This window comes from Gymnodraco acuticeps, unplaced genomic scaffold (genome assembly GCF_902827175.1).
Source record: "Gymnodraco acuticeps unplaced genomic scaffold, fGymAcu1.1, whole genome shotgun sequence".
Classification (NCBI taxonomy): Eukaryota; Metazoa; Chordata; class Actinopteri; order Perciformes; family Bathydraconidae; genus Gymnodraco; species Gymnodraco acuticeps.
The window spans coordinates 568,946-685,589 of record NW_022992180.1 but is presented as its reverse complement, the minus strand read 5'-3'; the positions used below and the strand labels follow the sequence as shown (position 1 = coordinate 685,589).

The window sequence follows — 116,644 nt, the reverse complement described above, 5'->3', positions numbered from 1 at the left end:
GTAATTTATAAACACACGCAAAAAGGAAAACATTTAAGAAATCTAGACCGCAAAGAAATTAAACAAGCGAGTGCCTATTTTCCTGGCCAAGGTCAGGGTCCTTGAACACAACACGAGCCTAACGTGTCATCACGTGGTATATGTCTCGTCTGACAGGGGTGCAGTTCTGCCGGAGAGCACCAGAACGTCGCTCCGGCACTTCCAAAAATTGCAGGACCCATAAGGAGCCGTACGCATGCTGCAGTTTTTGCGTGGCTGTGTCTTTAGTTGAAAGCCCAGTGACGATCTGTTCATCTGTCATACTGATCATACAGTCAATAACTTTGTTGTTATTAGCATCTGGTTAGCTAACGATTATAATAATAATATAATAATAGATTTATTTTGTTAGCGCTTTTACAGGTACTCAAAGACGCTTTACAGAGATAGTGAAAATAAAAGAAAGGAACATCAAATAAATATATAGTTAAAGTTAAAGTCAAATAATACAAAAACAATCACACATTAAAAGCCAGATTGAAGAGGTGAGTTTTTGTGAGTGTTTTGAAGGTGGTGAGGTCAGTGCAGTCTCTGATGGGTTGTGGGAGTGAGTTCCAGAGGGAGGGGGCAGCAACGGAGAAGGCTCTGTCCCCCCAGGTCCGGTGATTGATGTGGGTGGGGATGGATAGGAGGTTGGCTTCTGATGAGCGGAGGCAGTGGGAAGGGGTGTGGTGGTGCAGCAGGTCTGTGAGGTAGGGGGGGGGGGGGGGGGGGCTGATTGTTGAGGGCTTTGTGAGTAATGAGGAGGACTTTGAAGTTGATTATTTGACGGACGGGGAGCCAGTGGAGGTTCTGGAGGACGGGAGTGATGTGGTCTCGGGAGCGGGTGAGGAGGCGGGCAGCAGAGTTCTGGATATGTTGGAGTTTATTGAGGAGGTTGGATGGTATGCCGTAGAGCAGGGGTGCCCACACTTTTTCTGGCTGGTGAGCTACTTTTGAAATGACCAGCTCACCGAGGTCTACCAACCAAAAATAAAATCCCAAATTGCAAGGGTTGCTGAATAACACGTTTTATTTATACATGGGATAATAGGGCTGCAACAAACGACTAATTTGATAATCGATTAATCTATCGATTAATGAAACGATTAATCGACTATTCGGACTATTACTGTATGCCTTGCACAATTTCTCAAATGCTCTTATTTAGCCATCAACTTTTAGATGTAGCTTGAGGTTGTTTTAGGCATGTGGAAACTAACAATGAAGACAATAAAGATGAATACTTGATTCAAAAATACATATATTATTAAATTAACTTAACAAATTGTGAACAAAATTAACATTGCTTTTTATTTATCTTAAATAAATAATATTTCACATCAAAAGAAACAACAATGTTTTAAAAAATCATATTAAATAATCTGATGACAGAACTGTAAAGAGAATAGCTGAAACTTTAACTAAATAAAGAGTAACTCTGTCACCTCTAATCATTAACCCATGTTTGTGTAATTGAGTTAACTCCGTGTGTTGCTGCTAGCATATGTTACGGGTCCCAAAAGCTTGCGTACCACAGCAACAATAAATGATATCTGTAGAAAACAGAAAAGTGCAACAGCAAGAATGATTGTCTGGATTGCTTCTCATTCAAAATTCAAAGTACACATAGTTACATTCAAATAGCTGTATTTTACAAACATATCACTTTTCTCCATTTAAGTTATCCATTTGTCACAGTCCATTACTGTATCTCAAGGAGAAATTCAACAATAAACAATATAAACTAGGGATGCACGATATTGTTTTTTTTAAACCGATACCGATACCGATAACTTCCTGCTTCTCAAGACCGATACCGATAACCGATAATAAAAACATTTTTACGCCACAAATTATTTTAACGCGATTAACGCATGTGTATTATTTTCCACGGCCGCCCCGTAGTTTCAGAGCGCATCGAGTTTAAAATACCATCTACAAGCTGATGCTGACAGCCCCGCTCCTGCCGCCCGCTTGTGGTAGACCACACTTCCACGCTCACCGGCAGGTGCGACTGGCCATCTGGAGGACCGGGGTGTGTGTATGTGTGGCCCGAGCGAGCGAGAGAGAGACCTTACGTGCATTGTTGTTGTTAGCATCTGGTGCTAGCTAGCTGCGCTAACGGATATAAGGAGCTGTTTAAATGAAAACAGAGGAGCGACATTTCGCCACAACTGCGCCGAGCACTTGACTTTATGCAGGAAGCCAGACAGTGGGACATTGTACGAAAAGTCAGCACACTCAGCACGGATAGTGCGCAACATGATTGCAGCGTCCAGGCAGCTCCGGTTCGAGCATATGCCTTGAGTTGCACATAGCTCCAACGCCCATACCACCGACGACATGTTTGTTTACTGTCCTGGCTTCACGGCCGCACACCATTTACGTCACAGCCAGGCATGAGTTAGGGAGCGCTGGATTTGTGAAGAACTCCCCTCTTCCTAAACCACTAATACCACAGTACTGGCAAAACGGGAGGAGCCGAGTGAAAAACAAGCGCCCCTCATCCCAATCCACCCACACCGCAGTATTTTTTTCTTTTTTTTTACCCAAAAAATATATTGTATATTATCGGGGCTATTAATACTGTTATTGGGTTTATCGGGATGACGTCATAATTCCTAATATCGGACCGATAATTATCGGGCCGATAATTATCGTGCATCCCTAATATAAACACATAACGCTATCAAATAATACTTTCTATCAATATATCTATCTTTACCAAATATAACATATTATGGAGCTCACATAAATACACTGTCAGTGTTAATAAACAAAAAACAAGGCAATGTGCCTGCAAGACTTCACTCAGGTAAACAAAACTTATTACCCGTGCGCAGCAGCTAACCTGCCTGCGAGCCTTCGCTCAGGTCACCTTTACACACGGTGCGGCTGAAGCCCGCGAAAATGGCATCTATAGTTGCCGACAGTTTAGTATTTTTAAAATACCGTTACTATGTCAAACATGCTCAAAACCTTCTGACACACTCTCTTAAACATCTCTAACATTATATCTAATTTACACAAGTTAACATCGATCATTTTTATCATGTACTGACCTGTAGAAAACAGAAAAGTGCAGCAGCAATAATTATACACAGGATCCGGTTGATTGTCTGGATCAGAGTCCTGCATCGGGTCGGTACCCGACGGGTGACCCGCAAAAAAAGTGATTCGCAGGTGGTATTTTTTCAAACGCTTTTTTCCGGGTTCGGTTCTGGGTAAAACAAAGATGATGCTGGTCGGGTCACGGGTGTTGCATAATAAATATATTAAAATAATAATAATTTAGTTTAATGTTTAAATCCTCAAACCTCTCCCCCGCGGGACCACGCATAATCATAACCTCTGCAGCGCATCAATCTGCTTATGAGCGTGTCACATTCGAAATGGCTAAGGTGAAGCTCTCCAGCGGAGAATACAGCATTTTCAATAACACTTCCTCAAGAGCGAAATCCAACGTCTGGGAGGCTTTTGGTGTCATCCTAGATGGAGAAAATAACCAACATCCCACGCTTTTTGAGACAAATATGCAACTGCGTGTGTTAATAATTGCACGTTTTCACTGCTCATAGCCTATATATGTGGGTTCGGGTCCGGTTGCGGATCTTGTGCCGACGGGTCGGGTCGGGTTGCGGAACTAATTGGCAATATGTGCGGGGTAGCGGGCGGGTTCGGTATTGCACGTCGCGGGTGCGGGCGGGAGCGGGTCTTGAAAATCAGACCCGTGCAGGACTCTGGTCTGGATTGCTTCTGAGGAGGGGGCGGAAGTGTCCCCCCTAAGATAACCCAGGCGTCACCGCTCACCTGCCAAAGGTTCCACCTTGGCGCTACTTACTATTACTGTTTCTCAAACAGTACAGATAAACCATAAAATGATATGAATGTCACCAAAATAAATACAGATAATGTTGAGCTTTTCAAAACAATAAATTCACTGTTTAGCAAAAATAAATAAAAGTAAATACACAAATAATTGTACCATTTTTGGGGTGTACCACACATATATAACACCTGACGTGGAAACGTTACTCGTGGATGGGGGGGCTACAGAGCTACTAGAAAGACAGTCGAACCCGGTGCATTCCTCCGTCTGAATGTGGTGCACTTTTGCTAAATGTTTAGACAAATTGCTCGTGTTACCGCCCTTACATGCTAAACACTCGAGCATTGTCCACCTCAAGACGGGTAACATTTAACCACACCTTGGAGCGCTTCTCTCCGCCATCCCCGCCGTGTGTTGCTGCATGTAGCAGCTGCGTGTGTGTAAACTGCCCCGCCCCCTCGCACACAGACGGGGCAGAGAGAGATCTCGTCTCGATTGGAAAGATCAAAAATACACCGACCATAGACGCATTTGTTTGTCTTTTTGCATGTTAGAAACGAGTTGGCGACACTAAGACTGCGAGATAATGTTTTTTTAGCAACAATACATGACCTTTCTCAACTCGCTACTCGGAGGGAAGTCGCTGTCAGCCTTGTGAACACTCCGATAATGCCTCTCCACGTTACCTTTCTTTGGCAGAGCGATGCTTGCTTTACAAATAAGGCAAATAACCTTTGAATGTGACATCACAAAACAATATTCTTCCTCCCATTCTGGGTGGAAGTGGTTTGTCTTTAGCTTCTTGCTCGGTCCCGCACTCATTTTGTTGTTTGTCTCTTGTTTGTCTCTTTAACTTAATTTGAGTTTTCCCGGCACTTGACTGATTTTGTATCGCTTTGCATTCTGGGTTAACAGACTGGAAAGCGATAGGTCGCTTTTTCTGTCAATCAATTAAACTCCTGAATTAAGTGGCAGGGAGGCCAAGGGAGGAGGGATCAAAACCTGTTTTGTCTATTTTAACGGAGCTGGATTTTTTTTTTTATGAATGACTCGTGATCTACCAGCATTGCCCCCGCGGTCGATGTACTGGGCACCTCTGCCGTAGAGGATGCTTTTGCAGTAGTCGAGTCGTGATGAATGCATGAATCAGGGTTTCAGCAGCAGAGGAGGAGAGTGATGGGCGGAGACGGGCAATGTTTTTGAGGTGGAAAAAGGCGGTCCTGGTGATGTGATTGATGTGGTGGTTGAATTTGAGCTGACTGTCGAAGATGACTCTGAGGTTGCGGATGTGAGGGGGGGGGGGATAGAGTGTGGCTGTCAATGGTGAAGTTGAAATTCTGAATGGCTTTGGTACGGGATGGGCGGCCGATGATGATGTCTGATTTGGCACTCTTCAGTTGGAGTTTGTTTGCATCCATGCTTTTATTTCTGAGAGACAGTTGGTGAGAGTGGAGTGGGTGATGGTTTTTTGTTGAGATATAAAGTTGGATGTCATCGGCGTAGCAGTGAAATTGAAGGTTGTGACGACTAATTATTTTGCCAAGGGGGAGCATGTAGAGGATGAAGAGGAAGGGGCCAAGCACCGAACCCTGGGGGACGCCTTGCGACAGAGGAGCAGTGGAGGAGGTGCAGTTGTTGATGTTGATAAACTGATGTCTGTCGGTGAGGTAGGATTTCAGCCAGGAGAGTGCAGTGTCAGTGATGTTGAGTGATGATTCGAGGAGGGACAGCAGGATGGCTTGGTTGATGGTGTCGAATGCTGCGGTGAGGTCGAGGAGGATGAGGATATTCAGGTTGCCGGAGTCAGAGGAGAGGAGGAGGTCGTTTGTGATTTTCATAAGAGCTGTTTCTGTGCTGTGTTTTGATCAGAAACCGGATTGAAATGGCTCAAAGAGGTCATTGGAGCTGAGGTGGGATTTAAGTTGTGAGGCAATGACACGTTCAAGTATTTTTGACAGAAAGGGGAGATTTGAGATGGGCCGGAAGTTGGACATGATGTCAGGTGTGAGTCCAGGTCTTTTGAGAATGGGTGTCAGCAGCCAGTTTGAGAGAGGGGGGAACTGATCCAGATCTGAGGGAGGAGTTAATGATGGTGGCGATGAGTTGGGAGATGGCAGGGAGGCTCTCTTTAACACATTTGGAGGGCATTGGGTCAAGTGTGCAGGTGGAGTTAATTCCAGTCATGAAGTCGGACAGTTGCATGGGGGTCACAGGGGAGAAGTGGGACAGGGGCTGTGAGGTGAAGGGGGGGAGCCAGGAGGGGAGGTGGGGAGTGCTGATGAGGGTGTCAGATTGCTGTAAATGTTGCTGATTTTGGTTTGGAAAAATGAGAGGAAGGAGTTGCACGGTTCGGTGGTGAAGGATGAGGTGGCGTTGTCACAGGGTTTGAGAAGTTTGCTGATGGTGGAGAACAGACGCTTGGGGTTGCTGTAGCCAGACTGGATGAGTTGTGAGTAGTAATTAGATCGGGCTGCTTTGAGTGCGTTACTGTACTGCTGGAGATAGTCTTTGTAGATTTGAAGATGGACTGTTAGTGTGGTTTTCTTGTGTTGGCGTTCAAGTTGACGTTTCCTTGATTTCATTTGGCGGAGTTCGGGGGTATACCAGGGGGCGGAGTGTATGAAAGAGACATTTTGTTTTTTTGTGGGGAGAAGAAGGAGAGGGTGCTGTTATAATAGTCCACAAGTTCAGATGGGTTTTCAGAAAGTGGGGGGGGGGGGGACAGACATCTTGCAGGTAATGGAGGCAGTGATTGCTGAAGGTGAGATGGATTTGAGATTTCTGTAGGTTATTGTGCGTTTTTGCTTTTGGGCGAGGATGGGGATGTTGATGTCCATGATGATGGCCAGGTGATCAAAGATGTGGAGATTGAGGCTGGACAGATGATGGATGGTGAGACCAGTGGAGCAGACCAAGTCCAGGATGTGACCACGGCTGTGTGTTGGGAAGTTGATGTGTTGAGAGAAGTTGCAGCAGTGAAGGGTTTCCTTAAATTCAGAGGCATATGCAGGTCGGGTCGTCAACATGAATGTTAAAATCACCTAAGAGGAGAACAGATGGGGATATGGCAGAAAGCTGAGTGACAATGTCAGAGAGGTCGGAGAGAAAGGAGGGGTTTGGCTTCGGGGGACGGTAGATGATGGCTGTGACTAGGGGAGTGGGACCAGAGAGTTTGAAGATCAGGTGTTCAAATGAAGAAACATCAGGGATGGGGATTATGGTAGCTTTTATTTCCTTTCTGATAATAGCAGCTATACCACCACCCTGCCCTTGTGGGTGAGGTTTGTCAATGTATGTGAATCCTGCTGGGGTGATTTGATTTAAAGAAAAATAGTCCAGGGGTTTTTGCCATGTTTCGGTCAGATACAGAAAGTCCAGGTTATTGTCTTCAATGAATTCATTCAGAATGTGGCTTTTATTGTGGATGGAGCTTGTGTTGAGCAGGGCTGCTCTGAGGTGACGTTTCATTGGGAGGGGTTGTGTGGACCGGGGGAGTGGAAGGAGATTGGTCAGATTCATGTGTTGTTTGTTGTGATGGGTAGTGTGGGTGTGTGACAGGAGACGTGGAATGAAATAAAAACCTACGGCCAGAGCCTCTGTGTGGAGGACGCCGTTTGTGGAGTATTTCATTATCTGCGAGGATGTCCATGCAGTCCAGAGGCAGGCGGTTATTAAAGGAGTGGAGATCTGACAGGGAGTAGAGCGGTGGCATGATCCAGTGAAGTGGCGCTAGCACGGAGCTAGCTAATGCTGGGGACCCGGGCAGCAGAGACCAGGAGCCGGATGACCGTGGAAGAAGGAGCGGTGTGAGTCCAGGTAAAATCAGAAGGATAATCCACAGCATATCAGGAGAATAATTCCAGTGGTTTCCGGAGGAGAATCGTAGGAGGGGCTGACAGCCTGGTGCAGAGTGGGAGCCGGGTGACCAGCCTACTATCTTGTTAGATAGCTTGATAGCCACCGGCTGTAGGCGGCAGGGAGAGACGATGTCAGCGGGGAAGCCGGCTGATCGCAGCGGGATGGGAAGACCCACACGAGCCGCGGAGTTAGGGTGGAGTTGGGGTGGAGACAGAAATGTTAGCTCAGCAGACTTCAGGGAAACGAGGAGCATCTAGGTAGCAGCCTGCTAGGTCCGATAATGCTAGCTAGCTAGCGGGCTAGGGACCGGTGAGCAGGAAAGAGCCAGCAGCAGTGGCGGCGCCAGGGTATGGCTGGGGTAGGCCACAGCCATACCAAGAAATGGCTTAGCCCTACCTTGAAAAAGTATGTTAAAGTAAGCATGTTGAGAACACGGATTGCGAAAATTTACCGGTCGTGTCCACAACACACAAACTGATCCTGCTGTAACAACAAGTGCACGTTACTGACGCAATATGGTTGAGACCATTCGGGCTTATGCTAGAGGGGTGCAAGGAATAGTCTAAGTAGTAGGGGAGTTTTATACACTAAAGTTGTGGAAATTCTCTCATTATAATATCAGCGCGGCCGCGGTCAGATCAAAATGCCTCCGAATGCAATTTGAATAGACCTACAGCCAATCAGAGCAACGAAACGTTGGGTCTGCTGCGTCATGCATTACTGATTCGTCACGTTCACAGTGAAAAGTCCCCAAACTCGCGCCGAGTAAATTGCAGCATTTGTATTGTATATTTCGGATGGATATATTTGTTCTTAAACGCCCTCGCATTGAGGTACAAGTCGAACAGGTGCCAGAGTCACACGACCCACCTGAAGAGTGAATAGTGAGTTTTGAATATATTTTTGTAATAATGGGTCATTTGAAAAAGTGTTTTGTATGACAATAGAGACACAGGCCACCTGTTGTGTGCCGTGTCTGTCTCTCTCTGTTTTACGGGCTGGTGGTGATGTAGGGTAGGGAGAGAGAGAAGGGCGAGAGCGAAGGAGAGAGAGAGAGCAGACGAGAGAGATAGAGAGAGAGCGAGAGAGAGAGACGAGATGCGATCTAGGCGCATAGATTAGTCAGATCTCTATCAGATCGCGAAGAGATAGAGTACTGAGATAATTGCGATCTAATCTATATCTAAACTAATATCTCTTCTCCTCCTCTCGCTCTCTCTCCTCTCTCTCTCTCTCTCTTCTCTCTCCTCTCTCTTCTCTACTCTCTCTCTCCGTGTCAATTCTATATGCCAACTTTTCTTGTTTCTGCCGCTGCGTAGCATGTTGTAACAACGTGGAATTAGCAGAATAGGCTATTGTATTGTTTAACTCACACCTGTTGCTCTCGATGTAATTTAGCTGATAAAAGGAGACTAATAAAAGCCTCACGCGTGGCGTTTCACTGTCAAGGGGTATAGCGTGTATGTCATTTATATTACTGACTTGAGCCCCACCACTGTATGGGTTAGCCCTACCATAGATTACCCAACAAAAATACTCTGGCGCCGCCACTGGCCAGCAGGTAGGAGATGACAACACAAAGATCTGTGTCGATTCAATAGAGAGATGCTGCTATTTTTGCTGATGACTGACGTTTAAAAAGTAGAGAGCCAGACAGGAGAGGTTCTGATCTGGACTAATGAACAAGATTTGGGGGCGGAGGAGCGGCGAACAAACAATGCCAGCACCCTTGGCGACCCGGGAAAAGAATATAAGAAGCTTTGTCTACAACCAGTGAGGTAAAGGCACATCTTTATGATCATTATAGTTATAAAAAAATAAGAGAATAAAGTAAACAGGTATGAAATACTATATGACAGTAAAAAAGAAGTTGTTATTAATAAACAAGAATACAGTGAAAATAAATCTGCTTACAGTTCTGTTTCATATGGGTGTTGAGAGATGTTTCCATAGATCTCTTCATGTTGCTCTCAAAGTGCACCAGATTGATGCTTTTAACTTCAACATTTAAAAAAAAATCTTCCCGGGGGAGCATGTGTGTGGTTGCGTTCTAGTCACTTTGCTCAGCGCTACTGCTTGTTACAACTTTTATTTGCCGTACTCGCCATAAACTTGCTCAGGTTGATCCCGCCCCTGCCCCCGCCTCCGACGTAAGCGGTTCTTGCTTCTAGACCGCCAATTTTTTGGAGCTTGGTAAGAACCGGTTTTCGGGGAAAAGAGCCGGCTCCGCTGCGGTGTGCACAGGAAAAACCGGTGCTTATCAAGCTCTAGCTCCGAACCGGCCCTGGAATCGCGTTGATGTGAAAGGGGCATTAAAGACCTGATTTAGGTGCGGGGAAAATCTGATTTAGTCTTCTTATTCTTTGGGTTTAGGAAATATAGAAGTCAATCCAGGTTTAATGACCAAAGTCTCTAAAGTCACTGGTGTTACAGTTAAAGTCAAGTTTTATCCGTTTCAATTTGTAAAGTGAAGTGTAAAGTAATCCAATTCTTGACTTCAGTCCAACTTGAGCCCAAGTCATGTGATCCCATTTATTTTACAAGGAAGAAATAACAAGTTTAAAGGACTAGGAAATGATGTTGATATTATGGAAAATAGCAACAAAATGCAGGAAATGAGGCAGAGGAAGTGGTGCTACGACTGTGTTTGAGATAAGATCAATTAAAAGTCCCATGTCATGCTTTTCCGGTTATTACCCGTCCCCTTGTGTGTTATGAAGGTTTTTATGCATGTAAACGGTCACAAACCCTCAAAGTACACCCTGTAGAGCAGGCATCCTCAAAGTCCGGACTCTGGTCCGGGTCCGGACCGAACCACAACTGTCTCTGGACTCTGAGCAAATTATACTTTTCATATGTATTATCTGTGTTATCTGCGAGACATCGCCACAACACAACGAGTCAAAATTCTCCGCTATGTCCACTGCAAACAGCACTCTGCATGTCCGACTGTTCCACTGTCTGTGTGTGTCTGTCAAGGCATTGGTCCAATCACATTCCGCATCCCGTCAGCGTTTTTTTCCCCCCACCAACAGTCTGCGAATCAGAGGCACAGTAGGGCGCAGTGACGTGCGGTGAGGTTCATGGCTGGTGAGGCACTGACTCTTTCAGATTTTACAAATATTATATTTTGACCTTAATCGAAATATTCGGTTATTTTCAAAAGCTTTTTTAGTCTGATGCTTCAATTCATTTTAAACAGACCGTTCAACAAAAGGATAGGCCTACCCACAATTTAAATATTGGATTGTTCTTTCTTAGTAAGATCCATTTGCATTACAATTGTGGTCTTACCTTGACTTGAAGATGAAGTCCATGCTATCCTTCTGGACAACAATCTCTATTACTTTTTTGTAAAAGTCCTCCTTATCTTCCTCTAGTTTCAAAAGTCTAGTTTGTTGTTTGCGTCTACGGTCTCTGCGTAGAATAACAGTAGCAACAAGAACCTGTGGGCTCACTTGCGCCCCCTTCAGTGCGGCAGAGGTTATGGCTGCCTCCCCTGGTGCTTTTTTCATTGCCGTTGTATGATGAGACCAGCGGGCCTAAATATCATATATACGTGAAATAAGTTATTTAGAGACTATGGATGGCGAGGATAAATGTAATAAAGGGATCTACAAACATTACATTGGTGACATACAGTGAGATGGTGCAGGCATGCGCTTAGGGTCCGCTTTCCAGCCAGTTTCTGTGGGGTGACGCATTCTGAGGTGAGGCAGAGCTCATCTGTGCCTCACCTCACCCCACAGTAACTGGCTTGAGCGCGCTCACAAAATAAGTGCCCGCGTTAAATTAGTGCCCGCGCTCCAGCCAGTTACTATGGGCTTACGAGAGGCAGAGCTCGTCCCTGCCTCACTTCTCATCGCGCCCCGTAGTTGTAGCGGAGCTCGGCAAATTTGCTGATTTTGACTATAAAAAGCGATTGGAATCATACATAAATCACATTTACAAAACAGATCAGTGGAGACATTTTATTATTATTACTATTTAGTTTTTCTTTAGTTGTTTTTCCGTTACATTGAGTATGACAGGGGAGGCTCCCTGTCACGTCGCTGGTAGGGCGGGTCTTCGCGGAATGCCGGTGGGAAAAATGCGTGTATCGTCTCTTTCAACCTGTGTGATGCCCCGGCCACACAAGGACGAAAACGGTCGTTTGCGTTACTGTTTAGTGTCATATAGACCGTTCGGCCACACGAGGACGACCGAATACGGCACTAAACGACTGCGGAAACGATAACGGGTCCCAAGGTGGATAGAACGGCATACGCAACGCTCTGGGGGGTCCAACGGCTCCGTGTGTACGCCCTATACCAGGGGTGGCCAACCCGCGGCTCTCGAGCCGCATGCGGCTCTTTGCCTAGTTTCATGCGGCTCTTCAGTTCATATCGAATTGTATAGCCTATGTGTGAGTTTGGGGGAGAGACACTGACTCCTGACTAGTGTTGCACGGTGTACCGATACTTGTAAGGTACCGCGATACCCTGCCGTTAAAAATGTTACGATTCCTCCGTTTCATTAGTATCGGTACTTGACGGGGGGAAAGTCCTCCGGTGAGAAAGCGCTGTTTTAATAAGAGCCGTGTGTGTTCAGCGCTCTGCTTCCACTCCCTGCACTGCAGCCGTGCCTGCAGTCCCGCCCCTCTCAAGCACGCTCAAGTGCCTCCCCTCTCTCGTGCATGCGCTAGCTGCCAGAGCATGTGAGAAAACGAGAAGCATGGCTGCAAGTGGGAGTGCAACTGCCGCTGCGCCTCGGTTTGTTGACAAAAAAGACGCCAGAAGCGACATTTGGAAGTATTTTAGCTATATCTCTGACAGTGAGGGCAAGCCTACGGACACCACGAGGCCTGTCTGTAAGACATGTATTGATTTTATTTAATACGAATTCTTGTCATTTATTTTATTTATTGTTCTCATTGTTTAAAGGTTTGTGTTATGGTTATGGTTCTGGTGTGAAATAAAGCACAATAATTACATTTAAGACTGTTTCCCTTTTTTTAAGAAAAGTATCGAAAAAGAATCTGAATCGCAATTCTTGACTTGGTATCGAAACCAACATGTTGGTAACACTAGCTACTCCTGACAGTTAAACCTGATAGTTAGTAGGTCTGTTAAGTAGTGCTGTAGCGACGCGTCGACTTCAAAATATCGTCGACGACATATTTCCGCGTCGACGCGTCGCCACCATAGACTGTATATATGGTCGCCACACACACGTGGGTCACCCAAAGCAACAAGCAGTTCGCAATCGCACTTCAAACACAATGGAGACTGAAACGGCTACCAACTCCTCCTCACAGGATTGCGCACGAAGCCCTCAAACGAAAACATCTCGCCCTAGGTCTTCAAAAGCATGGGAATATTTTAAAGTTAGTCCAAAACGCAAAGATATTTATATATTTATATCTCACTGAGACTGCTGCTTGACCGGAAGCAGCAGCTAGCTGTGGTGGCTACCATTAGCAGCTAGCATTTGCTCTCCGATTTTTTACATAAAATGGAATTATGGATTATAAATTCAATAATTTTTTTATACATAGACGTTAAAAACCTATGGATTAACCGATTCAGCCGCGTTTTTTCTCATTTTAATGCCATTGAACACGTATTTTGATCAGATTGACAGCTACGGCGGTGAGACGATCTCCCTAGAAGCTCTGTGAAGGTACGTGTTGTGATGACTGTATTTGCTTCCCCTGTCGCGAGTCCGGATCACTCAGTGATGATACTATGTACCTACATAATCTGTGGAGTCTCAGCTTTAATCGGATATCGTGTATGTGCAGCTACGATAAGTAATAAGGGTACTTTTATCTTGAGTTCTGTGCCAATTCCGTTAGCATTTTTCGCTCAGGGGTCATTTAGATGCTTCTTATGAGACTTGTGTTTTGTTTTGGTAAACATGGTTTGTATCGTCAGTTAGCTGAGATTATTTCCGTTAATCTGGTATAACACATTAATAGGTTCTTAAATATTAAGATCCCCTGAGACACAGTATCGTGAGCAAAAATTACGTTTTTTTTACATTACGTTTTTTATGAATTGAACAACAGAAAAATAATCGTTCGATTAGTCGACTAATCGATCAAATAATCGCCCGATTAATCGTTTTCAAAATAATCGTTTCCCCCCAGCACTACTGTTAAGTATTGAATGCTAATAATTCTGACGTAATTTGGCCGGTCAAAGTTGTTTGGGCTCGGATAAAATCGCTCCGTTACTTTCGTCCCGTGTTACTTTCGTCCCGGCTCTCCCTACGTGTGTATGTGTGGTGTCAGGTGTCAGTATGAGAGGATGACAGCGCGTCTAATTTTGATGTGGCCCAAGAGCCAATCACAATAATACCTGCGATGCAGTGAACCAATCACCTTTGAGGGGGGGAAAACCTATCGTTGATTAAACACTATCCAGTGTTTCCCCTATTGTCTTGGAGGGGCGCTGCGCCCCGCCAACGGAGCCCGCGCCCCCCCCTGGAATTCAAGGTGTTTAAAAAATATATATAATTTTTTTTTTTTTAAATATAGCACCAAATTGCAAATAATCTATAACTACTGTCACTTTTCACATTGAACATGTGCTCTTTTATTAAATAAACTAAACGCTTTCATTTTACGTTGTGAGTTTAGTGTTTTTGACCCTAAGAAACACTGATGCATTAATCAATAACAATAATCCACAGCTGCTCCAGAGGATTTAAAAAATATATATCCCAATGCCACAAAAATGCATCAGTGACGTGGTTGAAATCTTGTCTCCAGAAAACAAAAAACTGTTTGATGTGGCTCTTTGCAGTAACATAGAAACAATGTGGCTCTTAACCTCTGACTGGTTGGCCACCCCTGCCCTATACGATCATTTTCTGATAATGATGAGGCAATAGCCCCGCCTCTCCACCTCTGCTGCTCACCCCCTTCAAAGTGTGCAAAGTAAACTGCACACTGAATTCAGATTATTTATCTTTCTCTCGATATGGACATAAACGCGAGTGAAGTCTAATCTGATAGGACGGAGACACCTCTCAAACTACCTAAACTAGTTATAAATATGTTTATTTTTACTGTATCAGCTGCTGCATGAGACAGACACTGGCGCTGTCCAAAGAGAGGGTGGAAAAAGAGAGGCTCCGTGTATTTTATTATTATATAGAGTCGTTATTCATTTGTTTTAAAGCTCAATAAATAACAAAGAAGACCTTTGACCGGCACTTTTATAATTTTGTCGGAAGATTTAAACTTTAATACACGTTGACTGGCGAAAAACTCTGCCCGGTTCCCTCGGCCCCCACCGCGGAGAATAAACAGAAGGGCAACCATGACAACCATGCTTCTTCGCTGCTTTTGTGGAGGAAGTTACAGCGCCACGTACAGGCTCCTGCATATGTACTGCAGCTTCTCCAGCGGTTGGAGCTAAACGGAGCTGTCTCGTGTGGACAGACACTATCCGGATGACTATTGCGTGTGGACGGAAGCTTTTTTGCGATTGCGTTTGCGTTAATCCTATGCGTTTAGCCGTTTTTGTCCTCGTGTGGCCGGGGCATGAGTCAGAGCGAGAGTTTAAAAAAAAAAAAAAGTCAGAGCGAGAGTTAACAGCTCATCTAGTTGCATCTGTACTGTAGCTAGTAGCCTATAGTTTCACCTACCGGGGTGGCAACTGCCACCCTAAAAATAGGCCTTGCTACCCCAGTTGGCAGCTTTGTTTTGAAAGAAAAGTTGTGGCTCATCGGACATTTATGAGAGAAAGTCTCTAATGTCCGAGTGCAAGTGAATGCAGCACAAGATGCACGTCTTGTAACCCCTCCCCCGGCCCTGGCGCGAGCGTGGAAATATGATTGGCAGCGATTTCATTTCAACGGGACGTTGCAAAACGAGAAGCATTCGGACCCAAGCACTGAAGGAATGAGGTATTTGCGGCTGTACTCAGCATTGAATCAAAACGCACTAAAGCTTTGATCTTAATAAGTTTGTGAGGCGTTTTGCTGAACAAGATGGCAATCACCGCATTCAGCTGTAATAGACTTGATGCTCTGCTCACGGATGAGCATACACAACTATTAAGATGATGACCTTACGTGTGTAAATATATAATTTTCTTTGAGGGGGTCTGCCCCCCAAAAAACAGTTTTAAGTCCTGAGAAAGTCAAATAAGACGGTGTGTAAAACTACACTGCCCAGCCAAAAACAAGTAACCTCTTTGATTTAACTAGGCCAGTAGGTAAGGACATTCCACTGGATAATAACTGAAGTATAAAATAATGCATGACTGAAGTGATGGAGACCATGTTGAAGGCAAACACAAAGAGGAAATAACAGGTCAAATCAAGCAAATCCCCCTCTCAGATTCCACAGCAACCAGAAGAACATACATACTGGCTGGTGATTTGATTCATCAGCTTTGTGATGGAATAAAAAATGCACAGTGCATTTCCTTAGCTGTGGGTGAGTCCACTGACACCACTGACAATGCTCAGTTGCTGGTGTTTGTGAGTTTTTATGATGAGGCAAAGGGGGAGTTTGTTGAAGATGTGTTGGGCCTGACGAACCTCAGTGGACACACAAGGGGGCAAGACATTTATAAAGCAATAATGGGAATGCTGAATGAAAGAGGGTGCAGCTGCCTTTATTCATAACTGTGCAGCTCTTACACTGTGACTCTGAGGGGTCAAGCACAGAAACAATAACAATGAAAACGGCTGCATACAGATTATTTTTGTTTTTGCAACCTCGTGTTAAGAATCTTGTTGCAATTGTTTAAAGGTTTAAATGACCGTAATGAACGGACCTTTGTCTTATTGAAAAACATTTTTTGGACCTTTAAGATTTGTATTTGAGTACCCCTGCTGTAGAGAGTAAAACTCGAACACAGAAAAGACCTGTCTATGCTGCCCCAGAACGCCTCATTGGAGATTTTTCTTTTTCCATTTTTTTTTTCCTGAGTATAGTGACGTGACCATACCCAGGTCCAAATGGACCAATCCGTGGAGCTCCTCACACACACACACTCACTCAGCCTGATCTTTTCTCAGCTGCGCTACTCAGTGGAGTTTCGCCGGCACACACACTCACTCAGCCTTATCCTTTCTCAGCCGCGGCTCCATGGATCGCCACTCACAGTTCGCCACACGAGCTGGATTCCAACGAGCTGGAATCCTGGTTAAATAACTCCCAGTACCTACTACCATCTAATTTGAGTGTGTTGTTTTCAAACAAGCTGGGTCTGCTCCGCTCCAGGTTGCCCTCATTTACCGCCCACCTAAAGCTTCCAATACCTTCTTGTCTGAGCTGTCTGAGTTGCTCACCTCTCTCTGCTCCATGTCACCATCAACTCTCCTGCTCAGTGATTTTAACATTCACGTGGACTCCAGTAACTGCAAATTTGCTGCTGACTTCCTTTCACTTTCAAGTAGCATGTCCAGGGCCCCACCCACACCAAAGGCCACACGCTGGATCTGGTGTACTCTACCGGCTCTCCGCCCCCCAACCTACAGCGACTCGACCTGGCTGTATCTGACCATCACGCCATCCTCTTCACTGTTCCGTTCTCCCTGCCCAGGCAGCATCCTAAACGCGCCATTATGTTTAGGAACATCAAGACTGTGAGTGCACCGGCCCTATCAGACCTGATAGCTACCCACATGGCCTCGGCTCCCTCCGACTCCACCGTGGACGGCCTGGTAGCCCACTAAAACACTGCCCTCAGTGTCCCTCAGTCTCAAACCTCTCGCCTCAATCAAAACCCGGAACTGTCTCCTTCACCCTTTAGAGAGGGGCTCTCTAAAAAAGGTTGCCTCACGGTCCACCTCCTGGCTTATCATGACCATGTGAAAGCTTATAAGGAAGCTCTCTCCCACGCCAAGACTCATTACTACTCCCGTCTCATCGGTGCCCAGGAAAGCAACCCCAGAACACTGTTCTCCACCATCAATCGCCTACTCCGCCCCTCTGACACCCCCCAGTCCTCAGGGGCTCCCGATCTGTACTCCAAATTCCTTGACTTCTTCCAGGCGAAAGTCGAGGCCCTTCCCTTCCTAAGTAAAACTCTGGAAACAGTGGTCACCGGCCAACTCCATCTGTATATGTCCAACCATGAGCTCTATGAGCCCTTCCAATCCGGCTTCACACATCAACACAGCACCGAGACCGCCTCATCAAGATCACCAACAATCTCCTCATTGCTGCTGACTCTGGCCACCTCAGTATCCTCATCCTCCTGGACCTCTCTGCAGCGTTTGACACCATCTCCCACACCATCCTACTCACCCGCCTATCTGACCTCCTAGGTGTCACTGGCACAGCCCTGTCCTGGTTCACATCATACCCCCATAACAGGGAACAGTTTGTAACCATTAATGGCTCAAATTCACCCCCGGCCCCAGTCAATCATGGTGTACCCCAGGGTTCTGTGCTTGGCCCCCTCCTGTTCCCCATTTACATGTTCCCCCTCGGCCAGATCATCCGCCATCATGGACTCAATTTCCACTGCTACGCTGATGATACCCAATGATATCTCAGCACTACTCCATCCTCCCAGCTCCCCCCCCCCCCCCCCCCCCCCCCCCCCCCCCCACTCTCTCATCAACTGCCTGCATGACATAAAAATCTGGATGTCGTCCAACTATCTCAAACTAAACACCAGGAAAACAGAGCTCATGGTTGTGGCACCCAAAACGCTGCTCCGGAAGGTTGGTGACTTCATCCTTGAGGTTGACGGCTGCTCCATCTCCCCATCTCCTGAAGCCTGCAACCTGGGTGTCATCCTTGACTCCACCCTTTCCTTCCACTCCCACATCAAGTCTGTTACCAAATCGGCCTTTTTCCATCTAAGGAACATTGCCAGACTCCGACCGTCACTCTCGGAGTTGGTTGCAGAAACCCTAGTCCATGCTTTCGGCACCTCCCGCTTGGACTGCTGCAATGGTGTCCTGTTTGGGGTCCCCAAAAAAAACCCTGGACAGGCTCCAGTATGTTCAAAACTGTGCTGCTAGGGTACTCACACATACAAAGCCGTGGCAGCACATCACTCCCACCCTCATCCACCTCCACTGGCTGCCGGTCAAGTCCCGCATAACTTACAAAGTCCTCCTCCTTAGCTACAAGTCCCTCCATGCCCATGCCCCCCAGTACTTATCGGACATCTTTCGCCCACATGCCCAGTGGTGTCGTGGGGATTTTTTTTACTGGGGGGGACGCTATTTTAATTAGGTCCAAACAATGCCACACAAGTGCGCACACGCGCAGTGCACTCACAAAACGGGCAGACAGGTCCACAGAAACCGGTATGTATGCTTAATCCTACTGTAGTTACTGTACTGCAAAAAGCAGACGGTGCTGCGCTCAACACACACACAAAACCATGGACACACAGGCACATAAATTACATAAACAATTTATAGGCCTAAATTGCATAAGCTATAGTATTGCAACTAAGCAGACATCTCTCTCTCTCTCTCTCTCTATCTCTCTCTCTCTCTCTCTCTCTCTCTCATCTCTCTCTATCTCTCTCTCTCTCTCTCTCTCTCTCTCTCTCTCTCCTCTCTCTCCTCTCTCTCTCTCCTCTCTCTCTCTCTCTCTCTCTCTCCACTTTCAAAATCTATTTAAAACTCATAACAAACAAACAAAATTCCAAAAGTTGTCCTGAAATTAACTTATTAAATAAACGAAACGAAAAATATAGCCTACTTATGCAAAGATCATTGAATCTGGATTTGAAATTATTCTGATTAAGCCTACATTGCAAATAAGCAGACAGCGCTGCTTCACACACACACACACACACACACACACACACACACACACACACACACACACACACACACACACACACACACACACACACCTCTTGTTTCCTCCGCCACATCTCCTCCGTCCATACCTCTGGGAAAGGTGAGCTTGAGATAGCCAGGGGAACGTTGCTAGCGCAGCTAACGTTAACGTTAGTGCTAGCATTATCCACGTCTTTAGACGGCTCTTCTGATGATGTAGTACTAGTAGCAGCTTCACTTGTAGCTTCGGTGCTGCTAGCCTCTTTCTTCTTGTGAATGATATTCTTTTTAGAAAATAAGTAAAGTAAAAAATGTTTTTCTGCCATTATAGAGCTTTTTCGTTAGCATTCTTGAAGGAAAGAGCTGCCGCAAAATCGGCGGGCGGCGAGCTCACGAGCGTGATCACGAAGCATAATTTTTTAAGGAATAATCGTTTTTATTTTTTATTATAATTACTTACTGTGAAATGTATTATGTTTTTGTCATTATTACAACAAATACACACTTGCAACTAATAACACTGGCAATGATTTTATATGTATATTAGACTATTGAAAAAAAGATCATGCTCCAAATAAAATAAGTGGGGGTACGGCGTACCCCCGCGTCCAACGCCCACTACACCACGGCACATGCCCCACCCCGGAACCTGCGGTCTTCAGATTCCGGCCTGCTTACCACCCCCCGCACCAACCTGCGAAACTTAAGGGACAGAGCCTTCAGTGTGCCAGTCCCCACCCTCTGGAACGCTCTCCCTGCGGAGATCCGCAACATCCCCACGCTCGACGCCTTCAAAAGGGCCCTCAAGTCCCATCTGTTTGCCAAGGCCTTTGGCCCCTAATCTATTTGTTGTTTTGTCTGTCTGACTGTTTGTCTGACTGTCTGACTCCTGCTCTTCTCTGTAAAGTGACCTTGGGTCTCATGAAAGGCGCTATATAAATCCAAGCTATTATTATTATTATACATGTTCCAAAAAGATCAGCAAAATAACATAAAAACAACATGTAAAAAAGCAGGTCACCCTCCAGCAATATCTGAGAAAAACACAATGCCCCTCATCATTCACATTGTTCTTCCAAATGTCAATGTGAAAAGAGGAATATAAAACTATTACTATTCATTCCCCGTGTAATAATCAGACTGTGGATCTCCAACCTGCTAAAAGAGGAACACATTTCCCCTGAAGTTTAAATATAGAGAGCCAGACTGAGGTGTGTGTGTGTGTGTGTGTGTGTGTGTGTGTGTGTGTGTGTGTGTGTGTGTGTGTGTATGTGTTTTTGTGTGTCTCACTTCGCCTGCACACACAACATCAGCACATCTGTAAGCAGCTGTTTAACAACTCGTCCTTCTTTGTATCCCTCACGCTGGGATTGTTTTTCTTTTCTTTATCCTCAACCGATTTTTAAACATTCTTCCTATTTTTTCTGATGTCATTCAATTATCTTCCATGTCTCCATCTCATAGCGACTCACTGTCTAATCCTCACTGTAGATTAAAGATTACAGCTGGAGAGCCGGGAGCGTTCTCTGACGTGTTATGGCTGAGCTGCTGTTGTGGCCCTTAGGCTGAGCTGCCCCCACCCTCCCCACCCAGAGGAGGCACTGAGCATGATAGCTGTCAGCCTCATTTGAATGCATGTTAGAGCTGTCCTGTACACTATGCAAATGTATCCCTCACATCTGTCCACACGTTTATCCGTCCTTCCCTCGATCCTGCATCCGACATGTTGGCAGCAGAGACAATAATTAGACATTTTAACATACAGGTTTGGATTTTTGAAAAAGGTGCCCTGAATATAATTATAACACACAATGATTTAAAATAAGTTGATACATTTTCAGAAATGTGGGTGAAATATGATCTCCAGACTGTGTACTTCTGGATAGATATATCTTTCACATATAACATTTATCCGGAATATTTTATATTGTATTTTTTTTTTGATATTTGTCTTTTCTACTGTAGATATGTTTATATTTGCTGTTTATTTATTTGATATTGTATTATGTCTATACTTTATTCCATCTGTTAAATATTGTAATGCCTGAACAAACTGCTGCTATAACAACCTAATTATCTATCTATCTATCTATCTATCTATCTATCTATCTATCTATCTATCTATCTATCTATCTATCTATCTATCTATCTATCTATCTATCTATCTATCTATCTATCTATCTATCTATCTATCTATCTATCTATCTAGGCCTATAAAGTATTTGCATCTAAAAATATTTAAAGTATAAAAAGTCAAAGTAGTGATTGTGCAGATTGGTCCATTTCAGAATAATATATATGATATGTTTTATAATGATTGATCATGAAAGTGTTCTCAAAGCTGGTAAAGGTGCAGCTAGTTTGAATGACTTTGTATACTGCAGGGTAGCTGGTGGATTTACTCCAGGTGGAACTAAAGTCTGAGTTAAGACTTCATTATTGTAGGAGCCGCATTTAAGTTTATTTTGTTTTGATTTATTTGGAACCTTTATTAATGCATTTGTCTGTTTCAGTGAGAGGTGCGCTTTGGTCAGGTGAAGGGGGCGGGGCTAAGGCTTTAAGTTGGAGGTGTGGTGTGTGACGGGAGGGCAGCAGGCAGCAGCTATCGTCATTGACACGCAGACGCAACCTTATGCTTATTAAAAGACAGATTATTAGGATCTGCTGTTTAAGTTTATGTTACATATTGTTTTCCTATTTTGTTTTATGTTTGCTGGAAATAAACGTTGAAAAGCAACCGAAACGTCCAGTGGGTTTTGTACTGCGACTCTGACACTGCTTCTCAGGCCCAAGCTCTGTGGCCAAGAACAATAACTTTTGAGGTATCGAGTTACAAGACAAACTTTTGGAGATTTTGGCGACTACAATTATATTTCACATAATTAATATAAATCTGTAAAGTAACAAAAAGTGCATAAGTTAGTGTAGTGGATGTAGCAGTGACCGCAGAATAAATATATTAATTTAACAGTTTGGTTAAACCACTAAGTCCGACAACGCCACCCCGGGAATTTCACCCAGGGAAATGTGACAAGTTTTAAGTCACTAGGACACACAGGTTCGGTTACTCATGGAACAAGAGACGTGGTTCAATTATCAAAAATAGAACAGTTTATTTGTATACACTAGTAAAAATACAATTTATAAAAACAGTCACACAGGATCAGCAGTACGGGTGATGACCCTGCGCCAGAAACCCGTCTCTTTTCGGTGCAGCAAAACAGCAGCGGTTCTTTAAAGCCTTAGCTTGGCCCTAGATTAACAATAAACACACAAGTATAATATGAATGTTCAGGAAAGGTGTGGTGAATGGACTGAACAAATCGCCGTACACACCGATCAGGCAGAGAGGAGAGAGTTTCATGCTCTCTATGTTACGGCTACTTGACGGGCATCGCCAGGAAGACCCTCCGCTATACAAAACAAAACGTGACTACACGTAAGTATGATAAATTGCGAAACTTTACCTGAAGCCAACTATTCTCCTACAACATACCTACGCCGGTGGCGGAAGCAAAACACGGCAAGAACGGAAGTGGGTTGGTCTGGGCACCAGCGAACAAGAGGCCGCCAGCTAGAAGCCTCTGCTCCTTTATAGGGTGCCCCCTGGCGGTGATAGGCTAAAAAATAATATGCCTTACAACACTATTTACTGCTCATCCTGCCACATGGAGTAAAAGTACAAAGTAGCATAAAATACGAAAGTAAAGTAGACGAACCTCAGAAATGTATTTAAGAACAGTATTTGAGTTATTTACTTTGTTGCTTAACACCACTTTTAAATATGCTCTTAAAATAAACAAAAGACATCATTTTCTGAGAGGCACAGAGCCTTAAAAATACACATAGGCTTTAGAGATTATTTAAACCATCTTTCATTTTGCGTGTTTATACAGGCAGCCCGCCTCTCTCCGTTCACCTCTATCACTGAACAAGCAGCTGGGGAAGAAAAGAAAAAAAGCCGGGTATTTCAGCCAGTGAAACTGAGAGTAGGACCGCTGAGGGCTGGTTCCTCTTTTCTCTCTCAGTGAGATGCGCACGGCTCCAACTTCCTCATGCATCCCAGTGCGCTGAGCTCTGCCGCCCCGTCCGCACCTCCAGCCCAGCCCGCACAACAACTACCGAGAAGGGATGGAACAAACGAAGGAGAAATGAGGAATATTCTTTACATTGTCACCAGAGTCTAGAAGAGCACACACATCCGAAAAGAACAAGAGTCGAGGTGATTGGTTGAAGCGCGGTAAGTTTCCTCTCGTTGTGTGTCTGCAGAGGTCTAACTGTCTGAAATATGACTGGGAATCAATGATAGGCAGTGGAGAGGGACATATAGGGGACATAAGGATGATTCATGTGATGATAGGCAAAAATAAGATTTTTAAACAAGGATGCTCGGTTCCCAAAAGAGGAAGTTCAGTGAGTTGAAGCGACTAGCACACACACACACACACACACACACACACACACACACACACACACCACACACACACACACACACACACACACACACACACACACACACAGGTAAATATTTGAGGCAGCCCCTGTATTGGAGCAGTTTGCATCACTTTTGACCACTTTCACACTCTACAGTGTGTGTGTGTGTGTGTGTGTGTGTGTGTGTGTGTGTGTGTGTGTGTGTGTGTGTGTGTGTGTGTGTGTGTGTGTGTGTGTGTGTGTGTGTGTGTGTGTGTGTGTGTGTGTGTGTGTTAGAGTTATTTTTAAAACTGTCCCTCCAGAATAAACCAGAAGCTATAGTTTCTCTTCTGTTCTCTCTCACCAGTGTCTGTACTTGAACTTTCATTTCAGATGTTTAATTGCCATTGTATCGGGCTGGTCAATATACTGCTAGTATATCAATATTACGATTTAGGAGTACATTTCGTTACAGATTTTGAAAAAGGCCATATCAAAACCGTGGTTTCCTGTTTTTAAAGACTGCACCACAAGGGATTAGATCTGAACGACGAATTGAAATTGTATCAAACTCGCAATATGTACTAGCATAATATCCAAATTGCAGTATGGGCACATTTTGGTTAAGGCAACATATGTGAAAATATCTTCTGCAGTGAGTTGTTTTTTGCTGCAGAGAAGACAGTATTCTACAGACTGTTAATTCCCTCTGATATCGTGAATCATCTCATGGATTAGCGTAAATATTCTGTCGGAGCAACAAATACTATATTGTTGCAATATCGATATTGATGTATCTGGTAAGAAACATTGTCCATATCGCCCTGTTCTACTCCTGAACATTTAACAGATATACTGTCATTTCACATTGTAGTGTATGAAGACATTTTCTTTGAGTGTATCCCTTACAGAACATGTCTTTATCCTCAGGGAATTTCACACACACTCTTTGTGCATGTGTCAGTAGAGAGTTATGTACATTGCAGAAATGCCATTATTACAACATATGACTATTGTTAAATTCCCCACTCAGTATCTATCTGCAGCCACATCTCTCTGCTTAACCCTAAATGTTGTAAAGAGTTATTGCAACCTTACATTTTTCAAATGACACTTTGAAAGAGAAGAGAAAACCAACTTCCTTTATTAAAAACAAAGCTTTATTAGTATAATATAGCATATGAAGAATACACGATGAAAGCAAATGCGGAATTAATGGCCAAAAGATGGTGAGTCCATAGTTGCAAAATGAAGTTTCTATTGAAGTTGAGAAAACCCTTCTGCTTCTCTCTTAATTTATTAACTTGTTCAACAATTTTCTGATGGGTTTATGGGCTCAATTGCTAATTTTCTTTAATTCAACATGATAATCCTTCAGTAAATGTTGGTTTAATTTTGATTAAATTAGACGATTAAGCAGAATATGTTGTAGGGCGGGGCTACTTTGTGATTGATAGGTGGCTCCCACAGCGTCTCTCCACTTTACCCTTTCACCATTTTATTTCAGTTCACTCGAGTTAATATTAACACTTTGGTCACCTAGAATGCCTAACTCAGTTTAAGATTACATTTAGCTCCACTCACTGTCACTTCTGGTTCTAAAAACAACAACATGGTAATGGACAAACCATATGGTCACTTCTTATAGTCTTAGGTAATGACCTCTCACTGAAGAAACATGAACATATTGTTAGCTTAAGAATCTTGCCTCGGGCTGCAACTCATTCGTTTCAGCTACTGTTCAAATAGTTAAAACTACGCAACAAAGTTTAGGAGAGTCGTAAGGTGACGTTTTCAATTGATTTGTCTTATCCAACAAATACAAACACTCAGATATATTAAATGATATGTTTTTTCATTATGATTGATGACATATCAATTATCAACATAGTCGCAGATTCATTTTCTGTTCACTTTTTAAGCTCTGACCTGATCATCATCATTCAGATTTCATATAACCTACATTATATTAGGCATATGCCGGTTTTCCAAAATGCAGTACATTCCTGCATATGCAGTACATACTGTACCCTGCTCAAATATATTTACTGCAATCTAGCACTAAATATATGAAAAAGTAAAAATGACATAAGTAAAATGTAAACAAAACAAAAAAGTAGAATAAAGATATAATATAATGTTTAGATCTTTATTTTATTTGTATTTTATTACATTGTATTTTAAATTCATTTTGTAATTCTTGTAGATTGACTGTCCATATGCTGCTGTGATAAAATCATTTCCCAACTTGGGATAGAGTATCTATCCATCTGTAAAATATAAGTCTCACACTGGCTATGACTGTGATAATCTCCATCTCCTTGTTGGTTTGGATGATCACAGAGGTTAACATGCTGAGATGCAGCCGACATGCAGCCCAGCACCACAGTGGTTTCCTTGATAAGTAACTTGTTAACAATGCAGTTGACTGGTAGAGGCTCGGCTACTTTTTCTTTCTTTTTTTACTGTCCTGTTGGTGCAGAGCCAGGCCGGCAGCAGGTGGTGTTGTTATGGCCCCAGGCGGTCCCACACAGGGACACTCATGCCCACAACATTTACATCCGTGTAAAAAAAAGTCACTCCTCATAACAGAACATGCTCGGTAATGTATGGACTAGTTTCTAATTCCCTCACAAATTAGAGTTTATTTTGGGTGGAGATTGACTCAGTAGGCAATTGTTTTAAGCCCTGTGTTGTGTAAAATCCACAAAGTATCAATGCACACTAGTTATCCTCACATCCTGGAAGCTTGTGCTGTCACATTCTAGATTTATGGTTCCACAGCCTCCTGTTTCCAGTGGTACTTATTTGCATGGTTTGATGTAATATGATACATATGAATCAGGCCTTTATACACACTTAGACTCACAGTATGATAGAAGGGACGGCAACGTTATATTTTCATTAGTGTTGTTGAATGAAAAAATATATCGTTCTTCGAGCTGAACACTTAGTATCATGACAATCCTGTTATTCAGTTGGAATTGAAAGTTTGCATATTGTTATATACTATATATATATATAATATATATATATATCATTGCTTTTTGAAATTGTGATTACAAATTCATCCTTGACCCTTAACTGCACTAGAAACAAGAACATCTTCTAACTTCTCAAAAGAGTAGATAGTCACAGAGAGACCAAGGCCAAGAGGTAACACTGTTTTTGAAAAAGGCTTTATTATTGAACTATGAACTTCTAAAAAATAAGAAAGAAAACCTAATAAAAGTTGGCACATGGTGACTAGAATGACTACACTTTAGAGAGATGCCGTTAAACATTACCAACTGGCTGCTGACTTTGTTATTCGTTTTTCTACTTGCTCCTGTTAGGGTTAACTCTACTTTCCACTAGATTCTTTTACCTCAGAAAATATTTTCCTGAGGAGTTTATGGTCTAATTGCTAATTTGGTGTCTTCTTTAACACAGCACAATGTTCATTTAGTAAATGATGGTACCATTTTAGAGTAAAAACCTCTTCGGTTCGGTTATACTTCCTCATGTCACGGCAGGTTTTTAATAAACAACATGGCGATGGTCAGACCATAATTCTACTTCTTCTACAGTCTATTGTAGTTTCCTCTTCTGGCCCCAGCTCTTCTTGTGTTCACTGATATTTACAGATTAAATAAACAAGACATACTGTAATGTGTTAAATTGCTAAGTACAATGGTAAGTTGTTTTACTGTTCCTCCCTATAACCTGTCTTTGTGCTAAGCTAAGGTAACTGCCTCTTGTCCTGTCCTCATGTTTAGACAATGGTATTTCACCCACTGCAAGAATGTGATTATTATTTCATCTTTATGACCTGAATTTACTCAACACACTGTTTCATTATATATAAATAAATATATATATAGTATATATATATATACAAAATATTGCCCATGGCTGAATTCCTATGGATTCCCAGGGAGTTTCTCGCATGATGTTGTATGTGACAGTTGGTCTGATAGAATTTCGGGTTTTTTGCTTTGGTGCTATATAAATATAATTGCCTTGCCTTGATAATATAGCATTTGGTGTTCGACTATTATGATCTTTCTTAAGAGATTCTAGTCAAGCTTACACATACCTGAACGGTATGAAACTAAACAAAAGATTATTGTAAAAGTAATTGCTTTTGTAACTTTATTCAAGTAGCCGTGAAAGGTCTGTTTTTAAGGGGTCCTATTATTTGGGGGGGTTTCTCCCTTTACCTATAATGTGTTTGTGAAGCTGACAATTGAGCGGCCCGACCAAGCAAGGAGGCAGAGGCAGAACGTCCAAAAATACAACCCGGTGTGGGCATTTATTCAAATCATAAGCACATGATTCACAGCCTCAATTGCTGTTCCCCTGAACACAGTCAGCAGCCACAAGGATCTCACCCACACTACCCGCCTCCAAACAGACAGGGCAACAGACCCTAAATACACACACTAATCAGCAATTCAACACAGGTGGGGGGGAGGAGACAACACAGGGCACCAGGTGCACACAATCAACAGCCACAGACATGGGGGAAGGGGAACACTTTTAACATGAAACCAGGAAACAGAGACAGACAAACTTACATAAATTACATATATTCCCATGCTTCCTGTGCAATGTTTTTAGTGCTATATTACCCGTAACGGAGGCCGAGATCTATGGGCCCAGAGATCACCTCCGTTACAGTGTTGTTCTATAGGTTTTTGTTTTTGTGCATGTAAATACATGATCTGTAAAGGTTAAGATATCCCTGGGAGCAGTAATTTAAATATTGACAAAAAAGGGATGTGAGATGAGAAGTGAAGGATTGGGCTTAACGAATGCTGTTTTTTTATTTTTTTTTATTTTACACTGTTTTTATACTGGCTAACCAACCCAGTCTCACAAAAAAACGTGTAATAACTACGTTGGTCCACAACTTGGGACGTAGTATTTCTACAAAAACGCCTCTGAAATTGTAAGATCCCTAAGTTTTTTTTCACCATTCATTCCAGAGTTGTTATTTCAGATTATGTGTGCAGTGGATGTACATGATCTTTAGTTTGCTAGTTATTACGAAGATTACTTCAGGAAATTGTGTCTATACAACGTTTTCATTGTTACCAAGGTGGTTGCTAGGGACGCTGCTATCGATATTATTTCTGTTTTGTTGTGTAACTGTTTAATGATGTTATCTTTATTGCTACCCCCTTCCCCGTCAATGTATAGTGTTGGTCCACAGCGCAAACATATTAGTTTAACAAAATCTGCATCTAAAATTGTGGCATATGTGAGGAAAACTTCTGTGTAGCAATATTGTGCAATTCCAGTCTCACATCTCACATCACATCGTCATAAACAAATACCGGAAACAGACCGAAAACAATTTTTTTAAAATAAAATAATACTTCATTCCGAGTGTGCTTGCTTTTCTCTTTGAAAGTCATCACATAACGGCATTGTAATACACGGTTCGGCTGCATTAAATATTACATATCTGCTGTAGTTCTGTATTTATAGAGCCCTGATCAGAAGACTTCTAGACAAACATGAGGAACTGAAAATGTGACGTGGATCATAAATATATCAGTAATTAAACAACATCTTACATTTCTTTTCACACAATACGTCTCCTTGTAGTATCAACACTAATTCGGCTGACTTTTATATTTGATCCAATTGGTAGATAGGCTGTATTTACACCATAAAGGCGCACAGCTGATATAAAGGGACACCTAGTGGTTAAAGCATGTTATTGAATTTCATTAGGGCAAGACGGAGCGCTAGGACCCAACGGCGTCCTAGCACGAAGTGCGAGGAACCTATTGTTTTTGGTGGTATTATTATTATTCCACGCCATCTTTCCTGTTTTTGAGGGCTTTAGGACGCTCAAAAAGTTGTATCATTTTGCACGGACGCCAGGACCGGTAAAAATAGCAACATTCTGGAGTCAATGGGTTCAAATTGTCCAAAATACTCGCTAGCGCCACCTATGGCCATTCCCATTTTGTGAAAGATTTACGAAGTTGCACCGTAAGTCCAAATAACCTGAAATGTTGGCACTTATCCGGGTGGACCTGCTCTACAAATAATCCTATTGGACACCTAAGCTCCGCCTACTTTTATTTTTTGTAATTAGCATAATGTTCAAAACAGTGAAATATTCACTTAAATGTCAATTTTCAGTTTTTCAACACCAAACATCGTATACAGCATCGGTGGAGGATCAGACACATTACCGTAGAAAATGAGCATGTTCAGACGATAAATATGCCCGTCATTAATCTAAACCTGTTTGCAAAAAGGCAGGGCTTAGACAGAAATGCTCATAACTGGTTAGGGTTTAGGGTTAGGGTTACCCCTAACCCCTAACCCACACACACACACCGGCTCTGCTGGCGGCAAATTGAATTACAACAGACACCTATACACTCCACAACACACACCTACTGACTGTACAACACACACATACCGCTCCTAAAGCATATAATGTATATCAGGCTACAGCCCTTGTATATTTTATTATGTGAAGCACTATATGGTTTCATGAAAAATATCTACTGTTTACTTGTAGATATCTACTAAAGCATACAAATAAAGTGTGTAATGTAGGCCTGTTACATATATTATTGATGTTCTCACTGTAAACATTGCGTCACAATGAAAGCAGTTGTATTAAAAAAAAATAGCCTAACATCCAGGGGAGATGTGATTAGTGAGTAAACAAAACGGTAAAGGGCGGAAAGTCTGATGCACATTTCATCATCTTGAATAACTTATAATCACAACGGGAACAGTTTGCAGAGCTGTGCTTCGTTGACAAAAGTCCAGCCATGCGTCACGCCTCTTTTAAACATCACTGTTGGCTGAAATCGACTCCCGAGAACTCATCAGTGTACCCTCGGTTATAGCTCCTCCAGAGAGACTCCTCTCTCCTCTACATCTTTGTACCCTCGGTTATAGCTCCTCCAGAGAGACTCCTCTCTCCTCTACATCTTTGTACCCTCGGTTATAGCTCCTCCAGAGAGACTCCTCTCTCCTCGGCATCAGTGTACCCTCGGTTATAGCTCCTCCAGAGACACACCTCTCTCCTCTAAATCAGTGTACCCTCGGTTATAGCTCCTCCAGAGAGACTCCTCTCTCCTCTGCATCAGTGTACCCTCGGTTATAGCTCCTCCAGAGAGACTCCTCTCTCCTCTACATCTTTGTACCCTCGGTTATAGCTCCTCCAGAGACACACCTCTCTCCTCTGCATCAGTGTACCCTCGGTTATAGCTCCTCCAGAGACACACCTCTCTCCTCTGCATCAGTGTATCCTCGGTTATAGCTCCTCCAGAGACACACCTCTCTCCTCTGCATCAGTGTATCCTCGATTATAGCTCCTCCAGAGACACACCTCTCTCCTCTACATCTTTGTACCCTCGGTTATAGCTCCTCCAGAGAGACTCCTCTCTCCTCTCTCCTCTAAATCAGTGTATCCTCGGTTATAGCTCCTCCAGAGACACACCTCTCTCCTCTACATCTTTGTACCCTCGGTTATAGCTCCTCCAGAGAGACTCCTCTCTCCTCTAAATCAGTGTATCCTCGGTTACGGCTCCTCCAGACAGCCTCCTCGATAATCGATCCTCGACGAGCCTTTACAGACATTTGTTTTCCTTCCAGACGGCGCGCCGACATCCGTTTCCGGGTCGCTGCCTGGAGGACCTGGGAGTCTGGGATGCGAACATTTTAGAAATGGGAAACGGCTCATTTCCGAGGACTCACGAGCGTCTGCTTGACGCCGGGATGACCGGCCCGCCCTCCCCGACAGGCGCATGGACGCGAGGGCCCGCTCATCACTGCGCGCACATCTGCGACCGCAGTTTTAATTATTTGTATTATTAGATATTAATAGGATCCCTAAAGTATATTCATTACTCGTTATTCTCTACTAATAGTTCATTAAAGACTGTATATAATGACTATTTTGCACATCCCTTTCTAGATTTGCTAAGGTTTATTGACCTATCATATTAGTTATACGGTGTAGTTATGCAATGAATGAAAAACTTGGGTCGCAGGTTCCTCCAGCAATTAAAACGATGTTGAAGCACTTATTTTAACTGATATTATACATATGTATTATACTCTTATATAAGATGTATGTAGATAGTATAAGAAATGTGCAGAATACGACAGTTTAATGGTGGAGGTATACACACATATTGATAGATGTCTTGTAATGCACTGTTGAGGAACCTGTGACCCAAGTTTTTCATCTCCGACCTTGTCAGGTATTGAATATTCAATAAATAAAGAACACAGAATTATTAAATATAAAACACAGAATTTGTGTGATTATACTAAATGATTTACAAATAAACACCACTGCATATTTACAACTGTTACACATGCTGATGTAACGCAAATGTTTCCAACTTGGGATCAATAAAGTATATCTTATCTTAAGATGATCGATGGCTACTGCCATATTTGCAAAATGTGCCTCTGAACCTTGACAAGTGCATGCGTGTTCAGGCTTATCAATGAACAACAGGAGGGGTCACAGACATAAGACCAGCTGTTAAATAAAGCTCTTCTGACCTTAGCTGTCATGTGGGTATATATATTAATGCTGCCCATTATGGGCACAAGCAATTTTCACCCATTTATTAATTATATGTTTTAAATGTGAGTGTTTCCTATCCCCTAAACCTCCAGGGATGTACACAGTTTAATACTGACAACTTCTTATTATGGGAAATACGAAAACGTCTTTTAAAACTACAACTCCCAGTAGAGACGTGCCATAGATAGAGAACATGTTGCGAAACACAATAGCCAGCATGTGTAGTTCTGGGGACGGGGTGGGGGAGGGGGGGGACGCAGTGGACCCGTTCAAATCGAGTTTTGGACAGTCTGCCGTGGTTCCATCCCATTTCAAGTGCTGTTCGACGCTCGGCGTAACCCTCGGAGCACACTCAAACATCCAATCACAGAGCTTGAGGACTATCACAGGGTTTGGGTTTGTCAAGCGAAGTGGAGAGAATACTTACTTCCGGGTGTAAAATTCTCTAAGGCAAATGAGCTGCTCCGACCCTCAGTCCTGACGGACTCCAACTTGTGTTTATTAATCAAACAAATAAATAAACACAAGGATAATTATGTGTTATTGTTGAGTAAATGGAGAATTGCACAAGGGAAAATAACGTATCTATGCCACAATTTTAGATGCGGATTTTGTTTTGCAATACGTTTACGCTGTGGACCAACACTATACATTGACAGGGAAGGGGGTAGCAATAAAGATAACACCATTAAACAGTTACACAACATAACAGAAATAATATCGATAGCAGCGTCCCTAGCAACCACCTTGGTAACAATGAAAACGTTGTATAGACACAATTTCCTGAAGTAATCTTCGTAATAACTAGCAAACTAAAGATCATGTACATCCACTGCACACATAATCTGAAATAACAACTCATATTTCTCGCATCAAATGACATCAAAACGCATTTTAATGGCCAAAGTAACTTTAAAATAGGCATTTTCCACCGAGAATAAAACGAAGTTCGGCCATGTTTTTTTTTCTGCAGGGAGAAAGTTGAAGATTATGTGACATAGACGCCATTGGAAATTAATGGTGAAAAAAAACGTAGGGATCTTTCAATTTCAGAGGCGTTTTTGTAGAAATACTACGTCCCAAGTTGTGGACCAACATAGTTATTACACGTTTAGATGTGAGACTGGGTTGGGCTAACCCTCGCCCTAAGCATACAGACAGGAGCAATTAGAAAATTCTTCCCATCTAACTCTGTGCCAAAAAAAGAAAACAAGTTATATTCCAAAATGTCGAACAATTCCTTTAATATTTTGTTTTCCAGTAAGTGACACTTGACCTCCTTGAACCTGTTAAGTCCCTTAGCAAAAGCGGCTTGAAAAAGAAGAAGTTACACATTAAACTCTGCTAGCTGTCATCCTGTGGATCCTTCCATTCGGATGAAAGTGGAGATAATGATGTCTTCTCAAAGTGACAAGGCATACCCAAGCTTAATCTCAGTGTGTCTTTATATCATAGCTTGACAGATACTCTTTTGAGTCAATTACTGATATCAATATTTGAGAGTTAAAAACATCAGAGTATTTGAGTGGATTTCTTAAGTATTGTGACCAAGATTCTGAGTGGGACTTTAAACTACAGTTCAACAATCCACTTGTCAGTGCTCTCAAATATAATCATAAACTATTTCTACATTTCTGCACAATTTCAAAAGCTTCTTTTTTTGTGCACATGTGGATCCCAATATCTGCAGTAAGCATACATTAACATGATGTCATTGATGAGAAATAGTTGGTTCATAGCCTTATCTTTATTGTATATTTTGCCAATTAGGGAGATATTTGAGGAATAGAAATATGTTTAAATTATCGAAAACAAATTGTTAGCTCCAATTAAAGTTACTTTGAGTAAATGTATGTTTAATGTTGGCTCCCCCAGTGGAACCATGTTAAAGACATCTCAGTCTGCAGCTTTATGAAGCTTCCATCTTCCTTGTAGTTTTTAGATTTGGCTTGCTGGTCTCCATGACTCTATCCCAACAGATCACTGATACTGAAAGGATTAAACATTATGTTTCCGAGCTTGATCACAGAGCTTCAGGGTGAGATTTTTTTTCAGGCTGTGTGAACATGTGGATTTCCTTTTATTGCGTTCACTCACGGACTGGCATCAATCAATGGGAGCTGCATTATTTACCCAGCCAAATTAGGGCAATGTGTTACGAGCTGCTAAGGCTGGCCTCCATTTTGTGACAGTAAAACATGACAGGGAGGCTAGGGAGCCCCCACTGTTCTGATACTTGTGAGGCTCGGCTCTTATGCAATTAGACATGGGAAGAGGAACAAGGCTAGGAACAGGAAAAAAAAAAAAGGAAGCAAATAAGTTGACACCACTCATTCTGACCTCAAGAACACCGGAACTTCCTGTGTCTGAATGTTCGAATGAAATATTTTCCACTGCTTGACACTGTATAGTGGTGTTGTTGAGGGGAAGTGTGGAAGTGTGAAAATAACTCCAGCTGATGGTGGTGTGGTTCATTCCAGTGGTGGTTGGCACGTTAAAACGTTTATTGTAGTCAAGATCAAGATGCTGGAAATAAACTAAAACATTCTGTTAACTTTAAACTTAAAGAGGCCCAAGGGGTTTTCTATTTCCTGTTGTATGTTTTATAGGTTTTTTTGCATGTAAATGGTCTGCAAAGGCTACAATCCCTGTGTTCCCTGAGGGGACACACTAACCCCCTGTTCGAAACGCCTCTATTGGACTCCTATGTTCACTTCCAGAACATAATGACATCACTATGTAGCACCTGTGAGAAAATAAAAGTTTGACAGGCCTGAAAGCGTAGAGTTTAGAAGCTTGGGAGTGGTCTACCTTGATTGACAGTCTGTTAGTATAGAGGAATGTGATTTTTAACATCAACACTGAGCAGGATTGGGCTATCTTTAAAATAAACATGTGGTTGTTTAATTGTCTAACGGTGTCTTATTGCGTCAGTCTCTCCTACAGAAGTTAGCATTAGATAGCGCCTCATTAGCATGTTCGGACAAAGAATGCTTTAGTGCATTTTAGTGGGGAAGTTCAAATGTTTACCCTGTTCCCCTATAGTGTCTTGCAAAATTCATGAATTTTACAAACATATCTTTATGGGTCTTTGTAAAACTAGACAACATATGAACATGTATTTAAAATGATTGTCTTAATATAAGCCATTGACTAGAGAAGTTGATTTATGTTAAACTGCATTATTTACTGAAGGACAGATCAAGAGATGCTTGAAATAAAATGTATTTTCAGTCTTTCCTGTGCTAGTGATATATCTACTGAGGGTATTTGTGTCTTCTTTAGTGGTAGTTGTGGTCGTTTTACCGTAACATGTTACCACTGCATGGAAGATCTGGTTGGCCGGTAACAGGGCTCATAATAAACTTTATAATATTATAATAACTCTCTCTTCTCTACATCTGTGTATCTCCCATCACACACTCCCTCTTTGTTCTCGCTCCTGTTAAACCTTGCTCCAGATAACAGCGTTCATATTTACATGCAGGTACATCAGATACAGTTTGATACAAGAGAAGTATTCCCTAGATGTGTCTGAAGAATAATAATATTGAAGTACAGTATAGAGAATAAAGTCCAACTTTCAGTATGTGCTAAGACTAATTGAATTACTCTCAAATGTTTTAATTTTTAGTCCTGAAATGTCAAGTTTTCTTTGACATTTTGGCATTATTGTCAATATGTCAACTTTATTCCAGGAATTAATATTTTAATTGGACTTCAATCTCTAAATAAATAATTTTACGACACTCGTTTTTTTCACTTATGCCTGTCCTTTATACTGTTCCGTATAACAGACTGTGTCATAGTGTAAGCCCTGTTGCTGAGAACAACTCACACCTTCTCCACCCAATAGTAGATACATGTTGGAATATATTTAGTAACTGATATTGATGATAATGTCTCACTTTTCTTAGCATGTGTCACAGCTTGTTCCTCAGGGGACACTATTCTATGGTATATGACTCTTTTTTTCAAATGTGACTTCACACATATATTTAAAGAAGCAGTAATAAAAGACATGGACACTTGTTGCCTAATAATTAGAAAATGTATATATTAAATACACTGAAAAACTGAAACGTTGACTTTAATTAAATGTATTATGTATATGTTACAGTTATCCATTCTATCTCAATATGTTCTATAAATAAAATATAACTTTCATGCAATCATATTTGTTATAAAAATCCCTTTAGTACTTCAATATGTATCTGTTGTGTTTTTGCAAACATCATCTGGTGTCACTCCTCTTAAATGTACTGCAACTGATCTTCCCATTTCTGATCACTCATTAATATCCTTTACTGTCACCTTAACACTGTCCAAACCAAATTTGTCACGTGTTATTTCCTTCCGCAACATCAAGGATATTAATGTAACTACACTCTCCAGTGGCATTGACAACCTCCCCAGCATAAATTGTTCATCCCCGCCTGATGAACTGGTTTCTCATTACAATAACAATCTTCATAAACTGCTCAATACCCTGGCTCCTTTAAAACCCCGGTCTGTTTCCTTCACCCATTCTGCTCCATGGTTTACACCTGAACTACGCCAACTCAAAACAAAAGGCCGTCGATTGGAACGCCTCTGCAAAAAAACTGGACTTGTCGTTCACAAAGAGATGTACAATAACCACATTCTCCACTACAAGGACACTCTCTCTACAGCCAAATCATCATACTACGCAGTTCTCATCAGCTCTGGCGAAGGGAACACAAGGGTCCTGTTCTCTACAGTGAAGAACATTCTACGACCACCGGACTCTCTTGCACCTCATCAGTATTCAACTGCCTACTGTAACTCCCTCATGTCATTTTTTAATGACAAAATAGAAAACATTCACCAGCAACTAACTCCTAACACCACCTGCAGTATATCTCTCCCTGTTTTCACCGACCATCTCTCTCATTCTCTTTCAAGTTGCACACTTCCCTCTGCTGTTGTAATATCTGACCTCATCAGTAAATCCAAGCCATCTACCTGTCAGTTAGACCCTCTTCCTACCCCCCTGGTAAAAGCCTGTCTACCTTCATTGTCCTCCCTTATAACTGTCATCATACACTCCTCCCTCACCTCTGGTCTTGTTCCCTCACTTTTCAAATCAGCCGCCATCACGCCCATACTGAAGAAACCTGGTGCAGACCCCAACAACTTTAATAACTACCGTCCCATATCTAATATACCATTTCTCTCAAAAATCCTGGAAAAAACTGTTGCATCCCAAATCCATACCCACTTGTCTGACAATAACCTGTATGAACAATTTCAATCTGGTTTCCGCCCCCATCACAGCACAGAAACAGCACTGGTGAAAATCACTAACGACCTCCTCATGGCAGCTGACTCCGGACTATTAACTATCCTCATCCTCCTTGATCTTAGTGCAGCTTTTGACACCATTTCCCACAGCATCCTCATTGACAGACTGACCTCCATCGGGATCACTGACACACCCCTCCTCTGGTTTAAATCATATCTCTCTGGCCGCACTCAGTTCATCCAACTCAAAACCTTCAAATCACAGCCACTTCCAGTCACAACCGGTGTTCCCCAGGGCTCTGTCCTGGGGCCTCTTCTTTTTATCATCTATTTACTTCCTCTTGGCAATATCTTCCGTAAACACAACATCCACTTTCATTGTTACGCGGATGACACCCAGCTCTACTTGTCCTCCAAACCAACCACCATCCTCCCTCCATCCTCCCTGTCTGACTGCTTACAGGACATCAAATCCTGGTTTTTCTCTAACTTTCTCAAACTTAACGACAGTAAAACCGAGGTTCTCCTCATTGGCACAAAATCCACCCTAACCAAACCTGACAGTTTCTCCATTACTATAGACAACTCTTCAGTCTCCCCCTCCCCTCAGGTTAAGAGTCTGGGTGTCATCCTCGACGGCACACTTTCATTCAAATCTCACATCAGTAATATCACTCGGTCTGCCTATTTCCATCTACGCAACATCAACCGCCTCCGGCCGTCCCTTAACCCTAAGACCACCGCCATTCTTGTTCACACCCTGGTCACTTCCCGCATCGACTACTGCAACTCCCTTCTCTTTGGTCTCCCTCTCAAATCCATCCACAGACTTCAACTGGTTCAGAACTCTGCCGCCCGCATCATCACCAGAACCCCCTCCATTAACCACATCACTCCTGTTCTTCAGCAACTTCACTGGCTCCCCGTCAAATCCCGTATTGTTTTTAAGATTCTGCTCCTCGCCTTTAAGGCCATCCATAACCTCACTCCTCTGTACCTCTCCGACCTCCTGCACATCAACACACCCATCCGCACACTCAGATCTTCTGCTTCCCTCAGCCTCACTGCACCCCCCTTCCGTTTAACCACCATGGGGTCTAGAGCCTTCAGCCGCTCTGCACCCCGCCTCTGGAACTCCCTCCCACCTGACATCCGCAACACTGACTCTCTCCCCATTTTCAAATCACGCCTCAAAACATATCTCTTCACACTCGCATATCCACCCTGATCATTATCCATCACACATCCTCTGTTTTATGTATTTGATTTATTGCATTGTCTTGTTTATGTTTCTTATGCTGGTGTTAGGTATTGTGTATCTTGTTTTTTATGTGTTTGTACGGCGACCTTGAGAGCCTTGAAAGGCGCCTATATAAAATAAATGAATTATTATTATTATACAGTGCATTAATACATAATGAATATTTAAGAGAGTCATTTTATACTCACTCCTGATAGTGTTTGTTATTTGACTAGAATATTTCCCCTTGTACTATTCAAGGTTCATGTAATACATTCATTGTTGATTTAAAACAGTTTATTGTTCATTGAATAACTGTTTATGCTTTTGTTGTGGTGATGGTGATGTGCAGCATAAACCTCTAGAAATACAGAAAAGCCACCAACTTGAAAATGAATATGTTAAAGATTTACAATCTTATAATGCTCAGTAGAGAGTGGAGCAGGGATGAGTCCTAAACGTGGAAAATGAGTTAGCATGCAACCCTTCCTGCTTCCCTCGTCACGAAAGACGGCGATGCCTAAAATAAATGTGGTGGTTCACACAAGCTGACAAGATCTTCACGTTTTGTTATATGATATAAATTACGTCAGTGAATGGCCCACTGGTGAATATCTGTAGCTTGTACGTATAAAAATGGCGGTTGTTTAACAACTTTAGCTGTGGTGACGTGATGTCATGTGACTCTTTTTACCTCTGGCGTTTGCCTTTACGCTTAAAATATTATAACATGTGTCAATTAGACTTCAGAAAACACCGTCCTGGGGCCTCATTTATAACGCCGTGCGTAGGATTCACGTGGGAAGGTTGCTTACGTAGTAGAAATCCAAAAAATAGGTACAGAAATGTTCCGACATTTTCCGATTCACCAAACATTGCGTACCGGCGAGGAAAGTGCGTACAGCACTTCCTACGCCGGTTTCCCTTTATAAATCACAATCGACTCGAAATGCGGTGCAGCTTTTGCGGGCTTCACGTAACGCCCATATTTGCCTATAAATAGTCAAAGAAACGCCCATTCATTCATTCTGACTGACTTTATGAAGAAGATCGCAGGAAATGACGACAGAACAGCTAAAAAAGACATCTCACACCGTGTCAGATTCTGGTTATTTTGGGGAGGTCGAGATAAATCATATTGTTTGGTGGATGCAGTTTGAACCAGAGTAGCAGCATGGAGGTCGGATCGTCACCAAAATAAATAAATAAGTGGTCTGAAAAAGGTTAATGACAAAAACAATACACATAGCCTTCCTTAGGCAGTGTGTTTTGTACCGGGGACAGGAGACCCCCCCTTGATGAGAAACTGTAAGAAATGATCGGGGAATCCCTCCGGAGTGGAGTCATGACGACTGGATCTGAATTATGTTTTTGTATTTGGTGGTTTGTGTCCCAGTTGTCGATCAGCTGTGCGCAGCGTCTCCACTGCAGCCTGTGCGTCTCAACCCCCCCCCCCCCCCCCGCAGCAACTCTATATCCACCAGTTAAAGGAAATACAACTAATGTGTTGTGTTATATTAGCTGTACAATTTACCACATATGGTGTTCTTAGCTTCCATACCTCCTGTGTTTTATGAGCGACTTATCAAGTCTTAGCAAACGGCATAAAACATGATTAAACATGGTAGTATATAAAACCATGCTCGTATCTACAACCTATATAAATGCAAAACCGCATCATTTATGAGAAAACATTTCATAACATTAACACAACATATTCGAGGTGGTTTTAAATAACATATTAGATATTATATCCGTATTTATTTATTTCTCCAAGTTATGTTGGAGAAACATTTTTCGTGTTCTGCTGTCTCTCCCCCGGCAGGAGCACCATGGGCTGTGTGGGTTCGAAGAAGGAGTCGGAGCCGCTCGGCAAAGGGACGGCCAACGAGGAGCAGAACCGTGCCCAGCAGGCGGCCCACTACGTCAAAGACCCCACCACCGGGACCTCCGGGAACAAGGCTGTAAGCAGTACTGTTGTGATACCATCTTAGTGAAGTAACATGTTCATCACATGGCAATCAAAAACCCACATACAGATTTTATCATGGACAAGTTGCTTTCTCATAATCGGGCCATGCAACTAAGTATTTAATTATTTATTTAAATATTCAAAGTGAAAGTCCTACTTTTAAAATGTTAATAATACAAAAACTGCTGAATTATTATTAACAAAATGCTATAAAAGGAGACACGGATTTTCAGGTGAATACTTTTTGGTTTTTCTGTTTCTACCAGAAGTGGTTTTAAATCCTTTATTGTTCAGGAAACACAAGATTTCTCTCCACTGTCTCTTTCTTCAAAAATCTCCATAACAGTATGAGTCTCTTAGGCCCCCTTACCCTAAAAAGGCAAGCCTGCTCTGATTGGTCAGCGTTTCTGCACCCTCATGGCAGCCCGAGAATGACTGAAACGTCTGTTCAGTTCAGAGTGTAGAAAATGTGATCGGCAGTGTATTTATAAAGCACTGCTTTACAATCTCTCTCTATCATTACAGTATGCAACCATATTTAATTAAAAATAAAAGTACTTGTGCAGCTAAATGGCCTCTATAACTAAAAGAGCTACTGTATATACTGTTGGGTACTTCAATCCTTAGGTTAACAAAGTAGGGATTGGGTCTCATTTTAAATGTATTTATCGGCCAATTAAATGTTATTAGTTGTTTTCGTACCAATATATTGTGGCAGGGCAAACCACACCTGCAGCCACTTTGTGAAAGTGAAACAGTTACAGTTTCAATCACGTGTGAAATTAAATGGAACAAGTTATTTAGGTTCAGACAAAAAAAAAAACATTGTTAGGTTTAGGAAAAGATTGTGGTTAGGGTTAAAGTACATGTGTTACATAAGTTAAAGGGGACCTATCATGCAAAATGCACTTTGTGATGTTTTTTATACATAAATATGTGTCCCCGGTGCGTCGGGGAACTCACGCAGCGTCAGAAAATAAAACCCTCTCTCTTTTCCTCCGTACCCAAATCTTTTTAAAACGGATGTACAACGTAGTTGAGTTAAACTAAAGCATCAAATGAAAATAATTGATTTAGGTGCTTTAAATGTACTTTTAACCACTAATCATACATTTAGATTTGTATCCACGTCATATTTGACAAAAATATTTTATTGAACTTTTTTGCAAATGATAATGGGTGAACACAACTGCAGAAGTTCCCTTGCGCCGACACACTCTGTTCCCGTGGCTTGTTTGCATACTGGCCAGACTTTGATCTGTGATGTTGGTGAAGTGGCTGCTGCGTGCTAACAGCGGCTGCTTCCTGTGTGCTGACTGTAACAGCTCTCTGACGCTCGATGGAGAAAGAGGAAGTGACAGAAGCAGAAGCACAGCGCTCAGGCAGAAGACTAATGATCAAAACTTGAATATTAAGCAACACGACTTCCCTCCAATCACACATTGGAGACAACCAGACAGTCATCTGTACATTTAAATATAATAAAGTTATTGTATTTAAATGTACAGATGACTGTCTGGTTGTCTCTTCCCATTGCAGGTTCAATACCTTTGAGCCAACAAACTGTTTCTAATCGACACATTACGAAGCTAAAGATAACTGCCGACAGCATCAACCGGTTGATAAGATGTTGCTTTCCTTCCTTCCTCCCTTCCTTTCAAATCTTTATTTTCTCTGCAATGGCTTCAAAGAACACTACTGCTTTGGACAATCTTCCCCACGACAAGGACAAAGTAGAATTTATTACAATTTTCACTAACAATGTGCATGTCAACTGATTATGTTAGATACGCAGAATGATTGTATAAAGCTGCAGTAATCCATGTTGAATCTCCCAACAGCAGCAGTAGTCAGCACCCACCAAGAGACAGAGCATGTTAACAGAGAGCTAATGTAGAAAGTCACACCATGGAGAACTTCAACCCTGTGTGCTACAAAATTACGTTTGAATACAAAGAAACCACATAGTCAATTTTGTTTTAAGGGAAACGTTGTAAAATAAAAATACCCAACAAAACTACTTGGATAGGTTTAGGCAACCAAACTGTGGTTATGCTTTTTAAAGTATCCTCTTTTGGCTTAAAAATAAGTTTGTTATCAAAATGAAATAAGTGAACATTGACGTTTGACGGGACTTTCACCCGGTAGACCGCTGTCTGTGTCCCATGTGAAAGTCCCGTAGAAAAGTATTTGTTATAGACGAACAACATCTTGGAGAATGTAGGTTTCCCAGAGAATGTTGACAATGCAGTTTCGTTGTATGTTATGTTTAGACCTGGCTGACTTAATACGCTGATCGTGTTGCATTAGACCTGAGAAGCCCGACAATATAATAAAATCAGCTTAAAGAAAATACATTTTTGTTATTTAGAATCAACCAAAAAAAAAGGGAAATAATTGTTGACGTCTTCTCCCAGCCTTAAGTCTCTGTGTTTCTCTCCTCAGAGCAAGATGCCATCCAATGCAAACTCTTCAGAAGGTGAGTCATGATCTTTATTCACATATTGCCTCAGCTCCACTTACGGCCCGTCCACACGGCGGCGTGCGTTCAAGCTTCAGCGCTTCTGCCCATTCACTTTGAATGTCACACTTTGCCGAACTGCATTGTGGGAGCGTCGCTTCGCTTTGCTCGCTTCAAAAGTTGAGCAATGTTCAACTTTTGAAGCTTCGACGGAAGCGTCAGCCAATCAAATCATATGCCAGTACAAGCTCTAGCCAATCAAACCGCGTGCTTTTGTGTCCGGGGCGGGAGATTCATGTGATTGGTTGTTGGTCGAGCTTCAGACACGCCCGCCGGCAAGCTTCAACGCACGCCGCCGTGTGGACGCTGCGTTACACAGTAGGTCTATGTATTCAAACCTCACCTGTACATGGTCCTATATTAAAGGTTACTATACTATTAGATGTTAACACCACCAACAAACAGCGTCATGTAGGTCAGTGCTGGTTAGATGCAGCGAACTCAACACAGCATGTGAGTGAGAGGAAGTAGAGTGAGACAGAGCGATAGCCCCCACCCACTGCTTCACCACACTCTCTGGAGACCAGCCCAACTGTTATTATTAACAAGGAAGTCAGTTACAGATGTGGCTCAGACTTAAATGCAGTGTGTCTACTGAAACATGCACAGATACTCAGTCATGTTCACTCTATCACACATATCAGTATTTGATGAAATCCTCATTAAAATTGTGTTGTTTTGCTTAACAATGTGTTTTCTCATGCCATTATTTCTCAGTATACAATTCTTCAGAAAGTATGCTTGCAGCTTTCACATGGCAATGCAAAAAGGAACATATTTTTTATTGTGTATTAAGACCAAACATGAATATGTTCCTCTTCATTGTCCTTCCCCTGTAGGAGAGAGTATTGCCATGGCACTGTACGACTATGAGGCCATTCATGAAGCTGACCTTGGCTTCAAGAAGGGAGACAAGCTCAAAATCTTAGCGGAGTAAGTATCGTCATTCTTTGATCCTTCAGATATAAGAATAGCTACAGTATATTATATAATAACTCGTAGGGTAATTGTGCCGTTAAATGTTGTTTTTGGGACTTTTGAAGCATGTGGTTTATCATTTCTCGTTGAAGAAATGTTCACGCTTGTGTCTCTGCTCTTCTGCAGATCGGGGGAGTGGTGGAAAGCAAAGCTTGTGAGTACAGGTCAGGAAGGCTTCATCCCCAGCAACTATGTGGCAAAAGATACTCTGGAGGCAGAGGAGTAAGTGTACAATAAAAACACATTTAAATGCATTATCCATTCTCACATCACTTATCACATCACATACATTTTAGTTTTATCACAAAGTTGAAATGAATAAGGACACAAAGAACACAATGTGAATAGAGAATCCAAAGAGGAAGAGCTGCTGAGATCTTTCTGAACTGACTGATGTTTTCCTGTTGTTCAGTTGGTTCTTTAAGGGCGTGAGCAGGAAAGATGCTGAGAGGCAGCTGCTGGCCTCGGGGAACAAAGGGGGGTCCTACATGATCCGAGACAGTGAGACCACCCAGGGTAAGTGAAGAACAGAATATCTGTCCTGTATTGGAGCAGTTTGAAGGGACGTGGTCACAATGATTAAGAGTAGAAAGTCATACTCTGCTATACATACAAATATTTATAAAAATTAAAAATATAAAAATATATCTATATGAATAATACAAACTATTCAAAGTTGCTATATATATATATATATATATATATATATATATATATATATATATTGCTATATATCCACTAGTGGTAAATCCACAGAGAATTATAACCGGACTCTGTAGTTCAGCGCTTTTTAGCATATTTGAACTCTTTCTTTTTTTCTAACCTTTTAAAATGCGTGTTTTCTGAATGGAGATCGGCTAAGCTGACGCAGTATATGCTCCGTCCACACTCACAACAACGGCCTACGGACATAAATAAACCAGCGACTGTATTCACCATTACACAGGCAGTCTGTGGTTTGTACTTGTTTAACTTGTCTAGTTTCTGAACAGATATGAGGAGCTGTGAGCTCTGAGTGCTGACAGCTAACGGCGTTTGGTTTTGTGGTTCGCATTGAAGAGGACGTCACGGCAGTTTTACGCAGCGTCGCTCCGCCCGCCGAACAGCCGATCGCCCCGCCTACACTGCGTTACCATAGTTTCTACCCCTGTTACTAAACTGTAATGGAAACGCAGCATAAAGTGAGCCTGGCCTACCAAGGCCTAACCATACCGTACTAAGCCGTGCTAGGTCATGCAGTGGAAAAGCGCCATTAGTTATAGAATAGTTGTGTTAGTTGTGGGTTAGCACCTTCGAACTTGTAACAGAAAGCTTGCATTACAAACTGAACGTGACATTTGAAGGACGTTGGCATTAAAAAGGAACCAAAGATTCCATTGTGATGCATAATGGGAATTGTAGGAATTAGTGTTTTTGAAGTTTGACTGATAGGAGAATACACTCATAATATTACTTGGCCTCGTTTGCTTCGATTTCAGTTATGTCTTTTGTGAATCCCTTACATTTCTGAAAGTACAATACTAATTCAATGGGGTGCCCCTTTAAGTGTCCCATGTTATTCCTCAGGAATTCAAAGATATTTTAATTCTAACAAGTAACATTTTTGTTTTGCATCCGCATCAAAATATCCCCTGATCACATGGTAACTACTGTTTTCTCTTTTCCCACAGGCAGCTACTCCCTGTCGGTCAGGGACGGGGATGTGAGGACCGGAGACACAGTGAAACATTATAAGATCCGTATGCTGGACAATGGAGGGTTCTACATCTCTCCCCGCATCACCTTCAGCACCCTGCAGGAGCTGGTCAGCCATTACAAGAGTGAGTCAGGCCTCCACGCTCGGAAAGATTTACCAAACTCACTACTGTTTGTCTAGTAAAGTAATCATAGCTGGTCACTAAAATTGTAATGAGAGGACCAAAAAAAATCCTCAGGAGTTTAATAGAGATTTTATATTGAGTATTATTGTGGTTCATATCTATCTATCTATCTATCTATCTATCTATCTATCTATCTATCTATCTATGTTAACCAAAATGTCTCTAAATAAATAGTCTCATTAAAAGGACTTGTCTCACAGTAATGCACAGCACACTCTGCTGGCCAATCATACCTGAACAGGGTCATCACTGAGGGGATGGAATGTATTGCTCTTCAATATGAATTCTTGTTTGAATCATGACATGTAAATGTCCCTGCAATTAAGAAAAATTATAACATTTATATTAGGGCTGTCAAGTTAACGCGTTAATAACGCAACAAAATTAACGCCACTAATTATTTTAACGCAATTAACGCATGTGTATTTTTTTTCCTCGGCCGCCCCGTAGTTTCAGAGCGCATCGAGTTTAAAATACCATCTACAAGCTGATGCTGACAGCCCCGCTCCTGCCGCCCGCTTATGGCAGACCACACTTCCACGCTCACCGGCAGGCACCGACTGGCTGTTGGGAGGACCGGGAGGGTGTGTGTATGTGTGGCTCGAGCGAGCGAGAGAGAGACCTTACGTGCATTGTTGTTGTTAGCATCTGGTGCTAGCTAGCTGCGCTAACGGATATACGGAGCTGTTTAAATGAAAACAGAGGAGCGACATTTCGCCACAACTGCGCCGAGCACTTGACTTTATGCAGGAAGCCAGACAGTGGGACATTGTACGAGAAGTCAGCACACTCAGCACGGATAGTGCAACATGATTGCAGCGTCCAGGCAGCTCCCGTTCGAGCATATGCCTTGAGTTGCACATAGCTCCAACGAACACACACACACACACACACACACCATGTATACATCACTTCAGGGGACATTACATTGACTTACATGCATTTCCTGGAGACTTATCCTAACCTTAACCATAACCAACACATGCCTAACCCTTACCCTAAACCTAACCAAGTCTTCACCCTAAAATTAATGATTCCCCTCATGGGGACCTCCAATTTGTCCCCATAAGGGAAGCCAGTCCCCACAGGTGACTATGTAAACAGATGTAGGTCCCCACAAGTATAGTAATGCTAGACCACACACACACACACACACCATTTTTATTGTATTAGGTTCCAGGTTGAATTGAGGTGAATATTTGTAATGTTCAGAGGTTGTTGTGTTTAATATTCATGAGAATATTTGTCATTGTTCAAATGATAATAAACATTAGCATAAAGCATATTTGTCCACTCATATGTTGATAAGAGTATTAAAAACTTGAAACATATTCCTCTAAGGTACATTTAGAACAGATAAAAAATGTGCGATTAATTTGCGATTAATCGCGATTAACTATGGACAATCATGCGATTAATCGCGATTAAATATTTTTAATCGACTGACAGCCCTAATTTATATATTTTAGAGAAAACATTTCATTAAAAAAAGTCTGACCCTACAAACATACATGACAAAATGAAATAATATGTATTCTGTTGGTTCCAGAGCAGGGAGATGGTCTCTGCCAAACCCTGACCCACCCCTGCTTGAGCCCTAAACCTGAGAAACCGTGGGAGAAAGACGCTTGGGAAATCCCCCGATCATCGCTGAAGCTGGATAAGAAGCTCGGAGCCGGACAGTTTGGAGAGGTTTGGCTGGGTGAGACAGATCTGAAGCATTTTCACAATCCAGTCGTTAATGAAGGTACGAGCTTGTTATTTCATTTTATAATTCCAATTATTGTTTTGCTTTCAGCTACATACAATAAACACACCAAGGTAGCAGTGAAGACCATGAAGCCTGGCACCATGTCGGTGGAGGCCTTCCTGGGGGAGGCTAACCTGATGAAGGCTCTGCAGCACGACAAGCTGGTGCGCCTCAACGCTGTGGTCACCATGGAGGAGCCCATCTTCATCATCACCGAGTACATGGAGAAAGGTGTGTGTGTGTTTGTTTCCCAACCTTTTTTTAAATTACATTTATTAACATGTGAACTCTACTCTTGTATTTGAGAGTGCATAAAAACTAGGTAGCAAGCACAGAAGATTTTACATGAAGTTAAATGCTTCAAGTAGATCCCAAAAAGTAGTAAACTTGCTAAAAAGTGTGACGGCCGAATGATATGGACATTTTGAGACAAAAATTAGATATCTCTCAGAGTTCTTTTTTACAAGAATTTTTTTTGGGAGGAGGGTTAAGACAAGGTGCTTTTGTTCTTACAATGGCCCCAATCAGCAGTTAAGTGATTGGCGAATGCTTTAAATATTAAGCGAAATGTGTAAAATAAATGTCCAACTAAAGGTGGGGTAGGTAATTTTGGAGAAACCAGCTCGAGTGCGCTAGAATTTGAAAATACACAGCCGGAAAAAAATCTGCCACTTCCTTACAGAGCTACAGAGAGTTTGTGCACAGATGGAAGGCTCAGGCTGACAGGCAGGTCGGCCATCCAGTTACTTTAGCCGGGTCGGCTCAAATGATTGGTCGTGCTTTTTACAGCGCCACGGCTTCCAGAGATGACATTTTTTCATGGATTTTTTGTCAAAGCACTTCAGATATTCATTGCTATCGGGATGTTAAGAGCATTCCATGGAATATAACAAAAAGTGTGTCTCGAGCCGGTTTCTCAAACTTACCTACCCCACCTTTAATCTGGTGAAAGTAATACATATACAGTGGCAATAGGTGGAGCTCCATAACAATAGCATGAAATATATGAATCATCAAAGATATCGGTTCAAACGTACACGTATGCATTACAAATATACATAGGTGTAAGGCAAACTTCTGCAGCAATGGAGAGTCAGGACTCAGAGATACACGAGGAGAGTTGGAGCTTCGATGTCAAACACTGGTGTTTATTACGGAGAAATTCACATCACAAGTCACACAGCCAGATAGACCTTTTAACTAGTTTACAGAGAGTTAATCAACAGCTGGGCACACTGGAGATATCCCAACATCTGGAGACACTGAATCACTTGCCTGACTCTGTGACCGAGAGTTGACCGGTCATAAAACTGAGAATGAGTGCAGCAGCACATTCTTTAAAGGAGATAACAGAGTCAGGGTTGGTTATTAACGTCAACAGGCAATAAGGTTAAATATCTAGAAGTAAAGACAGAAATATTCCCTCACAATAGGTTGTTTTGTTGATTTATGCTTATGGTAAATATATGTTGAGCGCATTGAGCTTTACATGCAGCAGATGTGTTAATGTTTCTGTGTGTGCCCACAGGCAGTTTATTAGACTTCTTAAAGAGTGATGAAGGAAACCGTGTCCAGCTCCCCAAGCTCATCGACTTCTCTGCCCAGGTGAGAGTCACTCAGTCCCTCTCAGCCTTCTAGCACTGTGTGACCCGCTCCTCTGGTTGTTTGCTTCTTGCATACCTGACAGCAGTAATGACACTCAGTTCAACTCTTAGTCAGATCTTATTGTCAGATCCTCCAATGCCTTTCTTTTAGAAGTACCTAAAGTATTTCACACTATTTTCCCTTGGATCTTAGAACAGCAAACTCCCATGTGAATTAAAAACATATCTTTTTAATTTGGCTTTTAATTTGGGGTAATTTTAGTGGTAAAACCTTCTTGATGTTTTATCGTTTTATGGTTTTGTGATCGAACTATTTCTGTTTGTTTTATAACGTGTTTGTAATGATGTCCCTTACTATTTTTCTTTACTCCTTTTGTTTTATGTATCTTGTCTTGCTCTGTAAAGTACTTTGGGCTGCATCTTGAATTTATTATTATTATTGTGATTGCAAGAAAAACAGTGGCATTATTCCAGGAAATAGAGAAAAATAGATGGTTGATTTCATAAGAGAACACAATGCTATTGACGTTAGGGCTGTGCAATTATGGCAAACATCATAATCACGATTATTTGGGTCAATAATTGATATCACGATTATTTTGACGATTATTCATTGACCATTTATTGAACTTTAAAACAAATAATATTTTACCAATAAACAAGATCAACAAATATGTTGGAGCGCACTTCCAAAACCATACTAAACATATATTATTAATAAGATAAATAAAAATAAATTAGACCAAAATAAATTAAATCAAATATGATGCAGTGCACTGTCACAACCTACTGAAAACTCCTTAACATATAGCCAACATTTTGGTAAAACATATTCAACATATTCCTGTCACGATCTGTCTTTGTGGTATTTTGTCTTGTCTTGTTTCATGTTTTATTTTGAAAGGTCTTCACTTCCTGTCTTGCCTGTTTCTGTCTGCGTTGTGTCTTGTTTACATCTGTCTGTGGTTCCCGGTCGTTAGTTTCCCTGGTGTGTCTAATTTACCCGATTGTGTTCACCTGGTGTCCCTGTGTTTTCTCCTCCCTCCTCACCTGTGTCTTGTTTCTGTGATTAGTCTTGTGTGTATTTAAGTTCTGGTTTTTCTGTCTGTCTTTGTCGGTTCGTCTTTTGTTGTTGACTGTGTTCACCGGTGAGTGTTCTGTCTGTCCTAGTTCTATTTCATTATCCTTGAAATAAAGGTATTATCAGTTTAATCTGCATTTGGGTCCTGCTTCCTTCGCTCTACCGTGACAATTCCACTCAGTTAAACGTTGAAGGCTGGCCAACCGTCATGGTCCAGAAGTAACAGGAAATAAATGTTGAACTACAATTTAAGACCAAATAAAAATGTTTAGGCCACCATGGCAAATGCTGGTAAGGCTGCTCATGTCATCTCTTAAAGATTGTTCGCAAGAAACAACAGCCTGTTTACATGGTCTGGTTTCAGAGATGAGCGCAGGCAGGTGACAATATTGCCACCTGTACTGAAGACCCTCAGCCACGCCCCGACACATGGGGTGACGCCGGCCAATCACAAAGCTTTGATGCGTTCAAGTGCATTATTTTGGCACAGGAAGATTATGTTACAGGACATTAACGATAAAACAGAATATTGTTGTTCTATTTTTAGACACATCTCGCGATCGACTGGTTGGGCACCCCTGGGCTAGACCATAGGTCTGTTGTGGTAGCAAAGTAGTCAGCTGAAGCCACATCTCTCTCAACTTCCCCACGGCATTTGTCATATAGCGCAGGCAGCGCAGACCTGCTGAAATAATACCGAGACGGCATCGCGTAACGCTTGTCCAACGTGTTGACAAGTTGCTTAAAGCCCTGGTTGCTAACAGTGCTAACTGGGCACATATATTTAGCGATGTGAAATGTAATGGCAAAGTACTTGCAAATAGTGGAAATAGTTTTACCCTTCTTTTTAACGAGTTGCTGCTCTTGTTCTGACATCTTCGCTCGCGCTGAACACTCACAACACTTGTCACTCCCACGTGGCTGAGTGGGCTTTTAGGGAGGGGCGAAAGCGCACCCCGCAAAATAATCGTATTTTGTCAATTATGCTGTTTTCATAATCGTCGCAAGCCATAATCGTAATCGCGATTAAAATACGATTAATTGCACAGCCCTAATTGACGTAGAGCACCTTTCCACTCCCAGACAATATCTTGCCCGTTCCTTTAGACCTGCAGATCCAGTCCAACCTGCAGCAGCTCTTGGAGAGAGAGCGTAGCAGGTGTGAGCTGCAGAGGCAGACACGCCCATGTGATGATCATGACAAGACAATATTTATCTTAAAACAACGATTTGAGATGCAAAGGCTACACCAAAATTAAAGAACAAATGGTGTTTACGCTGCTTTACATTTGTACGATAAACGTATTGGGTTATATATGATGCCGTATTATGGCGGTTGTAGGTTAAAAAAGAATAATAATGGAATATAGTTTATATAGTTTTACATGGGATATAGTTTCAGTTATTGTGGATGTGCATGTTTGTTTGTTTTTTACAATTAGCCCCCTTTCCCATCTACTTCTATTTATTCCTAATACTACAACAAACCATATATGCTGTTAAAGTCATACGTAATGGATGTAAAAAATAAATAATTATAAAATAGTTAGATCTGCCCGTTTTGATTCAAACCCACCAAGATTCATTTGACTTTTGAACAGATTGATTGGTCTTACAAAGAAGCTAAAGGAAGGTAGCATGTGTACCTTAATTAAAGGTACGGTTTCTCTTGTTACCAGTGGCGCAATTAACTGAAAAAAGCTGCTTGCCCGAAGTGTTTGAGTGCATGGAAGTGTTGCTGCTTACGTTGAAGCATCATGTTTTGTACTGTTTTGTAATTTCATCTCCAATGACATTTGGTATGGGGAGCTATGTTTTGGCCCGTTTAAACTGACTGATGTATCTTTAGATTGCAGAGGGCATGGCTTTCATTGAGCAGAGGAACTACATCCACAGAGACCTGAGGGCTGCCAACATCCTGGTCAATAAGGCTTTGGTGTGCAAAATTGCTGACTTTGGCCTCGCCCGTATCATTGAAGACAACGAGTACACAGCCAGAGAAGGTAGGGCGCCGTCCATGCTCACATGTTGTAATGCTAGTTCAATCAGGAGAGACGTGATGTATGAGTACATGTTTATTATCGGGACACATGATGTGCGGGAATAGTGATTGACGTATTACAACAAGTAACTGTAATGATGTTTTGGCGATTAGGTCCCGGGTTTGCAGGATGATCATTCAGGAGGGAAAGAACCGCTCTGATGAACCCCCGCGGTCTAGACACTGGTGGTGGTGATAGTAGTTTGGTCCGATCTGAAGAGAGAAGGTTTTAGCTTGGCCATATATTAGGAGACAGGAGGTGAAGGGGTGGAGGAGGGTTGTGCGTTGACACCTGAAATGACAACTGACAGGAAGGGGAGAGCAGATTTAAAGGGGTTAGCAGGTGCGATGATTGGCTAGCCGGGACGTAACACCCCTGATCACTTATTGAGATAACGTGTGACACCCGATGATATTGTCTTCCTGATTGAACTTACGCTGAGCTACATTAGTCATCAGTGAAAAAACGGGAAACTGATTCCCCCAGAACTAATGAAGGGGAAGCAGGTCAGTTTCATCAGTTTAGTACAGAGGCAGTAACATCGTCGACATTACTTCAAATGTTTTTTGATTTCCTCTTTAACCAGGAGCAAAGTTCCCCATCAAATGGACGGCCCCTGAGGCCATCAACTATGGCTCCTTCACCATCAAATCAGACGTCTGGTCCTTTGGTATCTTGCTGACTGAGATTATCAGCTATGGACGCACACCATACCCAGGTGAGAGGCTCAATTGATATCAACATTGATAGGATTGCATTTGCCAGAAGGCCTAAACAGGAGGGCCCTGCTGCAGGGGCCTCAGAAAACATAATTAAAGGGGCCCTATTATGCTATTTGTGGTTTTCCCTTTCCTGTAGTGTGTTATAAAGGTTGTGTACCAGAGGGAGTTTCTCTCCCACACATTTCCCCCCCCCATCCCTTTTTTTACTCGGAAAATGTTCCTTTATTACATAATAAATCTGATTTGTACAGCATTTTAGTAGGATAGCAGTATTTTAAAGTGTCAAAAACAAAGTGACAGTAACAGACTGGAACAAGAAAACCAGTGTTGTTGTACCTACTGTACTAGTACTACCAAACAAAGTAGGCATTTTCTTTGAGCCACTGCATCTCACAAATAAACAAGGACATTTAATAATCAGACCCTGCAATAAAATAAATCAAGTTTCACTTTAGTTTTTCAAGTAACTCAACTCAAACTCACTAAGTCACTCACTCAGCATCATCAGACAGGTTTTTAGGAATATGAGAATGTCCACATTTCCAGGTATTTATAAACTGGGATGTTTGGGCATTTACAATATCCCCTGCTCTGGAAAAAACTCTCTCGCTTGGTACTGATGTTGCTGGGACAGCAGTGGTCGCGTTAACCGAATATTTTATTTAACAATAACGGAAAAATCTGAAAGCAGTCTGTCATTTTGACAGATTAGAACAAACTCGCGACAGCGCCAACGTTTCCCCGCAGCGAGGCTCTGGTGTTATGCCGTGGTATGCATGCCCCCCAAAAGGAAATGATATAGTTTCCAAACCGTACTTTGCCGTACAGATCAATACATGTCTGGGAGCTTTTGCTTTACGCTGTGTGCGCTCCCGCGAGGTGCATGCACACACGGCATAACACCGCCGCCCCCCCCCCCGTTGACAGTTCACGAGCGTGCTCTCTCTCTCTGTTCAGACCCGACGGGTAATAAGGGATTATGACGGATATTTTACGATCCTGTCTGTCAAAATGACGGACAGCGAAACAGTCTAACGCCACCTCAGTGGGACGGAGAGATATGCTTTGGCCATGGGTGACAGCAGTGGGTCAAACTGTGCATTGTCTCTCCACCACTTCAAAAACAATACAGTTTTTGCCAAGAAGGTGAGGCTTATTGACAGGGCGAGATATAAATATAATAATTAATAATAATTCCTTACATTTATTATAGCGCTTTTCCAGATGCTCAAAGCGCTTTACAAATACACATTACACATATCATACATGCAATGGTCACCACCAATATACTGTTGGTACTTGTCAATGTCTCTAGGTGTGTACATGTAGCCCTGTAAATACGATGTCCTTTTGTGTTCTGTTGTTTTATGTTCATGTTTACGGTGGCCCTGAAGTGCAAGACACCACAGCATTTCACAAAACGCTACAGCATTTCAGAAAACACTACAGCATTTCACAAAACGCCACAGCATTTCAGAAAACACCACAGCATTTCACATTGGACGGAAAGGGTATTCCTTAGGGAGAACACTTCTTGTTTGTGATTGGACAGAGCCAGCCATAGAAGCACTGCTGTGAATGGTTGTTTTTGCTGCCAGTCAAGAAATGACGCTTCGTGATTAGCCCAACACATCAGCCGTTAGCTGTTAGCACACACTCAGAGCTCACAGCTCCTCATATCTGTTCAGAAACTGAAATAAGTTAAACAAGTACAAAACACAGACTGTCTATGTCATGGTGAATACAGTCGCTGCTTTATTTATGTCTGTATGACGTTGTTGTGAGTGTGGACGAAGCAGCTACAGGTTAGTTTAGCCTGATCGATCCGATTCCGATAGGATTTACATGGAGATACGGCCCGCCCCCTCTCCAGCGTCTTGTTTGAATGACAGGAGTAAACACAGAATTAATGCTTTATTCATTCATGGTTTTTAAGGGGCTTATCTCCATGTAAATACTATGGTAGACTACCCAATATTCGCATCGCTCTAATCGCTCAGTTTCACCGCGGCTGTCAGCTGTGTTTGCTCCTGTCATTCAAACAAGAGGCGCTGGAGAGGGGGCGGGGCGTATCCATGTAAATCCTATAGGAGATACCAACTACAACAAAATGAACATATTTGACCGTGATTTAATTGTAATACATGTTTCAAAGTGATGCCGAAGTAACTACATACTGATAACGGTTAGTAAAAACCATGAATTAACGCTTTGACAAGTCTGCAGACAAGACGGCAGGCGAAAAGCTTTTAAAATGCGTGTTTTCTGAATGGAATCGGATCCATCAGGCTAAACTAACCTGTAGCTGCTCCGTCCACACTCACAACAACGTCATACAGACATAAATAAAGCAGCGACTGTATTCACCATGACATAGACAGTCTGTGGTTTGTACATGTTTAACTTTTGTCCAGTTTCTGAACAGATATGAGGAGCTGTGAGCTCTGAGTGTGTGCTAACGGCTAATGTGTTGGGACATATTTCGCTGTCGGGTGTTGACCAATCACGAAGCGTCATTTCTTGACTGGCAGCAAAAACAACCAATCACAGCAGTGCTTCTCTGGCTGGCTCTGTCCAATCACAAACAAGAAGTGTTCTCCCTAAGGAATACCCTTTCCGTCCAATGTGAAATGCTGTTGTGTTTTCTGAAATGCTGTGGTGTTTTCTGAAATGCTGTGGTGTTTTCTGAAATGCTGTGGCGTTTTCTGAAATGCTGTGGTGTCTTGCACTTCAGGGCCACCGTACATGTTGTAACCTACTTGCTGCCATGTTGGACAGGTCTCTTGAAAAAGAGATCGATGATCTCAATGGGACCACTTGGTTAAATAAAGGTTTAAAACAAAAAAAAGTGTTTCAAAAAAAAAAATTGAAAAGAAAATGCATTAAAAAAAAAAATTGCGGTAGATTTTGTCAGTCTCACGACGGTATTGGAACGTTTATTTACCGCGATATTCGGTATATCGTTACATCCCTAGTGGAGACCCTAAATACAAATATGAGCCTGAAAATTAGCAGAATAGAGTCCCTTTAATTCCAATCTACTAAGCAATGGTGATATTGGGTTATATCAAATTATATTAGAGATATTATCCACCCCAGCAACCGCCTGTTGACCCGTGCGATTCACTCCTAACAGACTATACAACGGCTTCTTTCCTCATACAGTAACTCCTTGACTCATCCTATTGTCACCAGTATAAACAAATCTGGATTTTGGGTAGCACCCTACAACCCAATTTTGCTGTGCAAAACTGTGTTTTACAATGAGTTTAAATCAAGCTTGAACCTTGAATCAAAGTTTAACCCTAAACTCAGCCCAGGGATTCTCTTGGCCTTCAAAGTGGCCTGCAAAAATGAGGGTAATGGGAGGAAAATGCCACTGATTTGATTTTAAATAGAACCAGGATAAAAAACACTATAGGGCAATATGTAGTTTTCTGCTTGAGTTATTTAGCAACAAAGCCCTCCACAGTTAATCATTTTTTTATGTAATTTGGGGTTTTTCTCAAGGTTGTACCGCTTGTCCTTGATGCAGCAAGAACTAGGGTACATCTATGATAGCGATTTTTTGAAGGGGGGCATCCCTATGTTTTAGGGTCTTATGTTATTGATATAAACTAACATTGTACTGCATTTGATAGGCCAAATACAAAAGTCTGATGGACGTATCAAATGCAGTTTGAATGGTAAAAAAAAACAGTTCAGTCACTGTGAATATAACAATGTTTAAATGTAAAACTGCCCACAGTTTTGAGGGCATAGATTGTCTTGAGTTTAACATCATTAGGCTGTAAGATGGAGGTGGGAGATTTTAACATTGTGAACTAGGGCTACATTAATAAGAGGATCAACAAAGTTAAGACAATTCATCCTGAGATCATCATGAGACAAATTGCATGGCAATTCTTCCAATAGTTAACTTAAAACCACAATGTTAACTAGGCGTTTCGATAAAGTCAGGGGATTACCAAGTTCAGAGGGGATCTTGAAAGTCTGTACACAGTTTCATGGCATCCCATCAAGTAGTTAAGATATTTTTGTCAACTCACCAACAGAGTAATATTGCTAGCCATAAAGCTACGAAGCAAGCATCCCAGCCAATGAGCTATTTTCTATAGGTTTTTTTGTGTATTGTTCTGCTTCTCTTAACCAAATGATGTGCTCGTGTCTTCAGGGATGACCAACCCGGAAGTGATCCGTGCCCTGGAGAAGGACTATCGGATGAAGCGCCAGGACAGCTGCCCCGTGGAACTCTATGATATCATGCTGGAATGCTGGAAAAACAAGCCTGAGGAGCGTCCCACCTTTGAGTACCTGCAGAGCGTCCTGGAGGACTTCTACACAGCCACAGAGAGCCAGTATCAGCAGCAGCCATGAGACATGTCTTCTCTTAGTGCTGTTCATTCTCACAGCAGGTCCACTTTCTACAGTGAAATCCAGAGCACACACATGTTCTCTCTTTACCACTTTCTGTTTCTCTTTTGCACACACACACAACCATCACAGAGACTGTACAAACATTATTGGGGAGGGTTGAAAGTCTTTAAAATATATTTGTAGCAAGCTAGACATTACTGATACTAACATTTTATTTTTATTTTCATTCAGCCCTCATTCCTTAGAATGAGAACATTTAAAGTAATAGGACTACAGAATAGAAATACAAAAACAATATTAGCAACCTATCATTTATTATTATTACTAATGCAAAAACATTATGAGAAAATATTCTTACCTCCTACTCTTACTACCAGTCTGATGATGATCTGAAGGTGTGGATTTAGGTTAACATGACCACAGCTGCATCAGGTCTACTGGATATTTGTCTGCACAAAACTGACCGTAAATCGTCTGTTTCCTTCACAGTTATTCCACTGGATTTTAAAGTTGAACATTCATAAACATAAATATTAATTAATTAATAAAATTTGAATAAATGCATAAGTAATTAGAGACTAGTGTCACACAAAACAACAGGTATACATAAGCAGCAAGGACAGTTTGTTTTCTAAATGTAAGTAAAAATAGCACCTTTGCTTGGATAAGCTCTAATAGTGAACAGGCAAGCACATCAAGACTGGTATTTTTCGCAAATTGGAAAGGGAAAGCTGGATTTAAAACAAATCTGACCATATACTGTGCTGTAAAATAGTCTGACTGCTATTTTTCTAAACATATATATATATATATATATATAAAATAACAATATAAATAGCAAATCCCACTTCTCTACCCTGAGCCTCTTATACTGTATGTACAGTCTCTTGTAAAAAAGTAGAGTAACAAGATATGTCTATATTCACAAACAACAAACAAACAAGGCCACCTGAATGCAGTCACATGGAAGACACAGGATTTAGTTGTTGTGCTCCAGCACATATTGTGCATCCTGCTCCATAACACAGATGTAATGATGAAATGTGTAATCGGTCTGATAATACTGTGTTTATGCCAACCATTCAACTGTGACTGTCCCTCCTTCTCTGGTTAAATCTGCAGGGTTTACCATGTGAAAGGAGAGCGTTTGTTACAACGTGCAAGATATACTGTATGCTTTAACCTATATTTATATATGTTCCATGCTGTGGATTGTTTTAGCAATACTCCTTCAATGTGCCTTTTTTAGGTGTTGTTACTTTTTTCAAACATTTATAATATATTCCACACGCTCTGTATATATAAGGTGTGTACAATTAAATACAAAAATGTAGGAATAGCATTTAATGTGAAGCCATATTAACTGATGATGCTTTTGTATCCTTTCCGCCCATTACTTTGGTGGTGCTGTATTTGGGAACTAAATGAAAAAGCAGTGCATATAGATCCACACATCGTTTGGCCTTGTTTTATTCTGAGTAAAACAATAATTTATTTGTGAAAATGGAACATGAGTTTATCTTGAATGCAGTGATCTTTCCAGAAGGAAACACTTTTTCTATAATTTTTTTTGTGAAGCACTCATTAAGGCTTACTCTTTGTTTGGAGGATGGGATTCTTGTAGGAATGTGTTTTTTTGACAAAAATCCTAAAATATCAAAGGGAATGCATTTAATAATCTAAGAATTTGTAATGTGATGATTGGTACCCTTCTGAGTTCTGTGAGTAACAATATCTGAGAGGATAGTGAACATATTGAATCAATGCCCTGTGCTATATATGAATTAATCTGGTTACTAATGTTTTTTTGTTTTTCTTTAGCAATATATTAATAGTGGCATATTTTGTTAAACGCTTTGTTCAATGCAACTCTGGGGACCATATTCAAATAAAAGGTTTTATTAGCATTTATCTACCTTTTACACCATTTTGTACACAGCTATCTGCTTGTTTCTAGTTAAATAGTAGGAGGCTAATAAATATACCATTTTAAATATAAATACATATTACTTTTGGTGGTTAACATAAAATTAGGCCTATGTCACAAGATGGAAAAATACTGTAAACACTTCCTTTAACTCAATAGATATTAATATGTATTTATTATATTGTTATATTGTTATTGGCATTCAATTGTTTCAGTTATTAGTAGATGTTGCTTTAGGTTAAATCTTCATCTGGAGGTTGTTTTGTTTTTTTAAATCAAGAAATTGCATAAACCTAACATTATACATGGTAAAACAAAACAATCTCTTCTTATGGATGTGGAATTTTCCCATTAAAAAAACTGTGTATAAACAAACAATATATTTGTCTATGGTTTCGCCCTTAAATATATAAAAGTGTTTTCTGAAAATCTTGAAATTGTTTGCCCAGTTTTCCTTATTTTAAATAGACCTAACATACTGTTCAACATAAATATTCTGTTGTGCTTACAATGAAAACACAACTAGTTTATTCCTAACAATGTTAACAATTTAGACGTGGACAGTAAGTAACTGCACTAGGTAACGTACTTAAATACACATTTGAGGTACTTGTATTCAACCCGAGTGTTTTCATTTTATCCTACTTTATACTTCTACTCTACTACCTTTTGGAAGCCAGTTTTGCACTTTTCACTCCACTACAATTATTTTTGACAGATTTGTTTACCAGTTTACATTCATATGTTGACACACATTACAAATATGAATATTTGGTATAGAATAAACGATCCAACATTATATGGAATTATCTGAAACCATGAGTGGGTTCACTGGAAATGTATTGGCAGCAATTTCTCTAAGAAGTTTTTTGTCCACAGGAATTTCAGAGTTCCAGCTCCGTAAATGTGAAGATTTGCTGCAAGCTTTAAAATATTGTTTTATTTAATATGTTTTTAGTGTTTTCTGCAATGAGTCCTCCTAATACTTTAAGTATAGATTTTCCTAATCGTAGCCTACTTAAATACTTTTAACTATGTACCATTCTCGTTGCAATACTTTTACTTTAAATGTACTATGTTGACGGTGTTTTACTCAAGTAAAGAATCTGAATACTTTTCTCACCATTGATTTAGATTACTACTCAATCAAATTAAATTCAAAAAGTATTGTCAAAGTTGTGTAAGCCTACAATTGCGAAATCTATATGTCGCAATTGTAGCTTCAAATATGCAACTTCAAATATGTATGTATATTTGAAATGTATAACTAATGTTAATTTCATTAACATTTGAACAAATGCAAGAACATGCTATCTTTACAACAAATACAAGGAAAAAGTCATTAATAAAACATGTACAAAACATAATAGAGAAAGTTATGTGAGGGGTGTGTCAGATAAACCCGAAAGGAATTCATCGTAACTACAGTACTTCCGCAACGTCACAAATGACACGTATTCAAAATGGCGGCCGCGGCTAGGGTGAGTGGAAAGCGAACTATTTTCTTCAAACTACACGACGCTCATTCCTTCTTTCAAAATGAACTCGAACACACTGGTGACATTGTACCACAGTATATGTTAACTTGGTCGATTTATAACGTTAATTAGGTTCGGGTTTACGAAATGCGGACGCTGTTAAAATGTTGGCGATCCTGCTAACTGCTTGCTGTAGTTAGCTAGCTCTCGTTTGCTAGCTTGACTGTCAGTCAGCTGTGGCTAAAAACACACATTTTCTAGGATTTGTCTCGTATATTAAACAGTGCTGACAGAGTACATATGGCTTCGTACTTGGTTGTTTGACTGTCATGTGCTGTACAACCTAGAGTAATCAGCTAGCCAAACTTTGGCTCGAAGCTAGCTGTTAGCAGCTTCAGTTTGAGGCTGTTGTCGGTGTACCTAACAGAGCTCAAATATTTCAACACCAGCAGATGGATACTAAAGACAAAAATAACGTTATCTAAGACTGTTATTTAACTGTGCTGGTAGCGTCTGATAACATACATATCATTTATGTAAGAAGCAACGCTTGCTAACTTAATTTAACAAAACTCTATGCCTATACGATGGATGTACTTCCTTCCGATGAACTGAGGTTATGCTAGTTGGCCCATTTCAGAATATAATATATCATACGTTTTAGTTATAATTATTGATGTGTAAAGCTGATAAAGGTGGAACTTATTATTTACTGCTGTGTTGAATGTAAATTAAATCAAGGTGTAACTAAAGTCTTAAGTTTTGTGCCTACTGTTTATCATTAATCTATATCTGCAAAGTAACTAAAGGTATTACATAAATGTAGTGGATTAAAAGTAATACTATTGATAATGGGAATACACAAGTAAAGTACAAATACCTCACAATTGTACTTAAGTACAGTACTACTACTCGAGCAAATGTACTTAGTTACTTAACACCACTGACCATGGACGGGGTCATCCTTTATTGTTTTCCAGTTCTGAATCACACATTAATTGTGAGTCTCTTTGACATTAATCAATAGAAAACTTAAATCTACACTATTCTCTAAAAAATATAGTACCTCTGATCCTATAACTGTTTTTCTGTGTTTGGGATCAATGTCTGTTTGAAAAAAATAGTATTAGTAGTAGTATTGTGCTCCATGGAGACAGTTCAGAAAGCATGACATGAACTCCTTCTCCCTTCTTGTGAGAAACAATAGCTTATAAGTCATGGCATCTTTCTCTTGGCTTTGTGCCATTAAGCTGCCACTGCCTATTCACCTGATTCAAGTTGTGTGAACAGGTATTGAAAAAAACTGACATTGCGGTTCCCCCCCCCCCCCCCCTGTGGTATATATTGCGTTTTTTTTAACCTGTTAAACCCCAAAGTCCCGGCGGGTACTTTACTTTTTTTTTTCACGACAGTGTCTCAGGGGATCGTAATATTTAAGAACCTATTAATGTGTTATACCAGATTAACGGAAATAATCTCAGCTAACTGACGATACAAACCATTTTATACCAAAACAAAACACAAGTCTCATAAGAAGCATCTAAATGACCCCTGAGCGAAAAATGCTAATGCACTTTGGCACAGAACTCAAGATAAAAGTACCCTTATTATTACTTATCGTAGCTGCACTTACAAGATATCCGATTAAAGCTGAGGTTCCACAGATTATTTAGGTATATAGTATCATCACTGAGTGATCTGAACTCGGACAGGGGAAGCAAACACAGACATCACAACACGTACCTTTACGTAGCTTTGAGGGGAGATGTCTCACCGTAGCTGTCAATCTGATCAAAAGACGTGTTCAATGGCATTAAAACGAGAAAGAAAAAACGCGGCTGAATCGGTTAATCCATAGGTTTTTAACATCTCTGTATTAAAAAAACGATTTAATTTATAATCCATAATTCCATTTTTATGTAAATATCGCAGAGCAAAAGTTAGCTAATAATGGTAGCCACCAGAGTGGCTGCTGCTTCCGGTCTCGGCTATGCGGAAGTCTCTCACACACACATTACCAAATAAGGACTGTGTGATTTCCCCTCGATTCCAGTGGCTCTGACGGTCAGAAAGAGATGTCACATGTCAAAATCCAGCAAGGTGGGCCAGAGATATGGAAAATCCACCCAAATGGCCCCAAAAGAGGGGTTTTTTTGTGCTAAATCTGTCTAAAAAGGTCAAATATCAGGGGAAGTTCTACACACACCAACACATGAACAAATAAGGAGTGAGAGTGACGACGCATAGCCAAAACCGGAAGCTGCATACCACCAAGGTGGCTACCATTAGCAGCTAACTTTTGTGATCCGATTTTTACATAAAAATGGAATTATTGATTATAAACAATTGCTTCAAAGCCACAGATACATTATCAACCTATGGATCAACCGATTCAGCCGCGTTTTTTCTTTCTCGTTTTAATGCCATTGAACACGTCTTTTGATCAGATTGACAGCTACGGTGAGACGATCTCCCGTAAAAGGTACGTGTTTGCTTCCCCTGTTGCGAGATCGGATCGCTTCGATACTATACTTAAATAATCTGTGGAGTCTCAGCTTTAATCGGATATATTGTATGTGCAGTTTCGATAAGTAATAAGGGTATCTTTATTTTGAATTCTGTGCTAAAGTGCGTTAGCATTTAAAAAAAAAAAAAAGAATAAAACCGCACGTCCCTGCGGTGTGAATACCGCGCATGCGCATACCGCGGTTATCGCCATGACACGGTATATCGTTCAGCCCTAGTGAACAGTGTATTTTTCTCTAGTATTTATTGTTTGAATGATCCCCCTCAATTACTGTACGAATATGCCGATATGCAAATGATTATGTTTCTGGGTAAACTTGATCCTACATCTAGAGGGAAACCATTAATTCTCAACTAACATACTTTAAAGGTCTCCTATCATGCAAAATCCACTTTTTAATGTCCTTTATACATTAATATGTGTCCCCGGTGTGTCAGGAAACTCACAAAGTGTCAGAAATTAAAACCATTTCTCTTTTCCTCCGTACCCAAATCTCTAAAAACGGGGGTACAACGGAGCGGATCCAGATTTGCGTCCGATATGACGTAGTATCGGAAATGTGGACCTATCAGAAACGTTGCCATCAGAAACAATGTACAAGGGCTGTCCTCGACTAAAGATTTTTCTAGTCGATTTTTTAGGGCGATTAGTCGACTAATCTTCGCACGTTTATGATTATAAATATATTTTTTTTAATTCTTTTTTTCCCCTCCCAACATGGTTTGCGTTTCAAAGGCTGATAAAGAGCGTTATTATAACAGCATGGTACGTTGTGCTTCACATAACATATACAATACAACTGTAATAATGAACCTTTGAAATGTAATTAAATGAGTCACAGCAAACGAACGCAGCGGTCTGCCACTCCGCTTGTCACTGGTGTAAACAGCAGAAGCTCCGGTAAGGATTCTTATTGTGTGTGTGAACAAGCAGCAAGGATACACATGGAACATTTAGTTCTAGTTTCTATTATTCATATCTGAATATAACAACCCAATAAATACTACAGAGGAAACGGAAACACTGAAAATATGTGCGTCTGCAATGTCCCTCCGCATTATGCCCTAATCATGAAATTAAAACGTTATCGTTTTCTGAGGTCAGAATGATTATATATTATAGGTCTATATATGTTGATACAAAGCTAGTTTACTACTCACTGCTTGCTGTTCCTCTGAGTCTGAGAACACACGTTGTCGGTTAATTAAGCTCCGTGTTTTGTTATTAAGCCGGCATTCAGGAAGCTGCGCTCCGATGGTGTGGATTAGGGATCGACCGATATTGCTTTTTCAAGGCCGATACCGATTATTAGTAATCAAGGAGACCGATAACCGATATTTGGAACCGATATACATTTGCAGTAAAATCAGAAAATCTTGGTGTCAAAATGTAGAATAACACAAACTCCAACACAACTTCTTTGAAATGCATTTAAGCATATATTATGTTTAATGCACTTTTAAACATCTTACAACTGGTTTCCTCTCTGTGCCCTTTTCTTTAGTGCAGCCATCTGCAATGAGATGGACAAGAAGTGGGGCTGCAGGCTGACATGCTTAACTGACAATAATGCTTAATTTATTATATCAAAACAATGCCTGTCTATCTAGCATAACATCCCAATAAGCTGCTAGCAACTGTAAAACACTAGTGCTAGCTAATGTTCTTAGTCTAGTAGCCTCACTTCTAATATTTTGCTAAACATTTGCTGGATACATGTTGGCTAGCTAATGAGCTTCACATATCAACCTGAAAAACTGCGAGGCTCCACTCACAGCCCCCCTCCGCACCACAATTACTCCGCTGCGAGACGCTGCACGCACCCCCAACTCTGACTGACTTCCCTGTGTAACTGGGAAACTGATAGAATTGGATAATAAGATCGTGGTGTTTTTGCAACTTCAGCATAGGGGATAGGGATGTTTATTGAACTTCGGTTTAACATGTGTATGGCTCTGCCGCTCAGCGCTGCCGCTTGCCTGTAATCTGAGAAGGTCCCGCCTCTCTGGCTGGCTCCCGGCCGGAAAATCTTCAGTGTTGATTGACACTTCAGTAATAGCCTATCAGATGGCGCTGTGGGCGGGACATTGCTCGTGTACACAGAGTGGTGACTGCAGCCAGAGAAACGGCCGCATCAGAGCCAACGTTTTATCGGCAATTTGATTAAAAAAAGACCGATACCGATAATCGGTAAAAAGCGGAATATCGGCCCCGATAATCGGCCCCTAGTGTGGATATGGAGGAGACTTTGCCTTCGTAGTTTGCATGTCACCTTGTAGGACTCGTCCTTTACTCGCTCTGAAAGATCCACACTTTCCTGCTCAACCAAATTAACATGAGTTTTTTGTTCTCCAACTAACCGACTAATGAATAATTGCTCGATTAAGACTTAATTAGTCAACTAGTGAGTAATCAACTATTTGGGGGCAGCCCTACAATGTACGACATGTTTTGGACGTAATATGGTCTTTGTTTACATTAGCAAGCATCGCTAACACTCAGAGCTAACCTGTACTGGAGAGAATATGTTTATAAATAAAAAAGGAACTCACCTTGTGCTAAACCTGTGAGAGAAAAAGCCTTTGAGCTCCATACTGTTTCAGAAATAATCCTTGATGTGGTTTGGAACATGATATGGCATTTAATCACGGCAGCATAAGCTAAGGACCCAGATCAGCCATTCTCTAACAGTGCTGAAATAGAGGAATATGAGGGATGTCTAAAATGCAGGATCTGAGACCCCTAATATATGCCCAAAAATAGCATGATAGTAGATCTTTAAAATACAAAAAAATACTGGTTATTCATCACGTTTTTATAATTTAATTATTACTTTTTTTTAAATGTATAGTATTTTTAAAACAATAAATTAAGGCAAGGATTATAATTTATTAACATTTTAAATACATTTAGTTTCTAGAGCACCAACCAGGGTTCGTACGGTCATTGAAAACCTGGAAAAGTCATGGAAATTCAAAATAAAAATTCCAGGCCCTGGAAAAGTTATGGAAAACAATATTTTTCCCAAAGTTTTGGAAAAGTCATGGAAATGTAACTAAAGTTGCGTCAAATATAATTTACATTTGATCTAATCGCCGAAATAATCTGCGGTCGTGAGCTGTTATATGCCATCATGACGCGCATGGTGTTATTTTTTAATATATGAAGCGCGAGCCGTGTGCTCGAGTCTTCCTGCCTGTCGGCTGAACTCTGCTGCTCCGGGATGAGGGTCAGCTACATTATCTATGGTGCGTTCGTTAACTGTGCGGAGTCACCGTGGCACAGACTGAGCCGCTGCTAACAGCTGTTAGAACGGGCCGTTCAGGTGTTCAGAGCAGAGCGGCAGAGCGTGATGTGCACTGAAACATTTTTCTGTCGCAACTCGCAATATCATTTAAGGAATCGTTGAGCTAGCTAGCTAGCATTGTCACTATCTGCTAACGTTAGCTTTAGCCTTCGTTTTCTAATAGTTTTTTTTCATAGGCTATAAACAGGTGGTGTAAGTATATATATTTACTAGAGTAAAAGTAGAAGTACTCAGATCTTGTACTTTAGTAGAAGTACTCAGATCTTGTACTTAATAAAAGTAGAAGTACTCAGGTCTTGTACTTGAGTAAAAGTAGAAGTACTCAGATCTTGTAATTGAGTGAAAGTAGAAGTACTCAGATGTTGTACTTGAGTGAAAGTAGAAGTACTCAGATGTTGTACTTGAGTAAAAGTAGAAGTACTCAGATCTTGTACTTGAGTAAAAGTAGAAGTACCAGAGAGTGTAGGAATACTCTGTTACAGTAAAAGTCCTGCATTCAAAATGTTCCTCAAGTAAAAGTAGAAAAGTATTATCATCAAAATATAGTGAAAGTAGCGACAGTAAAAGTATTCATTGTTTGATTGGTCCATTTCAGAATAATATATATGATATGTTTTATAATGATTGATCATGAAAGTGTTCTCAAAGCTGGCAAAGGAGCAGCTAGTTTGAATGACTTTGTATACTGCAGGGTAGCTTGTGGATTTACTCCAGGTGGAACTAAAGTCTGATTCAACACTTGATTATATTTCACATCATTCATCCACATCTGTGAAGTAACTAAAGGGATTAAATACATGTAGTGGAGTAGAAGTACACCATGTACCTCTGAACTGTTGTGGAGTAGAAGTACACCATGTACCTCTGAACTGTAAAGGAGAAGAAGAACAAAGTAGCAAAACATTGAAATACTTAAATAAAGTACAAGTATCTCAAAATTGTACCCAAGTATAGTACTTGTTGAGTTTATAAACTTTACTTTACACCACTGGCTATTAGGGGTGTAACGGTATCCGTATTCGTCCCGTACCGTCACGGTTCGGACGTCACGGTTCGGACGTCACGGTTCGGACGTCACGGTTCGGCACATGCAGTCACACGGCGAATACGCCTTTTTTTACGACTGGAAAAAAAATCTGTCAATCAGGGCAGTATTACACTATATATAATCCAGGGGGCGGTATTGCGCCTAAAAGCCAGCCGCCCGTAAATAACAAATGAAGAACAAGAACAAAACACAACAAAACGAACACAATACATGAAGAAGAACAGTTAGTATCTATGGCGAGTTCACACAACACACAGGAGCTAGAAGACCCACCTGCTTCTTTTAAATCAGCTGTGTGGGAACATTGCGGGTTCCCTGTGGACTACAACAATGATGGGGTGCGAGTTGTGGATCGGATGAGGACGGTGTGTCGGCGTTGTTCGACAGCGGTGCGGTATGCTAGTGGTAACACGTCAAACATGCTCAATCACATCCGAGTCAGTCTCAGTCCCCAGCGAGAGGGTTTTCTCGACGGCAGGTGACATAGTTACCGCCAACAGATCTGCCCTCACTGCTGACAACATAGACAAACTCATCTTTCTGAAGAACAACTTGAAAATAGAGTAAAGCTTGAGTACCTTTATTTAGGCAGGAAAAAAAAAAAAAGTTTTAACAACATGTTTATTTATTGACTTTTCATTCCGCTATAATCATTTTGCGCAAAGATGGCACTGTTTGTCAGAGCACTTCATCCTTCTGGGATTTCATGAAGAACAGCTCCAACGCCTGTGTGTATGGGAATGCCTCTGGTGCTGGCCCATTAACTGCCAGTGTTTCCCACAGATCTGAAATATACTTTGGGGGGTGGTGGTAGCGGGGGGGGGGGGTTGAGGTGACGTGCAACAACATTAACCTTTCTGTTGGTCGCTTGTTAGCAGACCCTTCACGCGATGGCAGAGCGAACAGGTACAGGCAGGGTCCATAATGATAGCCCTATAGTTTAAATCTACTACCCACACATGAACATGGGTTACTATTTTAAAAAATAAATGTATTTATTAATGTATTTAGGAACCTATCCATGTGATTTTTAGTGGGGGTCGACCTCAAATCCTCTAGGGGGGGGGTCCAGGGGCATGCCCCCCCCCCCCCCCCCCCGGTAAGATTTAATTTTTTATTTTGGAGTTAAATGCATCAATCTGGTGCATTTTGAGGGGGAAATAAAGAGACTAGATCTATGGAAACACCTATATTAAACAGAACTGTATACATTTCAATAATCATAAAATCATGGCCATAACCAATAACATACCATTTCCAATATGAAAAAAACACTGAAACTTGTTTATTAATTTATTTTTGGTTCATTTATAGTTGTGAGTGTGTCTGTGCTCCTGAATCAGCCTCTCCTGTCTCCCTCCTCTCCCTCCTCTCCCTCCTCTCCCCCCCTCCTCTTTGAGGCAGCAGCAAAGACTAGTTTTCTCTCAACAAGTTTTAAAAGTGTATCTTACCTTTTTTCACCTAGTTAACTTTTTATTTATTTATTCATGCATATTTTACTAATCACATTACATTTCATTTAGCTGACGCTTTTATCCAAAGCGACTTATAATGACCGATTACAGGGACATTCTCCCTGGAGTAACTAAGGGCTAAGTGCCTTACTCAAGGGAACACTAGTGGTGGTGTTCCTGGCGGGATTTGAACTCACAGCCTTCCGATCTTCAGCCCACCTCACTCTCCATTAGACCAATCACTACCCTCTCAAATGGAAATATGTGTTTACATAAATGGTGACCACACCGTTTGAGACCCACTGAGAACTTAGACTAAGTTAACTATCTAAACACTCAGAGAGTCCTTTACCTCACCTGAGCTGAGGTTATCCCGAGCTTGAATGACACAGAGACCAATCAAGGGCTTTGATTTATGATCTGTATGACAGTGGCCATGTCGGCAGGCCACATCATGTGGACAGCCAGTCACCCTGTGTGAGGCAGGCCACTTAACAGGCCAGAAGGAGGCGAGATCAGAGCAAGGGAGCGAGGGATCATTGTCTACAAGTTAATCGATCGCAGATGGCGTCATGGTCACGGACGAATAAAAAAAATATATATTTAAAAAAAAAATGATTTTTTTTTTTTTTATTTTTTTTTTTTTTATAAACTAAATGGGTCGCGAAATATACTTGGGCGGCCGTTAATATACCTGGGCGGCCCGCCCAAGTATAGTCTATGTGTGGGAAACCCTGGTATGAACCCTGACCAACAGTAACGTTTACAATGGCAAACTCAATCTATAAAATCATATTTAATTCACATCACACTAGCAGAGCAGATTCAAAGATGGCTTTTTACTTGGTAATGCTGGTTGAACAGGTGTATTGAAAAAATATTGGCTTTATACCATAGACTGTATATATAAATGGACGTAGTGTCCGTGACGTCACCCATAGGATTCTGCAGAGTTGCAGAGAAGCCCTTAGTAGGCAGAGTCGACCACTAACGGCTTGACAGCAACGTCAGAGTCTAATCCCGCCTGCTCCAAATAAGGGCAAAGAGGCGGAGCCGAGGCGGGACCTGCTGCCTCCGAACTGGAAGTAAACAGAACTAGCTCAAGCTAAGAAGCTAAGCTAACATGAAATACATGCATACCAAGTTACTGCTAACAGTTTAGTTCCCCTATATAAACGTTACATTCGTAATCAAATGAGACAATCTGCAAGAGAATTAGCTATATTTTGTTATTCTTAATGCTTGTCATTCACACGTTAAGAAAATAAGTACCGATACAGAGCAGAACAATTGTGGCGATGTTCAGCTTAATAAGCCTTGTTCAACATAATTTATTTAGCTAATACTACAGCAGGCGAACCAAGTCTGCGTTTCGCTGCATTCCTTGATCTCCAGTTATAACAAAGGACTCCACCGCCCGGACCTAACGGAGCCGCAGTGGGCTAGCTCCGGGACGCCGGCTGGAGCTAGCCCCCTGCGGCTCCGTTAGCTCCGGCGGCCACCACTGGGATAATTGGGTCCCCTATTAACATTTGCTCCCGTTTAGCATTATGGGCGTCAAAGCCATAGACTATAAAAGTCTTACCCAAGGCTGAATCATAAACTAAAATGTATATGTATGCATAAAGGGTTACGTCCTTAGCTGGCTAATAAGTAACAAGCTAAGCTACCAAGCACAGAAACACCTGTGAACGGGGTTAACATGTATAATATTATCATTTTAGACTTCTTGGAAGTTCTGTTGGTACATTCAAGCGCACAGCACGACATTTTAATTTTCTGGTATTTGTAACAATATTCCCTAAAAGGCACAATCACCACGAACACGGCTAAAGCTAAAGGGTCAAGTACAGCACTATGACTAATTCACGTTGTAGCCTAGCAGAGTGGACAAGTTGCTGTTAGCTGACAGTGAGGCATGTACGTGTCCATCAAAGTGACCACGACCTAATTTATGCAAAAACTTCAAGACCTAATATAAATAAAAGGGTCGTATTAGAAAACAATTCACTCACGGGATTCATAATCATGAAGGTGGAATCTAACTATATCGATAATAATATTTATTGCATCCATGGGTAGAAACATGTTTTTTTCTGCTTTAAAGTTGGGCATTTTAAAATGGGGGTCTATGGAAATCGCTCCTTTCTGCAGCCAGTCCCTAGCGGCCCATGTATGAACTGCAGTGTGTGGCACTTCCGTATTGGCGTCCTGGCTGTTCCCCAGAGTTTGCCGCTTGCTTTATACCCAAGAAGGTTTTTTATGTACACAGGACAGTGTTTCCCCTAGGTTTACTGCCTTGGCTGGGTGCTGCTCGGGTACCCCCCCAATAAAATAAAAATAAATGTTATCCTCTGGAGCAGAGAGAGGAGCTGTGGATTATTGTTATTGCTATCGTACAGTAACAAAGTATTTGTACATTAAAAAGTAATAAAGTACAGTGTTGTACTGTATTACTTTTATTCAAACTGTATTCCCTTCTTATCATGTAGCCTACACTTCTTCCTTTCATTGATACATTGAAATCACCTGACTACAGCATATAACATACCAGCTGCAACCCTGTGCTGCTGCTGCTTCTCTCTGCCTCATCCTCTATTGCTGGAGGCAGCTCCACCTCATCTGATCTCTGATATGAAAGCAATCGTGTTATGATCATATTGAGCTATTGGTGTGAGTCTAACATTAAACAAGCAGTCTGCTTGTCATACATTGCTGACGATACATTTTAAGAGGCAATTTGTTGAGTCACTGCCGCTAAATGCTGGTAGCATCAAGCTAGCAAATCCTGCATTAGCCTCACATCAACAGGTGTAGACAGAACATCCAATTACCCTGAGCTAATTTACTGAATAAACCAACTCACATCTCCTGTCTCTTTTTTCACCCAACTCATTAGACTATTCTTCTGCTGGCGTTTCATTGTTGTTTTCTGTCAAATTCAATACTGTAGTTCAAAACCGCGGTACCTGCTCACCAACTGTGAGCTATTTTTAGAATGCGCACGCTACGTTCGTTGTCGCGTTTGCGCGCGTCCACCTGGGCAGGCTGTGTGTGTCCTTCTCCTCCGTGACGATAACGGCTTGAGGTTAAAAAATAATAATAAACACATTTGAAACTGGGGGACACACAAACGGGCAGACAGCAGAGCTCGGGGCAATAATGCAGATTTGTTTGTTTGACTTTTTTACACTTTGTTGTTCTCCTCCTTTCCTCCGCTCTTGTCTCTGATTGTGAGTGTGCGCATTCGTGTGTGTGGGGGGGGAGCTGAGCCCCGCCCTTCAGAAACAAAGCGGAGGGAGAATGTGAATACGCAAAGCAGTGGACACTGAAACATGCATACATTGGATGAATAACATAGGCGTTTAGTTTATTTAATAAAAGAGCACATGTTCAATGTGAAAAGTGACCGTAGATAGATTACTTCACTTGCAATTTGGTGCTATATATATATAATTTTTTTAAATATAAATAAATAAAACACCTTGAATTTCAGGCGGGGCTCCATTGGCAGGGCGCAGCGCCCCGCCAAGACAATGGTAGGGGAAACACTGCAGGATTAAGAGTGGTTGGAGGAACTAAGAGCAGAGGAGATCCTGCAGCAATTTTATTTCCATGATCGCACGTCCCTAATTTGAACATACTGCAATGTACCACAAAATAAATTGGAATGATCGCTCTGTTTATTTAAATGTGAAGGTGCAATACAACTTATCTCTAAAATTATTTAATAATCATGATATATCATCTTGATTTACATATTGATCTAAATAATTGTGATTACCATTTTTGCCATAATGCAGCCCTAAAGCATGGTCAATCATTTAAATAAACATCATTTGTGATAAGGCTTTTCAAATTGATATGGCATGATGTAATACGTTAATGTTTGCAGTGTATTAGGGCTGGGCGATTTGGCCTAAAAATAAAATCGCGATTTTTTTCTAACTAATGGACAATTTTTTATTTAAACCTCGATTTTTTTCTGTTCAAAATGATTTTATTGATTTAAAAAAATGCGTAAAAAGGAGGGTTTCTGCCCCATTACTTCTCTTCTTACTTCTATAAGAATAAAACACGGTGAGGTGTGAAATGTGTTTTAATATCATAAATGTTACGCATACCGTCAGTTTAAATGCTGTTTTATACTGAAAAACTAGAAGTTCTTGTGCACAACCAGTTTTATTCTGAAAATCCTTCATCTCCGGACGGTTAGCATTTAGCATGTGGCTAATATACCATTTACTATAGAGGTGAATTTAGTAGCGATATGACACGGAGTGTTGCACACCGAAACCTACTGATTTCAACACTACAACTATAGACGTGGAGATATTATTATTGCTGAATATTAAATTAAGGTACAGTTTATTTGAATACGTTTGTTTACAGACGTGGGTAGTAGTATGAGACAACATCCGGAACTACCGTAAATGAAACCAGCCGTGAAGTATTTCCTGTATTTTTGGAGTATTGATTACAGCGTTTAAAATGTATTAAATGAAAAGTCATGAAAGAGATAAGGAGGAGAACAGGCGTGTTTAGTTATATATTTAATGTACAATGTCGGAGTCCCTCTGTTATGCTCAACAACGAACATTGGAGACGTGGAGGGCCGGCCCCCCAGCAGCGCCAACCGGCCCACAGCGAGCCAGCGGAGGAGATATATCAGCTGGAGAGGTGGAGCTCGCTCTCTTCCCTTCGCTCACGAGAGCTTTTTTAATTAAAGCACCATTTGAACCTTCTCAGAGACTCCATTTAGTCTCCTTTTAAAGCTTCTCTCCTGGACGCGAGAATAACGAACACAGCATAACAACAGCAGATCGGGCAGAGCTGCAGATCGGGTAGTCACAGGCAATGTGGCTGAGTTTTGGGCGCGTTCTGGAAAGTGAGAGAGTAAGCTACTACGGAGTCCCTTAAAGCAAAAACAAATCTGCTGAGTCTAGAAATGTTTTTAAATCGCGATTTTTCGGTTCAGCCATTTCACAAACCATAGGAAAGTAAAAATGCAAATTAATCGTGAAAACCGAAAAAATCGCCCAGCCCTACAGTGTATCCCACAGAATTTTATTTTATTTGTGGGGGCACAAATAGAATCCCCCCCCCCGGCAAGAAAAGCCAAAGCCCCCTTAACCTATTCGGTTGGCCCACACAAATAAGAAGTTCATGGCTACTGTAGACAACGTTCTTGTTGTTTGTGTTGCGTTGTTAATGAGTGAGACACACTGGAGTTGAGGATCTGTGGGGTTTATTCTGCCAAAAATATAATTTACCAATTACAGGGACATTCTCCCTGGAGTAACTGAGCGCTAAGTGCCTTACTCAAGGGCACACTAGTAGTGGTGTTCCAGGTGGGATTTGAACTCGCAACCTTCCGATCATCAGCCCACCTCACTATCCATTAGACCACCAAAAGACAAATGTAAAAAAATATATATATATATTATTTATATATATTATTATTTTAATTTTTTATGAAATCCATTTGTGGCGGACGATATTTAATTGTGGCGGCCCGCCACAAATAAATAAATGTATGGGAAACACTGGTTTGGAATGTTTTCATCATACAATGATGATGATAATGATGACTAATAATATACTCATGTAATGGCACATTTCCACTGCAGCGGGGTAGCCCCGTTTAAGCGTCCTCGCTCAGGCCTTGGGCTGCCTCGCTAGCCGTCCGAGGCCGTGGCGCATTTCCATTACAGTTTCGGACCTGGGGTAGCAACGCAGTGTAGGCGGGGCGATCGGCTTCACATTTTGAGTTGTTCCGTCGAGCTCCCGCTGGATTGTATCATCCCCAATGAGATGTAGGAATGTCGTCACCTCCTCGGTCGACCACGGTGTGCTTTTCTTTGACGTTGCCATTTTTGTAACTCCTCCGTTTACAAAAATGCTGTGTATAAAAATGCTGCAAGCTTGCTTCTAGATATATATATATATACGCGACGCTAGGGATGATCTCGCGCGCGATCTTGTGACGATTCTCTCTGACCAATCAGCAGTCGAGAGTGTTGACGTCACTAGTTCAGCCCTGGCCCTGGACTGATAGAACCACGATTTTATGGGGCCGGAAAAAGAGGGAAAAAGTACCCGCTAGCCGGTACTAGGCTATATGGAAAGGCCACCAAAAACTGGCCTGGCCGCTTGAGGACGGTTAAGGACGCTTAAACGGGGCTACCCGCTGCAGTGGAAATGCGCCATAAGTAGGGATGGGTATCGTTAAGGTTTTAATGGTACTACTGCTTTTATCGATACTGCTTATCGATCCGGTCTTTTATCGGTTCTTTTGGAGAGAAAAAAAAGGTAAACTAACTAAAATTGTGAACAAAACTAACAATATATTAAGACTGTAAACAGAATAGCTGAAACTTTAACTAAATAAATAACTCAGTTTCCTCTAATCATTAACCCATGTTTGTATAACTGAGTTAACTCCGTGTGTTGCTGCTAGCATACATAACACCTGACGTGGAAACGTTGCTCGTGGACGGAGCTACAGAGCTACTAGAAAGACAGTGGAACCCGGTGCATTCCTCCGTCTGTATGTGGTGCACTTTTGCTAAATCTTTAGACAAATTGCTCGTGTTACCGCCCTTACATGCTAAACTCTTATTGCACTTTAGGTAACGAGCATTGTCCACATGGAGACGGGTAAAGTTTAACCACACGACGGAACGCTTAGTTCTCTCCGCCATCTCCTCCATGTGTGTGTGTTGCTGCATGTAGCAGCTGCGTGTGTGTAAACTGCCCCGCCCCCTCGCAAGCAGGCGGGGGAGAGAGATCTCTCATCTGGATTGGAAAGATCGAAAATATTAAAAATCATAGATGCATTTTGCAGTCTTTTTGCGTATTAGAAACGGAGTTGGTGACACTAAAACTGCAATATAATGTTTGTGTAGCAATAATACATATGATATATATTTTTGACATGTCTCCAGTAGCGATAAAAAGACCGATAACGTCGGAGCTTAACGGTACCACGGTCTTTAATAATTCAGCCCCGGGGCCCGTTTAATACCGGGGCTCGGTACCCATCCCTACATGTAAGATGAAGCCTAGTGTTTGAGATATTTGTGGTGTGTGTGTTGCAGGAGACGTGGTGGGCCTTGCTGCTGTTGTCCTTGTTGCCTGTTGTCAGGCCATTCTATGTTCCAGGAGTCGCACCCCGGGACTTCCAGGACGGTGACACGGTAGATCTTAAGGTAAGACTAAAATCTCTGATCATTATCTCAGGATTTAGGAGAAACATTATGATATGTTTGTTCAGTTGCCTTACATCACACACTTCCTGGGTTAAACACGACTGGGTGTTCCTTTGTATATGTAAGACTTGGCCACTATAGCACACCCTTATATGTGAGACATTTTGTTTGTTCTAGCATGACAGAATGAATTCTATGGAACACGAGTTTAAAATAAGATATACATGCAGAGGCCTTGATACATTGGATAAATGGCCACTATACTGTAGTTTTGCTGAGCTTTCCATATTCATGTATTTGTCCAAAACATGGAAATCAGGTGCATTCACATCTGCACTGTACTTTATTTGGTCCTAACCAACAGATAAAATGATGCTCTGTGTAATATTCCCACTGACTGGTTACCATCAAGCCAGAGGTGGGGACTCGAGTCACATGACTTGACTCGAGTCGCATATTTTTGGACTTGAGACTTGCTTGACTAACATTGATAAAATACTTGACTTGACTTTGACTTGGTATTCATGACTTGAGACTTGACTTAAGCTTGAGACAGATGACTTGAAAGGACTTGACTGTTTAAAATTAAATATTGGCGTTTGTTTTTGTAGTGAGATATTACGTTTAGTTTTTTCGAAAAACGTGATTATAGCGCCATGCGCGCAAACCTGGCAACCCACTAGTAGGCAGGAGTCTCAGTTAACATGGCAGGGGCTAGCTTTACTCCAAAAATAGTGAAGTTTGTATTCAAGGATTATGTTGTAGATGACGGTAATAAGAAGAGAACAGCGGTATGCAGGGTCTGCAGCATAAAGATCAGTGACACGACCACCACAACATCCAACTTCATTCGTCACTACAAAAAAACCCACAGAGAAAGGTGCGTGCATGTGTTGTGTTAGCTAGAAAGCTAACGCTAAGTTTAAGCTACGTTAGACTTGGTTTCAAATCGATTAAGCATTGCAAAGAGAAGACAACGGTAAATGAACACCAGAACCGCCAAGGGATTCATTTGGACTAACCCTGATACTGACGGGCTGTCAGGAGAGAGAGAGAGGAAAAGAGATGCCTCGTTTATTTCCCCTGTGTTATTATCAGAAGTTACAGTAAACTGTTGAATAATGTAGTTCATCTACTTTTAGTAGTTTGTTTAAATGTTTTAATTATGTTGTTTTTGTTTGTAGAAGTGCATCATTCCTTGATTTATCTGTTATGATCATCCACACTCTGCAGCTTTGGGGACAGAGCCTTCTCAGTGGCAGCTCCTAGGCTCTGGAATTCCCTCCCCCAAGATCTCTGTGACTCTGAGTCCCTCACAGTCTTTCAGTCCCGCCTCAAAACACATATTTTCAACTCTGTCTACCCATAAGCCCCCCCCCTCTCAATCAACTTCCTCTTGACTGCCTTTTTAGTTATTTATTATTTATTTTACTATACTTACTTGTTTGCCTGTCCTTGTTTGTCTACCCTCCCTCATACTGTAAAGCGTCTTTGAGTTGTGAAAAGCGCTATATAAATCAAATGCATTATTATGATGATAAACTGAAGCAATTTCTAAATTAACCCAATTAAGTGAGTTTTAAATCGTCCTACTTAGTTTATAAGGAAATTATGAAGAGGAACAAATTAAATGATGTGAAAATGATATCTATGTAGGTGCTGCTGACGCTGTTGGCGGTTCTAGTGTTAACAGACATTTAAATTAAATATGTGTAATGGCAAATGCCATATATGATTTTCTTACCTGGAATTCTGCCTTTTTGAACAGACTTTTTGAGTCCTAGCTATATTGTCTGCAGTTCTAGGGTTAATATGAATCTAATATGATTGTCATCGGTCTAAATTAGATTTCAAATGATTAACTGTGTATGTAATGAAGATCATAGTGTGGGTTAAATCCATTTTCATAACCACTGTCTTTTAACTGATTTAAATTCGGAAACTGGGCTTATTCATCAGAATTTTGTATGACTTGATTTGACTTGCTTGACCTGAGCAATGACTTGACTTGACTTGCTTGACTCATCACAGTGACTTGGGACTTGCTTGATACTAGTAGGTCAAGACTTGAGACTTGCTCATGACTTGCACATGTAGGACTTACTCCCACCTCTGCATCAAGCTAATACAAAACACTGGCCTTACTGATAATGGTTGGAAAGCCCTCACACAAAGTACAGTTTCCAATGTGATTCAAACCAAGGTGTTGTGAGGGTAGTTTTGCATATGACCTTATCTTTGACACAGTCATTCTCCTCATTTGCTTTTCAGGCCGTGAAGCTGACTAGCTCTCGCACCCAGCTTCCCTATGAATACTACTCTCTGCCTTTCTGTAAGCCCGATTCTATCTTCTACAAGGGAGAGAACTTAGGTGAGTTTACTGCTGCTGACAAGTGTGGATCATGCTCTGGGACATTTCCCGACATACTCGCCTCATTTAACCTCAAACTAATTAAGAAAAGCACTCTCATCTTACATGTTGCTGTAATGAAAAATGTGTAAACATGTTGTTGTTTTTGAAAGGTGAGGTATTACGCGGAGACCGTATTGTGAATACCCTCTACAATGTGGATATGAACAAGGACAAGAAATGTGAGATGGTATGCAACGTGAAAAAGCTCAACGTAGAAGAGAGCAAGCTGGTTGCTGAGCGAATCCAGGAGGAGTATTATGTGCACCTGTGAGCATCCCTTCCTATCTGTTACAATAACAATATTGTTACAAGGAGAGTCCCCAACAATGCTAATATTCACCTATTGCCATGATGATTAGAGTGGTGCAGTGATGATGTATTTTTGTAGACCTACTCAGAAGTACAGTGGGGCAAAAAAGTATTTAGTCAGCCACCAATTGTGCAAGTTCTCCCACTTAAAAAGATGAGAGAGGCCTGTAATTTTCATCCTAGGTATACCTCAACTATGAGAGACAAAATGAGAAGAAAAAAATCCAGAAAATCACATTGTCTGATTTTTAAAGAATTTATTTGCAAATTATGGTGGAAAATAAGTATTTGGTCAATAACAAAAGTTCATCTCAATACTTTGTTATATACCTTTGTTGGCAATGACAGAGGTCAAACGTTTTCTGTAAGTATTCACAAGGTTTTCACACACTGTTGCTGGTATTTTGGCCCATTCCTCCATGCAGATCTCCTCTAGAGCAGTGATGTTTTGGGGCTGTCGCTGGGCAACACAGACTTTCAACTCCCTCCAAAGATGTTCTATGGGGTTGAGATCTGGAGACTGGCTAGGCCACTCCAGGACCTTGAAATGCTTCTTACGAAGCCCCTCCTTCGTTGCCCGGGCGGTGTGTTTGGGATCATTGTCATGCTGAAAGACCCAGCCACGTTTCATCTTCAATGCCCTTGCTGATGGAAGGAGGCTGTCACTCAAAATCTCACGATACATGGCCCCATTCATTCTTTCCTTTACACGGATCAGTCGTCCTGGTCCCTTTGCAGAAAAACAGCCCCAAAGCATGATGTTTCCATCCCCATGTTTCACAGTAGGTATGGTGTTCTTTGGATGCAACTCAGCATTATTTCTCCTCCAAACACGTCTAGTTGAGTTTTTACCAAAAAGTTCTATTTTGGTTTCATCTGACCATATGCCATTCTCCCAATCCTCTACTGGATCATCTAAATCAGGGGTGCCCACACTTTTTCTGGCTGGTGAGCTATTTTTGAAATGACCAGCTCACCGAGGTCTACCAACTAAAAATAAAATCCCAAATGGCAAGGGTTGCTGAATAACACGTTTTATTTATACATGGGATAATAGGGCTGCAACAAAGGACTCATTTGATAATCGATTAATCTATCGATTAATGAAACGATTAATCGACTATTCAGACTATTACTGTATGCCTTGCACAATTTCTCAAGCGCTCTTATTTAGCCATCAACTTTTAGATTTAGCTTGAGGTTGTTTTAGGCATGTGGAAACTAACAATGAAGACAATAAAGATGAATACTTGATTCAAAAATACATATATTATTAAATTAACTTAACAAATTGTGAACAAAATTAAAGGTGGGGTAGGTAATTTTGGAGAAACCAGCTCGAGTGCGCTAGAATTTTTACAAATACACAGCCGTAACAAATCTGCCACCTTACAGAGCCCCTCTTCCAACACACACGAACGCGCACATGACCAATGAGGGCACGAGATAAGTTTGTGCACAGGCTGACAGGGCTGACAGGCAGGTAGGCCATCCAGTTACTTTAGCCAGGCCGGCTAAAATGATTGGTCGTGCTTTTTACAGTACTACGACTTCCACAGATGACATTTTTTTATGGATTTTTTTGTCAAAGCACTTAAGATATTCATTGCTATCGGGATGTTAAGAGCATTCCATGGAATATAACAACAAGTGTATCTCGAGCCGGTTTCTCAAACTTACCTACCCCACCTTTAACATTGCTGTTTATTTAAATAAAATAAATAATATTTCACATCAAAAGAAACAACAATGTTTTAACAAATCGTATTAAATAATGTGATGACAGAACTGTAAACAGAATAGCTGAAACTTTAACAAAATAAATAACTCAGTTACCTCTAATCATTAACCCATGTTTGTATAATTGAGTTAACTCCGTGTGTTGCTGCTAGCATTAGTAGCGTGGCGTGGGAAAAAAATTAATGGAAGCCAATAATACGTCCTTTCTTTTGGGTCGGGGGTGTGGTGGTCAATGTAATAACGTAACCAGATGAGTGATTACAGCAGCCAGTATCATTTTACACACATTTGTATCAGATGCAGGACTTACACACGCCTGTTATCTAACCGACAGGTCCGCACGCACTCTCCAGACAAAACTCTAATAAGCATTCATTCACAAACTAAATCAGGAGACCTTTAACGTTTTACGTCCGATTCGTTCCTTTTTTCCTCGCTGTACACAGCTCCAGTTTGGGCATTGGCCTGTCATCAGATTGTATTTTAGATGCTGCTGTAGCGGAAGTTTAGTACAATTACTTTTGATGAAATACTCCAAATCTCCACCCTCCATAATTGCACTTGCTTCAGTTGCTTGCTACTTTCTAACGGCGGTGAGAGTGATGCAGTGGCGCTATCTATCTTCTATCGATTAGATTTATGATTCGAAAATTATAAAAGTAGGGTAGACATGTGGATATTATCCAACTGAACAAAACGTGCATTTATCTAACAGGTTCGTTTTCCACTGACCTTATTTCGAGCTATTTTCCAAAATCCTATGGAGAAATCCCATTGCTTTTTTGTCGAGGGAAACCGAGAGCAGCTTACTTCCGGATTTTAGGACGCGTCACTGCAACACTAAGTTGATGCGATTTGATTGGATTGTGAGGCAAGGGAAGCCAGCCGCCTCTGGCTTCCCTTGGCATGGCCTTGACTAATCACAGGTTGGCAGGGGCATCACGTGAGCCTCATCTGATTGGTCAATCCCTCCATTTTTTTTCACCAAGGGAAGCCAATTTCAGCTGGCCTCCTCTCGCAACAGTGAGTGCAATCTACTGTTTCACCATAACATCTAGAGGGGCACTATTTTTATTATATATTCACTATTTGTAAAATACTCAATGAGAATGGGGGAGAGATGGACCGGCAGCAACACACAACAAAGAATTATCGAAACTAAACAAAGTGTTTTTATTTATTTATTAAAATTATAACTACAATCCGAAAAAACAGGGGAAGCCTGGCTTCCCTTGGCCTCCGGGAGAAAACGCCACTGACTAGCATACATAACACCTGACGTGGAAACGTTACTCGTGGATGGGGGGGCTACAGAGCTACTAGAAAGACAGTCGAACCCGGTGCATTCCTCCGTCTGAATGTGGTGCACTTTGGCTAAATGTTTAGACAAATTGCTCGTGTTACCGCCCTTACATGCTAAACACTCTTGGCAAGGAGCATTGTCCACCTCAAGACGGGTAACATTTAACCACACCTTGGAGCGCTTCTCTCCGCTATCCCCACCGTGTGTTGCTGCCTATGGTTGCTGCATGTAGCAGCCGTGTGTGTAAACTGCCCCGCCCCCTCGCACACAGACGGGGGAGAGAGAGATCTCGTCTCGATTGGAAAGGTAGAAAATACACCGACCATAGACGCATTTGTTTGTCTTTTTGCATGTTAGAAACGAGTTGGCGACACTAAGACTGCGAGATAATGTTTGTGTAGCAATAATACATGACCTTTCTCTTTCTCAACTCGCTACTCGGAGGGAAGTCGCTGTCATATGCCTTGTGAACACTCCGATAATGCCTCTCCACATTACCTTTCTTTGGCAGAGCGACGCTTGCTTTACAAATAAGCAGGGTTCGTACAGGTGCTTGAAATCCTTGAAAATGCTTGAAATTTGACGTGGTGTTTTCAAGGTTGGGAAAGTGCTTGAATTTTGGGAATGGTGCTTGAAATTGAGATAAAGTGCTTGAAAATGTAAATGCTTTACTTTTACAATAAATTGCTGTCTGACTGAATAGTTCGCTTTTTAGATTAAAAGAAAATAATTGCTTCGCTTCTACATAAAACAGCTCCGCTGCACCTTCCCGCGCTATGCGCGCGACCTGCAAGTGTTTGTGTTACGTGTGATAGATGACTGTGTGCCAGGAGGTTGCAGTTTCAACGAGCGTTGGCTAGCAGAAGACAAATACAAGCCATGGCTAAGACGAGGGTCAAGCCCACGAGTAGCCTCCTGCAAAGTTTGCAACAAATAACGATGCGAGAGTCTGCGCTGACGAGCCACATGAAAGGTACGCCGTAGTAGCATTTTAGATTAGGCTAACGTGGCATGTTACGTTTGTTTAAGCTAACGTTAGCTAGCTGAATAGCGAACTCGATTGAGGGATAATAATAATTGCAGGGGACAATCATTTCAGAGGAGCGTACCTATGTTAATATGTGCCTTACAGTCGCCATCCTGTGGTGTTCAGAGGATTAAGCACTCACGGCATTTCGTGTTATAGTCACGAAATATAATCTATTGATTCGACACAGAGCGATTTTGAAAGCAATGTATTTCTACTGGTAGTATGTTTCGTGCCTAAACCAAATCTGACTTGATCTATCGAAATCAGTCACATTGACCCGAAGACACATTTTCGTTTGTATTACTGGTCTGGGGGAAGCTCGCGAGTGGGTTTGTGTATTTTTGCGTTTGTGTACCGGGGAAACACTCACAAGAAACACCGGCTGTTGTTATGCTTGCTGTGAATGAACACAGTCTTCCTTTGAAGATGTATAAGTCAGGTGTCTTGAGTAGTCAAAATTACCTACAAATCATTGTACACATTTGTAAATATTAGTTACCTTTGTGAGTCTATTTTTATGCAGCTCTGCGTGATTTTGTGGCTATAATTCAGGCTAATACGCTACCAGAGGTGGAATAAGTACTCAGATGTTGTACTTGAGTAAAAGTACAAGTACTCAGATCTTGTACTTGAGTAAAAGTAGAAGTACTCAGATCTTGTACTTGAGGAAAAGGAGAAGTACTCAGATCTTGTACTTGAGTAAATGTAGAAGTACTCAGATCTTGTACTTCAGTAAAAGTAGAAGTACCAGAGTGTAGGAATACTCTGTTACAGTAAAAGTCCTGCATTCAAAATGTTACTCAAGTAAAAGTAGAAAAGTATTCTCATCAAAATATAGTGAAAGTAGCTAAGACAGTAAAAGTAGTCCTTGTGCAGATTGGTCCATTTCAGAATAATATATATGATATGTTTTATAATGATTGATCATGAAAGTGTTCTCAAAGCTGGTAAAGGTGCAGCTAGTCTGAATGACTTTGTATACTGCAGGGTAGCTGGTGGATTTACTCCAGGTGGAACTAAAGTCTGATTCAACACTTGATTATATTTCACATCATTCATCCACATCTGTAAAGTAACTAAAGGTATTAAATACATGTAGTGGAGCAAAAGTACACCATTTACCTCTGACTTACAGTATGTTCACTGCCAAACTAAAAGTACCTCAAAAATAGTAATCAATAATGTATTGAAAAGTTATTTGGCTGATTGTTGTATATTGGCTCAGCCAGGTTATATGGGAGGCCCAGTCTACGTACAGATCACTCATTTTGAAATATTACACTTAGTTTTATTTTCTTTAATTTGTCATCCTCGTGTAGAATACTATCACGAAACACACATTTGGTTGTTTATAGCATAAAGAACATCTGATTTAATGTGAGGTAGGGAAATAATCATTTGAGTATAAGTATGTGTATATAAATATGTAATTTACAACAGCTGTAAGATGCTTGAAAAGCTTGAAAATGCACCTCGAAAATGCTTGAAAAGTGCTTGAATTTGACTTTGGAAAAGGTGTAAGAACACTGAAATAAGGCAAATAACCTTTGAATGTGACATCACAACAAAATATTCTTCCTCCCATTCTGGGTGGAAGTGGTATGTTTTTAGCTTTTTGCTCGGTCCCGCACTCATTTTGTTGTTTGTCTCTTTAACTTAATTTGAGTTTTCCCGGCACTTGACTGATTTTGTATCGCTTTGCATTCTGGGTTAACAGACTGGAAAGCGATAGGTCGCTTTTTCTGTCAATCAAGTAAACTCCTGAATTAAGTGGCAGGGAGGCCAAGGGAGGAGGGATCAAAACCTGTTTTGTCTATTTGAACGGCGCTGGATTTTTTTTTTATGAATGACTCACGATCATTGCCCCCGCGGTCGACTGATCTAAATGCTCTCTAGCAAACTTCAGACGGGCCCTGGCGTAGTGTGTTACTGATGGTAGCCTTTGTTACTTTGGTCCCAGCTCTCTGCAGGTCATTGACTAGGTCCCCCCGTGTGGTTCTGGGATTTTTGCTCACCGTTCTTGTGATCATTTTGACCCCACGGGGTGAGATCTTGCGTGGAGCCCCAGATCGAGGGAGATTATCAGTGGTCTTTTATGTCTTCCATTTTCTAATAATTGCTCCCACAGTTGATTTCTTCACACCAAGCTGCTTACCTATTGCAGATTCAGTCTTCCCAGCCTGGTGCAGGTCTACAATTTTGTTTCTGGTGTCCTTTGACAGCTCTTTGGTCTTGGCCATAGTGGAGTTTGGAGTGTGACTGTTTGAGGTTGTGGACAGGTGTCTTTTATACTGATAACTAGTTCAAAAAGGTGCCATTAATACAGTTAACAAGTGGAGGACAGAGGAGGCTCTTAACCAGTTAAGCCCTGAGCCTGTTTTTCAGGTTTCAGGCTCGAAAATGCCACTAACACAACAAATGATATATCTTCACTTCTAAAAGGGGTAAATTAATAATTATTTTTCTCAAAGCAAGGTTACATCTGTGAGTTGGATGTAGAAGTGTCAGAATCAATATAGATGTTTTTATTTTAAAGTAAATTCAGATGGAACATAGTAAAAACATGTAAATTCTAATGTCCACCTAAAAAAAAAAAACTTTACTTATCGTGAAAACCACCCTTGCATGATGGGTTAGTAGACTAAAAGCTTTAGGAATCCAAACTATAACATATAATAAGTACCCTGTATCAAGATTGATGCAAAACAAGTTAAATTTGACCTTTTTAGAGAGGTTTAGAAAAATAAAGTCTAAGCGGACTCACCTCTGGGTAATTTGGGAACCATCGGTTCCATTTGAACTTTTTCACTGTAAAAATCATTTTATTACTTTGAATGATCACTATAGGTATTCATTCCATCCAAATACAACTGTTGTGAAAAAAAATAAATAAAAAAATAATAAAAATAAAACATAGGCCTACTCTTACAGTGAGCCTCTGAATTAGCCCCGAGCGAAAAATGCTAACCTATTACAGCACCGAAAATCACTCCTCGCTCCCTTATTACTTATCCTAGCTGCACCTCCAACACATTGTTTATGATCGCAAGGAGACACAGAATCTAACGGTGCCCACCTGAACAGCCCAACACTGAAAGATACAAACTCGCGACGTTATCAACAAAAACGTACATCAAAACAAATGGCGCTAGCGCTAATGCGCTAGGCTAACAATGACTTACCTTCCTCGTTGTCTGGTCTAAACTGGTCTTCAATGGCATTAAAACGATAAAAACGATGATGTAGTTAATCCATAGATTAATATCCAATGGGGCTGTGTCCCCTTTGAAATGTTCTGATAATCTATAAGCAATAAAACTGCAATTCCGTTATCTGCTGTCCGCTCTGTGCTCCGTGTGCTCTGGGTCCTGCTGCATTTCCTACTTCTTTACGCTGTAAACAATAAATGAAGTGGGCTGCGTAATGTTGGCACGCTGGCTGGCATTCTTTATAATTTGCGCAGGACCATATCTCTGGAACCCATTGGTCGATTCGTGTGATTTACACCTTTTTCTTAACCATCAGAACCAATAGAATCGATGGGCAGTTCCCAAATCTACGTAAACATTACCATAGAGGACGTAATAGAGAAGCAAACTAAGCATATCTGAAAGTGCAAGCCTGGACGGCAATACTTTATACCGAGTATATTGCCATAAATATGATGATTGATTATCAGTAAAAAATTCTACGTGACACAAAGACATTGGATTAACCTTGAGATGCGTTTTTATTCCGTTGAACACAACTTTTGATCACAAATCAAAAAAGGTAAGACGTAATTATTGTAATGTTTTTGAAACCGGATGTTGTTTACTTTCTCTTTTCTGGCTGATATCTCCAGGAATTCGAGGTCGGACAGTGATGACATTACATGTGTGGAATCTGTGGAGTCTCAGCTTTAAATCGTATATCTTGTTTGTGTAGTTAAGATAGTAATAAGGGCATTTCTACCGTGTGTTGTGTGTAAAAAAGCGTTAGCATTAGTTAGCATTTTTTCGCTCAATGCTAATTCAAAGGCTTGGTATTACTCTTGTGTTTTTTTTAGCTAACAATTGTTCTTATTGTCTGTTAGCGGAGTTTCTTACCTTTAAAAGGGTATGAAACATTAATAGTTTCATAAATGTTAAGAAGCCCTGAGACATGTGAGAGAAAAAAAACTGTGGGAGGGTTCCACTGGGGGGACCTTCGGGCTTAACTGGTTAAAGAAGAAGTTACAGGTCTGTGAGAGCCAGACATCTTGTTTGTTTGTAGGTGACCAAATACTTATTTTACCGAGGAATTTACCAATTAATTCATCAAAAATCCTACAATGTGATTTCCTGGATTCTTTCCCCCCATTCTGTCTCTCATAGTTGAAGTGTACCTAGGATGAAAATTACAGGCCTCTCTCATCTTTTTAAGTGGGAGAACTTGCACAATTGGTGGCTGACTAAATACTTTTTTGCCCCACTGTATATAGCATCTCAAGGGATCCCTCAACAAAATCCCTTTATGGAATATTGCAGAAAATAATCTCTGTGGCAAACCAGTGTTTCAAATATTTACACGTTTTGTTTAGCAGGACTAACTAATCTCAGAATGAAGTTGAAACATCTGTTATCATATCTTTGTAATAATGTGATTTTCTGGAAATGAGATATTTTTCAATATGCAAACTAAAAGTGAACATTTCTGTGACTCAGTATTGCAGACAACCTGCCAGTTGCCACCAGGTTAGAGTTTTACCCCAACAGAGAGGCAGCAGGGGAGGAGGAGCAGAAGAAGGATATCCAGTTTGAACACGGATACAGACTGGGCTTTATCGACAACAACAAGGTGTGTGTGTCTGTGATTTATCTACGTTATTTATTTTAATTAACACTTTAAGGTTTCCAGATTGATCACAAGTGTTTGCGCGCCCTAAAATATTTACTAAAATGATCATTCTGTCTGTGTTTTTAAAGTATACTAATTTAGTTGTTCTCTTCTCCCTCACAGTTTTACCTGCACAACCACCTGTCCTTCATCCTGTACTTCCACAGGGAGAAGCTGGAGCAGGGGGATGTTCACAACTACAGGGTGGTGCGCTTTGAGGTTGTACCCCAAAGTGTAAAAGTAGATGGTAGGTTGTGTAATGTTTTCGACCTATGATGATTTAAAACTATAAAGTGGGAGTAAAGGAGATATGGTTACCCTCACTCTGTACTTACCCAGTTTTGTATTTATTCACAGATCTGAAGCCTGTGGAAAAGGACAAGACTTGCACCTTGCCTGAAGCCAGTGGCTCCGCCGCACAGGAGATTGACCCGACCAAGGAGAACGGAGTCCTCTTCACCTACTCCGTCCACTGGGAGGTCAGTGACTGCTCCATGGATTCCCAGGGACTTTAATCATCTGTAACAAGGAGTCAGACTGAAACACTGAAGGGATTTACTATTTAACTTCAAATCTTAGCACTTAAAGAGTCTGCTAGAGTGCTACAAAATCTAAACAATAGAAGGGGTGACTGTCTCAGTGCTCTCGACTAACTTTTTTCCCCATCCTCCCGGAACCGTCCCGAAATACAATCTAAGCCGTCCCGAAATTAATGTGGACCTTCCCGAATTTAAACTGTTAGTTTTTCTACATTATCATTAGTTAAAATCATTCAAAGTGACCTTTAACATAAATAAAACATCATACAAATCATTAGATGATAATTCATCAACCTTTTTACTTGAGTAAATCATTCAATCACATAAACAAAGGCCAAATATATTTAAACAAACACACAAACGAGAAAATTACTCTAATATTGAATCCAATCAAGTCCCATCAAATTAACAAAAAAATCCAACACTGTGTCCTGAAGACAGAACCCAGAGTAACCACTAACCAGGATGACAGTCTGTAACACAGTCAGGAGACCTTTACAAACGGCCCCGCCCCCTCGCACACAGACGGGAGAGAGAGATCTCGTCTGGATTGCAAAGATCGACGCATCATAGACGCATGTTGTAGTCTTATTGCATGTTAGAAACGGAGTTGGTGAAACTAAAACTGCGATATAATGTGTATGTAGCAATAATACATATGACATATATTTTTAAAATGTCTCCAGTACCGATAAAAAGTCCGATAACGTCGGAGCTTAACGTTACCATTGTCTTTAATAATTCCGGCCAGGGGCTCGGTACCCATCCCTACATGGGTACCGAGCCCCGGCAGCATATTGCTAAGGACTAAATACGATGGAGGGTTCTCTTCTCAGCCTTATTACCCATAGGGGATGAAGAGGAGTAAGTAAATAAAGAGGCCGGCGCTCCAGGGTCTGGTTCTGCTGTGCGTTTTTGTGATTAACGGTAAAACATTTCAGAATTCCTCCACGGGATGTCATTGTACATCACTCAACCCGCGAAATACACACACTCAGTACATAGCTAGACCCGCAAATTTGCGGGCCAGGAATTCGGTGTGTGTGTGTGTTTGTATGTGTGTGTGTATTTCGCGGGTTGCTAAATGTTTTGTGTGTTTATGTTGACAATGAGGTTTAATAACCAAACGTGCAGTCGGTTTCATTTTCATCGCCGTTTGTAGTATAGTTAGCAGGGTATTTTTATTTTAACTCGTCCCAAATTCGTCCCTATATTATTTGTTATCCTCCCCGACACTATTTTTTTCGACGACGGGACGTCCTTAAGCTCGAGCCCTGGACTGTCTGTGCGTTTGTTTATCCAACCTGACGCTCTTCACTAAAACAAGATAATTGTTGTAAGAAATAGAGAGCATTCTATTTCTATATAAATACACAATACATTTAAATGCACAACTAAATCATTCTCATCAATATGTATATTCAGTGTACATCAATAATATTGTGCCTCTTTCTTGTAAATGAGGTGACAATGTAATGTACAATGTATGACATGATAGCTTACAGGTGGTAACATTATGCCTATGAAAATAAATTAGAAAAGTTAGGCTATAGCATTAGGAGTTAGAGGAAATGTAAGCTAGTAAAACGTTTAGCTGAATGCTTGGCGCTCTGCCGCTCTTTGAGAGAGCTGCCCCTCAATATCAGAACATCACATTCCAATAAAAACAAATCCAGTTTGTGCCAGAGTGACTATTTATGACTGCACCCTATACAGCAGGGGTCTCAGACTCCATTTACCTGGGGGCCGCTGGAGGTAGAGTCTGGGCAAGTCTGGGCCGCTTCAAGTATTCCACAAAAAATGTATTAAAAAATACAACATTAACAGTTCTTCAACATCGTCTTAACATGAACGGTTCTTCACAACATAACTATTTACAGTTGCTCTTGCCTACTCCTTGCTGGTAGAGACCTGGCAGCGCTTCCTCTCACACAGCTGAGCCACATTTGGTTTGAGGGAGGAAGCAGTTGAAACCCTTAGTATGGCTTGAAGATGTTCATCAGTCTGGACCTGTACTTTGACTTATTGAAGTTCATGGTGGAGAGGAGCTGTTCACACATATGTGCTCCCAAAAAGGCACATGGTCCGCTTGAACATCCTGGAAAGCTCAGGGAAGGAGGGGGGTAATTCTCTCATGAACTGTCCAAGCTTGTCTGCTTTCCCATTCACTTCCCTGAACTTGGCTTTGAGCTCAGAATTGCACTGCAGGTCAATGAGCTCCATTTGAAGCACACCAGGGGCATTTTCCACATCAAAGGAGAAGGGGTCTGCAAACATTTGGAAAGTGGCTCTGTGTGTCTTGAAGTCTGCAAACCGCTGATCAAATTCCTCCTGTAGCTTCACAATGGCATCAACATACTTCTCACCACTGAATGCTGTGCCCTTGTCCATGAGAGCCTTGCATGCTGGGAAATGGCAGAGGTTTTTCTGAGGGAGCAAGGCTTTCCATAACACCAGTTTTGTAGAGAATGCTTTGACATTGTCATATGCTGCACTGACAAGCTGGCCCTGGCCCTGCAACTTCTTATTCAGTGCATTCAGCTCCTGTGTGATGTCAACAAGAAAAGCTAAGTCCATGAGCCATTTGGGATCACTCAGCTCGGGAACAGCCATCCCACCCTTCTCCAGCATGAATACTTTCAGTTCTGTTCTCAACTCAAAAAACCTCTTCAGGACGTGTCCCCTGCTGAGCCAAAGCACCTCTGTGAAGAAGAGCACATCCTATTCTGACTCAATTTCCTCCAAAAAAGCACGGAACTGGCGGTGCTTTAAGCCCCTGGATCTGATATGGTTGATGCATTTCACAACGATAGACATCACATTGTCAAACTTCAAGCATTTGCTGCAAAGGGCCTGCTGATGGATAATGCAGTGCAGAGCAATAGCCTCCTCCACACCCTCCTCCTCCAGTTTTATTTGAACAAGTGCCACCAGCCCATTTTTCCTCCCTGTCATTGATGGCGCTCCGTCGGTCGTAATTCCAACAAACCTCTTCCATGGCAGACCATGGCAGATGCAATGGCATCACACAGTTGCTGGAATATCTCCTGAGCGGTGGTCTGGCCATGCATTGGTTTCACTGTAAGCAACTCCTCTGTCACTTCAAACTTGTCATCAACACCACGGACATACATTGCGAGCTGAGCGGTGTCAGTGATGTCCGTGCTCTCATCAAGAGCCACAGAGTATGCACGGAAAAGTTTGGCTTTGTCGCACAGCTGATCATATATGTCACTTGATAAGTCAGAAATGCGCTGATGTTGTTAAACTGACCCTTCTTTTCCAGACAGACTATACTTGCAGCCTGCAACATGCACTTTTTTATAAACTCGCCTTCCGTAAACGGCTTTCCTGCCTTAGCAATCATCTCACTCACCACATAGCTAGCTTCCACTGCTAAATCAGCCTCATTGCTTCCTTTCTTGAAGAGATTTGGTTGCTTCCATAGAATTTTGTTTTAGCTCTGTGACTCTTTTCTCTCTCTCGTCTCCCAGGTATTTTGCATACTCTGCACTCTGTTTAGTTGAGTAGTGACGTTTGACGTTATACTCCTTGTATACAGCGATTTTCTCTGTGCATATAAGCAGGGCTGCACATAACTGCACGCTGTTGTTATTAGTATCTGGTGCTAGCTGCTCTAACGGATATAAGAAGAAGATGTTTCTACAATAATGTGGAGGGAGAGTCCTCTCCAGTCAGACTGAGAGGCTGATAACTACAGCTCAGTGAGGTAAAGGACTCGGAGTGTTTAGATAGTTCACTTTAGTCTAAGTTGTCTCAGTGGGTCTCAAACGTTTTGATCACAATTTATGTAAACACATATTTCCAAGGCACTCCTTTATAATTATTGGGATAAACAGGTTTGAAATCATTCCAATGTATACTATAGGACAGTAACCAAAAATATCCTTTAAAACTGGAGATAAAAAAAAAAGCATAAATAAATAAATGTTAAGGTAAAATAAGATATGAACAACAAAAATCAAATAAGTTACATTAATTTGTTATTGGCTATGGTAGGTTATTGGTTATGTTCACATACTTATTTGATTACATCCACTTGTCTAAGATGACAACAGAGACTTTCGACCCAAACCCAGCTGTTGACTTGTGGATGCGAGCAGCTAATCGCAGACTCAACCAGAGAGAAAGTAGTAGGCCTACATCATCAGCTACCATGTCTGACAGAGAGGAAGACAGTGAGGAGAACAGTCAGGAGGGTAGTGATGCTTGTAGGATTACTGGTCGTGCTAATGTTGTCTTGTGTTCACCTCTGCATGTGTGTTCTGTGTTCACCTCTGCATGTGTGTTCAGTGCCGTGTGTCTGGCAAATAAAGTCAAGACCCCCTCAAAAGTTACGGTTTATTTCATTTTAAGGATGAGCACCAAGCAACATCTCCAGGTGCTCCTTTGAGAACCAGGGCAAAAAAGTTATGTGCACCCCTGCATATAAGGCACGTTGCGTTTCCCCTGTACTCGACAAAAAAATATTTAGTCTCCCACTTCTCCTGAAATCTTCTGTGGTCATCAGCGACTTTTTTTTTCCCTGAAAGTTTTGATGTAGACATGACTGGGCGATATATTTTCCTTCCACTCTGTGTCACTTTTGGATCACTCTGTGATTGATTCCGCTGCGCGCATTTTATTGACGTGGCGGAGTTCCCTCGGAGGGAGGAGGGGCGAGGGAACTCCGCGCAGCAGTTCCCTGCCAGCAGCGGGATCAATCCAAAAATTAAATAAAAATTTGAAAACGTAAACGCACGGGCCAGATTAACACTATTACATGATATCAACAACGGGGCCATGAGAAACTGTGTCGCGGGCCGCGTCTGGCCCGCGGGCCTGGAGTCTGAGACACCTGCTATACAGTATACCTTTGTTGTTGAGCAATTATGGTTTCAAAGCAACAAGGTCAGATGTCAACATTACAGCATTTTGTCCAGCTGTTTTAGTTTTCTAAGATGATACAGCTTAGAAATAATTAAAGATTAAAAATGATACTACAACATGTAAAGGAAGGAATGCTGAGCCTCTAATGTCCTCTGTGCAGGAGAGTGAGGTGAAGTGGGCGTCTCGATGGGACACATACCTGACCATGAGCGATGTTCAGATCCACTGGTTCTCCATCGTCAACTCTGTGGTGGTCGTCTTCTTCCTGTCTGGTATGTCCAAATTTTGACAGATCCTGCTCAGTGCTACTGTCATTTCTCAAATGGCCTTATAAACACAATAAAGTACTGCAGGTCATTAGAAATCACAAATAGTACATACACATTTTATGTATAAAACTGCCTTTTAATTGGTGAGATTTAAACGCATACCATGAGCCTTGTGCTTTGTTTACAACTTACTCTTGTTAAAGTCATGTCGATCTATATGTATGGCCTCATACTGCAACATTCTCCTAAATGTCTCGTATGCTTTCTGTTAAGAGAAAAAAGTAAGAACAGTCAGCTCCAAATGTGTTCTTACCTGTCCAGTTCTACTGTTACCAAGGTGTGCTGAATAATAAATCCTACATGATCATTAATTGGAGGCATAGTGGTTGATTGTGTATTATCAGCACAGGTACTGCCTAGTGTTCATTTCGTTGACTAAAACTATGACGAAATATGTTCGTCAACGACCTTTTTTTCCATGACGAAAACGAGACGAGACGGCACCAACGGCAGTAAACAATAACTGCAACGAAATCATCATGCAATATCGTTGACGAAAAGTGACGAGACGAAAATGTAGTTTACTAAATAAAAACTATGCCAAAATCTGTCTTTACTTTCGTTGACGAAAAATGAGGAGACGAAATATTATCAAAGATAACGTTACATCTCTGATAGTCAGTTTTTCTCCCAGCAGTTCCATTTCCGGTGCTGCGGCAGGGCAGCAGCTGTGTGTCTGTGCTGCGCGCGGCGGTAGATTTGAATTACACCGGGCAGCGGCACACTGTGAACTGTCAGGAAGACTCGGGTCTAACTCATGGTCTAACTAACCTTATTTAACAAGAAAAAAAATAGCAACAACAGGGCTTGGGAGCAGTGGTCGCACTTGCGTTTACCGAATTACCCCCCCCCCAACACAGCTGGTAAAAACGGCACAAACCTGACCAGATACTCTCTGCAAAGCTTCTTAATCATTCAACCTGTGTTTTTCATCAAATAAGGACAAGATTAGGGATGTCACGATCTCATTTTTTAGCTTCCGATCCGATTCCGATATTTTCATATAGGTTCCGATCCGATCCCGATATTTCCCGATACCGGTTTTCCGATACCGATTTCCGATATCACTTTTTGTGTTGGCAAACAGCATTTAATTTCGTATACATTAAGAAATAGAAAGGCACCCAAATAATTTATTAGACGACAAAAACCGGAGTTTTCCACAAGTGAAATTGGCTGGTCGTCCCCTGCTATGCACTCCACAATCAGCTCAGTAATCTTGCGAAATCTCTCGGAGTCTCGAGGAAGTAAAGCCTTTCGTTTCAAGCTGTCCCGCAGTGTTTGTTGATGGAGTCCATCAGTCGCAGACGCTGTCGCTTTACAGTAGGCGGCGTGTTCGTCGGGGTGGTGCTTTTTAAGATGTTTTATTAGGTTTGTGGTGTTGTAGGAGACCCTATTAGCACCACCTCGTGAGACTTCCACACCACAGACTTTGCATGTCGCAGTCGGCGACTCACTTGTAGTTATTTTAAAATGATGCCAAACTGCAGACATTTTAACTAGCTAACGATATGTGTCCGTTCCACTTTTCCAACTCGATAATGGCGGCTGATGCAATTGAACAACAACGACAAACAACGTAACAATGGAATCATGGGAAATATTAACTATGGATCGGCCATGACATTTAATTGGATCTGCCAATCCCGATCCACCCAGTATCGGGGGCCGATCCGATCCGGGGATCGGGATCGGGACATCTCTAGACAAGATATAATGTTATTTATTTATATATACTAAAATGACAAATTATTGGTTTTGGCTAGACCAGTTTGACTGAAATGTTCTATATAATCTGATGACTAAAAAAGACTCAACAGTTTTCATTGACAAAAAGTAGACTCAAATAATTTGTTTTCTTTGACTAAAATAAGACTAAAATGCTCAGACTTTTAGTCAACTAAATCTTGACTAAAATAGTTACTGTTTTCTTTGACTAAAATAAGACTAAAATGCTCAGACTTTTAGTCGACTAAAACTTGACTAAATAAAAACAGGATGAAGGTGACTAAATATGACTAAAACTAAAAAGGAAATTTAACACAGGACTAAGACTAAAACAAAATAAAAAAATAGCTGACGAAATTAACACTAGCACTGCCTAGGGCTGTGCATCTTCACTGGTCTTACGATTCGATTCGATTCTGGTCCTGTCTTCGATTCAATTCGATATCCCGATGCATCACGATTCATACCAATGCGTTGCATCCTCAATTTTCTATATTACTGCACATGGCTTATTTTTCATCAATGCATACATGCAGTAAATACATATGAACTCTCTTTTTATTATTTAGAAAGTGCTTCAGAAATCAATAACATAAATGTCTTGACATTAATTTATAAACCAAAATAAATGAATTGTATAGGTCTAGCCTCCCTATATCTGTGTGTGTTCCATCCTCAAAAACAAAAAACTAATGCTTCTGCAGTCTAGCTGCAGCTTCTAGCAACGGTCTTCTGTTAAAAAAAGGACACTGAATGTCCTGAATGTGGCATCACTCACAGGACTTGAGTCTGAACACAGCAGACAACAGGAGTATTTACAACAGCATATAACAACTAAAATAGTGCATGTGGGTGCACACTTACATTCTCTGTCTTACTGTTACATAAATCCCATGAATGTATTAGACTAAGTTAGCTTCATTATATCTCAGTGATTAAGTGAATAATAAAGTTTCTATCGGGTCACTATCAGCCTGTCACTCATTATTTTCAGGGAGGGGGCGGGGCTTGGAGGAACGGAGAGGAGACGGTGATCGCGGAAGCTTTTTTCCTCCTGCCTTCACAAACTTTACACACGTATATATCGTCTGAAAATTGCTTGAGGACATTCATACTTTGCAATCCAAGACTTCATTAAATCCACCAAAAACCTGACTTGATTGTAACGCCAGTATTTCTTTAAAACATAAATCCCTGTGTGTCTGAGCCGCAGCGACACGGAGTGATTCAGAGCGGGTCCTTCTGCTGTTGGTTCTGGACTGGTGTTCTTGTGTTGGTGGATAAAGCAGACTGCTCCGTGTTTGGTGTTACTGTGCCGCTGTCACGTCTGTTCCCTGATCTCTGCGTCACCGACCGATTTGATATTAAAGTGACAGAAAAAAAAAACGTTATAGTAAAGCCGCGGCCGGAAAATCAGGAAGCAACGTTACTACGCTATAACCGATTATCTTCCGTCACTGCATCGAGACCGAATCGTCCACGTCCGCATCGCAATGCATCGTACAAACGATTATTTTCAACACCCCATACTGCCCCATAAACACTTTATAAAGGCAGTTGTGTGCTGGGTGCAAATACTCTGGCACATGCCCAATAATGCTTGAGATTCCTTCTAAGAAAAGCTGTATGGGGCACAATTTAATAAAGAAAGCATAACATTGCATACAACGTAATTACTAAAGGACAATCAAAAGACATCTAAGATAAGTCTGTAAGCCTTTCAGAAGCTGAATGCACGCAATATCTTTTAAGGGATCAATGGAACAACATTTATTTAGCCCACAAATCTAATAATACAATCGCTATTATAACAATAAAACACATGTAATATACATTTGATTATATGATTTTTATGCTTTTTTATGTTCCTCAAATTCAAAACTTAGGTTTCCTTGTGTTGGACCAATAATTTGTGGACTGTAAAAAAACAAAGGTTTACTCTTATCTTGTTAAAAGTGCTCTCAACCCCTTGTACTAAAATAAGACAAAATTGTGAATACAAACAAAAATAATTTTAAAAAATCCTGTATGGCCAATTGTCTCATAAGTATATTTATATATATCATATATATTGTCTGATGTTCCCTGCCTTTCACTTTTCAGGTATTCTGAGTATGATCATTATCAGGACTCTGAGGAAGGACATTGCCAACTACAACAGAGAGGATGACATAGTAAGTAAATAGAGTCCTGACAGTTGGCTTGGTTCCAGCAAGTCCTTGGGAAAAGAAAAATGATGCCCCTTTCACACCAACGCAGCTCCCGTTCTAGCTCCGTGCTTGCGCTCTTATGGTTCGGAACCGGTTTTTCTTTTCAGCCCCCGTTTTGTCCACACCGCCCAGAGCCCGAGTGGTGCTGCGTCATTGCGTCATGACGTAACCGTTTACGTGCCTGCTTCATAAAGCCAAACTGTGCGGAAATCCCTCACATAACAACACAAATTATCCCGGTCGTCTTTCTTGAGTTTTTTTAGCCTGTTGCTTATTTGCTCCAGAGTCCGGTGGTATCCAGCGGGGCCAACTCCCGCTGCAGCTGCTGGAAAATAGCTTTAGACCGTGTTGTGCCGTCCAACTTCCTCTGTACCTCTTGCGTTGACCAATGCCTGAGGAGGTCATTTGTCTCTTCAGCGGTCCACTGCTGCTTACATTTACTGGCATCCATCCTGGTTCTTAGTTGTGTGTGTTGCTGAACAGAATTTGCGGCATTTTGTTGTTGTTGATCAGATTAATCTCGCCCCCTCCGACGTAAGCGTGACGTATGTGGTTCTTGCTTCTCGACGGACAATTTTTTCGAGCTTGGTAAGAACCGGTTTTCGGGGAAAAGAGCCGGCTCCGCTGCGGTGTGAACAGGAAAAGCCAGTGCTTATCAGGCTCAAACTCCGAACCGGCCCTGGAACCGCGTTGGTGTGAAAGGGGCATAATAGCGTGGAGTGATTTGATTTGCGTTCTACTGATTTGAGTGGGACCTCTTATTGTTTCTCAGTATATTCCAGGCACTGGAGCCTAATGTTTATGTTTTCTACACAGGAGGACACAATGGAGGAGTCAGGATGGAAGAATGTCCACGGTGATGTCTTCAGGCCCCCTCAGTATCCCATGATCCTCAGCTCTCTGCTGGGCTCAGGAATCCAGCTCTTATGCATGATCCTAATTGTCATCTGTGAGTTTGTTTTCTATATAATCTTTTCCCTGTAGATCTCTTTTTACACCACACAGCTCTTTTCCCATCATTTCATCACATGGTTACATTGGGTCAATGGAATGTTGTCGTGGTGCGAAGGCTCTCATTCATCCTGCAAATATGAAGCAGAAAAATCCCTTTTTTTATACCAAAATCAATGTTATTGTTTCAAACAAACTACAGTTACTGCATGTGTTGACATTAAATGTTGAGTTATTCTCTAAATAATTAGTGATAGTCTCAAATTACTTTTTAGGTGTTTATTATTTATACCTTTGGCAACCATATAAGAAGTGGGCTGTGTCTCAATTCAGATACTTCCCTTAATATACTGATGTAGGGATGTCCCGATCACCTTTTTTTGCTCCCGATCCGATTCCGATCATTTGATTTTGACAATCTGCCGATACAGATTTTTCCCGATCCCATCTTTATGCATTAAGAGAAAAAAAAGGTAACGGATAACGGCTGGTCATCCAACGCGATGAATTCAGCTCTCTTGGCAGTTATTTTTTTGGCCTTTTCACTGTTCTGGGGCAGTTTCTCTTTCCTTTTAAAAGTCTCTGAAAGTGTCGGTTGCTTCAGTGCCGTTACCTGAGTGGCCGCTGTGTACTCGTCGTGTTGTTGTTGTTGTTGATGTTTGTTTCTCAGGTGGCGTGTTAGATTGGTCGTGTTGAACGTAGCTCTGTTCTTTCCACCACGCGGAACCTCCGCCTTGCAAACATTGCATCTGGCTGTTACACTGCCTTCGCTTTCAATTTTATAATACTTCCAAACTGCTGACATTTTCTCTGTCCCGACTCCCGAGTCACCAGCTGAACGTAGCCTCTCGTTAGCTTACTGCTACTATTAGACACTGCGCCCACTCTGTTGCCAGATTTGAGAGAAATAAGCAGGTCTGAAAACAAGCCCAAAAGAAGCAACACATACATGATGTTGTGTAATTTTAAACCAAAACTAAGTCCTCAGGATGACTTTAAGACGTGAGCATGGTCATTTTTGTTTTGTAACATTAAATAAAATAATAAAAATATCTTATAAAAAAAAAAAAATTCCCGATCCCCGATTTTTTTCTCCGGATTCCGATCTTTTGAAAATCACGTGATCGGCTCCGATCCCCGATCACGTGATCGGATCGGGACATCTCTACACTGATGTCGTGCACTGTGAACACTAATGCCATGCATCTCAAATCTCATATGTCTGCTTTGCCCTCAGCGATAGTCGCAATGCCGCTGTTAGTTAGCAAGCTAGCACGGTCATTTGTGGTGCCATATCATTACAGTCTGCTTAATTAACCTTATAAAATTAATGGTGGCTTATTTTTGACACCAGTATAGGGGTATATTACTTAAATAGTGAAAAAACAGGTGTAACTTTTATTTTAATTCTTCTGTTAACCGAAGCAACCCCAATCACAGCTGGATGTTAAGAAGCCAAGATGGCGGTCATTGAGTGTGAGAAGTGAATTTTCTAAGTGTTATTAGAGCACAATACAGGTACTCAGTGCATTTTAACAATTGTGTAGGTACAGAAGTACACAATGTGAGACTCAACATTATTCCTGGCCATCTTCCTGGAGACTTGTCGTCATGGTAAAGTTGCCAGAAAACCACATGAGAAAGAGCTCCAGCTGTGTTACCTTTTGACTTCTAAAAACTGAAATATTCAGATGAATTTGGGTAACACATTGTGACATAGTCAGTGTAATCTTTGACATGTTGTAACCACCATGTGTTTCATGTGTGTCATAGTTGTTGCCATGTTGGGCATGCTGTCCCCTTCCAGTAGAGGAGCCTTGATGACCACTGCTTGCTTCCTCTTCATGTTCATGGGGTAAGGGCCATGTTCAGCTTTCCCATCCCCATAAAGAAAAATCCCAGAAAATGAAAGCTAGTGTGTTTTTAAAAAAAAAGTGTATTTATTTGATTGACTCTGCTTTGGATGTTCCTCCTGCAGTGTGTTTGGGGGCTACTTTGCTGGAAGACTGTACCGCACACTGAAGGGCCATCGGTGGAGGAAAGGAGCCTTTTGTGTAAGCCAATAGTAACCTAACTATATAACCTTTAATGTGTAAATGTGAGGTGTGAACAGAAAGGCTGAGGTTGTGTTTGTTTTGTCTCCCTGCAGACAGCAACTCTGTATCCCGCCGTGGTTTTTGGAATCTGCTTCATTCTCAACTGTTTCATCTGGGGGGAGCACTCTTCTGGGGCAGTGAGTATCATGTCATGATTACTCATAATTACTTTATTGTAAATGCGATGTAACTTAAATAAAAATTCATAAGGAAAAATATTTTTAGTAAATTCTAGAGGTTATTAGGAAAAAGCAATTTACTAAATTCTAGAGTTTATCAGTCAAAATATTTTAGTATATTCTAGAGTTAACTAGCAAAAAGATTTACGTGCATTCTAGAGTTGATTAACAACGACAACAATTCTGTAATTCTAGTAGACAAGAAAAGTGTAAAGAAAGAAAGCATACAGAAACAATGTACATAGAGCCCCTGGGGGACCGTTTTATTCCAAAGTAAACCCATGTAGGTGTGCAGTTGAACTAATGAAAGATTGTCAGATTATCATGGATTGCTGAACCTCTCCCTCGGCCCCCTGCCCCACCAGGTCCCCTTCACCACCATGCTGGCCCTGCTCTGCATGTGGTTCGGTATCTCCATGCCCCTGGTCTACCTGGGATACTACTTCGGCTTCCGCAAGCAGCCTTATGATAACCCCGTGCGCACTAACCAGATCCCCCGGCAGGTGCCCGAGCAGCGCTGGTACATGAACAAGTTTGTAGGGTGAGTCTACAGACATTTACTCATGTTCTTTATTGGAGGCTTTGAACTTTCTCGTAAAAAGCAAAAATGTCTCTTTCCTGTAGAATCCTGATGGCCGGGATCCTGCCCTTTGGTGCCATGTTCATCGAGCTCTTTTTCATCTTCAGTGTGAGTACTACTTCTCATTGTCCTGTAATCACTTCTCTTCCAATGCTGTGCAATAATTGTGTGTGTGTGTGTGTGTGTGTGTGTGTGTGTGTGTGTGTGTGTGTGTGTGTGTGTGTGTGTGTGTGTGTGTGTGTGTGTGTGTGTGTGTGTGTGTGTGTGTGTGTGTGTGGTGTGTGTGTGGTTGTGTGTGTGTAGTGTGTGGTGTGTGTGTGTGTGTGTGTGTGTGTGTGTGTGTGTGTGTGTGTGTGTGTGTGTGTGTGTGTGTGTGTGTGTGTGTGTGTGTGTGTGTGTGTGTGTGTGTGTGTGTGTGTGTGTGTGTGTGTGTGTGTGTGTGTGTGTGTGTGTGTGTGTGTGTGTGTGTGTGTGTGTGTGTGTGTGTGTGTGTGTAGGCCATCTGGGAGAATCAGTTCTATTACCTCTTCGGCTTCCTCTTCCTGGTTTTCATCATCCTGGTGGTGTCCTGCTCTCAGATCAGCATAGTGATGGTTTACTTCCAGCTCTGTGCAGAGGTAAGTTACGTCAGGCTTGGTGTGTGTACTGAACCTTGTGTCTTTTTGGTTGAATGGAAAGTGTTTGATTTAAAAGATTGCCATCGTGGTTTGGTGTAAATGATTTGCAGATATTTTCCAGAGGCAGGACTTTCACTTATTCAACAATGCTTCTAACTCCTACAGGGTTCCCGCTGGGTCTTAAAAAGTCTTACATTTGATAATCAGAATTTAAGGCCTTTCTTAAGTCTTTAAAATGATTTAGAAGGTCTTAAAAAAGTCCACAAAAAAAAAAGGTCCAACTGTATTTGGTTGGACAACATCAAATGTAGTGCTTGGTTGAAACCAGTGGAGGGAACGTGTTTGAAGCCCGCTGCACCTTTTGCAAACAAAATTAGCGTTTGTTTTGCTAATGCAGCGTTAGCTAGTGCAGCAGCTCCCGTAACAACACCGGGGGACCTCCGGGCGACGTTTGGGTCTAAGTCAACCCTAAAAGCGGAGGTGCTGTGGACGCTAAATACCGTAGCTAAACACCAATCATACAACAGCATGAAGACAGCAGAGCTCTGACTTTAGCTCTTGTCACACACACACACACACACACACACACACACACACACACACACACACACACTTTTTGGCTAACACAGTTCTGTGTACTGTTATGTTCAGTCATCGTTCTTATGTTGAACGTGAATCCAATCCAATCCAATCCAACTTTATTTATATAGCACTTTAAAAACCAGAAATCAGAACAAAGTGCTGTACAGAGAGATAAGCTCACACAACATAATATAAATACATTTAAAATACAAGATACAAACACAAAACAAACCAGAATAAACGTAATAATTAAAAAATAAATAACAGCCATATAATAAAAAACAATAGACCACTGAAAGCAAATAAAAGCAACAATCTACTTGTTTCTGAATGCCAAGGAGAAGAGGTGGGTTTTAAGACTTACTTATTGTAAGTCGCTTTGGATAAAAGCGTCAGCTAAATGCAATGTAATGTAATGTAATGTAAGACGAGATTTAAAAGCAGTCAGTGTGGGAGCCTGTCTGATGAGCAAGGGCAGGTCGTTCCACAGTTTAGGGGCGGCAGCAGAGAAAGCACGGTCCCCTCTACGCTTAGACTTTGTTTTTGGCACCCTCAGGAGCAACTGATCAGCTGACCTGAGAGTGCGAGTGGGCGTGTAGCTGTGTAACAGCTCAGAGAGGTAGGGCGGGGCCAGGCCATTGAGGGCTTTAAAAGTAAATAAAAGAGTTTTAAAATGAATCCTCGAATGAACGGGCAGCCAGTGGAGTGAAGATAAAATGGGGGAAATGTGCTCGTATTTGCGTGTGCCAGTTAGTAGCCGTGCTGCTGCATTTTGCACCATCTGCAGGCGAGCAAGGGAGGATGCACTTATCCCCATATATAGTGCATTACAATAATCCAAGCGGGAGGTGAAGAAGGCATGGATTACCGTTTCAAAAAGGTCACTACTTAAAAAAGGCTTTATTTTGGCTAGCTGCCTGAGGTGGAAGAAGCTATTTTTAACAACTGCCTTGATCTGGCTGTCAAGCTTGAGTTCAGGGTCCATCTTTATCCCAAGATTTGTGATGGTAGGCCTGGTGAAGTGGCCCAGGGATCCTAGGTCTATCGGAGTGGTCCGAGGGGCACCAAAAACCATCACTTCGGTTTTGTCATCATTTAATTTAAAAAAGTTGCATGACATCCAGGATTGAATGTCTTCAAGGCAGTTTAACAGCGGTTTAATTGAAAATGAGTCGTTCTTTTTAAGTGGCACATATATTTGGCAATCGTCTGCATAGCAATGGAAAGCGATACCGTGCTTCCTAAGAATGGACCCAAGAGGGAGCAAATAGAGGGAGAACAATAGGGGGCCTAACACTGAGCCCTGTGGAACCCCACAAAGGAGAGGAGCAGACGAGGACTCAGAGTCCCCAAGGCTGATGCAGAAAGTCCTACCAGTCAGATACGACCTAAACCATTCGAGGGCTTTGCCCCTAATGCCCACCCACCCACTGCTCCAAACGAGCTATCAGGATCTCATGGTCCACTGTATCAAAAGCGGCCGTTAGATCAAGGAGTAAAAGGATAATGCATTCACCTGAGTCTGTTGCTAAAAGGATATCATTAAAAACTCTTAAAAGAGCTGATTCCGTGCTGTGCAAGGTTTTAAAACCAGATTGGAAGACCACGAGTACCTTGTGCTCTTCCAGAAAAGCGAGACGTTGACTGTATACAATCTTTTCTAGGATTTTTTGACATAAAAGGTAATTTGGAAATGGGCCTAAAGTTTGCAAGAACTGTGGGATCCAGCCTAGGTTTCTTAATAAGTGGTTGTACAACGGCATGTTTCCAATTTTCCGGAACAACCCCTGTGAGCAGACTGCTGTTAAAAACGTCAAGAACAAAAGGTCCTATAGTGGGGAATACCTCTTTAAAAAATTGAAATCCAGTCCTTTTGAAGTGAAGAACTCCTTAATGACAAAAGTCTTGTTTGTCAATGATCTGGCGTTTATGAGGCCAAACCTGGCAGGAGCCAGTGGGTCCGCGGCGTTTGAGGTCCAGGGAGCCTGACAAATAGACAGCAGGTTATTCAGATTCACCCCGCGCCTGCAGGGACGAGGAGAGCAGGGCCCGCGGCCGGGCTGGAAAGCTTCATCCGGGCCGATGACAGGTACCAACCAGGCATCGACAGGGTCCAGATAGCGACGAAGAAGAGACAGGCGAGGCACGGCGAGGTATTCAGTCCTTGAGATAGGACAAGCTGAAAATTCCTTCATCCTCACCAGTCGACCACTGCGTTTTCCGCGGTGGCGTTTACGGCGGGTAGTTGGAGCCGGGGTGCGGCACAGGTAAGCTGGTACTCCCAATAAGAACGGGTGGAGCGTTTTATGTTCACGATCCGAATTTACAGGATTTAATGCCGAAAAACGAAGATTCAGAAGTGTTTGGCAATCGTATACTAATAGAGAGTTGACATTTAGAGCCAAAAGTGACAAAAACAGCACAAACACACAACACTCGCAGATACGGACGGCAGGCCACACACACTGGCGCCATCTTGAATACATTTACTTTGTAAGTAATTATGGGACGTATTTCTTCTTTCATAACAATTGTCCTTCATACTTTCTTGCCGTGAAATGGGTCTTAAATTCTATTCAAAGTGGTCTTAAAAAGGTCTTCAATTTGAGTTGGTGTAACCTGCAGGAACCCTGTCCTAGCCTTACAGCAAAAAATGACGAGTTAATAAAAACTGTGTCTTGACCTGATTTGTGTAGATCCAAAACGTTTTATATACATATTTTCTGTGTATTCAAAACGCGTATAATGTTTACGTTTTAATAATGGTTAAAGCACAAAAATAAAAACGCATGTTAGGCAAAAAAATTGTTTACACCTGTCTGATGACCAAATCCAGTTTTATTAACATCATTTCAATACCGGATTAATCATTAGTAAATAAGTGATTGACAAACAATAAAGGCATTAGTTACAACTTAACAAACAATGAGAGAGTGGAATGTGTACGTGGAAGCAGCTGCTGTTCTGAATCTGCATCCTCAGCGCTTCTGTTTTTGCTCTCCATCAGGACTACAGGTGGTGGTGGAGAACGTTCCTGGTTTCAGGAGGATCAGCGTTCTACGTCCTCATTTACGCCGTCTTCTACTTCATCAACAAGGTAAAACATGTCAGATAACAACACCTTCTGTGATTGTCAATGTTTTTGTTCATTCATTGTGCCAACTAAAAAGATACAATTATGAATATCCTGCAGGATGTGAGCAAATGTGAATTACACACAACTCAAAATCTCATGCAGACAACTTATTCTATGTCTGGATTAATAATGTTTTTGATGTATAGAAAATATTATCACTGTGATTTGTGTTTTTGCCACATAAAAAAGAGGAAAAACACATTTGGTGTGGAGGTGTTTTTGCTTTTAATATAAGAAAGAAATTATAACCCATCCATCTGTTGACCCCGCTCACTTTCAAATGTTTAAAATATCACATGAGCAATGTGGCTCTGAAAATATTCTGTCAGAAAAAGCTGAAACAAACATTACATAAAGGAGACCCATATCTGAACCGGGGAACTAAGAGTCAGAATGTCTTAGCTTGTACTGATCCTTTGAATGCGCCAAACAGCTGTGTCCTAAGGGATTTAAATGTCAGGTTTCCAAGAGCTGCAACGAGCCGTTTAGTGGAGAGAGTGAATACACGTAGTTTACAGAGATGCTGTATGCGAAACCAATGTGAGTTTGGAAAACTGCACAGTATAAATCTATTGTAGTAGACCTCAACAATGGAATTATGATCAGTGGAAATGGCCATGACATGTGACCTTTAACAAGATTTTAAAAAGGGGAAATAAATCAGTAACTCTCTCTTGGCATTTTCTGCCAATTTTCATAAAGAATTACTCTTTAGTCTAGTTTCCAGCACTCTGAACCCTGAAATGTTGAGTAAGTCTCATGTTTGCACAATTAACATAAATAGCGTTAATTAGCAATACATTGCATATAGTTTTAAAAAGGTCTTTGCAGATTTGGACAACATTGGAGTGGTTTTGGTCATCAAAATCAGCACTGCGGTGCGGGAGAACAAATATGGCCACTTTGTGGTTAAAACTGCCATCTTGGATCCTGAAGATGTAAAAATAGATTCAGCATCATCAATTAACTCCAAAACCACTTCAACATTGTCCAAATCAACCAAGCCATGTTTTAACTATTGTCCACAGGCTATAATGTTAATTAATGCAACTTATACTAATTGTGCAAATTGCCCAACATATGCAGATTAGGGTCCGGCAGATTCTCTGTGCTGGGGTCCCTACTATACATTTCTAACATAAAACTTTAGGGTATTCAACATTTCCGAGTTTACAATAGTACTCTAATGGCGCATTTCCACTACACGGCCTCGCTCGGTATGGCTAGGCCTCGTTAGGCCTTGTTAGGACTGGCTCACTTTATGGCGCATTTCTATTACAGTTTAGTAGCTGGGGCAGTAACTATAGTAACGTAGTGTAGGTGGAGCCGTGACTTCCTCTTCAATGCGAAACACAAAACCAACATCAGCCGTTAGCTGTTAGCTCAGAGCTCACATATCTGTTCAGAAACTAGACAAAAGTTAAACAAGTACAAACCACAGACTGTCTGTGTCATGGAGAATACAGTCGCTGGTTTATTTATGTCTGTATAGGCCGTTGTTGTGAGTGTGGACGGTCGGAACATATATAACGTTAGCTTAGCCAAGCTCCATTCAGAAAACAAGCATTCTAAAAGGTTTTTCGCCTGCCGTCTGTCTGCAGACTTGTCAAAGCATTAATTCATGGTTTTTACTAACCGGTATCAGTATCTTGTTACTTCGGCATCATTTAGAAACGTGTATTACAATTAAATCACGGTAAAATATGTTCATCTTGTTGTAGTTGTAGCCCCCTTGCCAGCGATTCTCTCTCTAGTTTAACATACTCAGCCCGACTCAGCCTGGTTGTTGGCCCGGAAAGAACCTCGATTTTATGGGGCCAGAAAATCTGGAAGTAGTACCCGCTAGCCGGTACTAGGCTAAGTGGAAACGCAACCAAAAACGGGCCCCGCACTGCTCAGCACGCTTAAAGCGAGCTCCGCGCTGTAGTGGAAATGCGCCATAAGAGCTGGCACACAGAATAGTAAGGATGTGTTGGTTATCCAACATTGCACCTTCATGGAAGTGAATAGCAAAATATATGGAATGACCCACATGTTGAGCCTGCTTCCTCTTTTATTTGCTCTGCAGCTGGACATTGTGGAGTTCATCCCCTCTCTCCTGTACTTCGGCTACACAGCCCTGATGGTGCTGTCCTTCTGGCTGCTAACAGGCACCATCGGCTTCTACGCAGCCTACATGTTCATCAGGAAAATCTATGCCGCGGTCAAGATCGACTGAGGGTGGCTGTCGCTGCTGCTCTCGTTGTTTTCAGTTTTTGTTTTTTCGTCACATTCAGTTTTTTAATGTATATATTTTTTATTCTTCATGTACAGCAAGCGCTGACTTGTGTGTAGAGGGAGCGAGACAGGTGATCTTTGAGGCGCTGGCCTCATGGGGAACAACAGTCAGGTGGTAAACCAGCTGTGTCTCTCTCTCGCTCTCTCAAGCTTCTACATCCCCCCCCCTCTTTCACCAGGACCGAGACTCATGAATCCTCTGATGGGACACTTCATGTCTCCACCTTGCACACAACACAGTGGGCCAAAGCTTGTCAAACAATGGTTTCTGCACATTTGTCTTTTTATTTGTCGAGTCTAACTTATCGTAGTTTTTATTTTTGTCATCACAGGATTTATCTTTTCTTTTCAATCATCTTCTGCCAGGTTATTGCTCTGATTTCCTTCCATAAATTCTATCTTTTCTCTTTCCATTGTCTCTGTTTCCAAATACTTTCCTCTCAGAGACTCTGGGGATCAGGGAAGGATTGTGGAGTCTAACTGTGGTTATACTGTTGACTTTCTTGTGTCGTAAGGATGCGGATGGAAATTATGCTGGGATTAATACATTGTAACACAAGAAAGGATACATTAAATGTTCTATTATGTTTACCCCAGTTTCCATGTCCTGGTGTGACCATGTTAACCACATCTGAAATCTAGATATTCGCCTCTCATTCCAAAAACAATGAGTCTCTTATAAATGTCGACTTATTGGTCCATTTGCTCTAAATGATGCAGAACAACTCAGAATGGGACTGTGAACCCGATGCCCTGAAGCGGTGGACTGCTGGGTGAAGCCACTGGAGATGGAGGAAAGGAAAAAAGATGCAGTCAACACGAAAATGACAAGGACGTTTTGCATTTGGAAATCTACAATGCAAAATAGTTTGAAGCTTCCCCGGTAGAAACGTCCAGAAAAAGCTGTGCCGTGTGTAGCCTTAGCAGAGCCTGCTGAACTATGCAGTAATGGAAAGAAAACTGTTTGTGATGGTTGTTTTTAAGGACCATTTTAGTTGAATCTCATTTCTTTAAGTTCAATTATGATATATGAAACATTTCTGTGTGTAATGTGACAGCCAGCTGGATCATATCCTTGTTTCAGAAAACATTTCACATTGCTGGAGTGTCCTGTGTTGCAGGGCATTGACATGTTCTTAATAGATCCGTATATTAATAATGTATTCTTAAGTTACAGCTCACATTTTTTTACTTCTTTAGAAAATACATTTTTTTGGGGTAACAAATGTTTTATTTTCTTTGTTTTGCCAGATTTTCCAGCTAAAAGCCTTAAAATAGCATTTAGAGCATGGATGGAACATGAGTTAAGACTTGAGGTTTGACAAGCAACTCGAGCTAAGGGCGTCCCGGGGACAACAAATGTGTTTTATTGTAGCTTAATTACACTAAATATCACCTTGCATAATAATAATAATAATAGTCATATTGTTAAAGGATCACATTATTGATACCCCTCATAATGTTATGTTAAACATGAAGCTACAACCATCAGGTTTAACTGCTAAAGGGTTCCAATGTCCTGTATGGAGATGCTACGCTAACTAGCTGCTGGCAGGTAGCTTCATATATTCTTCCAACAGTCGCACGGCATTTTGTGTTATAGTCACAAAATGAATCTATTGATTCGTGTTCACCAACACGCTTTCGCAATTTTTTTCCTGTCGCACAGAACGATTTTAAAAGCAATAATAATAACATAATAATAATAATAATAAATTGGAAGGAAAAACACATTAAAAAAAATACAGATTTCAGTATTCTGACACAGAACGATTTTTAAAGCAATTTAAATAACAAATTAGAAGGAAAAAAAGATGACAAAAAATACAGATTTCAGTAATCTGAGGCTCTTTGCCCCATTTTCTTTCCTCGCGGGCGGCAAAAAAACTCCGACATTATACAATTAAAAAATAAAAGGGTTAGGGTAAGATATTGAGTAAGGAAATGTTTTTATGAACCACACAGCTTCTAGTATTCCAAGACCCGACCGGAGAAAAAGACGTGCTGCAGGCACGAAACATACTACCAATAGAAATACATTGCTTTTAAAGTCGTTCTGTTTGACACGAAAAAAATGCGAAAATCATGTTGGTGAACACGAATCAATAGATTAAATTAATTTCGTGACTATATCACGAAATGCCGTGAGACTGGGTTGATTCTTTACATACCACAGCAAGAAAGAGAATAAGTGTTTCATTTCCTTTTAACTTAACATAGGCACATCTACATGGTTATTTCTAACCCTTGCATATATCTCCAGCACAGGACGTGATCCTTCTCTGCTGAGGGGCCAGAATTTAAATCCTGAGAAAATATTCTAAAGGCCAATTTTAATCACAAGCTCCTAAACAAAAAGCCATTCAATGATCAACCCCCTACGGCTGGCAGGGCACTATGATCCCTTCAGGTACATATTTATTGTAGTCTTTATGGTTACCATGAAACTGGCTTTAGTAAATAATTGAATTAGGGAAGTAGCCTGGATCAACCCTCTTTCTCCAGGAGCAACAGAGTAAAATGACGCCTCCTCCTCATACAGTAGCCAAAACGTTTGTATGATAAGAGTGAGACGAGCCAAAATGAAGTTCCCCTTCAGTAAAGTGTGGGTTCCTCAGTCCATCAGACACAGACAGCATCTCTTACTGGTGTGTTTGCCAGCTCAGAATCTTATTGTGAACCAGGAAATGTTGAGTACACCAAAGTATTATATTAGAAATGTATAATATGGGACCCCAGCACATAGAAACTTCTGGATGCTAACCTGCATATGTTGGGCAATTTACACGATTAGCATATGTTGTATCAAATCAAGTTTTATTTATATAGCACATTTATAAACGATTTTTGGTCGAGCCAAAGTGCTGTACATATAATAAAAATAGCCTACAGTAGAGACACTTTACAGCAAATACAACAGCACAGATTGTTCAGAATATCAGTATGAGAAAAACGACACCCTCTATCCTTAGAGTTGAGTTATATTGTATTAATTAGCATTTATTATGCAGACGGTAGCGAAAAAATGGCTTGGCTGATTTGGACAATTTTAGAGTGGTTTTGGGGGTTATATAGGATGCTGAATCAGTATCAGAAATTGCCATTTTAACCAGAAAATGTCAATATTTGTATTCCTAATTTTGGGTCGATTTGGAAGATTTAGGGGACTCTGGATTATTTGGATTGTTCATTTATTTAGAAAGCACATTTTCGACAATAGGGAGAATCATTTTCATCTTGTGCTCTATATCCAATAGTTGCAAACTACTCGTGGTAGTCAAAATCAGCCTACAGAGAGAAAGAATATGGCCACTATCTGGCTAAAACTGCCATTTTTTTATCCTGAAAATGTCAGAAATGGATACAGAACCCCAAAATACTACACAATTGTCCAAATAGGCCAAGCCAATTTTCAACTATTGTCCACATGGCTATAATGGTAATTCATGCTCATTAATGAAACGTATTATAATAGTGCAAATTGCGCTACATATGCAAGTGAGCATCCGGCAGATTCTATGTGCTGGGGACCCTACTATACATTTCTAACATAAAACGTTGGGGTACTCGACATTTCTGTGTTCACTAAGCTGGGAAGTAGAGTATGGTGTAGCGCCCTGTGTGAACGCTCACAGAGTCACTGTGGCCTCTCTCCTGAAGGCTGACGGCCTCTCCTGCTGCTGGAGTGCACACGCAAGGGGAGATTTTTTTGACACAGACTTTTAAAAGACCCCGGGTCATGCCTGCGTACGTGTGATCAAGGGGTTTACAATGTAAATAAAAGAAAAACAGCTTTGTATTTGTTGCGTTTCGCTGTTTGTGGCGCTCTCTGTAACGATCCTGTCATGGTTTTAGCCAGAAGCATGACGCTCATGATGAAAAAGGAACTTACTTCTCTCTTTGCTTCTTTTACAGAATGTTCAATTACAAAATGTACAATGACAAAACAATAAAGTGATGACAAGTTGAATATGAAAATCAGCTCCTGAGGTGTTTGTCTTGTTGCATTCCAAACTGCCAAGTCAAGTCTAGTGAAAGATGCTACAGGGTTGCACTGTGATCCTTCTTTTGGTAATGTCTCCAGCCTCCCAACTGTATGGATGAGCAGTACTCATGGAGCAGTTACTGAACCGGGGTCACTCTGGCCACCATCTACAATGACACTCAAAGAGACACTTACCCACTAGAATGAGGTTGAAAATGAACCTGAAAAAACAATTCCAAAGGGACCAAAACAGCTGCAAAGAGACTCAGATCGACTGACATGGGTCACGATAACCACAAAGAAAATGACTGCTGACACACAACCAGGGGCGCCGTTTGCCGACAGGCCAGGCAGGCAACTGAAGGGGGCCCCGGACCAGAAGGGGGCCTGCTTAGTGGTGCTTGTGCTGGATGTGTTGCGGGGCATGTCTCTTCTGCCTGGGGCCCCCAGAGTGTCTTGCAGCGCCACTGCACACACTACAAAGTGACCAATACATCTGCAAAGAGACTGAGACGACAACCACAGAGACACAACATATCTTCAAATAAAGAAACTACCAAGAGATACAAAATGACTCATATCAATGTGCAAGAGATATGCGTAGCAACTACAAAGAGACAAAGGAAACAAAAAAGCATAAAGAACCCTTAAAGTGTATTTTGTTGTAGGAGTTAGGGTGGGGCATTATGCACATCTGTACCCAAGACTAACTGTTTCATCCAACACACTCTCACTCCCTAAGCGTCCAGGAGCGACGTTTGGTCAGGGTCCGTGGCGTCCAGTTGTGACGCTCCTAGGCTCCTTCAGCGTCATAAAGGGACGCAAATAGCTTTCAACTGATTGCAATGTATTCCCATCTGCGGCGGGATTTGACGCTCATGGAAGCACGGCATTCGTTTGTGTCGGCTGCCCTTAAAGGCAATGTGAGCGTCCATTCCCATTGGATAACGGAGAATTGTACACCCGGAAGTAAGTATTCCCCTTACTGTCGATTGATTTTACAGTGATATCTGCACTACTCATCGACTAAAAAACACCAGATTATCCTTGTTAATTACACAACATTGATTGGTTTAAATTGTGTGCAATGCTTTTGTATTTTTCCCCTTCGATTCGGAGAAACAAATATTTTTTCGGAGTAAAGGATGGCAGAAGACACTACACTACCCAGAATCCCCAGCTATCGTTTGGACTACACCATGTGCTCTGTTTGACAAACCCCGTGATAGTCCTCAAGCTCTGTGATTGGTGAGTGTGCTCCGAGGGTTACGCCGATTCTCGAACAGCACTTGAAATGCGATGGAACCACGGCAGACTGTCCAAAACTGGATTTGAACGGGTCCACCGCGTCCCCCCCTCCCCCACCCCGTCCCCAGAACTACACATGCTGGCTATTCTGTTTCGCAACATGTTCTCTATCTATGGCACGTCTCTACTGGGAGTTGTAGTTTTAAAAGACGTTTTCGTATTTCCCATAATAAGAAGTTGCCAGTATTAAACTGTGTACATCCCTGGAGGTTTAGGGGATAGGAAACACTCACATTTAAAACATATAATTAATAAATGGGTGAAAATTGCTTGTGCCCATAATGGGCAGCATTAATATATATATACACACATGCCAGCTAAGGTCAGAAGAGCTTTATTTAACAGCTGGTCTTATGTTTGTGACCCCTGTTGTTAATTGATAACATTACATTACATTACATTAATTGATAAGCCTGAAACATGCACTTGTTAAGGTTCAGAGGCACATTTTGCAAATATGGCAGTAGCCATCGATCAGCTTAAGATAAGATATACTTTATTGATCCCAAGTTGGAACATTTGCGTTACATCAGCATGTGTAACAGTTGTAAATATGCAGTGGTGTTTATTTGTAAATCATTTAGTATAATCACACAAATTCTGTGTTTTATATTTAACAATTCTGTGTTCTTTATTGATTGATTGTTCAATACCTGACAAGGTCGGAGATGAAATATCTACATACATCTTATAAGAGTATAATACATTATGTATAATATCAGTTAAAATAAGTGCTTCAACATAGTTAACATTGCTGGAGGTATGCACACATATTGATAGATGTCTTGTAATGCACTATTGAGGAACCTGCGACCCAAGTTTTTCATTCAATGCAGAACTACACCATAGTTGAAATCTTGAAAAGGGATGTGCATAATAGTCATTATATACAGTCTTTAATTAACTATTAGTAGAGAATAAAGAGTAATGAATATACTTTATAGGGATCCTATTAATATCTAATAATACAAATAATGAAATGCAATAACATGCTTTAACCACTAGGTGTCCCTTTATATCAGCTGTGCACCTTTATGGTGTAAATACAGCCTATCTACCAATTGGATCAAATATAAAAGTCAGCCGAATTAGTGTTGATACTGCAAGGAGACGTATTGTGTGAAAAGAAATGTAAGATGTTTAATGGCTGATATATTTATGACCCACGTCACGTTTTCAGTTCTTCCTGTTTGTCTAGAAGTCTTCTGATCAGGGCTCTATAAATACAGAACTACGGCAGATATGTAATATTTCATGCAGCCGAACCGTGTATTACAATGCCGTTATGTGATGACTTTCAAAGAGAAAAGCAAGCACACTCGGAATAAAGTATATATATATATATATATATATTTTTTTAAATGTTTTCGGTCTGTTTCCGGTATTTGTTAATGACGATGTGCTGTGAGATGAAGGCAAGGGCAAGGCAAGGCAAGGCAAGGCAAGGCAAGGCAAGGCAAGGCAAGGCAAGGCAAGGCAAGGCAAGGCAAGGCAAGGCAAGGCAAGGCAAGGCAAGGCAAGGCAAGGCAAGGCAAGGCAAGGCAAGGCAAGGCAAGGAAGGCAAGGCAAGGCAAGGCAAGGCAAGGCAAGGCAAGGCAAGGCAAGGCAAGGCAAGGCAAGGCAAGGCAAGGCAAGGCAAGGCAAGGCAAGGCAAGGCAAGGCAAGGCAAGGCAAGGCAAGGCAAGGCAAGGCAAGGCAAGCAAGGCAAGGCAAGGCAAGGCAAGGCAAGGCAGGCAAGGCAAGGCAAGGCAAGGCCAAGGCAAGGCAAGGCAAGGCAAGGCAAGCAAGGCAAGGCAAGGCAAGGCAAGGCAAGGCAAGGCAAGGCAGGCAAGGCAAGGCAAGGCAAGGCAAGGCAAGGCAAGGCAAGGCAAGCAAGGCAAGGCCAAGGCAAGGCAAGGCAAGGCAAGGCAAGGCAAGGCAAGGCAAGGCAAGCAAGGCAAGGCAAGGCAAGGCAAGGCAAGGCAAGGCAAGGCAAGGCAAGGCAAGGCAAGGCAAGGCAAGGCAAGGCAGGCAAGGCAAGGCAAGGCAAGGCAAGGCAAGGCAAGGCAAGGCAAGGCAAGGCAAGGCAAGGCCAAGGCAAGGCAAGGCAAGGCAAGGCAAGGCAAGGCAGGCAAGGCAAGGCAAGGCAAGGCAAGGCAAGGCAAGGCAAGGCAAGGCAAGGCAAGGCAAGGCAGGCAAGGCAAGGCAAGGCAAGGCAAGGCAAGGCAAGGCAAGGCAAGGCAAGGCAAGGCAAGGCAAGGCAAGGCAAGGCAAGGCAAGGCAAGGCAGGCAAGGCAAGGCAAGGCAAGGCAAGGCAAGGCAAGGCAAGGCAAGGCAAGGCAAGGCAAGGCAAGGCAAGCAAGGCAAGGCAAGGCAAGGCAAGGCAAGGCAAGGCAAGGCAAGGCAAAGGCAAGGCAAGGCAAGGCAAGGCAAGGCAAGGCAAGGCAAGGCAAGGCAAGGCAAGGCAAGGCAAGGCAAGGCAAGGCAAGGCAAGGCAAGGCAAAGGCAAGGCAAGGCAAGGCAAGGAAAAGGCAAGGCAAGGCAAGGCAAGGCAAGCAAGGCAAGGCAAGGCAAGGGCAAGGCAAGGCAAGGCAAGGCGGCAAGGCAAGGCAAGGCAAGGCAAGGCAAGGCAAGGCAAGGCAAGGCAAGGCAAGGCAAGGCAAGGCAAGGCAAGGCAAGGCAAGGCAAGGCAAGGCAGGCAAGGCAAGGCAAGGCAAGGCAAGGCAAGGCAAGGCAAGGCAAGGCAAGGCAAGGCAAGGCAAGGCAAGGCAAGGCAAGGGGCAA

General features: G+C 41.5%; 2 protein-coding genes across 2 annotated transcripts; both read left to right on the top strand.

The window, feature by feature from the left end:
- The first annotated feature begins 23,451 nt into the window (after nucleotides 1–23,451).
- Nucleotides 23,452–60,234, top strand: hck (HCK proto-oncogene, Src family tyrosine kinase). Its single transcript, XM_034205036.1, has 13 exons — nucleotides 23,452–23,702; nucleotides 40,769–40,907; nucleotides 43,361–43,394; nucleotides 44,276–44,369; nucleotides 44,541–44,636; nucleotides 44,827–44,930; nucleotides 46,085–46,234; nucleotides 47,844–47,996; nucleotides 48,093–48,275; nucleotides 49,573–49,649; nucleotides 52,579–52,732; nucleotides 53,358–53,489; nucleotides 57,668–60,234. The coding sequence occupies exons 2-13, from the start codon at nucleotides 40,776–40,778 to the stop codon at nucleotides 57,868–57,870; spliced, it is 1,512 nt and encodes a 503-aa protein (XP_034060927.1). The 5' UTR covers nucleotides 23,452–23,702; nucleotides 40,769–40,775; the 3' UTR covers nucleotides 57,871–60,234.
- A 988-nt stretch (nucleotides 60,235–61,222) lies between these two features.
- tm9sf4 (transmembrane 9 superfamily protein member 4) lies at nucleotides 61,223–112,566 on the top strand. The gene is made up of 18 exons (XM_034205037.1): nucleotides 61,223–61,278; nucleotides 76,712–76,822; nucleotides 79,094–79,193; nucleotides 79,346–79,502; nucleotides 88,303–88,435; nucleotides 88,598–88,721; nucleotides 88,832–88,953; nucleotides 94,064–94,175; nucleotides 98,064–98,134; nucleotides 98,987–99,119; nucleotides 100,895–100,976; nucleotides 101,100–101,175; nucleotides 101,271–101,354; nucleotides 101,762–101,937; nucleotides 102,021–102,084; nucleotides 102,474–102,593; nucleotides 106,183–106,272; nucleotides 108,380–112,566. The coding sequence occupies exons 1-18, from the start codon at nucleotides 61,261–61,263 to the stop codon at nucleotides 108,527–108,529; spliced, it is 1,923 nt and encodes a 640-aa protein (XP_034060928.1). The 5' UTR covers nucleotides 61,223–61,260; the 3' UTR covers nucleotides 108,530–112,566.
- Nucleotides 112,567–116,644: the final 4,078 nt, after the last annotated feature.

What these genes read in the sequence shown, in the direction of transcription:
- hck (XM_034205036.1), top strand. Translation starts at nt 40,776, where the DNA reads ATGGGCTGTGTGGGTTCGAAGAAGGAGTCGGAGCCGCTCGGCAAAGGG. An exon ending in GATACTCTGGAGGCAGAGGA is followed by an intron (nt 44,637 to 44,826) that starts GTAAGTGTACAA and finishes CCTGTTGTTCAG; the next exon opens with TTGGTTCTTTAAGGGCGTGA. An exon ending in CACCGAGTACATGGAGAAAG is followed by an intron (nt 48,276 to 49,572) that starts GTGTGTGTGTGT and finishes GTGTGCCCACAG; the next exon opens with GCAGTTTATTAGACTTCTTA.
- tm9sf4 (XM_034205037.1), top strand. An exon ending in GGGAGCACTCTTCTGGGGCA is followed by an intron (nt 101,355 to 101,761) that starts GTGAGTATCATG and finishes CTGCCCCACCAG; the next exon opens with GTCCCCTTCACCACCATGCT. An exon ending in AGCTCTTTTTCATCTTCAGT is followed by an intron (nt 102,085 to 102,473) that starts GTGAGTACTACT and finishes GTGTGTGTGTAG; the next exon opens with GCCATCTGGGAGAATCAGTT.